This window comes from Equus asinus, chromosome 7 (assembly GCF_041296235.1).
Source record: "Equus asinus isolate D_3611 breed Donkey chromosome 7, EquAss-T2T_v2, whole genome shotgun sequence".
Classification (NCBI taxonomy): domain Eukaryota; kingdom Metazoa; phylum Chordata; class Mammalia; order Perissodactyla; family Equidae; genus Equus; species Equus asinus.
The window spans coordinates 107,697,729-107,841,907 of record NC_091796.1 but is presented as its reverse complement, the minus strand read 5'-3'; the positions used below and the strand labels follow the sequence as shown (position 1 = coordinate 107,841,907).

The window sequence follows — 144,179 nt, the reverse complement described above, 5'->3', positions numbered from 1 at the left end:
TCAAACACGCAGCCCTGTCTTATAAGCCTCACGGTAGTCAATAGCACTGACATGCTCACATCAGGCTTACTGTCTGTCCCGCTCTGAGAAGCAGAAACCTGGCCTGTCTTGTTTACAGCTGCACCCACAGTTCCTAGAAGGGGAGCTGCCACATGAGAGGAGCCCAGAAGTGCGCCCGCTGACATAGCTCTTTCCATCTGAGTGGGGCGAGGCCCTGGCTGTGGGTGCACAGGGAGCAACAGGGGATGGAGCTGGTTCTGAGTCCTGCTGTCTGCCGGCCACTGGCACCCCTGTCCCCTCATGCTGAGCAGTCGGCTCGACTCAGCCCCCACCCACTCTCTGACCTAGGTTCTGCATCTGACTTCCTATTTCAAAGTGCTTGGCTGGCCAACCGGAACCATCCAATTGTCCACATGGAGAAACTGAGGCCCAGAGAGGGACAGGACAGCCTGAAGCCCTCAGAAAGTCGGCAACAGTGGTGTTGGGAACTCCTCATGACCCCAGAACCCAGCTACCCAGCCCAGGAGGAACATGCTGGGAATCTAGGTGCATCTGGGTCTGGGCTGTTCTTGGTCTGGCTGTGTGCTTCAATCTCCACCCCAGGCGGCCCCAGCACCTGTGTGATGTGTAAGTGGGTGTGCACATGCCTGTAGAAAGGCTGGGAATGGCTGGCCTTCAGACACTTCCGTCTGCACCCCAGGCCCTGGGCTCAGCAAAACTGGTGCTGGCCACGGATGAGCACGAGGCAAGCTCCCCACCTACAGAGAGCACCGTGCTCCAGGAAGGGGCAACTCTCAGCCCTGGACCTGGGGCTCCCACTGGCAGCAGTCAGGGACTGCTTGACCAGGCACTCTCTGTCCCTGTCAGCACGGGGTTAGGGATCGGCAGTCAGCACCTTGGTCAGCGCCCAGCTACACTCTGGCCCCGCCCACTAAGGCAGATAGGACCCTCATAGGGCACCAGCTCCTCCTGGAGGGGCTGGGAGGGGGGAGCCTATCCTTGATCTAGTCCCATCACCTCTCACTCAGATGACAGCACCAGCCTCCTAACTGGCTTCCTTGCTTCTGCCCCTCACTCCCTACAGACAGCCTCCCAGAAAGATCCTGCTTAGACAGAAATAGCCATGCCTATCTGCAGGAAGAGCAGGCCAGAGGCTGTCTGGATGTTAGGTCTGACCTCCAACTTTCTGTCAATGTCTGAGTTAGAACTGAAGCAGCTTGAAGAACTCACCGGATTCACAGACCACAGAGCCAGGCCGAAGCTCCAGCATCATAGTGAGCAGGGCAATGTCGGTGGAGTAGAGGATCTGGGTGCGGTGTGGCAGGTTCAGTGTCCAAAGCTCAGGAGTGGGGTGCAGCACATAGACCCAGCCACCTCGGCCGCAGGTCACCTTGGAGCCGAAGGGGCGGCCGATGAGGTCTACTGAGTGTCGCAGGACACCATGCCGGGTCTGGGTCTGTGCCCCGCGCTGCACGCGCACTGCCACCATTGCACCATGGCCCAGTGACAGGATGGCCGTGTCACCCTCTTTGATCAGCTCCTCGTAGGCCACGAAGCTCATGGTGTTACTGTCTGGCAGGTGCCCGGGACCTGGGAGGAGGTGCGTGGGCATGAGCATGTAAGGGCGCCAGGAGGCAGGATGTGCACCTGGGGTCTAGGTAGAAAGCTGTGAGGCCCAGATCCTGAGCTGTGGGGGTGGGGTGGCTGGCTCAGCCCCTGGCACTGTCCAACAGGACAGCACAATAGGGCCGCACCCTGACCCGACGTTTGAAGCCCTTCTTGGTCTGAGTCATGAGACAAAAGGCCATCATCCCGAAATCACAGATGGAGAGACTGAGGCCGGTCAATGGCAGAGCACGGACCCAAGGATTCCCACAAAAGACCTGACCCCCTCATCACCCTTCTCCAGGACCCTGGATCCTATTGTCCAGGTGTGAGATGAGGGAAGGCCTCCCCCCGCCCCCCCACCCCGCTCCCCGCCACAGCAGGGTAGCAACAAATGGTCCGTGAGATCATCTTCAGGCCAGGCTCGATTCCGCGGAACTCCCCTCTCCCCGATCTCCCCCAAGGGGGGCTTCTGGGCGGCCGGGTGGCAGGGAGATGCAGGAAATGTAAGGACCCCCCAGGCAGAGGCTAGGGATGCGCAGGGGGCCGTAAACGGACACACTGGCCAGGCCCATTCAGGGGCAGGGGGCGGGTCAGGCCAGGCTGGCACTGGGCTGGGGGGACGGCCCACGGGAGGCTGGAGGGAAGCGTCGCGCCCGCCGGGCGACCCCACCCACGCACTGCCACCGTGGCCCCGCAGAATCTCACCGCCGACGCTCGGCCGGCTCCCCCTCCCGGAGGCTCCGCACGTGGCTCGGCGACCACGGCCACAGCACTTCCGGCTGCGGCCCCGCTGCGGCGCCCGCCGATGACGTCACGGCGCGCCGCCCCTCGCGCACGGGATCCCGGGACCCGGGACGGCCCCTCCCGGCCTCCGGGGCGCGACTCCTGGTCGGCTCCTGCCCTAACATGGGTTCTCGTTTATACAGGCTCGTGCAGGAGACAAACTGAAAAGGACAGTCAGCCGGGCAGTGCCGGCCGGGACCAGCGCAGGGCCCCGTACCGCACCCTTTCACAGCCCGGGAGTCCCCGGCATGGCAGGCCCGCGGCTGGCTGCTCAGTCCTCCATGAGGACTCTGCCATGGGCATTTTGTCACTGCAGACCGCTCTGGGAACACCTTTGACTGGGTCCCACGGTGAATTCCAGAAGATGGAATCGCAGGTCAAGAGGGTCGTCCCAGAAGGCTTTGGCTGGAGTCGGCCAGAGGTGCAGGAGATGGTGGTCTGGAAGGGTCTGCCTTTCCCTGGCCTGCATCCCCTGCAGGGGGACATTCTCCAGAGTGTCCAGAGTGCAGAAGCCGCTTCAAGGAAGGAGGGGTCCTGTGTCCCCTCCTGGGACCCAGGGCGCAATGAGAGCTGGATGAACTGAGCTCACTTTGGGGTGGTGAGGACAGGGCCAACAGCCTGAACAGGGGACTGGGGGAGGGGCAGCTGGAGAACAAGGGCAGAAAAGGGAAGCAGCAGCCCTGTCTTGTCTCAGCAGGGCTGATTCAGAGCTGGTTCCTCTGTGGAGAGTGGGGGTGGGGGCAGGGGACATGGACTGGGCTCCCTCCAGCACTCAGCTCCCTGTGACCAGGGCTTGTCCTGTTAGCCCTGGGGACTGGAAAGGGATAGAGACCACCCCCCCCCCCCCCCAGCCCACTCAGCTACCCTGGGGCTTGCCCTGGCCTCTAATCCAGGGCCAGCTAGCAATGACCCTAGGCTGCTCTTCCCAGGCCCAGGCTCCTCCAGCCTGGCAAAACGGGAGTGGCCAGGTCCCAGGAGAGCCACCCCTTCCCAGGCCCTGACAACCTCTGGAGCACTCTGGACCACCCCCTCCTCTGGGGCCAGGACTGGCCAGGGTATCTGTGGCCCTTTGCCATGGGCCCCTCAGAGTCCATGGTGGGAACCCAGGTGCCTGGCTTCAGGCCCCTCCATGCCCCTGCCCTGCTGGGACTGGATCTGGGAGCTCTGAGGGCAAGGTGTTGGGCCTTTGGTGGCCTCTCACTCTCTGTGGGTTCATATTGTGTAGGGCCAGCGTTCTGGCCACTGGCTGCCTCTGCAGCTGCATCATGGCCTCCTGCCTCTTGTTCTCAACCTTGAGACAACCCAGCTCCGTCCTCGGCTGGCCAACCTCTGTTCCAGGTGACTTTGCTTCAGCCCTGTGTGATGCACTCTGCCTGAATCACTCCCTAATTGCTCCCCGGGGAGGTCTTCACTTTCCACTTCTGGGGTTCCTCTTCCCCAGCCCCTCAGCTGTGTGTGAAGCCGAGACTGGGTGCCTACTAAGAGCCTAAATTAGGACTTGGTGACTTGGTGGTGGTTTCCTGTGGTCCCGACTTCCCACTTGTGTTTCTGGTGACTGGCTGGCCAGCTCTTCTCCAGGCAGCCTTCCCAGGGCTGCCCATCCCTGAGCTTCCCCGAGCCTGCCCCAGCCCTCAGCCTGAGTCTTCAAGCACTGGCATCTCCCGGACCCCAGCTGATTACCCAGGTGAAGTGGACACCTTGCCTAGGACAGAGTTTGTTTATGGGGGTCCCCTAACAAGAACTGATGCTATATAAGCCCAGCCAAGTGTCATCGCATTGAGTTCTCCCCACAATCCTATGAGAGAGGAACCACTTTCCAGATGGGGAAACTCAGACTCAGAGAGGTTAAGGAGCTTGCCTAAGGTCACACAGGCAATGTGGCCAAAGTGGGATTGGGGTTTAAAGCTGGTAAACCTGGCTCCAGAGAACCAAGGGCAGATTTGAAGAACAGTGGGAACAGGCAAGAAGGAGACCCCTGAGAAAAGGGTCAGGCTCACCCTGGAGGAAAGGAAGAAGTAGAGGATGTCCACTGGGGGAGGCTGCTGTGCCAGCATTCCTGGCAGGAATCAGATGAGCCAAGGTCTCCTCCTCTCTGACCAGCCCAGCCTCCTACCCCATCATGCTCTGTGACCCAAGGCAGCCCCTACCCCTCTCCTGATCCCAACCAACTTCCCCTTTGGGTTCTGTGGAGCTCAGGGACAGGGCACCAGGAGGAAGTAATGCCCACCCTGGCTGCACTCTGAGCACAGACTTTCAAGGATGGCCTCCGGTTCCCCACCTGGAGCCTGGCCCTGCCCTCCCACCTGGCCCACCTCTACCTGCCCAGCCCAGAGCCTGCTGGGCCCTGCTGCTGCCCCTCTGAGGCAGACCATGTTCTGTGGATGAAAGGCCAGTGACTCCTTTCAGCCTCCCCACCCCCCTTCAGAGCCAGGTGGTTAATATATAACCAGGTGTGTTATCTGAGGAACCTAGACCATAAACTGGCCCGATGATGTCACTTGGCTTCTCGCCTGGATGCTGCCAAACCGGCTCTTGTGGGCCCTGGGAAAAGTGGAGGGTCCACAGACAAGGGCTAGGTCAGCTAGGGGCAGTGTTCTTCTGGCTGAGTTGGAGGCTGTCACCCTCTAGCACCGCCCCCTTGCTCTGGGACCACACAGGCTCCCACGAAGCCCCTGCGTGCTGGGGCTCTCATCCTGACATTTGGGTCTAAAGGCCTCCAAGTCCCCCTTCCCTTCCCCCATCACAGCTGCTCACCAGCTGCACTGTCAGGCTGAGTCCTGCCCAGGCTTGGTCTATTAGGGGTCCCCACGGGGAGCCTGGGGTCAGGTTAGCACAGGGCCATGCACTCCAGGATCACTGAGGGATTGCCAGACCTCTGACCTGGCCCCTCTGTCACCCACCTTCTGATCTTGCCTTTGCACCTCTGCAAAATGAGGGCAAAACATCCATCTAAGAAGGTAGAAGATTGCCAGAGCCCCAGGCAGGAACATCCCCAGGGCCTGATCCTGGGCAGGGCAGCCCCAAGCCTCTGGACCTCAACTCTCCAGGGTGGACTTTGCTTGTGGAGGCAGAGGAGAATCGGGGTCCTTCCCTCTCCCTCCCCCCGAAACCAGTCAAGACTTTGGCTGCTGGGAGGGGCGGTGCCTTTGAGAAGCTGAAGACAAAGAGGAAGCCCTGAGTGCCCCCTCCTACCCCCCGGGTTCTGAAAGCCACGTCAGCCTGCAGGGTAAGCAGCTCTCCTTTCTAGAAACAGAAACTTGAGCCCATCAGGCCTTTGGGGGTGGGGAGGGCAGCTGCAGATGCTTCTAAAATTGAGGGAAGGGGCTTCAGGGGCACAGAGAGCAGGAATTCCAGGCTTAAGGGACACCTGCTGTCTGGTCAGCCTGGGCCATTTGCCTTTTTACCTTGGTTTATGAGTCTAAAAAAATGCTGACTGGGAACAGGTCAAAGCACGCCAAGGTGAGGGAGGGACAAGGCAGAAGTCCCCTCTGCGGTAACCAGGGGACAGCCAAGTGAGACTCCACACCCTTTGGTGAGCACATAGGCAGAGATGAACAGACTTGTCCTCCTTTGGGCCTTTGCTCCAGTGCACGTTCCTCGGGGCACCAAGTACACGGGAATTCCTTGCTCTGCCCTGCCCGCTCTGCACCCGGCTCCTCCCATCTCCTGACATTATTTCCTTCACTTAGCCACTTGCTTATGGCCAGTCTTCCCCAGCAGCAGTGCAATGTTCACCTTGCTGCCCACAGAGCTCACTACGCAGTCCTGGAGGAATTTTGTTAAATATACATATAGATAAGGGTTTCTTCCTTCCTTCCTCTATTCATGAAGCAACGTATGATGGACATAAACCACACAAGCTCCGACTCACTCTTTTTAACAGCTGCATGGTATTCCACACTGGGGACATGCCTTCCTACCCCTGCCATTCTTCAAGTGATGGGCATCGCGTTATATCCAGGTTTGTTTTTCCCACTACACATCCCTTGGTCTATCAGCGACGAGAAATGAGGCTGTCCTTTCTATAAGCTGGATTCCTAGAAGTGGGACTGCTGGGTCATGGAGTACAAACATTTTTAATTTTAGAAGATACTGCCAAATTACTTTCCAAAAAGGATGTAGCAATTCACAGTTGCAGTGTGAATGCCTGTCTCTCCATATTCCAGCCCCAAGCCAACACTGGCTGGTGTCAATCTTTTACATTTTTGCCAATCTAGAGGTAGTGGAAGGAATAGTTATTATTTTAATTTGCATGATTCTGATTTTTAATGAGTTAAAAAAAACCCTCACATATGCTTATTGTTTGTTAGCGTTTTCTCCCTTCTTTGCCAAGTCTCTGGGAACTCCTGTGGGGGTGGGGTGGTGAGAGGAACATGTTCCCTGCGGAGAAGGCCCAGTGCTAGGGTCTGGAGAGTGAGACTTCGCACTCTCCAGCGGCCTCTCTGGGCCACGGCGTTCCTTCATCTACCAGGAGGCTCTGGGCCCGCGGGTCGGGGTGGGGGGTTGGGGGGGGGGGCTGGGGGGTGTCTCTGTCTCGGATGCCCCAGAGCCCGGAAACGTGTCCAAGGTCATGGCACCGTGGGTGCCGCCGGGCTGGGCCGCAGCCAGAATGCAACTATCGCACACCTTCGCTCTGCGCCAAGATCCCCCGGGAGATGCTTGCGGGCACCTTGAGGAAGGTCGGCGGCTCGGAGCCAGCTCGGACCGGGCGAGGGGAGAGGGCGGGGAGAGGCAATACCTGCTGCGGAACCCGGGCCTCTGTTGCTCGGCCCCTCGCCGCGGCCGCCTCGAGGACTGGCGGGGCAAGGAAAGGCAGGAGCTGGGGTGCAGACGAGCCCGGGCGTCCTCAAGTGCCCGGTGGCTTTCCTGCCTCAGTTTCCCGCCCGGAGGCAGTGGGGGTCGGGGGAGTAACTCCAGGATGTCCAACGGCCTGAGGTTCTTGTTTCGGGGTCCTGGGTGGGCGCCGGGCGGGGTAGCCTGGCTGCGCGGGGTCCCGGCGAGGGGACAGTCGGGGTGGGCAGCCTAGGGGGTTGTAGGGGGCTGAAGGCAGCGGACAAAGCGGCGGCACCACCCCGCAGCGCGGGCCAATTGAATGAATGGGCTATAAATAGTGGCCAATGGGCGGCCCGCGTTGCGTCCCTTAAGAGCCGCGGGAGCGCGGAGCGGCCGCTGTTCGCCTGCGCCGCGCCCGGAGCTGCCGACGGACCCAGCACCCCCGCCCCTGCCCGGCCGCCCGGTGAGTGGGCCCAAGGGCGGCCGCGCTGGGCGCGGGAGCCAGGGCGCTGCGCACGGAGTGGGCGCAGGGTCCCGGGCATCACGCGCTCCGTGCGCGCCAGGGCAGGCCGCCTGGAGCGCGCGCGCCGGCTGGGCCGGGGGTCCTGGGCAGTGCGGGCGCCCCCGTGCGCGCGCTGCAGACCCCGCTGACCTTGGCTGCATCCCGGGGTGGCTGGGGGCCGGGGCCGTGGGTGGTTTGCAGGTCCCTAGGAGGCCCAGTGCGCCGAGTCCCCGCTGATCCCCGCGTCTCCCCGCAGCCCGCCGCCGCCATGCCCTTCTCCAATAGCCACAACACGCTGAAGCTGCGCTTCCCTGCCGAGGACGAGTTCCCCGACCTCAGCGGCCACAACAACCACATGGCCAAGGTGCTGACCCCCGAGCTGTACGCTGAGCTGCGAGCCAAGAGCACGCCGAGCGGCTTCACGCTGGACGACGTCATCCAGACCGGCGTGGACAACCCGGGTACGCGCGCCCCAGTCCCAGGGTCAGGGTGCCGGTGCCTTATCCACAAGACACCCCCAGGACGAAGGTCCAGTGCCCCACTTCCCTCAAGCAGCCGCAGGGTCCTCAGCTGCTCGCTCAGGCCTGGCAGTGACGTCATTGTCCCCATTCCTCGTCCCCCCCAGGCCACCCCTATATTATGACCGTGGGCTGCGTGGCGGGCGACGAGGAGTCGTACGACGTGTTCAAGGAGCTCTTTGACCCCATCATCGAGGACCGGCACGGCGGCTACAAGCCCAGCGACGAGCACAAGACCGACCTCAACCCCGACAACCTGCAGGTGCGGGGCGACCCGGGGCGGCGGGGAGTTTTGGGGAGGGATCTCCCGGCTCTCACCCCCTCTCGGCCCCCAGGGCGGCGACGACCTGGACCCCAACTACGTGCTGAGCTCGCGAGTGCGCACGGGCCGCAGCATCCGCGGCTTCTGCCTCCCCCCGCACTGCAGCCGCGGGGAGCGCCGCGCCATCGAGAAGCTCGCGGTGGAAGGTAGGGGTCGGGCGGGCCGGGCGCCCCTCCCTGTCTCCGTCTCCGTCCCCGTCCCCGTCCGGGACCCCGTTCCAGTCCCCGCCCGGTTTGTTTACCAGTCACCCGAACCGCCGCCGCCACCGCCGCGCTCTTATCTGCGAGCCGGGTCCGGTTTCCTAGAGGGACAGAGGCACGGGGTCCGGCCCCGCGCCTACAGCGGCCTGGGGCCCAGCGAGGGCCGGGGTCACCGCCTCAGACCGCCGCCCGGACCGCGTAGACTGGGCTCCCACAGAACCAGGAGGGCATGGGGAGGTGGGGCGGGTCCCTGACGCTGGGTGGTAGGGGTGTGTCGGGGGGCCAGGGCTTGCCCGCCTGTCCTCCTGAGCGCGCTGCTCCGCAGCCTTGTCGAGCCTGGACGGCGACCTGACGGGCAGATACTACGCGCTCAAGAGCATGACCGAGGCGGAGCAGCAGCAGCTTATCGACGACCATTTCCTCTTCGACAAGCCTGTGTCGCCCCTGCTGCTGGCCTCGGGCATGGCCCGAGACTGGCCAGACGCCCGCGGCATCTGGTGCGTGCCCCCTCCCGCGAGGCCCCCATCTTCTCTCCTCTACCTTCTCCCTCCTCCCTTTTACCCTCCCCTCGCCGAAGACGAGGAGGCGGAGGGAGGGGCCGCACTCCTGGTACAGGTTTGGTGCCGCCCAGGCCTCCTGGAAGGTGACCTTGACCTGACCACGCAGGTGTATAAAGGGATCCCAGCTGGTGGAAGCCTCGGCCTCTCGGGATCTTAGAGGTGGGGGACAGGTCGTGTTGGCTTCTCTTCTCCACTCCCTCTTGGGAGCTGGAGCTTCTTGTTTTCTCTCTTCTTTCTCAACCGCTTCCCCGCCGGGACTCTGCCAGGTGCTGGGTGACGCAGATGCTTCCTCAAGGAGGGGCAAGGAGGGGGAGGGCTTACAACCTCCTGCTCCCTGTGCAGGGTCTGTGTAGAGTGGGCTTCAGCACCCATACAGCGCTTCCCTGCCTGGAGATGGGGGGCTGTCCTGGCTGTCCCCGCCACTTAACTCCTAGGTGGGGACGTTGTCTCCCTCACCACACCCATTCCACACAGCACAAGGCTGGGAGGCTGGGAAGCAGCTCAGGGCTTGTTTTGTACCCTGAGGTGGCCTGGCCTCCCTGCCTGCCTCTACAATGTGGATGCTCCTGGGTACAGCTGGAATGAGAACCTCAGGGAGTTGGGAAGGTCTTCAGGTTTGGGGACCCCTTGAGTTTTTTCCTGGATGTGTCCTGAGACCATAGTCCAGGGAGGAAGCTTGACTATGCCCCTCCTCCAGGCACAATGACAATAAGACCTTCCTGGTTTGGATCAACGAAGAGGACCACCTGCGGGTCATCTCCATGCAGAAGGGGGGCAACATGAAGGAGGTGTTCACCCGCTTCTGCAACGGCCTCACCCAGGTCAGGCCTGGCCACCCCCAACCCAGGCTGGCACTTTAGGGGCTTGGTGCCAGGGAAGGGGCAGGGCCAGACTCCAGCGCTCAGGCAGGGATGTAGGTGCCCCATCTGTCCCCCTGGGGAACCCAGGTCTCAGTCACCTCAGGGTCCTGCCAGGGGGCTCCCAGGTCCCAGTCCCACCTTCTCTGGCTGGTCCCCTGGGGGTTTGTCTCAGCCAGTTCTCCCCTCTCACGCCTTCTCCACCTCCAGATTGAAACACTCTTCAAGTCTAAGAACTATGAGTTCATGTGGAACCCTCACTTGGGCTATATCCTCACCTGCCCCTCCAACCTGGGCACGGGGCTGCGGGCAGGTGTCCACATCAAGCTGCCCCACCTGGGCAAGCATGAGAAGTTCCCCGAGGTGCTCAAGCGGCTGCGGCTTCAGAAGCGAGGCACAGGTAAGTGGGGCAGGGGCTGCAGGCAGTCCTCTTCCCCTGGGGCAGCCCCTCCACAGCCCTGCTGACTTTACTGCCTCCCCAGGTGGTGTAGACACAGCGGCTGTGGGTGGGGTCTTCGATGTCTCCAACGCAGACCGCCTGGGCTTCTCGGAGGTGGAGCTGGTGCAGATGGTGGTGGATGGCGTGAAGCTGCTCATTGAGATGGAGCAGCGGCTGGAGCAGGGCCAGGCCATTGATGACCTCGTGCCCGCCCAGAAGTGAAGTCCTGGCCTGCACCTGCCACCGCCACCAGCCCCGCTGCTTCCTAACTTATTGCCTGGGCAGTGCCCGCCATGCACCCCTGATGCTCGCTGCCTAGCAGCTGAGCCTTTAGCCTCGCTGTAGAGACTTCTTCCTTCACCCTTGGTAGAGTTTATTTTTGTGATGGCTAAGACGTTGCTGATGCTGAAATAAACTAGGGTTTTGGCCTGCCCTGAGTGTCTGAGTGGTACTTCCCCTTTCCAGGGGCAGCCCAGGCCCTGGAAGCCAGGCCATGGGGGCCTGAGTCCTGGGTCTGCCCTTTCTGCTTCACTTCTGTAAGATGGGACTAGGCAGGAGGCAGTCTCTCTGCCATGCCCACCCAGTTCTATTCCATGAACTCCTCCTTGTCATCCTGTCTACTTGGCTTCCCTGCAGGCCTGGGGTGGGTTGGTGGGCGAAGTACAGGGAGAGGGAGGAGATCCAGGGTGGCAGAGCCCCAATCTGAGCATCTAAGGGCATTTGGAACTGGCGGGTGGAGCCTGGCACTTTACTCAGCTTCATCCTGTGGCGTGGGGGATGTGTGGATGGCTGTGAGTGGGGGCGGGAGCCCAGAAACTTGATACCTTTCTGGTCCTCCACTCCAAGTCACTCCCCTACAACCCTATTCCTCCTTGTGCCTCCTTCTGTCTGAAGGTGGCCACCTCTCCTCCCCTCCCCAACACTTCTCTGTCTCCTAAATGATCTCTCCCCTCCACTTCCCTCCCAGCTTCTACTCAGGCTGAACTTTTCCCTCATTGGCCCCCAAGCCTAGCCCTAGCCCTCCAGTCCCTTCCAGGAAACCCAGGGGCCCCTTGGCCTCCCATGGTGGGTCCCCACCATAGGCTCCCCGGGCAGGACGGCGGTTGGGGCTGTTCAGGGCACAGTCTCCTTGGTCTCGGTTTCCCAGCCCACCCACCCCAGCTGCCAATCCCACCTGGCCTCTTACTCAGGAGCCCCGCCACAGGTGGGCACCCTGAGGGGCTCAGCCAGGGCTTGGGGAGCCTAAGTGGGACCAGTGAGCCAGCCAAGGGCCCAGGCTTGTCTTCCTTCTGCTCCTCAGCTCTGCGGACAGTCTGTGCTGCCACCTGCTGGCCAGAGCCCCCTCTGTCCTTCCACACTCCCACCCCTCAACAGGGTCTGAGGCATCCCAACTCTTTGTGCTTTGGCCAGGCAGGCCTTACCCTGCCGAGGTTACTCCATAACTGGGAGGAGAGAAGCTGGGCATGGCCTCCACACCTACCGTATCCTGCGCTGGGCAGTCTTGTCCACTAAAGATTGTGGACTAATGGACTCTCATGCCCCAGGTTTGGGGGCAGCTTGTCAACCCAGACCCTGAAGCCCAGGACAAGTAGGTTAGGGGGCAGCAATGGAGTATGAGCTGCAGGAGGTGTGTCCTGGCTCAGTGTCCAGGCTAGGTCTGGGGAGCCCATCCAGGCAGTGTCCACACTGGGGAGGGCTTGAAGGAGCCTTTGTCGGGCAAGGGGCATGGGCCCTGAGACTGGGCTGAATGAACACCTGGGTGGGCTAGGCATAGTAGGGGGCAGGACCCCTGATGCACAAGGCTGGTGGGAGGGGGGGGGGTCTCTTGCCCCCATCCTTTGGGTCCCAGGCTGGCACCCAGCCCCCTCCCTCTGGGAGCCAGGGCCAGCTCTGGGCTTGCCCTTTTGCCTTGAAGGTCTTCGGCAGGCCAGGGGCACACATCAGCTGGAGGGCTGGAGGCTGGCTCAGACAGTGACTTGTTGACTGTAGATTCTGGTGACTAGGGAGAAAGGGTTGTGATGAGCACAGGGAGTGTGCCCCTCTGGAAAGGCCTTGCCATGCAGGGAGGGGAGGCTGAGAGCAGTGCAGAAGAGATGGCAGGAACAGTGGGAAGCCCTTCCCAGCTACTCCTGGAGCCGCTCAGAGGCTCTGCTGTGCCCATGAGCCACACAGTGACAGCACATGGGCCTGTCCGCTTGCACCCATCCCTGGGGCCCTTGCCCATGCTCCCTCCAGCCAAAGGCCCTCCAGCTTGCTCAGGCCCCCTCGCCACCGATTGGGCTGAGCCTGGGGGGGGAAGGGGATGGGCGTCTGTCCCCACCCCACCCTGAGAGGTGCGTAAGTACCTGAGGGGCCTGGTCAGGCAGGCACATCACTTCTCCACAAAGAAAATGTTTCAACCCTCTTCACCGCTGGGACTGTCAGAACAGGGCATACCCAGAACTACCAGTGGTCATGTCAAATGAGCTGAAATCTCCAGTTGTGCTGTACAGGCCTCTCAACACGCCACTTAGGAAGGCCCAGAAGGTGCAGGGCATGGCTTAGGATTTCTTCTGAGGCAGTAAAGCCACCCCCTCGGAGCTCGAAAGGCAGAGGCATGAGCCCCAACCCTCCTCACCTGGCCCTCAGCTGGCTGAGGCACCTGGGCTCTCTCCGGAACCTGGTGGGGCAAGTGCCCTCCGTGGGCACCTCAGGCCCTGCTCCCTAGGGCCATAGGGAGAAGCCTCTTCTACACCTGACTTTTTTTTTTTTAAGATTTTATTTTTCCTTTTTCTCCCCAAAGCCCCCTGGTACATAGTTATATATTTTTAGTTGTGGGTCCCTCGAGTTGTGGCATGTGGGATGTCGCCTCAGCATGGCCTGACAAGCGGTGCCATGTCTGCACCCAGGATCCGAATCAGCGAACCCCGGGCCGCCGCAGGAGAGTGCGAGATCTTAACCGCTTGGCCCCTACACCTGACTTCCTGGCTTGCACTTGAAACCACTGCTGCTCTCCTGAGCCACTTGTTTTTCTACCCGTGATTTTCCCTTTGCCTCAATTTTCTTTCTCATTTATTTTAACTTGCTCTATCACATGCACTCCTGTAAGCTGTGCTAGTTCTTTTCGGGACAAGGCAGGGCTTACTATACATTCAGGGGGGCTCTGAGTGCTGACCTCTGCTCAGCAGTCCATGGACCCTTTGACCAGAGTCCCTACAACCTCCCGCTTTCCCGGGATTCCAGAAACTTTTGAAGAGGGTGAGTTTAATTTTCTTTGAAATCAGTCAAACATGGGCAGTCTAAGAAACACCTTACCACAGGACAGGATCGTGGGAACGCACTTTTATTCATTCACTGTCTTCGGTGAAGTACACCCATGAGTAACACTGACAGCATTCACACCTGTGACTCCACCTTGGCCCGGATGGAAATGATCCCACAGCAGGGTTTCTCAACTGCAGCATCACTGACACCTGGCGGGGTGATTCTGTGGGGGGCCACCCCTGGGCACCACTGACACCTGGCGGGGTGATTCTGTGGGGGCCACCCCTGGGCACCACTGACACCTGGCGGGGTGATTCTGTGGGGGGCCACCCCTGGGCACCACTGACACCTGGCGGGGTGATTCTGTGGGGGGCCACCCCTGGGCACCACTGACACCTGGCAGGGTGATTCTGTGGGGGGCCACCCCTGGGCCTTGCTGGACTTCAGCAGCACCCCTGGCCTCCAACCTCCAGATGCCAGCAGTATTACCCACCCCTCCTTGTGACAAAGAAAATGTCTCCAGACATCGCCAAATGTCCCGGGAGGGCCAAAATCGCCCCCTGCCTCTTTGAGAACCACTGGCCTACAGAAATAATTAAGAGATACAGTTACTTAGAATAGGGAAGAATGGGTCAGGGCTGCGAACAATAAAGGCTTGGTTAAAAACCAGGACATCTCCCTCGATGAGGCACTGCGCAGGCATCCCCAACAGAACTGAGTGAGATGGTGACATGCTTAAAAAAGCTGAAGTGTAAAAGCAGGTTATAAAACAGCTTGTCCTCTGAGATCCCACACAGAACACGTATGGAAAAATCCCTGAGAACTGTAGTTAACTGTGGGCGGTCGGGGAACAGGTGATTTCCTTCTTTATACTTTATTTTCCAAATTTTCTGCAGTGAACATGTATTACTTATATAACCCAAAACAAATCTTTTTTAAAGTGGCGTTTTTAAAAAAATGCTCTGTGTCACAGTTCGTGGGAGACTATTGAGGTAGCAGGACTTCATGCCACCACCCCTCATGTGCTCTTCACAAACTTCTCACCACTCCTGAGGCTTCCCCACAGACAGGGAAATTGAGGCAAAGAGAGGGAGACTGGCTCAGGATCACTAGTGAGATCATCCAGTTCCAAGTCCTGGGCTCTTCTCACTGCTCTTTGACTTTTCAGAACATTCTAGACCTCTCACGTGCAGGACCCCCTTCTCTTAGCAGTAACTGAGCAGGTGGCAGTTGCCTGGAAGTTTCCTTATTCTGCATTTTTTTTTTTTTTTTTTGAGGAAGATTAGCCCTGAGCTAACATCTGCTGCCAATCCTCCTTCTTTTTTGTTTTGCTGAGGAAGACTGGCCCTGAGCTAACATCTGTGCCCATTTTCCTCTACTTTATATGTGGGATGCCTGCCACAGCATGGCTTGCCAAGCGGTGCCATGTCCGCACCCGGGATCTGAACCAGCGAACCCTGGGCCTCCTAAGCGGAGCATGTGCACTTAACCGCTGTGCCACCCGGCAGGCCCCTGAATTTCTATTTGGAGCTGCCGGTGCCTACAGCAAAGCCTCCTAAAGCCCGCTGCGGGTTGCACACTGCACTCACATGGATTCTGATCTAATTTCCTTTTCCATAGGTAACAAAGGGAAACAATCTTTTGACTGGTAAGAAGTCATCTTTCTGGCTGTGAGGTTTTGGAGCAGGAGACAGCATTTCAGTTTGGAGAACTGAGGCTTTTTACATGTGAACTGGATGACAAAAATCCTCATTCCAAGTGTGGCTAGAGGCTTTCTGCAGGGGTCCTCCACAGCATGTGGACTCTTTCCACTTCTCTCGCCAAACCTGTCTTTGCATAATACGTCCTGCTTTGCTAAAGACACAGAGAAGTGAAAATGTTCTGCTTGGTTTCAGAAGTCCTGACTTTCACACCCTTCTTGGGGGCTTGTCAAAATTTAAGCCTTGACTTAAATAATTAACCTTAAGACCCAGAAAAGCATTCCTTCTAGCTCCTCAGGTTTCTGACAAATCTTTGAGCAGAGACAGCTGCTTGTCTCCCAGCAGCCATTCTCCCCTTCTGCTTTTGTTTTTGAGCAAAACCCTGGTTTTGAGCCTGGCACACAGCTCCAGTTAGAGGAGCATATTTCCAAGATTCTCTGGCAGCAGCCATAGCCATGGGCTTTTAAAACGCTCCAGTGGCCATCTTAGGATGAGGACAAAGACCACCCAAGTCTGGCAGGTGGAACACCCGCCTGTGTGCAACCTGGTGTACACACATCACGGCCAGCACCATTTCTGACTGGGCGATGGGGACTGGGGTTGGGACCCTGCTCTGTCATTTACGAACCCTACTGCAAAGTGGGGCCCAACTTGGTGTTCGCCGGTCTGCTCAGGGTCCTGCAGGACTTGGAGGTGAATGTGTCCAGGAATTTAGTTGGAACTGAGACCACTGGCTTCAGAAACACAGCCTGGCTTTGGGCACACCCCCCATGCCAATGTGCACTCAACATGGCACACGATGAGCTGGCCCGGTGGCATAGTGGTTAAGTTCACATGCTCCGCTTTGGCGGCTTGGGGTTCGTGGGTTGGGATCCTGGGCACGGACTTATATACCACTCATCAAGCCATGCTCTGAAGACATCCCACTTACAAAAGGAAGACTGACACAGATGTTAGCTCAGGACCATCTTCCTCACACACACACAAGACCGGAGACTGATGGCAGTGGCACTAACACCTCCAGACTTGTTTTCACTTGCTGTTGCTGTCTAACCTGGGGCTCCTGTCTGCATGTCTGCTCTCTGCTTTCCACGTTCTGTGCTGCCCACCCAAAGCGCAGAACCCACCTATACCCAAATCTCCAGGGAAGACTTTCCCACCTGCTCCAGCCTTCCTTTCAGGAAGGATCTCAGTGCTCACCTGTCATTCTCCTTGGGCTTTATCCTTTGTCACTCTCCTGTCATACAACTGTTTCACTGTGAAGCTTCTGAGAATGCCAACTATGGGGTCAGGCTTTGGGCCTTCCCTCACTCATCCACGCCAACTGACCTGGGCTGCTCCGACTACTGGTACAGGTGGCCTGTGGTTACACAGGCCCAGGTTATTCCAGAAATACACAATATAGCAAAAACCCCACAAAACTTCTATTAAATTTTCACTAAAGTCAGAAGTCTAGAGTTGTCGATACTTTTTACCCATCAACTGCCCAACATATTAAACAGCACTTTGAATGCATTACATTTTCAAAAAGAAATAAAGGTGGTGCATAAAAATCCATACTTGAAATTGACTCTGTGCCTGGTAGGGGCCACTTGTGCTGCTGCACCACAAGTCATGGCAACAGTGCCTATCTCAGAGAGGAGACGCTCTGAGCAGAGGTAGGCCAGAGGTCTTGCTGCCGCCTCCTCACTCTTTGTTTACACCAGGAAGGAGGATCGAGGTGCTGACTGCTTTTCTGTATTCGCCTAGCCTCAAGGACATACAATAACATGACTTTGCTTTTCCAGTGCAGTTCAATTTATTAATGATATGATCATAGGAAATGCAACCCAGCAAAACATGTCCTACACATTTAGCAACGTCAGGACAAAACGACGCCCAGGATGGCCTTTCTGGGAAACGGGAACTCCCATCCATTACAGACAGGCTGAGTTCATATTTGATGAGCCATCAGGATTCTCCAGAGCTCAGAAAATGCAGAGGACCCAGCAATACAGGGCACAGGGACAGCCAATGAGAGAGGCCAGCTGGGCTGGGGCTGAGAGGCTAAGAACCTCAAGGACTGGAGGCAGCAGATGACAGCTGAGCTGGGTGCTGAGGAGTGAGCAGAAACTGGCCTGAGGACACGAGCAGGGGAGGGACCAGCCCAAGCAGCATCCTAGCATGCACAGTGCATTTGGGGCTAATGGAGGGGTGCAGCTCCTGGTGTTGGGAAACGGCTCTCAGGGGCACTCTCTACCAAAGGACTACTGGTGCCATGTTAATAAACATGGCTGCATATGCTCCTACTTCCCAGCTTATTTCTATGCAAAGCATGCCTGCTTTGAGAATGTATTCACACCTACCCACGCCTGCTGGCAGCTCCCTCTGGAGAGAGAGGGAGAGACAAGTCAGCGCAGAATTCACTCCGGAAGAAGCTGCCATGCCAGGTGCCCCACGCCTTCCTCTCTGGTCCCCAGGACCTGGCTTCCCAGTGCAATGGAGTCTGTTTTGGTCTGGCAGCAGCAGAACTCTACCCTGAAGCCTGCCAGGTCACTCCCTAAGGAAGTCCCCTTAACAGAACAGAGGTGCATTGTCTGAGACATGCTTTATTGAGACAGCAACAAGACAGCGCCCGTCCAGCAGCACCCTGGCCCCGTCACTGCCCCACCACACTCTGAGTCTGAGACAGGCTGGGCCCCTCCCTACCTGCCTTTGCAGGTGCTACTCCTTCCTCTTCCACTGAGCAAACTAGGGGGTGCTTCAGGCTGTCATCTCTACCTGCCTCCTCCACCCAGACCAGGCTTCCTGCTCAGCCTCGAGCCCTGGCATTCCTTCATGCAGCACTGGCCATACCGGGTTTTGGGACTGTGTCTGTACCCCTCTTGCCATCAGACCAAGCTTCTGGAGGACATGGGTCTTACCTTGTTTATTTCTGGATCCCCTGAGTTTAGCACCAAGCCTTCGAGAGTAGCTGCCCCCCTACCCCCTCAAAATATGCAGATCCATGAATGACCATATGAACAAACAAAGATGAAAAGTCTCCATTTCTTGTCCTGAAACATCTGAAAAGAACTAGATCAGTTTAACTTGGAGAAGGAAATTTCAGGGAAGCAATACAATTTTTATCTTCACATACTTGAGCCTTGACTAGTTAAAACTCCCGAGAGCAGGAGATACCACCAGGGTGGTGCAAGAAGACGATCCGCATCAGGAAAATGCAGAACCAGCCAAAACTCTTCCCAGCTCCCTGGGGTGTGCATGTGCTTGAGCACCCTGGACTGAAGGTGCCCAGCAGAAGCTGGAGACGTTCCTGATGAGCAACTGTAGATTTCCCTTCTGCTTGATGGATGAGTTCTACAATGCTGGCTTAAAATAGCACTTAGAGGTGGGTTAGGTGGGTGGGATGTAGAAAGAGAGCAGGAAACTGCAAAAGGCACAGCCTGGTGGGGAAAGCTGCAGCATGATCAGTTGTCTCTTTTCTCAGTGAACCTCCACAAAGGCTCCTATTTATCAACCCATTTGGTACGAAGGTATTTCAGCACAGCTGGAAACCATAGGAATGAATATCCAGGGAGCTGGAAAAGATGTGAGAACCTCAGAATTTGTAACTGATCAGCCCCACTACACAAACAACAAATACCAAAAGAAACCAACAAAACAAAGCCAAGGGCAACGTAAGTGCCCAATGCAGCCTCCAGTTTCCCCAGCCTTCACCTTTGCAGATCCAGGTCGTCTTAGCAAGTGGTGGTCTAGTCTTCGGCCCTAGGTGAACCCAAGAACCAGCTTCCCTATCACAGGTGGGAGGCATGTGTGGGCACAACGAACCAGGACTTCCGCTCACCACATCTCACTTTCGGCTTGACGCCAGTGACAGAGCAGTCAGAGGTGAAGGCTACTGTCAATACCTAGAGAACTTTCTGATCTCCTGATTAAACACCAGCTTATACACAGCTGCCAAGCCTCAGGTTGCTACTCTTTTAACAGACTGAAATCTAAATGATACACTGACCACGTGACTCTGTCGTGTGGGACACAGATTAAGGTGTTAAGCCAAGTGTTTCAACTCCCAGTTTCACACCTGACAGCAAATGTCATGCGATGCAGGACCTACTCCTGTATGACCATACTCCTGTATGACTCACCTGGGGACTTGAGTGGTCTGTGTCTGACTAGAGCTGAATGACACAATATGGGCATCAGCTTTACAGGCAGCTCGGTGAAGAAAAAAGCACATTGGCCAAACCCGGGAACTGTGGGCTCCATTCTCATCCCACCTCTGAGCCTTGTCTATAAAACAGGAAGGGCTCCGAGAGATGCTGGAGACCAAGTAGGATGGGCCACAAACCAAAATACAGCTTCCCACAGCCACTGCCTGTCTCATCCTTGGCCATCTGGGGTCAGGGCAGCTGTGCACAAACCTCAGTAACAGTTTTGACTGAAGCCACTAAAGCTGCCTTGTGCTTTCTAGGTATCTCTTGCCTGTGCTTCTTCATCATCATCATCAAACAAATATTTATTTTGTACTGTGTACCAGGCACTATTCTAGGTACTTGGGATACAGGAAGAAACAAAGATGAAGATCCTTGCCCCATGTGGTTTGCTATACTCTAGTGAGGGCAGGGAGGGTAGACACAAGAGACAAAATAAATTCGTAAATGATCTTGACTGTTGGTGTGTTAAGAACAGCAGACAGTGAGAGGGCAGAGTTAGGCAAACAGGCCTGGGAGACCTGGGTGCAATTTTAAATGTGATGGCCAGGGTAGGCCTCTTTGAGGAGGAGACATGAGCAAAAGCTTAGAGGAGGGCAGGGCGCCATCAGCCTCCTTCTGTCTGCGCCCTTACCCCAGGCTCACTGATCTTCCTTGTCCTCTTGGAACACCAGCAAAGGCTTGAGGCCAGGAAGTTAGTAGCACAGGCCTGTCAACTTTTCTAACAGCAGGCTTAGAGACCAGAACTCTATACTTTAGAAATTGCAATTTCCTTTTTTTTTTTCTTTTAAAAGATTTCACTTTTCCTTTTTCTCCCAAACCCCCCCCCCCCCCCCAGTACATGGTTGTGTATTTTTAGTTGTGGGTCCTTCCAGTTGTGGAACATGGGACACTGCCTCAGCATGGCCTGATGAGCGGTGCCAGATCCGCGCCCAGGATTCAAAACGGTGAAACCCTGGGCCTCCGAAGCGGAGCACACGAACCCAACCACTCGGCCACGGGGCCGGCCCCTAGAAATTAAAATTTCTCTATCAAGTCTTTTGCTGCAAGGGGAGTGTCCTCTCCTGAGAGCCAGAGAGTCCACTGTTCAAGGACTTCCGTGCCCTGGGTAAGCTTGGTGGGGAGGAAGAGGAGAGGGTTAGCTTATGTTTTTGTTTAAAAAGACCTGAGCCTGTTTGAGCTGCCCTATTTGCTAACATTTGCCAGGCGCCCTGCTGCACTTGTTGTCTGGTGGACTCTGCCAACAACCCAGAGTGAGATATTACTACTAACATGCTGACTTGCTAGAGGAGGAAACCCAAGGTCATGAAGCTGGAATATGGAAACCAGGCTGCCTAGGTCAAGGGCGTACACTTCAACCACTAGGCTGCACTGCCTAAATCACTTCTAAACAGGCAGGGCTCTGACATCTGGGTGAAGTGAATCTAAGAAGTCCTGTTTCAGAATGAAACCCACTGGACCACCAGCCTTCATGGCCACCCAGACTCTGCTTCAGTAACTAGTGGGCAGAGCCTCAGCACCTGCTCTATAGCCGGGGGCTCACTTCCTGGCAGAGTACTTTTTTACAAGTTCACTTAGGCATCCTTGAAGTATCCACTCTGCTTCTGAAAGTCAGTCATGTTTCTGAACAGTTTTCTGCATGAATCTTCACTTTTAGAAATGCAAGGAGGACCTGAGAGCCAGGTATGTCATTAAGGAACATTGTCTTGGTTCCTGTGATTTGCTGATCCAGAGGAGAGGAAAGCCAGCATAACTGGAACATCAACTTTATTTTCAGGAGTAGGACAACACTCTGGTTGTTGGGTAAATAAGACCAGCAGCACCGCCCCCAGCAGGTACCTTACCTCACCTCAGAGGGATTCCAGGGGACTGAAGGAGGAAAAAATGTGGCCTTGTCTTTGCATCTCAAGTGATTTTCAAGTACTCGAAAACATCCCTTTTCAAAATTCACTGCATGCAGAATAAAAATGTCACATCCTGAAAATGCAGCATCTAAAGGAAGGGCATGGGTCCCTTAGTAATGGATGAGATTTCATGTTTTAACCTCAGTAAAACTCAGTAACACTACTTATGTTGCTGGTAAAATCAAGTCAATGTCAATTACTAACAGAGCCTTTTAAATATGACCAACTTAAATGACTTCTGTGGGTGAACAGTGGTCTTACAGACACAGTCATTTCTCACTGGATCAGTAATGTATTAAAATGCACACACTGCTTATGACAAATAAGCAACTGAAAGTACTACGAACATTTGTGTCTGCTAAGGACTAGCTATTTCATCAGGGTATGTGGTAAACTAATTTCTCTTAAAGGAGTTTAACTTCTAGTATTCAATTTGTCCTTGAGAAGATGGATGTGAAAAACAATTTAAAACGTGTCCTAGGCATAAAGATAAGAAGGAACCAGGCCGTAGCCACACCTTTACTTGGCAGAGCTCCCTTCATCTCTGCACACTTCTGCAGGGTGATGACGCACAGGAACCCATGCACACTGAGCTGTTACAGAAGTGCAGGCTGAAAGGAACTGGGTCTGGAAAAGGAAGTAGGATGCCTCAAATGAAAAAAGGAGGGAGAGAGGACTTACTGTTATTTTAATAGAGATTTGAAAGTTCCAGTGAGCTTAAGATGATGCTCTGTACTTTTGTGTTAAAGGGCATTTGCGCCGCCATCCTCCCTGCTCCCAGGCCTGCCGCTCCTCCTACCTCAGTGCTCCTTTGCCTGCTCCGCCTCTTCTCCCTGGCCTCACCACTTCGTGTTCGGGGCTCAGGGCTGGTCCTCTCCTCTTCTCTGGTGAGCTTCTCCCCCAGTTTTAAATAGGAACCATTCACCTGTGGAGGGCTCCCAGGGTCTCTCTCCAGTCTCCACCTGGTGTCTAAAGGCACCTCAAACTCAACACGTCCAAACCTGCTCACACATCCTGCTCCATTTCAACTGGCAGCAACCCTATCCTTTCTGTGGCTCAGGCCAAAATCGCACAGTCATCCTTGGCTTTTTCTCATTCACCATATCCAATCCAAGAGCAAGGGCAGTTGACTCTTGTTTCAAAACTTCTAGAATCCAATCACCATCTCACTGGGCCAGCACCATCTCTTGCCTAACTATTGCCAACAGCCGCCCAACGGCTTTCCTGTTTCCTGGTTTCTCCTTTCTTCCTATGATGATTTGCAACACAGCTGCTACAGCAATTCTGTGAAAACCTGAGGCCATACTACTCCTCTGTTCAACCCCCCTCCTCCCGCCCCACCCCACCACCCTTAGCTCCCATTTCAGAGTAAAAGACTTGCATTTGCAATAGTCTTCAAGACCCAGTGGGCCTTCTGACCGCATCACCCACAACTCTGCTCCAGCACGCTGGTGTGCTCTGGCCTCAGGCCTCTGCCAGCCACTCTTCCCGGAGATCTGTGTGGATGTGTCCCTTGAAGTCAAGTCTCTGCTTAAGCACCCTGTCCCCACCCATCACTACTGGCCCCAGGACCTCTGCAATGCCTTACCCCACTCTGTGACTTTCTCATGGCATTTACTACCTTTGTTCCATACTAGATACTTATTAGTGTTTACTGACTGCCACCGTTATCAGGCTAAGGATCTCTGTTTGGTTCACTGATGTGTCCCAAACACCTAGAACAGTGCCCGGCCTGGTAGACAACAAGGATCTGTGACTGCCTGACTATCTGTCCAGCCTTTCATACTCTGACCACTACTAACAAACCTAGAACCCAAACAGCACACCAATCAAGTGACAACTTCCCCATGAGATTAAAGTGTCAAACTGACTGACAGAGTTCATTACCCCCTCTATATAACCATGTAGGTGTTGGAAAAAAGCTGGAGGTCTGATTCATGTACTGAATCACAAAAAAAGAAAGGAGAGGAAAATTACATACTTAATGGAGAATAAACCCAGAACTGTCAAGACCTGGAGTTTCTCCACACAGGGGTGCGCAGGGGCTCCTGAGGCTCAGGCTGCCAGCCACTCCCGATTCCCTTCCTTCTCAGGTCACCAGGAGGGCCGTCTTCTCCCTTTATTGCCTTTGGGGAAGAAAGATGCTAGTAATCACAAAATGCCAGGACCCACACTAAGGACACAGCGGCCCCAAGCCTTTATACATTTTCCAATTGCTTTTGTTCAACTTGATGGTGGAGGCAAAGAGACATACTTTTAGTCACTGCCTTAATCTGAGTCTTAAATATAGTATTAGGAGACAATGCAAGATTTTACTGAGAAAAAGTGAATTTAATTATCTTGTGCATCTACTTAGAAAAACACACACAAGCAATGTTCACAACTATAAATTTAAACCTTTTGCACTAAAAAAAACACAAAACAACAAACACAAAACCACAGGCATGAACTGTAAACCTGTATTATCAACTAGTCTTAAGGTTAATTCTTAGTAGTAATTCATTATTTTCCTTCTTGGCAATTTTAATGTTTTAGCACCAAATGATCTCCCGCAGAGGTACTTGTAACAATTCTGGCTGCCAGTGTCAGGAGATGCTTCTGTATGCACTACTTCATACACACACAGTCGACTTTCACACCCACACAGACAGGAGGCACATGGAGATGGATGTCACACGCTGACTTTCAGGGCAGTGGAAATAAGACAGAGGGCACACGTGTCACACATCTTTAATGTAGTGCATTGGTAGAAAAAAGGCCAGCTTTCGCTCCCAGGCGTGCTCTCATCCTTATATTTTAATATCATGATTTAGAAGATGCAGACGTTATTGCCTAAATATTATTCTATACATTTCCATCAGTGTTCTGGAAAACACTTTTTAAATTGCTACTTAATTTACACCATAATTACTGGGTTACAGCTTTAGCTCATTGGCAATTTTGGAAGCAATATTTTTGAAAGCTATGGATGTCCCTGATATCCGCTTAAACCGGACCCCATTCAGAGACAGTCTTGGCAGCTTGCACACCTCCATCTCCCACTGCACGAGGTTCTCTGCGTGCCCATCGCCATGGACACAGAAGAGCAAGAAGCGCTCTCTCTGCTCATAGTCGCAGTTATTGGCGTCCAGCACTTTGCGGATTTCCCGCATCATGTCATTGGGATCCATGGAACTAGTGGTTTTCATGCTCCAGGTAAAGCGCAGGGAACGAGGTTTTGCTTCTTTGTTTTCGTCCTTTTGCTCAGCAGATACGTTGCGACTGAAATGCACAGTGGCAGGTTTATTTTTAACTGCACAGGAAAACCAATCTTTTCTACTTTAGCTAGCTCATAATCAACATCTTTAAAATAGCATAATAGCTGATCTCCACATTTTTCCTGCACAGGCTCACATGTGGTAACCTGTTCCTCTACTAACAAGTATTCACCTATTATCTCTCCCACTCTCCAAAATCTTAAGCCACACATGCAAAAAATCTATTTGGCTGAGAATCTTCACCAGCCATCTGTACTTATGAAAATTAAGAAAATAATTTGTTAAACAGAATCCTTGGAAATCAGGCAAAGTAGAGAGCTGATCATATCTCCAAGAGCCCAGCTCTCCCTCCCAGGCTGAATGCAGGCAGTAGAAGGTGTCAGGGCCCTCACAGACCCAGCTCAGCAGGGAGGGGTCAGCAGGCTAGCCTCTGATCCTGCTCGGCCTGGCTGCTTCCCCTCTACCACAGTTTTTCTTTTTAATTCAATTATGATAACCTCCACCGTAACTTTTAACTCTGGATAACCAGTGGCTCAACACAGTTCAAAATCACTTTCTCTGCAAATGGCCCCACATGCTGTGTGCACAACTGGGTGGAGGGTGGGCCATTCTCTCAGTCCCCTCCACCCACATCGATATTTTTCCTTGTATTTTGTTAAACTTTTTTTTTTGGAGGAAGATTAGCCCTGAGTTAACATCTGCCGCCAATTCTCCTCTTTTTGCTGAGGAAGCCTGGCCCTGAGCTAACATCTGTGCCCATCTTCCTCTACTTTATATGTGGGACACTACCACAGCATGGCTTGCCAAGTGGTACCATGTCCGCACCAGGGATCCGAACTGGTGAACCCCGGGCCGCCAAAGCGGAACGTGCGCACTTAACCACTGCACCACCGGGGCCCCCTAATTTAAACTTCTAATTTCACAGTTAAAAGGAATTCTTAGATGTCCTTATCTTACTATTGAAATAGAAAAATGAAATGTTAAGGCTTATTTGCTACTGAGCACTGAAACCACCAGTTTGAATGCAAACTGTATGGATTCACAAAATGCAAGCTGTGGTCCCAATATCCACGAAGTGGTGTCACAGTGGGGTCCAGGCACAGCTCTCTCAGAAACTCCAAGAACAGGCATCTACTATCTTACTGTTCCAAGGCATTTCATCATTATTTGCCGCAAACTGTTATTTACATTCTCATGTGTGCATCTGGGTGCTTTAACTAGGATGATGAATGCCTAACATTCTTGTGCACTAAAAACACCCAGTATAGGTATGTTAAATATACTTAATCCTACGGCAAATTCATCAGAGCTGAAGGTGGGTCATAGGTTTTACTATGCACATAGCTCTCCCTGTTGCCAACCTGCTAGGAAAATATTCAATTTGGTTTACATCCACCAAAACTGACTGGAAGCTTCCTATGTATAAAATGCTGTTAGTTGCTAAGTTACGAAAATTAGCAAAAGTTCTCAAACTAAGTTGGAGTGGGGGAAGGGAAGATTGTAACCTAAGGAAACAGCAGTAGGACAGGAAAGATATGGCAGCCTGCTAGAGGGGCACAGATGGAGGTGGGGCCTGGCTAATAGAAGTGCAAGTGAAAGGCAGGGTGGGATCATGAGGGACGAGGGCATCTGAGAAGAGCTCTGAAGAGCCTGTGGGATTTCAACATGACAGAGGTTGGGGAAGAGTTTCTGTGTGTTGAGGGAACATCATAAGCAAAGGCAAGGAGGTATATAAAGCACAGAAAGTGTTTAGGGCATAATAAAATGCACAGACAGACTGGAACCGGGGTCAAAGTGTCACCCCACAACAGCTGCTGGCCTTTATTGAGCACTTGCATGGGCAGGCCCACTGTACCTGATCCTCATCACAGCAGGAGCTCGGTCCTATGATGGATGGGGAACAAATTCAGGACAGCTAGAACCTGCTCAAGGCTGGGATGGTCAGGCCCAGGGGTGGGAATGCTGCCTGGCTCCTCTCACCTCAACACTCTGTCTCAACTTGGGGGGTGGGGCAGGGAGCTGGGGCTTCTGAGGCCACACAGGGCCTTGCATGGACATAGTCAGGCACTGGGGCCACTGCAGGTTTTCATTCAGAAAAGTCGTATGATCAGAGTTGTGCTTTAGAAAGACCAGGAAGAGAGCAAATAAGTTACCAATGACCTGAAACAGCATGGTGGTGACTGGTATAAAAAAGGACACAAGTGGAAGAGATCAGGAAATATGACAGCGTCCTGAGCTTATGTGGTGATTGCCCCTACCCCCAAATCCCAGTGACAGCTATACAAAATTTGAAAGCAAAACACTTGGGGCCAGCCCGGTGGCACAGCGGCTAAGTTCGCATGTTCCGCTTTGGTGGCCCGGGGTTTGCCTGTTTGGATCCTGGGTGTGGACATGGCACTGCTTGGCAAGCCATGCTGTGGCAGGTGTCCCTCATATAAAGTAGAGGAAGATGGGCACAGATGTTAGCTCAGGGCTAATCTTCCTCAAAAAACCCCCACAAACACTTGGCTACATAATTGTTCTCTTTTTTTCTTTTCTTTTCTGTTCTTTTGGTGAGGAAGACTGGCCCTAAGCTAACACCTGTTGCCAATCTTCCTTTTTCGCTTGAGGAAGAGCGACCCTGAGCCAACATCTGTGCTCGTCTTCCTCTATATTGTATGTGGGACACCTCCACAGCATGGCTTGATGAGTGGTGTACGTCCATGCCTGGGATCCGAACCTGGGATGCTGAGGTGGAGCACACCCAACTTAACCACTATGCCACCAGGCCAGCCCCTACATAATCATTCTTAAAAAAAAACCAAACTAATCTGAAATACGAAAATTATACTTAATATTCTGTTTTCATTCCTTGAGACTAGAACCATGCTAAGAGTCACTGACACGTCCAGAGTGCTCCTACAGACTCCCAGACCTCGTATTTCAGGTTGTCAGTGCCTAGGTAGGAGAGACGTGTATTTTAACACCCAAATACTAATGTAAAGCCAGGTGAGGCTGGAATCAGGAAGCCTTTCACCAGTGGGTGGTAGCGGGACTCCGACGCCCTCATGTGGCCACCAGGGCACAGCATAGCGTGTGGGCCCAGGCCCCCAGGGAGGCAGCAGCAGGGACACACATACGCTTCTTGAACCACATAATGCTAACCTAACTAAGCAATCCTCCATTGAGAGCAGGAATATGACGCAGAATATTCAGAAAAGAGTGTTGCCTCTGCAACAGAAATGAGGTAAATATCTATAAAATATTTTAAGTAAAAATCATTTCCCTCACCTTGAGCCCTCATATCTCCCGTTCCTCTCATATTCAGTTGGAAGCCTCAACGAATAGAATGTAGAAGCACAGACAAGTGGGAAAGAGAAAAGAAATCTTACATACCAGTACATGACCACCCATATACAAACACAAACATCATAAAATGAACAAAGCACTTTTTGTTCACCAGATGAGCTTATTTTAAAACTCCTACTCTCACAGCTGTGACTCAACCAGCGATTACTCTTCATGTATCCACGCAGGCCACGCAGGAGTCTGGCTGCACACACACAATAGGAACCCCTGCCCAGCTCTGGAGTCTGAGCACACTCATGGCCTTTGAATGAAGTTATTTTGACGTTTTAAATCACTTCCCCAAAGTATAATGGGTTTCCAATTAAAAGGAAATGAATTCTATCAGTTGAATTCTACATTCAATTATAAAATTTTCTGTCCAACGAAAAATTTGGCAACTGGGAAGATCAATTAAAAAATAATCACGGGGTGGAATTTCCCACAGGAAGAAAGCACTCTTCCCACAGTTTTTGATAAAGAGCTCATGTTAACAAAGCCCTTCAGTGACCCACTGGTTTCATCACCATAAAAAACCGTAGCCTGGCCTTACAGTGAGTCGAGCGGCACAGGCACAATGCAGCCTCAATGGCAGATTGTCTGCCTTATATGTGTGCATTCCAAGACAGTGAGCAACTTTTTTGTTCTCTTGACTGCCAACATCCAAAAGTATTCATCTAGTAGGAATAACATTTACTACGGTGCTTTAAGTAAAAATAATGAGATATGCTTTCTCCAGTGGTTGGTGGAAAGTGGCTTTAGGTAGAATATTATTTACTTTTCAACTCTCTGAAAATATTAACACAGTTCTGCTATGTAGCTGTTCACATCTTAATTTCAGAAAAACCCAAACCGAATGAGGCTGTAAGCATGAATTTTACGCTTGTTTCAAGCATCAGAATGTCAACTAATTTCCCTGTCATTTTAAAGTCTTTTGCTAATTCAATCCTCTGTGAAATAAAAAATGACGACTAACACAATTACCACTTACCTTTTGCATGCCTGAGGCTAATCATGAATTGTACATCAATGTTACTGAACATCTCATTCTTCAAACAGAAGCATGCTAAGTGTTATTAGTAAAGACAGAATTATTTGGATGCTAAATAATTCTACCAAAGAAAGAAAATGCACAGAGCATGCGTAGGCCTCTTGTTACAGGGGTGCCACAGTCCCTTTAAAAATGCCCGACAGTTAATTTATCTCTTCCCACAGTTTCCTCTCAAAGAAATAAGTATTTAGTTCTCAGCAGAAAGTTTAGTTTTAAAGAAAAAAAAACAGGGCTAGAAAGCCAAACCTGATGTTAATTGCAGGAGCCATTTTGGGGTGAGGATTGAAAAAAAATGTGTATACATAAATCCTACCTTTTGATAAACCTGAATGACATGTTTCTAAAAGAAATTAAGCCAAAAAAAAAAAATTAACAAAAATGACTTACATAAATTAAAGAGAAAATCTAGTCAATTACAGAGAAAAAGAAAAACAACAAATAAAACAGGGCTCCTCTTCTAGCCAATAAACAATAAAACAGTGACATTTGTTGAAAAAGTAAAATTATTGCAGGTAATTGAGTATGTGATCTTTTTATTTTGGGGGGATGAAGATTCACCCTGAGCTAACATCCGTGCCAATATTCCTCTATTTTCTTATGTGGGATGCCACCACAGCGTGGCTTGATGAGTGGCGCGTAGGTCTGTGCTGGGGATCTGAACCCACAAACCCCAGGCTGCGAAAAGGCAGCACGTGAACTTAATCACTATACCACCAGGTTGGCCCAGAGTATGTGATCTTTTAATTAGAAATATAAAAAATCTGTACTGGTAAGAAAAAATTCAGCAGTAAATATTGCCACTGGCTGTAATCAAATTTACTAAGGATCTTCAGATGGATATACTTTAAGATAATAAAATTCGACATCTTGTGTTAAAGAAATGACTTAAGTCATTTGCAATGTACTAGTAACAACATTTCTCAATTTTCTTCAGAATTATCTTATGAACAAAAATCTCATCTTTGTATAAAACATTAAAAATTTCATTATATAACATTTAACCATTAGGAGAATCATTACTTTAGGAATATGATTTAAATATTAACAGAATGTCTGTCACAGTGGTATGATAAAAATCACTTTTTGAGGAAAAAAAATAACTTCTTAGGGTTTAAAATGAAGTAGGCTTTTCAGAGTTTTAGCTATCAAAATGAAAACTAAATGACAAGGTAACAGAGGGGGTTGCATTTTATGTTTTATGTATTAAACTGGAAGAGTTGTATTTAAAAGTAGTAACTCTGCTTATTAAGAAAATTTAAGAAGATGCTTAGGTTGTATTGAACAGAATCTGACAAAAAAATTTCCAACTATGACTCAGGCTTGTATTATCATGCTATCAGCGTTTCCAGGCAAGTGCAGGCTGGGCCCATCAAACCATTTCTAAAACCCAGTTCTGCGACTGAACCCAGCAGGCACTCACATGTATTTGCTGAGTGACTGACCGAATTAATGAATTCCTTGGATTTTTTTCCCCCTAATTTGGGATAACGCTGGCATTGCTCCAGATACTGAGCAATTTAAAAAATATCTAACTACGGTAGATAACTGCCAGCCACTTTCATAATCAGATCAAAAGTGGTACACAGCAGGGTTATGCACAGTAGAGAAGATAATAAGTGAAAATATTTTGTACATAATTAAGCACTGCATAAATATAAAGCAGTATTATTCAAAAGATTATTTTAGTTGAAAATTGACTAAAAGGTCTTGAAAATGTATTTTTGTTTTCAAATTTTCAACCTGAGAAAAGTCAGGGTTATTGGTCAAGTACCACAGGACTCTTTTTCTTAACTTTTCCTCCCATGAATCCCTTAAGGGATAAAGGAGAGGAAGCTGCAGGACTGAGGCCCTCCCACTGTGCCTGGGGCCACACGGATGAATCTGGGGTGCAGAGTCCCTGCATCCATGCCAGGACCGCTCTGCTTCCAGGGTACAGGTGGCACTGAGTGCCCAAGCAGACCAGGCCTGGCCCCAGGAAGGGAAAGCCTTGCTTCTTCTGACTGCAAAGCACCGCAGAGCCCAAGCTCTCCAAGCCACACATGTCCAGGGCAGGGCTAGGAGCAGTGTGGGTTTTCTGAGGCCAGACCTCTTCCCACCAAGTCACTGGCAGTCACTCTCCTTTGCAGCACCTAAGTGTAAACACCTGAGACTTTCAGACACTAGAACTGTAATCCTAGGAATTATCGTCAGGGGAGGATAAGAAGGCTGACACAGCAGCATGGACTTTGTTTTTAAGAATGAACTGTCTACAAGTGAAGGGAGACTACAGACCTCAGTCTGCAAACTTTACCAAACAGAAGACTATCCTTCTGCAAAAATTTAGGGGTGGAAATCGCCTGGAAATTATAAAATAAGATGATACCCTAGAATTTTTGTTTTTGTGTTTTCTTTTGAAGATCTAATTGGTTTCATTAAGCAATTCATGACTCAGGCAGCATCCTATCTAGCAAATACAAGGGCACTCCCTAGAATTTTTGTTTTAATAGGAAACTTCAGTCTCCAATTTCAATTCAAATAGATGAATACATACAATTAAAAAATGCGGGAAAAGGGCTCCTGCCTGCAACAGTCCTTTACGGTTTTCTCCACAAGGGAGCACAAGGGAGCGGCTGCAAGGGCTTCTTCTGGAGCCACAGACCTGGCTCAGCACATTTCTGCCATAGGATCTTGAACATGTGCCTTAATCTCTCTGAACCTCACCTATTTCTTCTATGAAACTGGGATAATATCTTCTCCACAGGGTAGACTGTGGAGATTAAATGAGTATGTGAGAGAAAATGTGTGTGTATACACACATACATATTTATATATGTAAAACGAGTATATCTATACATCTATGTCTATTTAACTTAGCATCTAGTAAGCATTCAATAAATGGCAGCTGATATTATTTTTTATCACCGATAATATTAAGATGACAAAAAAAAATGCACACAAAGGAGACAGACTGAAGAATTTTAATGATGTGCAAGGTTTTATTTAAAGAGCCTGTTATAGACCAAAGAGTCACAAAACTGACTGTCCTTTAACTAAAGCTTAGACAGACCTGACTGCTGGACATCCCTGTTGTGCTTGGGGCTCAGAGGGCAAAACATGAGTTGATATTAAGCAGGGTCAGGCAGGTAATCAGCCAGGTGAATGATACCTGGCTCCATCTGCTACCACTCAAATTTCAGAAGCAGATTCCATTTCAGCCTAGTCCCCGAGGAAGGAACTGGGGGACAGGGCAGCCTGGCATAGGCCATGGGATAACTCTGAAAGGAAGGAATGAATTCTTCTGGAAGTCACCAGACTTGAATTCACTCTCTCTCTCGCTGGTCACGAATGGGTGCCCCAAACCTGGCAAGGCCCTTTATAGACGATTCTGCTCTTCTGCCCAGTCTGGAATGGGGTGTCTGAGCAAAGGGGTTCAGAAGAGAATAAGAGGGTAGACTGGAACCTTTTGACTCCTGTGACCTCTAGTCAATGCTAACATCAGAAGTCCTCCCTAATCTGGTATTCAATGCCCTGACAACAAACAGATCATCTGAGGAAAGACAGTTAAATGTGACTCGTCTAAGTTTTAGATGATTGCTCTAAAATAAAATAAAACTACTGGAGGAAATAAGGGGATTGAAAAGTGGTACTTAGCTTGCAGGTTAAATAACAAAGATGGCATGAAACAGAGCAGTATAGGCTCATGGGCCAGAGGGAGTGCAGAGAAACAAAGACGAGGGCATCAATCATTTTAGATTCTGAGAAGACCCTACCTTTGTTCTGTGAGTAAGAAAAGATGATGAAGAAGGTCTGTAACAGACAAACCTGAAGACAAACCTTGCACATACTAATCTATAGTGAGGTTTAATTTCAAAGAATTTCCTCTGGGAGTCCAGGAACTGCAGGGGTTCTCAGGTTTCCTGGGTGTGGCCCTGGCTAAAGATGCCTTGGGCTATTTGCTTATGGTGGGTGCAAAGTGGTATCTTTTCTTTTTTCTCTTGTAGCAGTCAGTGTTTCTAGGCTTTTGCAACCTCCAGACTAGATTATGGAAACAAAGTTAAAGCACCTCAGGAACCCTTAGAGATTTCCCAAAACCCAAAATGATAGTCTGCTGGACACATGAAGGATTTTATACATGACCAGATACTAGTTTCTTTCTAAGAATAAACCAGGCACTTTGTCTCCAAAACTACAGCAATTAAGAAAGTTACCTTGTTTTCACTATAATTTACTGAGACCAACAGAGAGAAACTTCAAGATTTAGACTCTAAGAAACTCAGTGCTCCTCAATGACAATGAAATGAAATGAAATGAGAGACGAGGAAACATTTCTCTCCTCTGTGTCTGGGGATGATTACATTGTATAATGTGTTCTTCAGGGACTGCTTACAGAGCGCCAGGCCCCCGCCTACAGTGGATCTAGGGTTTTGCTAAACTGCAGGTTACATGCCCTGTGGAGAGATGTGTAATCAAAAGGAACAATAATTAAAGAACAACCTCCCAAGTGCTTCAGAACTTTGAGTGTTGTGAAAAGACTTTGAACTTTGTAATTTCTATTCTAAGAGGTTTTCAAGTATAAAATTAGATAAATAAACCAGAAACAGATGAGCTAAAGACAAAATGAACAGCATCTGGGCAGTGGCTTCACACAACAGAGGAGAAGACATTTCTCTTTTTGCTCTTGCATTTGCTCCAAACAACCAGCGCCGCCTGGCACTTACCTCCTTGTGAGTTTTGAAGTTAATTTACTAAAAAGATTAGTGGAGCCTCGGCTTCGAGTCTGTGACAATGGTGTGGCTTCATGGGACAGGCTGGGCGAGGCTGGCGGGCCATTATATGTTGCAGTTCGCCGCTCCCGGGGCTGGCCGTGGAAAGTGCTACGACTTGCAGTGCCTCTTGGGAAGCGGATTCGATCTGGGGTGGTGGCACTGCTAATACTGTGTGTTGAAGCAACTGGAGTTCTCTGATCAGGAATAGTGCTACGAGATCAGAAAGTAATAAATTCTTACATCTTTGTTCACAAAATCCTGGCTCTGTGGCAAACATGGCACACAAAGATTTACAATCACAATATATCTTTTATATACAGTGGAGAAAAGCAGTTATAATAAATCCAGGTCCAAGGGGTATTTTACAGGACTTAGGAACAAAAGGTAAGTTAAATGGGAAAGGGTACCAAAGGAATAGTATCTAATGAAACAAAGCCTCATGGAGTTTAAGGGAAGAGTACATACGTACTTTCAAGGACAAGATTAACGCAGGGAAATTCTAGAACAAAAAATGGCTAACTCAAGCTGTTTCCTTTGCTTCCCTCTCAAATTGCTTACATGCAGAGAACCTTGCAAATATAAAAGAAATAAAAGGCTATGCAGGTGAAATTGAAGAACAGGCAACTAAAAAGTTTTGGAAGCACACAAAAGGCCTAAGTATAAAATTCCACATGCTGAAAGCAACTTGGAGAGGAGGGGGAATTTCTTACACCCTTTGTAGTATGCATAAGGCATGAAGACACACACAGATGACCAAGGACACCATGAGACAGGATGTGCTTAACTGAAACCACACACAAGAAGGACACTTTGTGGACAACTGTAACAAAATCTTGGACTATAATCCACAGCACAAAATTAAGAAGCAGTGGGTACACATTAGTTTCACAAGGAATGTGCATTGTTCTTACATAGCCTTGAAGTTATCTCCTTCACTGTCTATTGGAGGTAACATCATCTTGGGGTGCCCAGAGGCTGACATGGACATCGACTTCTGATGTCTCAGCCGACAGGTGGAAGATGTGGTACAAACTGAGGCAGGGCTAGCTGCGTAAGCGAACATTTCTGTCAGGCTGGGAGGGGGTTTGGGTTCAGGCAAAGGCAGAAACAACAGTATGATGGACCAGTGACAATAAGAGCAACCTGTTGTTTAAAGCACATACCTTCCTCCCCAAACCATCTCATTTTTGTCAAAGAATAAAAATCTCTTAAACTTGTTTTGGGGATTCTGGAGCAGCTGCTAACCTGTATCTATTTTTCAAACAGTAATTTAAAAAGTTTATTAGCTTTAAAGAAAATAACATTTTACATGTTTGATTATTTATGCAAGAGGGACAATGTCTTCCGAGCTAGGTATAAAGCTTATGCTAAAAAAGATGTCGCCATTCATATCAAAGTGGTAAAGTCAATCGATAACATAAGCACACTGTGCTCTTAACCTGTTCCCAAAGCACACTGAAATATTTTAAATGGACTAGTCAAATTATGCATATAGTGACTGGCTGTTATCAAAGTATCCTATGTGTTGTTTAAATATAGCTGAAAATCCTCCTACTCAAAGGACATTGACTTCTTTATACACAGTAGTCAAAATTCCTAAGGGGTCAACAGAGTCCCCTTTTTCAGGTGGGAAAACTATAAGAGCAAATTAACTGTATACAGACAGAGAAACAGCAAGAGAAACGGCTGGAAGTCTGCAGTTTCACCTGGCAAACATAGCTACGGGACAAAACTACCTACGTGAGTCTCACTATGACCAGGCTACTCCTTAATTCCAGCTCAGTCACTGTGTCCTTGGAATTCCAAAGGGGCAGTTTCTTTCCTTTAAGGATAATCAAGGATTTAGAATTCTGATCATACTCTTTCACTGTCTTTCTTTCTGCAGAAATCCTTTTAAAGCCTGAAATCTAGAAACCATCAGGTTTTTCCGCCTCATGCCCATATCCAGAGCCACTGTGACACCTGGTTGGTGTCAACTTCCTACCCTCCACTTCTACTCCCAGGGTCTTAGTTTAGAGCCTCAGCTCTCTCACAGGCCCATTACTCAGCATCTGTCTTCACTGGTGTCCTGGCCTTCAGGGGCACACCTTCCAATCTGTCTACCATAAAGCTGTGAACTCCTAAAACACAAACCTGACCTTGTCACTCATCTGCTTATACAAAAGCACACTGCAACTTCAGGAACAAGTTTAAACTTCTCACTGTGGCATCCAAGTCACATCCTCAGGCACTCACAGCCTGGCCCCTGCCAGCTCTCCAAGCTTAACCTTCTATTGTTATCTCACAAAACTCAACCTTCTGGCTCTCCTGACGATGTGCTGTCCCTGGGTCATGCATCAGGTCAAAAACTTTTTCAGGAACTATCCTCTGTGCCTGGAGAGCTGGCATCTTCCTGTTTTCATCAAAATTCAACCCAGAGGTCATCCTGTCCAGGAATTCTTCCCTGACACCCTCACACATCAGGAGTTCATCGTTTCCTCCCGTGTATTTAGTGCATGCACCTGCTGTGGCACACCACACTGTATCATGGTGACCCTTCCCTGCTTAAGCGCCCTGAAAACATGGCCCGCAGTCTCATCAGCGTGTCCTCAGTGTCAGCAGAAAGTCTTCAGACAGAGCAGGTGCTCAATAAATGCTCTCCTAATTGAAAACGTAAGTTAATGAAATGAGTCACTAGAATTCTGGTAGTCCTAAAATGAGGGAGCTGGGTCTTTATAATACATTGCTCAAGAAGATCTGCTTGTCCCCGCATTTTTGTTTGGGAATTCTGCCCTGATTTGGGAGAGTGGCTCTAATATAGTCGCAGAACTGGAAACAAATGTCTCATAAAGATAAAAATAGATTCACTTTTGTGTTTTTGCCACTTAGCACCCACTCTTTTCCTGTGGCAACAATACTTGGGGGAAGCAGGTTCCTGGGCTCTAGATGTTGCTGATTCCACCCCAGACCTTCGCAGCTATCCCGCCTAATGACATGTTTAGAGCCAGGCACATGGCCAGAGCCAGACCAACACAGACCAAGGAGACAAGCCCAGGGCTTCTGTTTGAGCAGAGCTGAGTGTGGGAAGAAGTTAAGTCTGATGCTGCCGAGCCCAACCAGGGAACTACTACAGAGGAAGCAGAACTATTAGATGGACCTGACTCTATTTCTGGACTATATCGGAACTCAAGAGATAACTTTTTAAATTTAAGCTTGTTTGGACCAGCTTTCTGTCACCTGCAACACACAGAGTCCTAACTGATTCAACTATCTGAAGAAATGCCTGGTTGTTCCCAATACATACATACAGACATACATATACATATATATATACTATATTATTTTACTTTATTAACAAGTTATAGACAAATACAACTGTCTTTTGTGCTCTATTATCTGTTCAGGACAGGTCAAGGGTCAACGCACTTTAACCCCTGCCCAGCTGCTGACATTCCTCTTGCTCAAATGAGGAGCTGGAATCAATGGATGCATTAAGAAAAGGAGAGAAGAAGGGGAGGTCGGGGTGTTTGGCTTTTTCCCTGGAGAATATATGGTTCCAAAGACTCTGGAGAAGGAAAGGCTTTTAGTCAGCATACCAAGCAAGGAGACGTTCCACCTATTCCCCGCAAAGCACACTGCTCACTGGTGGGACAGTATAGGCAACATCTACAAGGTATACAAGCATGGCAAGACTGTTTGGACAGAGGCTTTGGAGCAAAAAAGTGACCCTCCTTCAAGTTGGAGACCATTCTAGAAAGGAAGTGTAAATTGATATTTTCAATACAAATTATTAATTTTTTTGACGTACTAAGCTTAAAGGCAATTAAGTGAATTATTTCTTTAGAAATTTAATCCATGTCATATCAAGAATTACACAAAGAAAGCAAGAAAACAAATGTGTTTTTTTGATTTCTACAGAAGGCCTAGCACATTGATTAAGGAAACAGTAAACTCAGTAACTACTGAATTTCATGTTTGTACAATCAAACTCACAAAAATTTTGTTTATAATAGACAATCCCAACATCACAACTGGTCGCATATTTTGGAAGTTCATCAAGTTGTTTCTTGTGAAAGCTGGACAAAATTTTCCCTCCAGAAAAGTGTTAAAGATAATGATACTACTTCAGAGACTAGCCCACAACAAGCTAAATAAGCTGCATTACATTTTCAGTAGTTCTGGGTCCAAGGAAGAACCATTTTTAAACCTAAACTTACAGAAATAATGAGTTTCTTAAAATTCATGTTGCATGAGTTCATATTAATCTTCCTAACTGCTTGATATTTATGTCTGATCATTTTTTTTTTTTTTTTTTTATGATTTTATTTTTCCTTTTTCTCCCCAAAGCGCCCCTGGTACATAGGTGTATATATTTTTTAAGTTGTGGGTCCTTGTAGTTGTGGCATGTGGGATGCCACCTCAGCATGGCTTGATGAGCCGTGCCATGTTTGCGCCTAGGATCCGAACTGGTGAACCCTGGGCCACTGAAGCAGAGTGCGCGAACTTAACCACTCAGTGACAGGGCCAGCCCTCTTTTTTTTTTAAAAAAACTCTTAATTCACTTATGGTTACTAAAGGACAGGTATTTTCAATTTGTTTGATATGATACCTATCCTGTATCAGAACATTCTGACATGAAATGTTTTGGTTGCTGATTCAAAACATGCTCATTGATTGGGCAAAAGCAGAATTAAAAATACACTCCAAAAGATACATGTGTTAACTATGATCAAACCTTCTCTGCTCAATCCCTGTGTCTTGATGCAGGACAAGTGGATAAATGGATAAAATAATAGAGCCACTTTATAATTTTAAAATTTTACGTATGATATCAAATACCTAAAACTTCTTTGGAAAGATTGTTGTGCTTTATTATAACAACATCACCCTGCTTCTTTGGGGTTCCTCAAATGAACACATTTTCAATAGTCTCCCACAGATATCTAAAAGCATATGAAAGAGGACAGAGTGTCTATGTTATAGGGCTTGGTTGGCAACATTACTAAGTTGAGAGATTAGGTATAGTCAGTGTAAACTAAGAATATTCTTCACAGGGCTGGCCTGGTGGCATAGTGGTTAAGTTTGGTGCACTCTACTACAGTGGCCTGTGTTCATGGGTTCAGATCCTGTGTGTGGACCTACCCACTCATCAGCCATGCTGAGGCAGTGATCCACATACAAAATAAAGGAAGACTGGCATAGACGTTAGCTCAGGGCTAATCCTCCTCAAGCCAAAAAAAAAAGAGGAAGATTTGCAACAGATGTCAGCTTAGGGTGAATCTTCCTCACCAAAAAAAAAAAAAAAAAAAGGAAAAAAAGAGAAAATTCTTCACATTCATATCAGAGCTGTTTATTATAATAATGAAAGCCAGTATTTGTTGAGCACTATGTGTCAGTGTCTGTGCTAAGTGGTTTAAGACTCATTACAAATCTACATGATTTTGACAGAATCATACAACTGAAGATATAATTACACCTTCTCCCGTGTAGTTTATACTGACTGTTAGTCAATGTTGGAACTGGGCCATTTTCAGAGACTGACATCAGAAGAAGGTCGAATAATTAAATCAGGAGGATTACAGCAGAAAGTACTCTGGATTTTAGCAGGTCTGGTTTCAAAACAGTCTTACTTAGAAAACTACTCATGTGTGCCCCTGCCAAAGAGACAATTTGCCAAAACCTACACCTCTGCCAGCCCCAGACACCAATGATTAGTTTTATTTTTCACACAGTGAAGCTGATAAAGCAGAAAGATTACAGTAGTAAGAATCAATAAATAAAATTAATTTTAAAATGAAAAAACTATTTATTAAAAATCAATTATATTGCCTGTGGCAATAAAGAGAATACACTTGCTGAGGCTTTTAAAACATCACCCCATGTTCAAAGTAGGACTTGAAGACAGCTGAAGAAGGGTTTTTAAGACATGCAGGCTTTGGTTTAAACTTTCATACAGGTTTTATTAGTCATGATCATCCTTATGTTGGAATTCTGCATAAATACTCACATATATAAGAAAAAAGTTCAACATATTCAAGGCTAAAAGTGGAAATTAATGTCCTTCTTTCAGAAGTTAACATAGATCCAGGCATCCTGTAGCTCACTAGTATTTTAGTCAAGGAATAAAATATGTATGTAGAAGAAAAAGCAACGATCTGCCTAAGAAGTCATCTGAGTATCTAATTTATGACTCAAGCATCTATTTTAAGGATGAGAAAGTTGTCACATTTGGTGCCTTAACTGAAAGTAAAAAATATGACCATTAGCTTGGCACTCAAATCTCCAGTAATTTTCCAGTTTTTCAATTCAATTGTAAGATAGAAAGAAAAAGAAAAGAGATATTACTAAAATTTTAGGCCCCAGTCTTCTGTGGTTTGCCCCTGAGGCTCTATTTGATATGAGATACGGACAACACTTTCAAAAGCAAAGCATTTAAATGACTGATGCTAACAGAGGCAAACAGGTCAGGATAAGGAGGAGTCAGCCCTCACGAGGAAGGTGTTGGCACGTAGAACACAGACAGGTAATGACTCCAAAGAAGTTAGAGAATTCTTAAAACTATTTCCAAAGAGTGAACTGAATAATTGTAGGGAAGGAGAATTAGAAGAGCATGTCATGCACACATACAGACACAAAGCGGGGGAGGTTGGTCTTAACAAACTCCTAAAGAGTCTGAATCTGTACCTCAGAGAATGTGCATTCTAAGTTCAAAAGGAATCTGATAGTGCAACAATTAGAAGAATTTGTAAAAAGAAGAAGGGTCATGAGACTACATCTTTCTAGTTCTATCGACTAAAACCCCTAACATATTAGAAACTTCTAATTAAGTCTTCTATTGACGTCTTCTATTAAATCACTCTGAACTACAAGCAATTTGATAGGTTTGAGAACGTAACTGCAACGAAAGAAAGTTTACCAGAGAATAGATTACTACTAAGGAATAAATATATCAATCACTACTTGTAAGCTATCTAGCCCAGTTGCTATACTCAAGTTATTAATAGTTTTTTATCATAAGGAAAAAGACAATGTTAAAACAATACACACAGGAATCAGAAAAGAGAACACCGGAATGTAAATATTTCAAAAAATTCAATGAAAAATCAACACTATCTTACATAACAAGCTTTTACCTTCATATCAATTCAAACTTAAGTGATCTGTGGAAAAGGGAAATGATAAAGAGTCTGGTTTTAAAGGAGGAAGGGGAAAGATGAATCTTTGCTTAGGCTGTCATAGCAATTAATGATCAAACGTGTCATGTGACTAATGAAGTCTAAAGGAAAAAGAAAACTTACAATGCAACTTCAGAAAGTAAATGTCAGAAAAAAAGAAACAATTTTCATGCTAGACATGGGAATGTGACATGATCAAACAATGTTCAAGTCAAGAGGTCAAGGGACAATGAAAGATGATGTGAATTTACTTTATGATTTCTACTCCAGAACCTTATCTGCTCACTTTGACTATATCTCACCACTATGAATTTAGTTTATATACTATTCTTTCAAAAGGAAAGAAGGAAAATCCATGTTAGCCTGGGAAATTTGTTTTATATAGAATATATTTAATTACTCTACCAATCCAACTTATCTTTTTTCTCTCCCCCCAAACTAACTCTACCCCATGGTCTCTAGATCTACTTAATTGCGATTTTCTGACTCTAACTATCTCTTATTTTGTAACCCCAAAAGTTGTTTACATATGGCTCACTCCTTACTGACATAATACTTTGTTAGCATTTTAAATCACATTTATCTTATGTATGCTTGACTCTTCACCAGATTACAATCATTCAGAAGATTGCACTCTCTATTTCTTTGGGATTCTCAACTGTATCTCTTTTAAGGTGGAGCCTATGTTACTACTTTGTCCACCTGGCCCCTCTGGCAAACTGCTGACCTGTAACTGAAGGCTCGTCCACCTTACCTCGTGCTCTACATCCTCCAGAGACCTGGCTCCCTGCTTCAGGTCCTTACCCACACCCCTTTCAGCCTTTGTTCAAGTTACTAATATGCCCAAAATAATCTCCACTTCCCTATTCACTATTCTACAAGTAAACTATAGCTTACTATCTATCTCCTCTGGGAAAGCTCCCTGGTTTAACTCAACCTTTTCAATCATCATACACAGCTAGCCAGGAGGACAAGTTCTGGACAATGAGAGAAATTTGGAATTCTAGTATCTCGTTAAAAATTTGCATTCAAATTTAACTTACCGTTGGGGAATACTTACCATCACTATTTGAATTATTATTATAAAAACTGAGAAGTAACTAACATGCCTCCATTTCTCTTGGGACAAACAAATTTTCTTGCAACCAGGAGAAATTTCATACCTGTTTTCTTTGCCATTCTGAATTACTGAATGTCTATCAGCTGTGGTTCTTTCACTGCAAACGTAAGTATTTCGCCGTGTCATTCCGCCAGATGTTGTATTACTCTATTAAAAGAAGAAGGCATTTTTGTCAAACTAAGTATAATGTAATGAGGGGAAAAAAACCCCTCATCTAAATAAACAAACAGTTTTCAGATAAACCTACACTAAAATATCAACAGTACTGGCCAAAAGATCAGAAAAGGGGGTGGAGGCAGCGGTCTCTGCCCTCTCTCTTGGCAGAAAGAACGAAAAATGGTTGTGGCAGAGGAATTCTGAAAAGCTGGCTGTAATAATCCATAAAGTGATAACTCATGGATTTACTGATGAACACAAAGTAGGAAGATAGAGAGATCCACATTTTTAAAAGCTAATACTTTTTTTTTTTGAAGGAAAATTAGCCCTGAGCTAACATCTGCTGCCAATCCTCCTCTTTTTGCTGAGGAAGACTGGCCCTGAGCTAACATCCATGCCCATCTTCCTCTACTTTATATGTGGGACGCCTACCACAGCATGGCTTTGCCAAGCGGTGTCATGTCCGCACCTGGGATTCGAACCGGTAAACCCCAGGCCGCCAAAGTGGAACATGTGAACTTAACTGCTGCACCACAGGACCAGCCCTAAAAGCTAATACTTTCAAAATAAAAAATTATAAAGGATTATAAATATAAGGTAAATACACAAATAAAGTAAAAAGTAATAAAAATAAAGATATAAATATAAAACAATAAAACTATTAGGAAGAAATATAGGGGTAAATCTGCAAGACCTTGGATTTGACAAGAGATTCATAGATATGACACACCCAAAAGTATGAGTACCAAGAGGAAAAAAACAGTTAAATTGGACTTTATCAAAATTAGAAACTTTTGGGCATCAAATGACATTATTAAGAATGTGAAAAGAGAACCTACAAAATAGGAGAAAATATTTGCAAATCATATATTTGGTAAAGGTTTAATATCCAGAATACATAAAGAACTCTTATAACTCAACCAAAAAATGACAAACAGCCCAATTTAAAAATGGGCAAAGGATCTGAATAGACATTTCTCCAAAGAAGGCATACAAATGGCCAACAAGCACATGGAAATATGCTGACCACCACTGGTCATTAAAGAAATGCAAATCAAAATCACAATGAAGTGCTATATCACACCCACTAGGACAGTTGTAATAAAAAAGCAGAAAATAACAAGTGGTTGACAAGGATGTGGAATACAAGAACTCTCATATCTGGTAGGAATGTAAAATGGTGCAGTTGCTGTGGAAAACAGTATGGCAGTGCCTTAAGAAGTTAACCATAGAATTACCATATGACCCAGCAATTTCATTCCTAGATATATATCCAAGAGAAATGAAAACATAAGCCCACATAGAAATTTGTACACAAATGTTTATAGCAACATTACACATAATAACCAAAAGGTAGAAACAACTTAAATGTCCATCAATAGACACATAAACTATGGCAGACAAAAAGGCATGAAACACTGATACATACTACAACTCAGATGAACCTTGAAAATATTATGCTGAGTCAAAGAAGTCAGTCACAAAAGGCTGCATATTGTATGAGTCCATCTATATGAAATATCCAGAATAGGCAAATCCAACAAGAGAGAAAGCAGATTAGCAGTTGCCAGGTGATGGGAGAAGAGGGACTGGAGAGTGATTACTTAATGGGTACAGGGTGGTGTTCTGGGGTGTTGAAAAAGATTTGGAACCAGAGAGAGGTGGTGGTTGCACAACACTGGGAAGGTACTAGATGCCACTGAACAGTATGCTTCAAAATGGTTAACCATATGTCACGTGAATTTCACATCAAGCTTTAAAAAGTTAATACTTTCAAAATTAAAAAGCAAGGAACAAGTCACAACTAAGGAATTTTATCAGATAAGAACAATTTTAAGCACAGCATGAGCAGACCATGTACAGGTAAACCCTGAAGACTAACAGGAGAAAATTATAGTAATCTTTCTTTTTTCCTTCATAAATAATCAAATATGGGTGACTGATAATGCTCAGGATATACTTTCAAAAGATCAGTGTGCAGATGAGTAGGGCGATAGGGATGAAAGTTATGAAGGCACAGAACAGAGAAGGCAGGAAGGTCCTCACCTTCCTCTGGTAACTGTCAACAAATGTTGGAGGCTGAATTTAAATTGCAGGGCTATGGTATGACAATCCAATTTGATGGCAATAGGAAGCCAAAATAAAAACCCTTTCACACAGGGTTTACTCTGATAAAGCACAAGGTCAGAGGATGGAGCAGACAAAACTCTTTGGGCTCCTTTATGAAACCCTATCCCCAGAATGGCACAAATGCAAAACTCCCACAGGGAGCAGCAGAACTTCCACATGGGTGGCTCACTCTAGGGTTTTTCTGGAGCGGAGGGAGGGCTGTGTCATTGTTAACTTTGTAGGGAAAAACGTGGTTACAGAATATCTTTAAGATTGCTCGTTCTCTGCAATTTCTTTCTAAAATTACTTTAGGAGTGCTAAGAATAATAATTACTATGTTAGGTCAGACAAAATACATTTCGATTCATGGAAAAGTTTCTGAAACTCAATAGACTCAATTTAATTTAACAAGTACTACCTACTTAACTAGGAAGATTTTGTTAAGGGTAGGGATCAAGAGATGGATTCAGGTTAGCACTGTAATTTTAGGCAGTTACCTAACTTTTCTTCACCTTAAAATTTAGCTAATACATGGAAAAGCACTTGGCACGATCCCTGGCACATCCTAAGGATTCAGTCAACGTTTTTTATCGTTAGAGCCCTTTGAAGATACAATGCAAACACCACATCCCTGGCTCACAGGCAGGCAGACCTCCCAGTGCCCTGTACAGATTCCATCAGGCTTCTGTCTGCAGTCGCCTGTCTGCACTGTCATCATTTGGTTTTATTTATTTCCTCTGTTAGACTATGAGGTCTTTGCATCTCTCAGTGCCTGACACAACCTAAAGCTCGGTAGATGTTTGTAGAATAACTAGAACAGCCCTTGACATAAAGGATCTGACCACTCCTCTAGTAGGATAGGGCTCAACAAGAAATCCCTTCAAGGCAGCAAGTGATCTCTACAGGTTGAGATTGGGCATGGTGGCCTAGTGGGGAGGGCATTCCAGGCAGACGAGAACACTGGCGCAAAATGTCTGTATCATTTCAACCCTACAATCCTAGAAAAGCTCTACAGTGCAACAATACTTACACTAGGGACAGTGGAGCTTTTCTTGCGTTCAGGAATATCTGCCTTATTGGGATTACTGGCATTTCCAAGCATGGGACTGGCTGGAGCAATTCCCTTTCCTCCAACAGCACTACTGCTTGATTTCCGGGAGGGAATTCCATCTTCTTTGAGGTCACTATCCGCAGTGCTGGTCTGACTCCTTTTCGGATACGCCACAACTGAAGGAATAGCTGGTCCAGCTAAAATAAAGAGTTCGCTTTTTAAAAGTGAGAATACAGTTTCACATTTTATTCTGTGGAAATAAATATATTTTGTAAGATGACCTAAGATTGCTATTCATCTAAGAAAATATAAGACAGCAAAATCCTCTAAGATGTTTCCCATTCATGTACAATGTTTTCCCTATGCAATGAATTCAATTTTGCAATTCCACTTATTACTTCTTAACTTTCTAAAGTTTTTATTATTATTATTAATAAGCTTGTACAGCTGTCCTTTGGAAACACCTTCAGGGACAGGTGTCCACTGGAAACATCTTCGGGGGTGTTACTGTACAGATAACTCATCAAACGAACTTGCACACACATCATGCAGAATGAACTGCTTCACCTGGTACATCTGAGTGAATCACATCCTTTTTTTGTACAAGAGATGCCTTCGCCTTTTGGGACAGAACAATACAGATTTATGGGCCTTTCTTTTGAAGTTTTATCTTGGATCTTTTTTTTTTAAAAAAGATTTTATTTTTTCCTTTTTCTCCCCAAAGCCCCCCAGTACATAGTTGTATATTCTTCGTTGTGGGTCCCTCTAGTTGTGGCACGTGGGACGCTGCCTCAGCGTGGTCTGATGAGCAGTGCCATGTCCATGCCCAGGATTCGAACCAACGAAACACTGGGCCGCCTGCAGCGGAGCGCGCGAACTTACCCCTCAGCCATGGGGCCAGCCCCAATCTTGGATCTTTTTTAAAGCACTCATAATCTTCTAGATAAACAGGAATTTGAGTAGACAGGGAAAGGTGATAAAAGTAGAGAGAGGAAAGCATGTTCCCCATGCAAGTGACAGAGAGGAAGTGGGCAGAGGTTTCCAGTCACACCACAAGAGGGGTGTACTTAGGGACATCTTGGGTGAACAATTAACTGATGTGCTGGAATAAACCATCTGGAGACTCCGATAGTAGCACAGGAGATTCAGACTTTAAAGGACTTTGGAAATAAAGCAGATAGCTAGTATATTCATAATATACGATGTCCAGTGGTAATCTTAAGGAACAGCACCAAATGCTCATCACTTAGTCTACAGTAGAAGAGACTTGACATTTTAGGTCTAAAAGAGGGTAGGGTGGGGTGCAGAAAAGCTACTTCTCAGACAAAAATCTAAATGGCAAAACTATTTGGAACAGAGTTAAAAGTAAATAAGGGTTTGATTTTATTTATGAGAGGACAACAATTAAGCTCTTAAGTTTGGCAATTTTAACATATAAACCAAAGAACCAAGTATAGAATGATGTTACCCTTAATGCTTATTTTTCTTCTTAATATCATGAGATGTCTAATGATATTCTGAACTTTTAGTGTTATTATTGATTTACTGTGAAACTTTTATTTCTATTTAGAAAATACAAAATCCTTTAATTTTAAGATTTGAGATTCTGAATGGAAACTGACATGGACACAATCCACTGACCTTATTCATTCAGATTTCTCCAGTTTTACCTGAATCATTTGTGCCTCTGTGTATTTAGTTTTACACACTTTAATCACATGTGCAGATTCATGTGACCACCACCAGTCAAGACACAGAACAGTTCTATCTCAAGGACCTTGTGGGTTACCCTTTCACAGCCACAGCCACCTCGTTTCCACCCCAACCCCTTTCCCTAAAACCTGGCAACCACTAATCTGCTCTCCATCTCTGTAATTCTGTCATTTCAAGAATGTTATATGGGGGCCGGCCTGGTGGCGTGGTGGTTAAGTTCACGCGCTCTGCTTCGGTGGCCTGGGGTTTGCAGGTTTGGATCCCGGGCGTGGACCTAGCACTGCTCACCAAGCCACAGTGTGGCGGCATCCCACATAAAACAGAAGATTGGCATGGATGTTGGCTCAGCGACAATCTTCCTCAAGGAAAAAGAGGAAGACTGGCAACAGATGTTAGCTCAGGGCCAATATTCCTCAAAAAAAAAAAAAAAAGAAGAAGAAGAAGAAGAAGAATGTGATATGAATGGAATCAACTTTACGTAGCCTTTTGAGATTTTTTTTTTCCTCCACTCAGCATAATTCCCTTGAGATTCCTCCCAAATTGTTGCATGTATCAATAGTTTGTTTCTTTTTAGCGTGAGTAGCATTCCATGGTGTGGATGTACCAGATGGAAATGTGATTTTTCTGTACTAGTCATATTTGTCAAATCTTTTTTCTCAGGGCTTTTAGTGTTTGGGGCCATAGTTAGAAAGACCTTCACTAGTCCAAGTTAAAAGCAAAATATCTCATGTTTTCTTTTAATATTTCTGCAGCTTTATTTTTTTATATTTATATCTTCATTCCAAACGGAATCTCCCCTTGTATAAGATGAGAGAAATGGATGCAAATTTACTTTTTTTCTGATAACTACCAGCCAGCCCCAGTACCATTTACTGATTAATAAACTAGTGATTCTTTACCTTTTATATATATAAGACAAAGAACTCTTTGAAAATCTGATGAAACCACCCCTCCTAGAAAAACATGTACACACGTACAGGGGGTTCACACATGAGACCCAAATTAAGAAACAGATAAAAATTAAGTTGTGATTTTACAGAAGCAGACATATAGAAATCACTGGCATCTAGAGGTAGGGAACAAGGAGAGACATGAGAGGAGGTGGGAGGACAAGCTACAAGCTGATCTGCTTATAGGCTCGTCTGCCTTCACTTGGCATCAAGCAGAAATGCTTTACTAGACACTGTATTTAGAACCTATCTCATTTATAGCACTTAAAACAAAAGCGCCAGAGGTATAATCAGATCTTTCCTTTGTTGACCACTATCTTCATCCGCATAAAGAAGAAAAGAGAATGAGGAATTGGGTGAGTGATTTTCTGTATACATGGATTTCTGGAAAAATGCTTTTATGAACTGCTTTTTAATATTAGAGGCTCCAAGGAAGGATGACTATTATTATAAAAAGACTACTCCAAGAGGTAATGGACGGGTTAGTGGACAGAGCCACAGGAGAGACCACGAGGCCCGGGTTCTGTCCCAGGTGCTCCCACTTCTATGTAACCTTGGGAGACTTCGTGAGCTCTCTTATCCTTAATGATAAAACGGGGGTTTGGTGAGGGTATGACATCATGTCTAAAGCCCTTTTTAGCTCTAAAATTTTCTGAGCTGGCGAAAAAGGCATTACCAATCCAGATGGAATCTGCGTGCTTAAGGAAGAATTAACTTATTAAGATAGTCACTAGAGATAGGAGAAAACTCTATTACCAGTTTTTTTTCTAGGATTTAGGAACAATTCCCATTAAACTAGATAGTTTAGAGCAATATGTAGGCACTTTGCTAATTGCCCTGCAGTCCACAAGGCACTGAAAACCCCTCCTTGTTAGCAACTAACATGAACACAAAAGAGACAGAGACCCAGATCAATACTTGGTTTACAAATGCCATGAGCACAAATTCTGGCGTCAGAACAGATTCTGAGCTCTGTTATAGCAGACAGGTAGACAGTTTACTGATAATATCAGTACAATGTGCTTCAGCTCAAACCACATAGAGAAGTGGCATCAGCAGCAAGAGAAATGGAAAGCGAGAAAAGTGTCATCATTTTTGGTACAAAACCAAAGCTGTCCACACCTGGAATGCTCGGTGCAGTTCTAAGTGCCAAATCTCAAGATGAAAGAATGGAGGTGGACAATGTCCAGAGAAGGGAAATAACCTGAACAAGAGATAAATGGGTGTTCCATGTAAGGATATATTTTTAAAACTTAAGACCAGGTCAACGTAGATTTGGTTTCTGAATCCTAGAATACTAGAATTAAAGGAAATACCTGCAATGTTAACATTCATAGTTATGGGCAAATAAACATATAAATGCTAGAGTCTCTGGATTCCCACACATGGGGCTGGCTGGGAAGGTAGAACAACTGTCAAGTTTGGTAAGCATACCTTTAAGGCCCTAAGTCTCATAAAAGATTCACCTCTATGGTGAAAATTTTAACAGTGAGGGTGTTTAGACAGTCCAACAGCTAGAGTGTGGCTTAAAATGACACCGGTAAAAATTTAAACAAATTAAGGCAAAAGTGGGGTACTACACCTTCTCCAGTGCTGTGTTGTCCAACATGGTAGCCACTGGCAACATGTGGCTATACAAATTTAATTTTAAGTTAAACACAAGTGAAAATCATTTCCTCAGTTCAAGTGCTCCATATCCACATGTGGCTAGTGGCTATTCTATTGGACAGTATAGATATAAAACATTTTCATCACCACAGAAAGTTATACTAGACCGTGCTGCTCTAGAAAGTAGATCTGATGCAGAGATGGGGAAGAGAGTGAACAGAGAACTAAAGACTGAAGCAGGGGTCCCAGACAGGAGAATGGTAAGGTTTCCCCCCAGCAAGGCCTTACCCAGCAGAAGCCCAGGGAATGAGATCAGAGCCTTGAGATAATCATGCTAGTACCTGTAGGGCTGCTATGAAAGAAATGCCAAGAAGGGAAGTCAAGGTAATCCCTAGCTTCCATAGGCCCTAAGCAAAAGTTTGCTTCCCAATGTTAGGAGGCTTTTTAAGTAAGGGGAGACTCTAAGAGAACACCCTGGAATGGTCTGAAACTTACCATGGTCACTGTACCGCCTCTGCTTCTGGCTTGAAGAAACACTTCTCTGTACTTTGTGGTGAGGAGACTGGCCAGTACTGTTGTTGAGGTCACTGCTTGGCCTAACCTTAGCAAGTGAAAGATTGCTGCTAGAACTGGAATCACTAGCATCCAGCTAAGAGAAAATGAGAAAAACAGGGCAAACCACAACACGAACCCAAATAGTTTATTAGGAAACTAAACTTCTCATAACATACAAACCGCTCATAAACAGCTCATTTAGAGAGCAGAATCAAGATGTACAAAAAAAACAACCCTAAACTCAGGCAAAAGTATTTTTCTGACCACTGGAAAAACTCACAAAAGGATAGCTATTTATGATCTTCTTTCTAGGCTTTTTCACATAACTTAAAAGGCTCTATCTACTTCATCTGATACCTGACAACATTTCTAAACTATTAACAACTATAGGTTAACTTATGAAGGCAAAGTTTGTGACAATATCCACCATTAAGGTTATTATCTTAGAGTTAAAATAGCGGCTCATAATGGTCATAGGAGTTAAATTTGTTATTTGCAGGTAAATTAAAAAATAATATACCAAAATATACATATTAAAAAAATTAGAACTAAGAAAAGAATTTACATAAACTGATAATTTACATAAAGGATATTTTAGCTTTTTCTGATTATTCTTACCTCTGACGACTTTCTCCCCAACAACAAATATGTAGCTGTGATTTCATCATATTTCATTTTACTAAGAGATTCTTGAATTTCTTCTTGTGAATATCCCATTCCCACCATAATATCTAAAAGAGAAGGGCATAATATAGCTTATGTCTTTTGTTTTGGTAAGAAATCACTGTGTTATACGGTAAAATAATTTCCTTTATCTGACCCAAAAGATTATACATTTTCTAACATAAATGTGTGGTTGGCTTATTTCTGAGTTACTGACTGCTATTACAGGAAACTGTAGGTAAGTTCCTAAATATGACAAACAGATAAGCTGATTCATATAACATGTGCAACTTCCCATTATTCCCATTTTAGGCATATGCATGAGTGAAAACAGAAACATGTTACTTGTACACACAAGAGCATGCAGGCACAGAGTAATTACCTATTCTTTTCTGGTCTGAGATGTCTAGTTCTGGTTCAACAAATGGTTTAAGTTCATCTTCCTCATGCCCTGCATTGATCCACCTGTCCTTCATGATTTGCTGAAAGGTGAACTGTTCATTAGCAGCATAAAATAAAACATTCTGATAATCACAATACTTAGGAAAATGTATTTTCAACGTTTCATTGATTATAATTCAAAGGTAACTTAAAAAAATGTTTTTAATGTCTCAGTTCCTGCTTAGAAAGCCCCAGGATAGTATTCAATATGTCATACAAATCAAGCAAAGTTCTAAAAATAGTTTACAGATTCTTCAAAGTTGTTATTTACTTCTACTTATGAAATTACCTCTAGAGTGCCTCGCTTTATTGGATTTAGCACCAGGAAACGTTTGAGAAGGTTTTCACAGTCTGTGGACATGTAGAAAGGGATTCTGTATTTCCCTCTTAATACTCTCTCTCTCAGTTCCTTTGGGGAGGTAAGGACAGGAAAGAAAATTAGTGAGTCAACATTTATGGTAAAAAAGAACCTCAAAAAACCCATCGAAAACCCGCATACTGACATAACAATAAAATATTAACTCATTATTTTATAAAATCCTTTTAGCTTTTTGAAGAATATGAATGCAAATGCTTCTTATACCTTTAGGTTCTGTCCATCAAAGGGGAGCGACCCACTGACTAGAGTGTAAAGAATGACACCAAGGCTCCAAACGTCCACTTCTGGCCCATCATATTTCTTGCCCTGGAAGAGCTCTGGGGCTGCATATGGAGGACTGCCACAAAACGTATCCAGTTTACTGCCAACAGTAAATTCATTGCTAAAACCAAAGTCAGCTATTTTAATGTTCATATCAGCATCTAACAATAGATTTTCAGCCTAGAGGGAAAACATCAAGAAAAAAATGAAATTTAACCAAAATATAATTAGAATTGTGATAGAATTAGGTATTTCATAAAAGCTTCCTGTAATGATATAAAGTTAATATATCCTAATAAGCAAAATGAGAAAAAAACAGGCAAGAAATCAGAATTCCGAATTTTTAAACATTAACAACTAATAACAGACACAAGGTATAGAGTAATTCTAGCACTAATTTAAACAACAAATGCCTAGGGTCAAAAAAACCTTTAAATAGCTCTTTCAGTTGAGAACACTAAGGGGCTTTTAGAAAACGGATACTTATTGTAAGTGGACAGCCCCATCTCATAAAAACTGCTAAACAGTTGTATAATGGCTATTATTGGGTAGGGGAAAATCGTAAACCTCACTCAAGATACAGATCACAGTTGTTTTCATTTATTTCAACAAACATTTACTACGAGGCAATTACACACCAGGTGTTATATTAGTGTCTGGATTATAATGACGAACAAGACAGACAGGGTCCTATCCTCAAGGAATTCACGGTTTAGAAGGAGAGAGACAGGAAAATAAGCAGCTACACTCTCTGACCTAAGTGCTGTGACAGAAGAGGTGTGGGTAATCGTGAGTCCGGCACTGAAAGGTGCGGGATGATTTCCTGGAGGGGGTGAAATCGAAGCTGCTGCCTAAAAGTTCAGCTGACAGTAGTGGGTGAATTGATGAAAAGTATTTCAGACAGAATAAAGAGTCTGCAAACCCAGAAGGTAAGAGAGAACATGTTTCACTCAAGAAACTGAAAGACAGTTGTGGGAGAGAGATGGCTGGGGATGTGGCCATGTCTGAATCACAAAGGGCCAGCTGGGAGACTTGCAGTCAGGGAGCTCAGGTTTTCAACCTAATGGAACGGAAAGCCACTGAAGAGTCATCCAAGCAGGGAAATGACAATCTTATTTGTGTTTGTAAAAGCCCATTCTGGTTGCAATACAGAAAACACAGGAGAGAGAGGCAAATTGGAAGCAGGGAAGACCAGGTAAGAAACTAGTGTAGTAATCAAGTACGAGATGCTAGTAGTCTGGACTAGGATAGTGGTAATGAGGAAGAAAAAAGTACATTTAAGAGCAATTTAGGAAACAGTAGCAAAAGGACCCCAGGACTGAGTGGATGGTAGAGCAGAGAAGAGAGAGGCACCTGAGGGACATCAATCACCAGAATGAGAAATGAATATTCAAGTTTAGGAGGGAAGTGCTTAAGCTGTGAACTTGGTGAACCTGAGATGCCTGAGGAATGCTTAGGTGAAGGTGTCCTTTTGCCAGCTGGATACTGCATCCTAGAAGAGAGGTCTGGCTGCAGGCATGGGTTTAGGGGTCATCAACACATTGGTAGCCACTGCAGCTATTAGATTGGATGTGAATGTGGCAAAGGTGGGTGCAGAGAGGAACAAGCAAGTCCATAACAATTATGTGAGGAGATAGAGGAAGTAAAGACCAAGTTAAGACAGAATTTAGACAATGTGTAGAGAAATATGGCTGTGAAGGTGAAGAGAGAAAAAAGGGGTATGCAAGGGGAAGTGATGTGGAGAGGTTTTCTCGTAAAAGATAGTATATACTTGAGTATGTTTTTGTAAATGCTGGTGGTGAAAAGTTAGTAGCGAGAGGGTGGATGAAGAAATGGGAGACAGGAGGCAACGAACAGAGTGCAGCAGCCCCTGGCGGGAGACAAGATCCAGGACACAGAGGCAAGGTTGGCAGAGGCGCCCCCATTGTCCTGTAACAAGAGGAAAGTTCTGAGAGGTGATGGATGGGTGTAGGTGCAGCTAAGTTTGTGGGCCTCCTGGGAAATTGAGGGAGTTTCTGCCTGGTGTTTCTATTTTCTCAGTAAAATAGGAAACTATCCTATGGCAAGAGTGAAGGCAGAGGTGGAGGACTGTGAAAGTAGGTCTCAAATAGCCACTGCTGTTAACAGGAGAGAATGCTGACTAGAGAGACAGAGAAGGATGGGTGCCAGGCAGCCTTGAGTACACGGTCAGGCGAGAATACACATTTTTGGAGGCTCCCTTCTATTTAGTGGTATGATGATTTTTCTCCAGAGACCAACTAACTACAAGCTACCTTAAACTGAAATGTAAAGTACTTTAATAAATCTCATTTTTCATTATGTTTAATGCTCTTTACTATAACTTAATTAAAAGGATTCAATTATGAAAGGATTTTTTTTAATTTAATAACACAATCTAACCTATGCCTCATTTGTGTCACGACCACTGGGAGAATTGAATACATACAAACAGAGCATACACTAGTAAGGACACTGTGACTCACCTTGAGGTCTCTGTGAACGATCCGCTTCTGGTGGCAGTACTGGACTGCAGACACTATCTGGACAGGAGAGGTACAAGGTTAATAGTCATCACTGCTGCAGATTGATAATTAATTAGAATGAAAATACTTCACTAATGTTTACACATGCAAAATAGTGAGCACTTCAATGTGTGAATCTCTGTAATTTTCTTATGCTTTGAACTTTTCAATTTGCAGAAATTCATGGGTAAGGGCAAGAGGAGAGAGGTGAGGATGTTCTTCCTATTCTTTATAGTTTTAAGTGGAAAGACTCTTCTCGGGCTCTACCCCTGACATTTCAGTTATTTTTGAGTGTGGTGCCAGGGCCCAGGATCAGATGGCTGTGGTACAACCTTTCCATGCCCGTGTAAATCAACTCAAAACCAAACTGACAGTTACAGGCTATCCATGGCCAGGTGTTCATCTAGGTCAGTTCTCCTTTGTTAATTACTTCTCTTTCCAGTCAGTTTGCTTCCTATAACACTCTATTCCTTTCAGCTGATGTGGGTTCGAGGACAGCAAAAGTTACTTCACTTCTCTGAGGACCAGTTTCTTCTTCCTTAAAGTGGAAGAACGAATGTTGTAATGTATGTGAACTACTAACTACGAAAACTATTATGCGCTCTATCAGTAAGGATCCCTCCTACTCCCAGCAAATGGTATGCTTTTCTTTAGTCAATTTTTGATTATTCCTGTGATTAGCAATGTTAATTAAACAATTGTTGTGCTGAAATTCACACTCACTAGTAATTTTTTAAGTCTCCTTTTCTAATTATAAAAGTTTTTATATGCTCATTATAGAAATTTCAGGAAATACAGAAAAGTATACACAAGTATATATGCCTGTATTACCACCAAAGAGAGATAACATCTCGAGTTATTTTGGTGCCTTTGCTTCTGGTCTTTTCCTTGGTATTATGCATGTGTATTTAAACATATATAATTACATACATACAAAACTGGGGTTTGGTAATGAAAATACTGCTTTTTCCTCCAAATCATCATCAACTTTTAATTGTAAGCAACATGCACCCACCTACACTGGACATAACTCAGAGAGTGCTGTTCGGTCAGGTGATATTTTGGTTCAGAATAAGCAGCAAGGAGAAACTGGGCTGGGGTCAGGGTGGGATGATGCCAAAAATCAGGGCTTCACTAAGCAGCTTCATGTTTCATAAATTAAATATTCACAGGATGAGACTCACTCATACTCAACTGGAAAGGTACAGAAATTCCAATGCCAAAGTATCGGTTTTCCAGCACCTGTTACTTTGGATTATCGCTTATGCTGCTATTCTATTCTGTCAACATGAAAACTGGGGAACTGAAACAGCTTTGTTTTCCCAAAACAAAGTAGTAGGTTTATTGCCTAGAACATAGGTAACTTTTATCCAATTTCCCCCCTCTTTTTCCCCCTCATACTGAGATTTCTCTTATAGGTTATTTTCAAATTCTGTTTTTGAATCAGATTTGACAATTTCCAAGCCTTTCTCAAAGAGATCAAAGAATTTCTCTTCTTTTATCTCCAAACAGCTCAAAGCTAACCTAATGCTACAATAACCTGAAAACACTCAACTTTAAATTATTGTTTTGTATTCTGTTTTTAAGCTGGAAGTAGTTATTTCTAAAGAAGGTTGAGAACCTGGATGTTTTCCAGATTAAAATATGAATGCAAGCCTAACACGAAAGAAGAGAGGCAGCAACAATACCAATCCACCAAGAAAGATGTGAGGAAAGAAGATAGAGCGATGAATCTATTCTCTTTCTTTGAAAAGAACAAGAGCTAAGCCAAAAAATTAAAACAACATAAGCAGTAACTAGATGAAAATGGGGAAGGAAATGGGAAGAAGAAAAACCATCTGCTGATGAATATGGAAAGAAGGGCCTATTTTTGACGGAAAACAGATCAGGCATAGCATACTTTGTGTGTGGCATATCTTCCTCTTTGTCAGAAATAGGAAACCTTTTTATTTAGTCAAAGTTATGATGATATAAATTTTGGAAAGCATGGCAATTAGAAATGGAGAAAAGCAGAAACACCAATATCATGCTCGATCCTTCCAGCTTTAAATACACTGCCTTGAGGAAATACTATGGCAAGGAGAAAGGATTATGTTAATTGTAAGCACTGTAAATCAAGTTATTAATTGTAAAAGCACATAAACTATCTTTCCTGGACCAACTAATAGGTTCCACAAATAAAGGCTTCAGAATTTCTGCAGGGAATTTAAAATAAAAATCTGAGTAATTTCCTAAAGATTTAGGTTAGTAAATGCCTAAGTCCCTCTGACAAGTTGGATCCCACCAGGGGGATGGGTGGAGACAGAGAGAGGAGTTACGGGTTTGCGTGCTAAAGGACTTCTCTGGAGAGGGTCCAGGCTGACACCTGTTGCTGGCCAGCATCAGCCTTTTCCTCGAAGTCAATAAACCATATTTACATAAATATTTGCAAGTCAGACAGATTCACCTGAATGGGAAGAAATTTAAATTTTATGAGGCAAAAAAATCTTGGCTTTTAGATGGCCAATTTATAAAAACTAAGAGTATAGTTATGGAGAGGGCCAAACAGACTTGTTTTGTAATAAAGAGAAATTAAATTAGTGTTTCCTTCCATAGACCACAGAATAAAATGATATCAGAACTGGAAAGAACTTCAGAATTCAAGTATAACGTCGTCTTTGTTACAGCTAGAAAAACTGATGAGACAAGTTAAATAATAGCCACAAGTAAGTTTCAACTTTGATATTTAATAAGTTTTAATTCAAAGTACAATTAGTATTTCTTAAGCTTTTAAGTTAAAGCAACAACAAAAGTTAAGAAACTTATAAATGAGTTCTTAACTGTAAACACTAGACTTAAGCAAATCAAAGGAGGCACCTGTGAAATCTTGAAAATCAGCTAAAACTGCCTTTCCAAATATTGTGAAACCTTAAAGACGTCTGTCTACACCTCTACCTTGACGTTATATGTGAATAAAACAAAAATTTAAAGGTTCTGAAAGAATGAAGCTGTACTGCTGTTTAAATACGAAACTTATAACTATGGGATTACAGAGTTAATTTAAAAGTAATAAAGCACCTGCTCCTTCCCTTCATCTAAATTAGGGGTGGGCAAATTATGCCCTGTAAGCTAAATGCAGCCCACCACTTGTTTTTGTAAATAAAGTTTTGTTGCAACACAATCATGTGAGTGTGTTCACTTACATACTGTCTACAGCTCCTTCTATGCTACAAGAGCAGACTTAAACAGTCGAGACAAAGACTGTATAGCCCACAAAAACTACAATCTTTACTATCTGGCACTTTACGGAAAGAGTTTGCTGATTCCTAGTCTAAATAATAGCACAACATAATGATTAAGAATTTGAGTTTTGGGGTCAGAGGACCTGGGTCTGAATCAGTGGGTCTCCTACTTGCCAGGCATCAAAATTTTGGGCAAATTATTTAATCTCTCTGTGCCTCAGTTTCCTTATCTTTAGCAAATGGGCATCATTATACTCTTTAACTCACAAGGCTGCTGCAAGATTTACATTAACATAGTTAAAGCACTTATCTCAATGTCTGGCAGGTAATGATCAACCAACAAATAGAAATTATTATTAATAAAGACAGGAGAGTTAAGTCACCTTTACGTTTAAAACATGCTTATTAAAATGAGTGTTTCTATAAAGAGCAGGATAAAGATAAAGCAAGAAGGTAAGTCATTAATTAACAGATTAAGTTCTGTTTGATTTCAGCTTATGTAAGACAAAACTAATAATGAATTTTGGGATTGTGACACTCTTCTTGCTAAAACTCGGAAAATAATGCAATCACAAGTGTTTTGAAAGGCTCTAATTTTTAAAGGCTTAACTGTCAAAAACTAAGGTTAAGCGTGAGACTAAAATCCCAATCACAAAGCTAAGAATAGAACCCATGGCTGCTTCTAGTACAGTGCCTTAGGCATAAAAGGTACTTAATAAATTTTTGTTGAACTGAATGGCCAACCCCTGCACCATCTAACGGGCCTTATGACCAGGTTTAAGGGAGATAAATTTATTAAATTAATAAACTAAAGGTGCATTAATTCATACCTGTCTAAATTTAGCTCTTGCTTCTTTTTCCTTCATTCTTCCATGTGCAACCAAATAGTCAAACACTTCACCTATAATTGAGAGAAATAAAAGTAAGCAGAAGTCCTACTTCTGAGCATTAATCTTCCCATAAATTGATGATGTTTCACTTTTCGAAATGCTCTAATTTTTATTTTTAAGTATAAGTATGAACACAAACAGAAAAAAGTGGAATTTGAACTAAGCTAGGCTTAAGTTTAACTACAGGAAAAGTTCACTGACAAAATCTTTAAGCTAGAGAAAAGCCTTAAAATTAAATTCTCGTATGTTTAAAATATAACAACTTTTATTTTAAAGGCCATGTTTTCACAATATGTTTTAATCAAAACTTAGCAACGAAAATTGAAAGTTAAAATGGATAAGTTATTTGTGTTAAAAAGGAGGTCTTCACTGTAGGATTATGACAAAAAAGCATTTCTTGAATATATTCATTCATTCAACAAATATTTATTGAGTGCCTACTAACTGCCAGGCACTGTTCTAGGCTCTGGGGAAATGTAGCAGAGAACAAAGCAAGGCCACTTTCCTCATGGAGTTTACATTCTAGTAGGGGAGACAGACAATAAACAAACAAATGCGGGGCTGGCCCAGTGGCGCAGCGGTTAAGTTTGCAGGTTCCACTTCTCAGCTGCCCGGGGCTCGCCGGCTCAGATCCCCGGTGCAGACATGGCACTGATTGGCACGCCATGCTGTGGTAGCCGTCCCACTTATAAAGTAGAGGAAGATGGGCATGGATGTTAGCTCAGGGCCAGTCTTCCTCAGCAAAAAGAGGAGGACTGGCAGTAGTTAGCTCAGGGCTAATCTTCCTCAAAAAAAAAACAACAAACAAATGCATATACAGTAGGTCAGATGATAAGAAGTACTGTGGAGAAAAAGCAGGGGAAAAGAACAGGAAGTGCGTTTGTGTGTGTAAGCGCCTTGCCGACTACTTTGAGGGAGTGGACAATATAGTCATCTGGGAGAAAGATTCTAGGCAGAGAAAAGAGCAAGGAGGCCCATGTGGCTGAAGCATGAACAGGGGAAGGGAGGTAGGTCAAGCACAGAGATGGGTAGGAGGGGTGAGGTCATGAAGAGTCCTGTAGGCTTTCGTAAGGACTCGGGCTTTGCTCTGAGAGCAGAAGTGGAGAATATGAAATAAATGACCTCTTAAAAGGATCACTGGCTGCTAGCGGGAGTAGAGGGTCAGGATTGAGGAAAGGGACAGGGAGACCAATTGGCAGTAGTACAATAATCAAGACAAGAATGAGGGTGGCTGGGCCTAGAGTGCGAAGTGGCAGTGGTGGTGAGAAAAGGGGTGATTCAGGACTCAATGTGAGGTGAAGCCAACAGAATGTGCTGGCGGACATCTACATGGTAGTTTTAATTCCTCAGGAAAGACAGGTGACACTTCAGGAAATATATTAGTATTGCCAATTGCTTATCAATTTGGAATAAGGAGGCAACACCTCTGAAATCAACAGAAAAGAGTACTAATTTAGCAAATTAGATATAACAAGTATTTGGGAAAGAATTGCGTCTATTTCATACAAATAAGGAGCCCCTCCATCATCTTAGCGACAACATCCAACTAAAATATTCTGATACTTAAAAAAAGCTCAGTTTGAGAACATAATTTAAATATTTTTGAGGAAAAAGTCATTCTGAATTGTACATTAATATTTCTGACTTTTACACTTTTAGCTCTAACTCTGAATACATTTTTAAATAATGGTGGGCATACATATTTTCAAGTTATACTTGACTGCACAATGATCTTTTAAAAGGCATTACATATTGCTAATTTACACTACACAATTCATCCAACTATGATGAATTATGAAGTTAAATGTCAACTCAGTAAAATGTCAGCATTTTCTAAGCAAATAACCTATTTGTGGAATAGTATATAACGTCAAAACAAGTGGTCAGAAAGTGGAAACAACTAAAGTGCATATCATATAGAAAACATTTTTGACTAAAAGAAAAAATTAATGGATTAAACCCACAGTTGTTGTAGAGTAACACAGATAAAGTCCAAGTTTGTCGATATAATTTTAAAATATTTTTATCAATTCAAATGCAATATAAACCTCTTAAAAGATTTTGGAACCATAAAGTCACACTCACAATTACTAAGTTATAAATCAGGAATTCAACTTATAAATCAGGAAGTCACCCCAGATCTCTCTTTTTTTCCCTCATTAAAAATGTATTAGCACTCAGATTAAGCAGCAGAACTGAAAATCTATGAGGGGTATTTATTAGAGAAAAAAGAGCAAACGGAGGCTCTCCTCACCCAGGTCAGGGGCTGTGCAGGCTGATGGAAGGACACCAGACACGACAGTTCAGAAAGCCCTTAGTTCTACTTCACATCCTGCCACTAACTACCGATGGAAACACCGGCACTGAACAACCTTTCAGAGCTTTAGTTTCATCTGTAAAAATTAGGCAGTTGCCCTCGATGATTTCTAAGATTCTTTCCAATTCTAAAATTCTATGATTCTACCAAACTGAAAAATACCAGGCCGGGGAGGAGTAGGTAGTCAATTTACCGAAACTTTTGTTGTTCAAAATAGCAAACGCATCAACAATAAAACAGATGTCCTGGAGATTGACAGTGCTTTGTTGAGCTGATTAAAACAAACAGCCCAAGCCAATAAACCACCACCATCATTGATCAGTGCTGTTACAATGCTGAGCAATGGCACTGAGTTCTCAAATGAGGGCTGTGTTAGCAAGTCCACTGAAAAGCTCAGAGACATATAATTTATCAGGTCACGCTACCAATGAGGGGCACTGGCCAGACTGACTTCACCTCTGAATTTTCCAAAAGCCATCCTCTTTCTAATAAAACTGGATGTTTCTCAGACGTTTTTTGTCTTGCTCCTATATAAGAGCAATCTCTATGACTCTGGTACCTAAATCAGATGGGAACAGAAAGCCACGACCAACTGACTAACCAGGAGAGGCTATATGGTGTCAGATGGGTGGGGCTCCAGACCTGACAGAGTGACTACAGTGAGACTTTCCAGCCTCCATTTCCTCAAGGGTAAAAGCCCACCACTCACTGCTGGCCACATCATGAAGTCATTGTAAAGGTCAAAGGAGATCAGGTAAGAAAGCGTTTGTGCACTGTAGAGGCTACACAAATGAAAAGGTTATGAACATTATTCTGCAAGATGACTAAAAAGCATCAGAATTCCATACAGATTTTTGGTATTGCAATCAACCTTCAGCTCTTCCTACTGTTTGTCAATTGTGAAAATTCCAACTAAATTTTCAAACCACACATTTAAACTATAAATCATACAACTAATAATGATTAGAAGTACAGAAAAGTGGTGTTAGAGGTGTGTCTACTATAACTCATTCTTGCCCACAACAGGCTTACAATCTTTCATTTAATAGTTAACTCATACAGTGAGGCTGTGATTCGACTGTCTCTCTCCAGGTTTTACAACCTGGATCAAAGTACTAAGGATAAAAAAACCCAACTCCACTGTAATCAAAACTATTTAAACTATACTGTAGAGTTAAACAGAATATGTCCCCAGTAATTTATAATTTCATAAATTCAGTTCCACTCTTATTTGTTGAGTATATGCTCTGTGCCAAGCACTGTGCTAGAGCTAGGGAACACACAAAGACAAGCAGGAAAGCTTCTGCCCTCCACAGACAATGAAACTCACATGTGGTCCAAAACCTACAAACCTAGCCTAACCTCATCCCTAAAATGAGAATCTTTATAAAAGATAATAGCTACTCACATTCATTTCAGAAAAACGTCCAACATTTATATAATCTTGTAAGCAAATAATTACTACTCCTTAATCTTTATTTTAAGGAAAATCTAATCATATGCAGTGTCATCACCATTTCTGGCCTTGAGAAAGACAGATACCAACAACATTAAAATCTGATAAAGAAAACCATCCTACACGCAGTACACATTTATTTCAAACAGGCTAATACATTGATATGTTTAAAAATCCAAGTACCTGGAATAAACAAAATATGGTGTGTGTGTATATATATATATATAATATTGTTTAGCCTTAAAAAGGAAGGAAATTTTGATGTTACAACATGGATGAACCTTGAGGGCATTAAGTCACGTTAAACTGGCAGTCACAAAAGGACACATACTGTATGATTCCACTTATGTGGGGTTCTTAGAGTAGCCAAATTCATAGAGACAGAAAGCACAATGGTGGTTGCCAGGGGCTGGGGGGAGGAGGAATGAGGGCTTATTGTTTAATGGGGGCAGAGTTTCAATCTGGGAAAAACAAAAAGTTCCAGAGATAGATGGTGGTAATGGTTACACGATAATGTGAACGTACCTAATGCTACAGAACTGTACAATTAAAATGGTAAATTTTGTTACATTTTACCAGAATTAAAAAAATACAAGTATTTGGATACTATCAATCAACAATGCTAATAGCAAAACATTTCATAGCAACCCACAGAACTGCTAAGAGTCAGCTTTTCTGATTCTCATCCTAGTGTGTTATGACTCTGGATGTGAAACAAAACCTTAACAATTATCCACATGGACAGAGTGGTTGTGTATTCTTCTAAAAGAGAAGAAAGAAAGAAAAACAATATATTTAAATTTCTTACCTCCACTTGCATACTCCATGATTAGGTAGAGTGTTTTGTCAGTTTCAATGACTTCGAATAACTTCACTGGGGGAGGAGAGAGGATACAGGAGAAAAAGAAACAAATGTCTATATGCATATACCATGTACATATAAACTCTAACTACGAAAAGTAACATTTCCTCTGTTAAAGATTTTATTTTCACTTTTCCTTTCTCTCCCTAAAGCCCCCTGGTACATAGTTGTATATTTTAGTTGTGGGTCCTTCTAGTTGTGGCATGTGGGATGCCACCTCAACGTGGCCTGACGAGCGGTGTCAGAGGGGCCGGCCCCTCTGTTAAAGATTTTAGATTTACATTTTTGGCTCTCTAAAAAAATGCTTTTAGGAAATTTTATTACATATTACAATAAGAACAGAAAAGATTTTATGAAAGCATGGAATTCCATAAAAATAAAGATTATTTCTGGGTGCTCAAACTACGTAACTTCAGTATGCACTCAGTAGTATGGTGCAGTGTGTTTATTCCCCTTTCCTCTATCATTGTCTTATAATGTTTATATTGGCTAGTTGCCCTGCCAGCAGCTCATCCTCTGCCCTTCAGGAAAAGCGCTCTTATTTCACATTCAACCTGCAGGAACTGCTCAGATCTCTCTATTTCTACAAGTCCAAGTCCATTCACTTGTCATTATGGCTTTAAGGATATATATAATTCCCCTTGAAATTTCTGTTGCTTGGGAAACTCACTACAGTTCTCAGAGAATAAGGTTCCTTTGTCACTATCCTGAAGCCAGAGATGGCAAAAAGTAGAACAGATTATACCATAATTAACTGAAAAGAACTTTTGTATAGATTTATTTTCAATGAGTCAGTGTGACTTTGCTATAGCAAACCCTTTTTACAGATAGAAATAATATTGCTTTTCTTTTCTGAGGAAGATTATCCCTGAGCTAACATCTGTTGCCAGTCCTCCTCTTTTTGCTGAGGAAGACTGGCCCTGAGCTAACATCTGTGTCCATCTTCCTCTATTTTATATGGGACGCTGCCATAGCATGGCTTTGACAAGTGGTACTTATGTCCACACCCAGGATCTGAACCCCCAAACTCTGGGCCACCAAAGCAGAAAGTGCAAACTTAAGTGCTGCGCTGCCAGGCCAGCCTCAGAAATAATATTTCTATTACTGCTAATTCATAAATATACATAACAAATCAATCAGAAACATACACATTTTTAAATGAAACTGAAGTAAATTTCTGAAGCTATCAAATCACTATTTTGCATATGTACTTTGATAACATATACTTTAAAATTAAATTTACCAAGGGGAGGGGGATGCTAGTCTCTTACATTTCTCTTGCTATTTTCTGATGTTTTAATATAAACTATTAGGCCAAATAAAGTGCCTAACATAGTATTTAATATATGTTTGTTGAACTGATGAATACAACTATCATATCACTTCTAAGATGATATGCTTGGACTGTCAAGAAAAATCATTTAAAGAAATTTAACACATATATGCTGGTAAGCCTCAACATATAAATAAAACCTTTCTAAAATTCCAATGCAAATATTGGCTCTTCTGGAAAAATTATTTTAATCCAATAAAAATTTAAATTTTTAGAAATTTAAATCTATTATCAAAGATATGTCATTTACTAGTAAGTAAAGAACTCTAATTGTGGTAGAACTTAAGTAAATAAAAAACAAAATACATATGTTTAAGTTAGCCAGTTCTAGGAAGTAGTGATAAAGTACTGTTTTAGTGAAAAGTTGGAATTTGAAATCCAGAGCTGGCTAGCTAACCCCAAAGGACTGAAATAAAGAGTGATGAAAGGTTTTCTTCCCACTACTGTACTTCATGTTATTTTTCTTTTCTCCAAATATATCATACTTCATTGATTCTAAGATGTATATTTTTTCATATTTTAACTAATATGACTGATAATAGGATGATGCTTTGGTAGTATTTTTTTTCTTAGTAGTGTGTAAAATAATAACGCCTTTTAAATGATGGTGGCTTAGACTTGATGAAACAAGGTATAGGTTTTTTTCCCTCCTGTGCTTCCATTTTATTTTTTTATTCTTGTGTCTCAAGAATTCATGATAGGATATCCTTAACATCAAACATCACCCCTCCCACTTCCCAGAACTGATTTTGATAGTAAGCTGATATATAACTGGCAGTCTTAAGAGCTATTTCATTCTTGAAATAATATTTTTATTTATTTATTTACTGATATATAACTGACATGTAATATTCTAGTAGTTTCAGGTGTACATCATAGGAATAATATCTTTAAAATGTAGAAGCTATCACTGTGTGAAAAGGCAGTTACATTATTTAAAAAGAGCTCTGATATATGTGGGATCAAAAGTTTTCATTGAGCTGTATATATAACAGGGTCAGTATTAAGTAAACTGCATATTTCCATTTTATTCCTACAATTATGATGAGGGCAGGACCACGACCCTTTGTGTCTTTAAACCTCCTTCATCACACCCAGCACAGAGCTGTGTACACGGAGGACACAGAAAACAAATCCGTGCTGTAGAAAACAATTCATATAAAAATTCCATTAAATATTAAGTATCCTATATCCTTCAAAATATGATTCAACACACAAGTATTTTCTTAGGAACACAGCCACAGCAAAAAGTGTTATAAGTTTGAAAATCTTAACTCTGACTTACTATAATCCCCTTCTATCTATGAATTAAATATAATTATGAAGTTTTCCTAATATGGTAAAAAATTATAATCTGATTACAGATGTTTCTACCACATTAAAGCTTTAAATTCAAATGTTTAATACTTCAGCTTTTAACCGTCTTTAGTAATTTCAAAAGGTTAATATGTACGATCAACAGTCTGTATACATATTTTATTAAAAGTGTATCTGGGCTGGGAGGAAGGAAGGAATCTCCTATCACTCCTGGGAGATATGTTTAGCTTTATGACATACTTTCAAAAATGCATTTAGACCCAAAAGGATTGAAGAAAGCAGAAAGTACCTATGTTTGGATGATTTAAAATCTTCATTATTCTTACTTCTCTGAAGAGCTAAAAAACAAACACACAACCCCCCAACACAGGTTATTAAACATTATATTTCATTGTTACAATATAAATTTATATTTTCTCTTAGATAACTGACTGACTGATAATGTTTAGTAGTCCACGTCTTAGACTAACATGAAGTCCAGGTTAACGATGAAGTTGCTTTATAACCTAATATTACCTGCTTCAATTTTATCTTATGAAACAGCAGAGGTCCCAGAGGAGGATGATACCACAATCAGAATCATATTTTGCTATCTTGAACACAAACGAGGTTTAGGCAAGAAGAGTTTGTGATTAAACTCGGTCTGATTTACTATCTACCCAGGGGTTCTAACTCTGCAAATCAAAACTTGTATAGTCCCAACAAACTACATCATGAGTGTATTAGATTCGTAATTCCAAGCAATTCTATGAGAAGATTTTGAACAAAACCACTTTGGGAAATCTTCATTGGAGAAGGTAGGTAATTTAGCACAGAGATTGTGGTAGACTGTTACATTAATGGCCGTATTGCGTCCTGCCTCACACTGGTCCTGTTCACACTTTTGTACTGGCTGTGTGACTTGCTTTGGCCAAGGGTACATTATCAAATTTGAAGCAAGGAAAGGCTGGGTAAAATGCTTGCGCATTGGGGCTTGCTCTCTTGGAACAATGTTGCCATAATATGAAGAAGCCAATTAACTTGAGGATGAAAGACTATATGGAGAAATCGAGAGAGAGATCCACTGTTCCAACTGAGTGCAGCTCCTGCCAACTCATAAGCTGAATGCTACCACACAAGTAGACCGAAGGGACAGTGAGAAAAACTGCCCCGTCAAGACCAGCAGAACTGTCCAGTCATCCCAAAGAGTAAGGAGAAATATTAAATTGTTGTTGTATGAACACATGCTGTGAATTCAGAGGAGGGTCATAGGATTATGGCCTGGGCTAACATGAGAAAATAACAGAATTTTAGAGGTCATCTTATCCAAGCCTGTTGTGAATAAGTGGGAACCAGAAAAAGAGAGGAAAAGATCTTTCAAGGTCCTGTTATCTTTCCCGAGCAATTTGGCCAGAACTAGGTCTCCCATCACCCAGTATACTTCAACCTACAGGAGGCAAGGGTGGGGAAGAACTTTGGGAGATGAGGAGCAGCTGGCTATGTGGAAAGGAAGTTGGTGAGAAATCACAGGGCTCTTACTGCACTTGTCCTTACCCACCATGTCTAAGCTGGAACTGAATCAGCAGCTAACAACTGAGAGCATGGAGAGATGGACAAGGACGTATCTGATCTACAAATGGAGCTCAGAGCTTAAAAACATGGAATCAGATGAATAACCTTCCTGTCTAGAATACTGGATCATCTCTAAAGGCAGGAATACTTTTATCTCTAACATAAAAACCTCCTGTTGCTGTTGTGGTCATTTCCACATTTTATGTTCTGAGATGAGAACACAGCCACTCTGACAACCATTCGGGCTTGAGTTCTTTCTTAGCTTCCATCTGTCAAGCCAACACAGAAATCCTGTTTTCCAATCAGTTATAGTTGAATTTGTAGCTATAATTTGAATCTCCCAGGTATTTCTACAACTGCTAAATTAACCCGGACCATAGCCATGGCAGCCTCTCTTACCCTTCCAACCACCCCAATTCCTCTCAGGTATTAGAATATACTAAGCTTTTTATCTCAAGAGTCTTTTCTCCTCTGGATCCTTCAAATCTCAGGCAGATTCTCTAAAAACCTTATCTAAGTAGGTCTCCTTAGTTTTACATCATAGCAGTTTGTCCATTTCTTTCCTAGAATGTCTGTCAAGTTGTGATGACATATTTTTTTTTTTTTTTTTTTTTTCAATTTTTTATTTATTTATTTATTTATTTATTTTTTTATTAATGTTATGATAGATTACAACCTTTTGAGATTTCAGTTGTACATTTTTGTTAGTCATACTGTGGGTACACCACTTCCCCCTCCGTACCCTCCCCCCACCCCCCCTTTTCCCTGGTAACCACCGATCAGATCTCCTTCTCAATATACTAATTTCCACCTATGAGTGGAGTCATATAGAGTTCGTCTTTCTCTGACTGACTTATTTCGCTTAACATAATGCCCTCGAGGTCCATCCACGTTGTTGTGAATGGGCCAATTTCGTCTTTTTTTATGGCTGAGTAGTATTCCATTGTGTATATATACCACATCTTCTTTATCCAATCATCAGTTTCTGGGCATGTAGGCTGGTTCCACGTCTTGGCTATTGTAAATAATGCTGCGATGAACATAGGGGTGCAACGGACTCTTGAGATATCTGATATCAGGTTCTTAGGATAGATACCCAGTAATGGGATGGCTGGGTCATAGGGTATTTCTATTTTTAACTTTTTGAGAAATCTCCATACTGTTTTCCATAGTGGCTGTACCAGTTTGCATTCCCACCAACAGTGTATGAGGGTTCCTCTTTCTCCACAACCTCTCCAACATTTGTCGTTCTTGGTTTTGGATGTTTTTGCCAATCTAACGGGGGTAAGGTGATATCTTAGTGTAGTTTTGATTTGCATTTCCCTGATGATTAGCGATGATGAACATCTTTTCATGTGTCTATTGGCCATATTCATATCTTCTTTTGAGAAATGTCTGTTCATGTCCTCTGCCCATTTTTTGATCGGGTTGTTTGTTTTTTTGTTGTTAAGCCGTGTGAGTTCTTTGTATATTATGGAGATTAACCCTTTGTCGGATAAGTGGCTTGTAAATATTTTTTCCCAATTAGTGAGCTGTTTTTTTGTTTCAATTCTGTTTTCCTTTGCCTTGAAGAAGCTCTTTAGTCTGATGAAGTCCCATTTGTTTATTCTTTCTATTGTTTCCCTCAACTGAGGAGTTACAGTGTCCGAAAAGATTCTTTTGAAACTGATGTCAAAGAGTGTACTGCCTATATTCTCTTCCAAAAGACTTATTGTCTCAGGCCTAATCTTTAGGTCTTTGATCCATTTTGAGTTTATTTTGGTGTGTGGTGAAAAAGAATGGTCGATTTTCAATCTTTTGCATGTGGCTGACCAGTTTTCCCAGCACCATTTGTTGAAGAGACTTTCTTTTCTCCATTGTAGGCCCTCTGCTCCTTTGTCGAAGATTAGCTGTCCATAGATGTGTGGTTTTATCTCTGGGCTTTCAATTCTGTTCCATTGATCTGTGGACCTGTTTTTGTACCAGTACCATGCTGTTTTGATCACTGTAGCTTTGTAGTATGTTTTGAAATCGGGGATTGTGATTCCGCCGGCTTTGTTTTTCTTGCTCAGGATTGCTTTAGCAATTCGCGGTCTTTTGTTGCCCCATATGAATTTTAGGATTGTTTGTTCAATTTCTGTGAAGAATGTTCTTGGGATTCTGATTGGGATAGCATTGAATCTGTATATTGCTTTAGGTAGTATGGACATTTTAACTATGTTTATTCTTCCAATCCATGTGCAAGGAATGTCTTTCCATCTCTTTATGTCATCGTCAATTTCTTTCAAGAAAGTCTTGTAGTTTTCATTGTATAGATCCTTCACTTCCTTGGTTAAGTTTATCCCAAGGTATTTTATTCTTTTCGTTTCGATTGTGAATGGGATAGAGTTCTTGAGTTCTTTTTCTGTTAGTTTATTGTTAGTGTATAGAAATGCTACTGATTTATGCACGTTAATTTTATACCCTGCTACTTTGCTGTAGTTGTTGATTATTTCTAATAGTTTTTCTGTGGATTCTTTGGGGTTTTCTATGTATAAGATCATGTCGTCTGCAAACAACGAGAGTTTTACTTCTTCGTTACCTATTTGGATTCCTTTTATTTCTTTTTCCTGCCGAATTGCTCTGGCCAGCACCTCCAGTACTATGTTGAATAGGAGTGGTGAAAGTGGGCACCCTTGTCTTGTTCCTGTCCTCAGAGGGATGGCTTTCAGCTTTTGTCCGTTGAGTATGATGTTTGCTGTGGGTCTATCATATATGGCCTTTATTATGTTGAGGTACTTTCCTTCTATACCCATTTTACTGAGGGTCTTTATCATAAATGGGTGTTGGATCTTGTCGAATGCTTTCTCTGCATCTATTGAGATGATCATGTGGTTTTTGTTTTTCATTTTGTTGATGTAGTGTATCACATTGATTGACTTGCGGATGTTGAACCATCCCTGTGTCCCTGGTATAAATCCCACTTGATCATGGTGTATAATCTTTTTGATGTATTGCTGTAATCGGTTTGCCAAAATTTTGTTGAGGATTTTTGCATCTATGTTCATTAGTGATATCGGCCTGTAGTTCTCCTTCTTTGTGTTGTCCTTGTCAGGTTTGGGGATCAGAGTGATGTTGGCTTCATAGAATGTGTTAGGGAGTTCTCCATCTTTCTCAATTTTCTGGAACAGTTTGAGGAGAATAGGTATTAAGTCTTCTTTGAATGTTTGGTAGAATTCTCCAGAGAAGCCGTCTGGTCCTGGACTCTTGTTTTTGGGGAGGTTTTTGATTACCGTTTCTATTTCCTTACTTGTGATTGGTCTATTCAGATTCTCCATTTCTTCCTGATTCAGTTTGGGGAGATTGTAGGAGTCTAGGAATTTGTCCATTTCTTCCAGGTTGTTCAATTTGTTGGCATATAGTTTTTCATAGTATTCTCTTATGATCTCTTGTATTTCATTGGTATCTGTTGTGATTTCTCCTCTGTCATTCCTGATTTTATTAATTTGCGATTTCTCTCTTTTTTTCTTGGTGAGTCTGGCTAGGGGTTTGTCAATTTTGTTAATTCTTTCGAAGAACCAACTCTTTGTTTCATTGATCCTTTCTATTGTCTTTTTTGTTTCAATATCGTTTATTTCTGCTCTTATTTTTATTATTTCCCTCCTTCTACTGACTCTGGGCTTTGTTTGTTCTTCTTTTTCTAGTTCTGTTAGGTGTCGTTTGAGGTTGCTTATGTGAGCTTTTTCTTGTTTAGTGAGGTGAGCCTGTATTGCGATGAATTTCCCTCTTAGGACTGCTTTTGCTGCATCCCAAATGATTTGGTATGTCGTGTTCTCATTTTCATTAGTCTCCAGATAAAATTTGATTTCTTCTTTAATTTCTTCAATGATCCATTGTTTGTTGAGAAGCGTGTTGTTTAGTCTCCACATTTTTGCACCTTTCTCTGCTTTTTTCTTGTAGTTGATTTCTAGTTTAATAGCATTATGATCAGAAAAGATGCTTGATATTATTTCAACTCTCTTGTATTTATTGATGTTTGCTTTGGTTCCCAAAATATGGTCAATCCTTGAGAATGTTCCATGTGCACTTGAGAAGAATGTGTAACCTGCTGTTTTTGGATGAAGTGTTCTATATATATCTATTAAGTCCATCTGGTCTAATTTTTCATTTAATTCTATTATTTCCCTGTTGATTTTCTGTCTGGATGTTCTGTCCATTGGTGTTAATGGTGTGTTGAGGTCCCCTACTATTATTGTATTGTTGTTGATGTCTTCTTTTAGTTCTATTAAGAGTTGCTTTACAAATTTTGGTGCTCCTGTGTTGGGTGCGTATATATTTATAAGTGTTATGTCTTCTTGGTGGAGAGTCCCTTTTATCATTATATACTGTCCCTCTTTATCTTTCTTTATCTGTTTTGCTTTGAAATCTACCTTGTCTGATATTAGTATAGCGACACCTGCTTTCTTTTGTTCATTATTAGCTTGGAGTATTGTTCTCCATCCCTTCACTCTGAGTCTGTGTTTGTCTTTGGGGCTGAGGTGTGTTTCCTGGAGGCAGCATATTGTTGGATCTTGTTCTTTGATCCATCCTGCCACTCTGTGTCTTTTGATTGGGGAGTTCAATCCATTTACATTTAGAGTGATTATTGAGACGTGGGGGCCTTCCACTCCCATTTTGTGTCTTGTTTTCCGGTTTTCTTCAGTTTCCTTTGTTTCTCGTCCCATGGTTTAATCTGTTCTGATGTAGAGCTGCTACTCTCTGTTGTTGTCCTTCTACTTATCTCCTCTGCTCTTGGTTTTGTAGCCCCTTTCCTTTTTTGGATTTTTCAGGAGTGAGGGTTTTCCTGAGGATTTCCTGAAGAGGAGGTTTTGTGGCAATAAACTCCCTTAATTTTTGTTTATCTGGAAAAGTTTTTATTTCTCCATCGTATTTGAAGGATATTTTCGCTGGGTAGAGAATTCTCGGCTGTAGATTTTTGTCCTTCAGATTTTTGAATATATCATTCCACTCTCTTCTAGCCTGTAAAGTTTCTGCCGAGAAATCTGCTGATAGCCTGATGGGGGTTCCTTTGTAGGTTAGTTTCTTTTGCCTGGCTGTCCTTAATATTTTCTCCTTGTCGTTGACTTTTGCTAGCTTCACTACTATATGTCGTGGAGTTGGTCTTCTTGCATTGATAAAGTTTGGAGATCTATTGGCTTCTGTCACCTGCAGATCCATCTCCCTCACCAGATTTGGGAAGTTCTCAGCCATTATTTCTTTGAATAGGTTTTCTGCCCCTTTCTCCTTCTCTTCTCCCTCTGGTATACCTATAATCCTTACGTTGCATCTCCTAATTGTGTCTGATAATTCTCGGAGAGTTTCTTCATTTCTTTTAAGTCTTGCTTCTCTCTCCTCCTCTGCCTGCAACAATTCTATATTGCCATCTTCCAAATTGCTAATTCTTTCCTCCATATTATCGGCCCTACTGTTCAGCGCATCTAGATTTTTCTTAATCTCCTCTATTGTGTTCTTCATTTCCAATATTTCTGTTTGGTTCTTCTTTATCATATCAAACTCTTTTGTGACATAGCTCCTGAACTCGTTGAGTTGTCGGTCAGAGTTCTCTCTTAACTCATTGAGAATCTTAATGATGGCTGTTTTGAAGTCGTCATCATTTAGGTTATATATCTCATTTTCTTTGGGATTGTTTTCTGTGTATTTGTTACCTTCTTTCTGTTCTGGAGATTTAATGTATTTTTTCATATTGCTTGATGTTGTTGATTTGTGCCTCCGCATGGAGATAGAGTTTAGTTGCTCCTTTCACTTGTTTCAGCTGCTGTGGTGGGGGGAGCCGCTGTTTATACTTCACCTACCAGGAACCCTGTCCGTAGTTGCTAACTGGGCCTGGGCCCCTCTTCGTAGCCACAGTGGCCCTTTGTATTCCCTCCTCTGCCGTGGGGGCCGTCACAGGGGGGCTTCAGGCTGCAGGTGCCTACTGTTGCAGCCCACCTAGATGTGCTCTCTCCTTGGGGCCTGCAACGGTGTTATGGGCTTTTCCAGCGGCCAGGGGTGGGATCACTTATATTTGTTGCTCCGTTGCTCTCTGCACCCACCAAAACTCACTTGTCCTCTATGGGTCGCAGGAGAGCTATTGGCATCTTCTACAGTCTGTGGTTAGTACACCTAGCTATGCTGCTTTTGCCCTGGGGTCTTCCAGCCTTGTGGCTGGCGGCTGGGTGCCTTCTACTGGTGCTGTGCAGAGGCTTTCCCTAAGGCTGCTGTGAGCCTGTAGGGTTTCCCCCTAGGCTACTAAGCTGGGTCTCTGGAACTCTCTCCAGCCCCAGTCCTCTCTGAGATCTCCGGCAATCCCTAGCCTCACGGGGCGGGCAACGGCAGCTGGGGGTCGCCCCGCCCTCAGGGCTTCTCTCCCGGCCTCTGCCGGAAGCCCTGAATGCTGGGCGTGGCCCCTCTGCTAACGGCAGACAGAGAGTTTTGTCTGCTGCCCGGGCAGAGCTCCGGCGCTTCCCCTCCGGGTCGCAGGACCGGCCTTTGAAACTTCCCCCTGCCCCGGTCCTCTCCGAGATCTCCGGCAATCCCTAGCCCCACGGGGCGGGCAACGGCAGCTGGGGGTCGCCCCGCTCTCTGGGATTCTCTCCGGGCCTCTCCCGGAGCCGTGACTGCTCAGCGTGGCCCCTCTGCTAACGGCAGACAGAGAGTTTTGTCTGCTGCCCGGGCGGAGCTCCGGCGCTTCCCCTCCGGGTCGCAGGACCGGCCTTTGAAACTTCCCCCCGCCCCGGTCCTCTCCGAGATCTCCGGCAATCCCTAGCCCCACGGGGCGGGCAACGGCAGCTGGGGGTCGCCCCGCTCTCTGGGATTCTCTCCGGGCCTCTCCCGGAGCCGTGACTGCTCAGCGTGGCCCCTCTGCTAACGGCAGACAGAGAGTTTTGTCTGCTGCCCGGGCGGAGCTCCGGCGCTTCCCCTCCGGGTCGCAGAACCAGCCTTTGAAACTTCCCCCCGCCCTGGTCCTCTCCGAGATCTCCGGCAATCCCTAGCCCCACGGGGCGGGCAACGGCAGCTGGGCGTCGCCCCGCTCTCTGGGATTTTCTCCGGGCCTCTCCCGGAGCCGTGAATGTTCAGCGTGGCCCCTCTGCTAACGGCAGACAGAGAGTTTTGTCTGCTGCCCGGGCGGAGCTCCGGCGCTTCCCCTCCGGGTCGCAGGACCGGCCTTTGAAAATTCCCCCCGCCCCGGTCCTCTCCGAGATCTCTGGCAATCCCTAGTCCCGCGGGGCGGGCAGCGGCAGCTGGGAGATCTCCGTGCCCTCCGTGTCTCTCTCTGGGACCCTCCGGGCGCCCCGAGCACCAGGCTGGATCTCCCCGCCAATGGCGGGGAGAGACTCTCCCCGCGGGCTCAGGTGTGCAACTCCAAAGTTTCCCTCTGCGTTTAGGAGTAATTGCGGGGGGTTTAGGTAGGGTTCTGGTCACCTGTTTCCACCGTCGCTCCTCTGTTGTGTTCTCGCTCCTGGCCTAGATGTGTGTGGATCCTCTGGGGGCGTCCGTTGGAAGAAAGCCGCTTGCGGGTACTAGGCTGCCCGTCGGGGTCGGAGAGTTTTCACCTATTTCCACATCCTCCCGGAGGAAAGTCCATTCGCCTTCCGATGTATAGTCGCGTGGGTGTCTCAGACGTCCTGAGATGTTGTCTGGATATCCTTTGTCAAGCGATAAGTGTCCAAATAATTGTAGACTCGAAGGGCGAGAGACAAAGAGGACTACTCACGGCGCCATCTTGGACCAGCCCCCTGATGACATATTTTTGTGTACCTGTTTCTTGTTACCTCTTCATCCACAAGGAGCACATCTGTCCTTTCACTGCTGTATACTTGAAACCAAGCCTAGAATACAACAGGAACTCATCTGTTTGATAAATGCCTGCGTGAAAGTACTAACTACCAAGAAGTGTGGTTTAAGCCAGCTTCCTTGGCATTCTAATGACCATTCTGCTTTTAAATCCTGAGTAGCAGAATGCTTGTTGTCATAGTTTGGCTGGCAGGAGAGCAGGTCAGATGCAGGCAATCATTTTTTAAAAATTCTTACTGGCAGTGGAACATTGAAACAAAGTAATTAGAGCTAAAGAGCAGGAAAAAACAGAATGTTCTAGAAATTCAAGGTAGCAAGAGCTCACTACAGTCTAGGGTACAGGAACCATGAAGGTAATCAGACTTACCCAGGACTAAAAAACACTATCTACAGTTGAAAACAGGCTATGTGTGCTCTGCAAAGATATGGAGGTGTGACTAATTAAAACTCTTTAAGGAAGACCAAGTGATCCATAAAGCAGTGTGTTTCCAAGTGTGGACTTCAGGACACCTGCATCAGAATCATTAGGGTGCTTGTGCAAACTGTAGGTTCCTGGGCCCTACCTATCACTTGATCTGAAATGGGTCTTGAGCATCTTTCTTTTCTTTCCTTTTTTTGGTGAGGAAGATTAGCCCTGAGCTAACATTCGCTGCCAATCCTCCTCTTTTTGCTGAGGAAGACTGGCCCTGAGCTAACAACTGTGTCCATCTTCCTCTATTTTATATGTGGGACCCCTGCCACAGCACAGCTTGATAAACAGTGAGTAGGTCTGTGCTCTGAATCTGCGAACCCCGGGCCATGGAAACGGAGTGCATGAACTTAACTGCTATGCCATTGGGCTGGTGCTTCAACAAGCACCCCAGGTAAGGCAGTTTTAAAATACATTCATCAATTTCTTGACAATCCTCCCCTCAAAAGGTAGCACTTAATGTCCCTCCCTTTGAGTGTGGGCTGCACTTAGTGACTTGTTTCTAACAGAGTAAGGTAGAAGAGATGGTGGGGGACTTCAGAGACTGACTAGGCCATAAAATGCACTGCGGCTCCCTCCTTGCTCTCACAAATCAATCACCTGCGTGTAGTGAGGACATTACACATGTCGATGGACAAGCCCAGATGGCAAAGTACTGAGGCCTCATGCCCACAGCCTGTGAGGAACTGCAACCTCTCAACAACAGCCTGCTGAGAGGGACCTTCCGGAAGCAAATCTGCCAGTCCCAATCAAATCTTTGGATGCCTGCAGCTGTGGCTCTTAACTAAAACCTCTTGAGAGTGCCTGAGCGAGAACTATCCAGCTAAGTCATTGTCAAACATACGACGCCCAGAAACTGCCATAACAAATGGTTTTAAGTTGCTAAGTTTTGGAATAATCTGTTAGAGAGCAGCAGATAACTAATACACTACACACAACACGTTAAAGTTTGAGAACTCCCAAGTTAACAGCAGAGGTCACACCAAGGGATGTATTGTGAAAATACAGAGCAAAGGTAAGTGGAACCAGACAGAGGGATGAGTAGTACAAGTTTAATTCTGTAGGCAGAAAGAGTAGCCAATGAGTCCCTAGTAGGAGAGTGTCAGGATGTTACCAAAATAACTTTATACATGCACCTCTATCAGAATTTTGTATCAGGTAAAAATGAGTTAATAAACTCTATACCAAGTTAATCAAAGGGGTGGGGAGGAAGAAAGAAGCTAATAGTTATAAACTGCCTACTGTGCCTGAAGCACAGAGCTAGATGCTTCACATCTATGACAGGATCTAACTTAATTTTCAGAACTCGGTCAGGTGACTATGATCATCTCCAATGTATAGGAACGGGGACTGAAGAAGTTAAGAAACTTGTTCAAGGAATCCTAGCTGGTAGGTGCTGGAGCCAGCACTTGAGTTGTCCGACTCCAAAGTTCACACTCATCTCACGCAGCTACCTTCGAAATTCCCAAGTAAAATAATTGACAGATTACAAGCTGGTGATATAGGAAACTCCAGGGCAACAGCTAGGCAGCAGCATAGAACTTTTTAAGAAGTTGACAATTTGCATATAAGTGATAAAAATGCCAGAGAATCACAACTAGAAGGACCTACAACTAGAATACACAACTGTGTACTGGGGAGCTTTGGGAGACGAAGAAGAAAAAAAAAGATTGGCAACAGATGTTAGCTCAAGACCAATCTTTAAAAAAAAAGAAAAAAAGTGAGGAGCAATTCCAGAGCAAATATTTAGGAAAAAGAAAAAAAGCCAGAGATTTCATATATTTGGACCAACTGTGAACTTGATGGCTGAAGACAGTTCAATATGGATAGAAATAGAAATAATTTATTGAAAAGAAAACATGAACTTTAAGGAAAGTCCCTACTAGGATTGTATAACATATTTTAAAAGTTTTATTAGAAAAGGATATTTAAATAAGAGAAATTCACCTATTTCTACTATCTTAACTAAACTTATTTCTCTACATTCCCTTTCAACCAGCTGCTAGATTCAAAAGCTAGTTGTAAAAAATAAAACCAAATAACACGGAAATGTATATAGTGAAAGAATTCTCTCCTCATTGACCCATCTGCATCCTGCACACATTTTCACATCTTTATGTCCTCTAGGAACTGGTACACAGGAGGAAAACAGATTTGGGATCCTGGTGATCAGAATACCAAGGACACCAAACCTACAGCACCACAGAGTAAAGAAATGTCGCAATAGCCAGGGTTTGGAATGTACAGAAATTATCTTTGGAAAAAGACAATTTTACTAAGCAATATAAAAATAAAATGAGCACACAAAAGAGAGCATGGGGGGGAGTTATGGACATCAAACTATGATCTAAATCATCATCATGAAAGTGTTCACACTCTCTTCTCCAGATAGATGGGTATGAGACAGAAGAAACAGGCCACAACGTTGAGAACCTGTACTTTTCATGGCAGCTGAGAGACAGGTTGAATGACAACTTACGCGTTAGAAATAATGGAAGGGAATATAATGGCCACCCTCTTCTTTAATAGGAAATAGCTGTATTGTAAACCCAAGATTAAGGAACAATTATTAGATGCCTTGGATGAAGAAAAGGAGACACAGTCAAGAAATACTCAGGAGGTAAGGGAAAGGGAGGCTGAGTTGAAGCTGACACCCATGTTTGTGGATATGGCGCCACTGAGACAGAAAAGATACAAAAGGTTGGCAGAGAGGAATGGCAGGGCAGGCTGAATCCGGTTTTGGACACGCCATGGGAGGGACGATTAAGCGAGGATACTACTGAAAGCACACCTTGATATTTGCTATTTGGGTCTGAAGCTCAGGAAAGAAACCCGGGCTAGAGACACATTCTGTAGAATTATGAGCATAGAGATGGCAACTCTGGAAGGAAATGACACTGCCCAACAGTGTAGAATGAAAAGATAGAACCACCAAGGACAAATATTTCAGAGAGAAAAGAGCTGGGGTCCACAATGGAGCCTCAGAAAAGGCAGCCAGAGAGACAGAGAACGAAATCCAGACACTAGAGTCTAATGCCTGCCACAGGCCTACACATGCAGCCATAAATCTTTATTTATAACTAGCTTCCAAGATCGCCTGGAGCACCTCTGGGGGACTTCATGAAGGAAAGAGGGAAGGATGATGTACCTGCTTTTCCTCATCACCAAATTCACCCTGTCTCCTTATTCTTTCTGACTTTTCAAGAGCAATCCTTTCAACTCCTTTAGCTATTTCATCTATTGTTTAACTACATATTTCTAAAAAGTCAGAATATACTGCTTCCTTGATTTTCTATTTAGGTCACTGTCTTGTGGCTTCCTACTCTGGATTTAGCTTTCCTAAGCCCTTCCAAACACATACTTTTGCTTTCCCTCTATGTCCTCATGAGGTTCTATCACAGTTTTGGTTAAATAAATATTGTTTTTAATTTTTATTTATAAAAGTAGTAGACATACATACCTTTAAAAGTCAAACTGTAATTTAATGTCTTTCTCCACTCTCAATCCTTGTTCATAATGGTAAGCACTTTTAACTCTGGTATCTGCTGCCCTACTTCTAAACAGCATGCTTGCGCTGCTTGTCAATGATTCTTTAGCTCCCTCCTCCTCCATTATCTATTAACTTCTTAATATAGGCAGTAAAAATTTAGCTCTCTGACATCCTGCCCACCATCCAATATCCCTTCTCTTCTTCCCCCCATCAGTTATCATGATACTTGGCAAAATTATTCAGTTTACACTATGTAAATATTACTTACAGCCACACTAGGAATGCATTTTCATTCTTTTTATTTATTTTTTAATGTTTTTGGCTTTGGGAGCTAATTTTGTACACTTGTTTTCTACGTATCTCTCTTTACTAATTCACCCTTAAACTTTGTGACAGAAGTGTAAATCTCCTCTCAAATACTTTCAAAAAGTCAAGTAATCCTTGTTTTCCCTGTAGATATCCATATCTGGAGGCCTCTGTCCTGTTTTCAAGGCCTGCTGTGTTCGATTTCCTGTGCTGGATCCTAAGCTTCTCTCTTTCTTGGTATTCTCTCTTGTTATGGCAAAATATATTTCACAAATAGCTCCTGAGGAGGGGTAAGTAAATGATTTAAGACCTCACATGAGCCAGAATGTTGATTCTATCTTCACATTTGATTGATAGTTTGGCTGGGTAAAGAATTCAAAGAATCATTTTCTCTCAGAAAATCTCCCCAACTTTAAAATTGACATATAATATTGTGTAAGTTTAAGGTGTGCAATCTGATTATTTGATACATACATATATTGTGAAATCTTTACCACAATAACGTTAATTAACACATCCTGATTTCACATAATTACCATGTTGTTGTTGCTGTTATGGTGAGAACAATGAAGATTTACTCTACTGCAACTTTCAAGTATATGCTGTATATTAGAACTTTTCCATCTTTTAACTAGAAGTTTGTACTTTTTGACCAACATCTCCCCATTTCTTATACTCCCCAGCCCCGGCAACAACCACCTACTCTCTGCTTCTATGAGAGTCTGTTTTTTTTAAGATTCCACATATAAGTGATATCATACAGTATTTGTCTTTGACTTAAATTTAACTTAGCATAATGTCCTCAAGTTTCATCCATGTTGTTGCAAATAGCAGGATTTCCTCCTTTTTATGGCTGAATAATATTCCATTTTGTGTGTGTGCATGCATATATATATGCACACACACCCCACATTTTCTTTATTTATCTGTCAATGGACACCTAAGTTATCTCCATGTCTTGGCTATTACAAATAATGCTATAAAGAACACGGCAGGTCAGATATCTCTTCAAGATAGTGATTTCATTTCCTATGAATATATACCCAGAAGTGGGATTGCTGGGTTATATGGCAGCTCTATTTTTAATTTTTTGAGGAACCTCCATACTGTCTTCCATAACAGGACTAATTTACATCCCCACCAACAATGCACAAGAATTCCCATTTCTCTGCATCCTTGGTAGCATTTATATCTTGTCTTTTTGATAAGAGACATTCTAATAGGTATGAGGTGGCATCTCATTGTGGTTTTGATTTGCATCTCTCTGATGATTAGTGATGCTGAGCACCTTTTCATGTGCTTATTGGCTATTTGTATATCTTCTTTGGAAAAATGTCTATTCGGATCCTTTGCCCATTTTTTAATTGGATTATTTGGTGAGGCTTTTTTTTTGCTATAGAGTTGCAGGAGTTCCTTATATATTTGGGATATTAATCCCTTATCAGATACATGATTTGCAAATAATTTCTCCCACTCTGTAGGTTGCCTTTTCATTTCTGCTTTTGTTGCTTGTACTATTGGTATGATATCAAAAAAATCATTCAAGACCAATGTCTAAGAGCTTTTCCTCTATGTTTTCTTCCAAGAGCTCTATGGTTTCAGGTGTTCCATTTAAGTCCTTAATCCATTCTGAGTTAATTTTTGTGGGTGCTATAAGACAGGGGTCCAATTTCACTCTTTTATATGTGAATAGCCAGTTCTCTCAGAATTTTAAAGGCCTTGATCCATTTTCTTCCAGTTTACAGTGATGTGGAATAGTATGATGCCATTCTGTTACAATCCTTTGTGACCTATTTTTCCCCATTCCTTCTCTTTAACCTTGATGAATTTAAATTTTAATGTAGCACAGATTCAGTATCTGTAGTACATTAGCATTCAATCCAGATACATTGTGAGCCTTCTGTCATTTACTGCATTGGGCATTGAACCTCTTAATCTAGAAATTCAGGTCCTACAGTTCTGGGAAATGACCTTCTGTTAGTCTTTGATAATTTCTCCTCCTGTTCTCAGTTCTTTTTGTAACTCCTCTTTATCACAAACTAGATCTCCTAGAGAGACTTCAGTTTATACTGTATCTTTCTTAATTTTCATCTCTTTGAATTTTTATACCACTTTCTGAGAGGTTTCCTTGACTGTATTTTCTAACCCTTTTATTGAATTTCTTTCCAATACCATAAATTATCCCCTCCCCAATGGTCTTTTTTCAATGCACCATGTTCTTCTTTCACGAATATAATGGTTGTTGAACTGTCTTCCTCTTTATTAAACCTTTGAAAACACAAATTATAGGGTTTTTCTCCCTTTTTTTTTTAGGAAAAAAAAGTAGTCTAAAAGGACTTCTGCAAGGCAAAGGAAACCATGAACAAATGAAAAGACAACCCACTAACTGGGAGAAAATATTTGCAAATCATATATCTGACAAGGTGTTAATCTCCAAAATATACAAAGAGCTCATACAATTCAGCAACAAAAAAATAAACAACTCAATCAAAAAACGGGCAGAGGATATGAACAAACATTTTCCCAAAGAAGACATACAGACGGCCATCAGGCACATGAAAAGATGTTCAACATCACTAATCATTAGGGAAACACAAATCAAAACTACAATGAGATATCACCTCACACGTTAGAATAGCTCTAAGTACCAAGACAAAAAATAACAAATGTTGGAGAAGATGTGGAGAAAAAGGAACCCTCATAAACTGCTGGTGGGAATGCAAACTGGTACAGCCACTATGGAAAACAGTATGGGGATGTCTCAAAAACTTAAAAATAAAATACCATATGATTCAGCTATCCCAATACTACTGGGTATTTATCCAAAGAACACAAAATCAACAATACAAAGAGATCTATGCACCCCGTGTTCACTGCAGTGTTATTCACAATAGCCAAGACGTGGAAGCAACCCAAGTGCCCATCAAGTGAAGAATGGATAAAGAAGATGTGGTGTGTACATATATACAATGGAATACTATTCAGCCATAAAAAAAAGACAAAATTGTCCCATTCGCAACGGATGGACCTTGAGGGTATTAGGTTAAGAGAAATAAGCCAGACAGAGAAAGACAAACACCATATGATTTCACTTGTATGTTGAAGATAAACACGGATAAAGAGAACAGCTTAGTGCTTATCAGAGGGGAAGGGCATTCGTTGGGGAGTGTGCAAATGGGGTAAAGAGGCACATATATACGGTGACGAATAAAATCTAGACTATTGGTGGTGAGCACAATGCAGTCTATACAGAAACTGATAAATAATAATGTACATCTGAAATTTCACAATGTTATAAACCATTATGACCTCAATTTTTTAAAAAAGTAGTCTAGTTTCCTCTCCAGGTTTTTTTTATTCCTGTTTGTTTTCACCTCTGATTATCCTGAAATACCTGGAGATGCTTGGCTGTTCTTCCAAGTTTAAGAGAGGTGCCAAAAGGCTGGACTGAATGTTATGTATGTGTGAGGGCTGGACCAGAGGATAAGTGAGCAGAGATTAAGCAGCTTCACTGGAAAACAGGCAAATGTCGGTATTTATATTTTTGTGTAAGCCAGTTTTCCCAGATAAGAATCCTCCAATCTCCTTTTCAGGCAATATACAAAGGGCTAACAGAGTTCCAGGAAGCGAGCTAAGAAACAGGGTGGAGTAAGCATCTCACCACTCAGTGGGCCCCTGTTTTCAGTATGCAGTCCCCAGGTGTAAATGCTCTTTGATTCAACCTCTTTAGAAAACAAACTGCTCAGTTTCTACTAGGGCAGAGAGAGGGCAGTTGCCTGACTGGGCAGACTGCAGGAAGTGATACGGGGCCCTTATACAGGTATTCAGCCACTCCTGCTTCCACTTCTACTTGTACCTCCACCCATAACAGGAGCCAGCAGAACTCATTCCTGAACTTTCTGAATATTGTAGCATGACTCAGCAAGATTCTTGTTGCTACCAGCCCACCACTCCCAACCCTAACTCCTCCCCTTAGGGACTTGGTTTCAGCTCACTCTGGTTTACTAAGTCTATTACATGTTATGTTATGCTGTGCTGTGTTGTGTAGTATAGTGTTACATGCACTAATTCATCCACCTATTTTCCATTGGGCAAGACTAAGTTTAATTCTTTATCAGCTAGTCTTCTCTCCTATTTTTGATACTCCCTTTTTAATTCTTTTACCACTATTTAGTGAATGAGGGGAGGGAGAAAAGATAAATGTACTAATGTTTAACTGGAAGTCCTATATGCTAACACTTAATTTCCAATTTTGGAAAGGAGATTGTAAGTGAGACTGAACTACAGTTTTCTTCCTTGTTTCCAAAACATTTTGATAGCAATGTTTTTGAATTTGAGAAAAGAACTGCAAGTGTCCCTTCTTTGTTCAGCTCTGGAACAGCTGGACAGAAGCAGAACTATCTATTCATTGAAAGTTTGAAAAAAGCCAATTATGAAATTCTGAGTTTGGCAATCTGGAAGTGGGCAGATGGCATTTTTATCACTTTCTCAATTTCTTCTATAGTTACTGATGCATATGGATTCTCTTCTGAAGTTAATTTTGATAACATATTTTCCTAGAAAATTATCCATTTCTTTAGGTTGGTTATAATTTATTTGCACAAAAGGTTCCTTTATAATAATTTAAATTCTACTTTGCCTGGTCTTCTACCCAGCCCTCATTTCGTTCTTTGCCTGGGTTCTCTTCCTTTCTCCTGGATTAAATAACCAGTGGTTTATCTATTTTATCGCCTCCCTTCTCATCGCCCTCAAAAAACCCCAAAGCTTTAGATTTATTATTTCCACTGTTTTTCAAATTCATTAATTTCCGCCTTTAACTTTATTAGTCCCTTATATTATTACTTCCTGAGATTCATTCTGCTCTCTTTTTTAACCTATTAGTTTAATAATGTATTTATTGTCATTCTTTCTTGTTTAATAATGTTTTTAAAGCTACAAGTTTTTTTGAGTACCAAAAATAGTATTCTATAGGTTCTGATACATTGTTTATTTGTGTTAACTTCTATATATATTGCCATTTTGGCTTGCATTTTCTCTTTGACCCATGAATTCTGTGTGTTTTAAGTTCCACTTGTTTGTTTCTAATTTTATTGCTCTTCATTCAGAAAATGTAGCCTGGAAAGATCCGTTAGTTAGGCTTATTAATCATATTAACAGGACCACTGCTTAAAGTTGTGCAAATTACATATTGCCCTACCCTAAGGAAATAATTTACTTTGTAGTAATCATAGATCTGAATAGCTACTACAATTTCCTGGCACACAGCCGTAATGTATCCTCAGAAAGGGACGCTTAAAAAAAAAAAATTTCATGAAGTTGTACTATGGGCTAGTGAGAGACTGTATATTAAGATCTGCATCTTTTTCCCCTCAATTTAATGTGTCATAATGGCCTGAGAGAGGTAAGTCTCCTTTGTCACTCTTGTGTTTCTATTAATTTAGCTCAGATTTTATCTGTCACATATTCTGGGGTTCTATTTATCATTTGCCATTCTACTATTAAAATTTTAAAATACGAAAATAAATTTAAAATAACTGCCCTTAAAACAGCAATTGTTAAGTGAACCAGAATAACCAAGAACAGAGTGTGTGAGTGTACAAAGAGGTGTGGAAATTCTACATTGCAGATCAGTGGGGAAAAGAGAGACTGGGCAACAAGTCGTAACACATACAAAAAAACACAAAATTGGATCCCTACCACACAATATGCACAACTTCCAGGTAGATTAAAGGTTACGAAAACTTTAAGACAATAGGGAAGAATATCTTTAGGGCCTCAGGTAGGGAGGAATTTCTTTAAAAAGACACAAAAAGTACAAACCATATAAGAAAAGAATGACAAATGCAGGTGCGTTAAAAGTAAGAACCTCTTACTTATGCACCCCTATGTTCATTGCAGCATTATTCACAATAGCCAAGACGTGGAAGCAATCCAAGTGCCCAGTGACTGAGGACTGGATGAAGATGTGGTATTATACAATAGAATACTACTCAGCCATAAGAAAAGGACAAAATCGTCCCATTCACAACAACATGGATGGACCTTGAGGGTATTATGTTAAACGAAATAAGACAAACACCATATGATTTCACTCATATGTGGAAGATAAACACACAAAGAGAACAGTTTAGTGGTTACTGGAAGGGGAGGTATTTGGAGGGTAGGCTCAAGGGGTGAAGAAGTACATTTATATGGTGACTGATAAATAATAATGTACCACTGAAATTTCAGTTATAAACTATTATGACCTCAATAAAAAAATAAAAAACATCAGGAAAAAAAGAACCTCTTCCATCAAAAGACAACATCAAAAGAATGAAAAGATATACCATCAAGTGGAAGAAGATATCTGCCACATGTTAGTATCTGGAATATAAAATCTCCTAAAATGATTAAGGAAAAAAATCCACTAGAAACTGAAGACTTGAAGAGGCACTTCACAGAAGAAACAAAAGCCAATAAAAATATGAAAAGATGTAACACTTCATCAGTAATCAAGGAAATATAAATTAAAATCACAATGAAATATTATTTTTATATCTCCCAGACCGGCAAGAATTAAAAAATCAGATAAAATAAAATTTTGATGAGGATGTGACATTACTTGACCTTTTTCTTATATGTTACTGGTGGGAATATAAATTAGCACAATTGCTTTGAAAACAATTTGGCCTCCTCTAATGAATGAGGATGTACATACTCTGTGAACCAGTAATTTTACTACTGGATATACACCTTAAGAAACTCTTGCACAAGTGTACCAGGACACATACAGGACAATTCATAGCAGCAACATTTGTAATAGAAATAGCTATAAGCAATCCAAATGACTCTGAACCAGAGAATGGATAAATAAATTGTGACATTTTCATATAATAGGATATTATATAATCATAAAAATGAGCATGGTAGTGAAAGTGAATTATAGCTAGTGTCAACATGGAACACAATTTGAGCAAAAGAAAGGAAAAAGGAGAAGAATACATAAAATAGTATTCCATTTATACAATATTTAAAATCTTCACACGATATTGATGAGGGATCCATATGTGGTAAAACTTAAAGACAGTCAAGAAAATAATAACACGAAATTCTTGTTACTGGTTACCTGGTAGGTGGGAAATGAAGAAGGGGAATCAGGTTGGGAGAGCCACAATGTGACTGATTTTAAGGTATTGTTGATGATCTGTTTCTTAAACCAAACGAGGTGTTCATTTCCTAAACATATTTATACTGAAAACATGTAATACTCTTCTGTATGTAAAGAATTTAATAAAAATTAAAACTTAATTGTAAATAATTGCTCAGATTTAGCTGATTAATAAAATTAAGCAGTTTTTAAAATTTTAAAATAAGAGTGGTAGCAATGTGGATTTTTATGATCAAATATTTCAAAGACAAATTCTTCCACTCCTCCAAACCCAAAGTTCTTGTGGTCAAGATTCCTGGAATCAGGGCCATATGAAGAAATATTAGTGTTAAAATAAATTTGGCACTTAAAAAATAAAGAACAGATTTTGTTGGGTATCTACCACATGCAAGGTGAACTTCAGTACGCTCCTTTGCTATCCTTCCCATATGGAAGGTGCTGGGCCTGATTCCTTCCAAGGGGACATGTTGGAAAAAGACTATTAGAGGTTAGGACTTTAGGTTCTAACGCTAGTTCAGTCGCTTTCTCACTAGATGACTGAAGGAGCTACAAAATCTTAGAAAGCTTCAGTCTAGCCATCTGTAAAATATAGATAAAAATAGCTATGTCCCAGGGCTGCTGTAAGAAACAGGCCACAAATGACGCAGGTAGTGTGCAGAGTCATTAAGAATTTGGCCTCTGGAGTACACTACCTGGCTCCAGCCTGGCTCTAGCACTCACTGACTGGCTTTAACTGTGGTACCCCCACAGTTAAAGGAGCCTGACATGTAGAAGGCTTGGAACAGAACCTGGCACACAAAAAGCATGTGATATGTGATTGTGATTCAGGCTGTTGTTATGGTTCTCTCCCAAAGATCTAATTTGTGCCCCATTTTCAATTTACTGCAAATGGGTCCACGCTATGTTTTAAGTTTAACCTACTTAAAATACTTGGTTCTATGATGACTTATCTAAAATGGGATAATGAATCATTGGTACAATTAAAAATAAATTCTATGGAATACTACTCAGCCATAAAAAAGAACAAAATCGTCCCATTTGCAACAACATGGATGGACCTTGAGGCAATTATGTTAAGTGAAATAAGCCAGATAGAGAAGGACAATCTCTGTATGACTCCACTCACGTGAGGAATTTAAACATGTGGACAAAGAGAACAGATTAGTGGCTACCAGGGGAAAGGTGGGGTGGGGGGTGGGCACAAAGGGTGAAGGGGTGCACCTACAACACGACTGACAGACAATAATGTACAACTGAAATTTCACAAGATTGTAACCTATCGTTAACTCAATAAAAAATAAAAAAATAAAAAGTAAATAAATTCTAATACTCTCAATTCACAATCTACTCAATTATCAAGCTGTATTATTTCCTGCCAAAGTGAAAATAAGTCTAGCAAGGGTTTGCCTTAGATTTCATTTATCATCACCCACTTGTATTAGTTTACCAGATCCATTACATGATATGGATGAAGATGCTGGACTGTAAATAAACGTCAGGACTCTAATAATTACTTTTGTTACTGGCCTGAACTGTTAGCCTGATACAAGTCAATATGGAAAAAGGGAGGCATTAAGAAAGGAAAAGATGAACAGAGTTGTTTAATGAAAAAGATTCCCAAAATGCTTTGTGCTTCACCTGATGGGGAAGGGGAAGGAATCAAGTCCAGAAATTGGGTATCAAGGCATTCCCAGGAAAAGAATTCAAGAGAGGGAGGAAATTCTCAGGAGTGGCAGTGGCAGCAGTTTTTAAGACTCAGAACCCTGGGAAGGGGTCATCTTTAAACAGGTTACCTTTAGAAAGAGAAGAGAAACTAAGAATTTTGAGAGAAACCAAAGGAAGTCTAGGAGCCATTCTCTCCCGGGCTGGGCACTTGGGATTCCTCTGCCTCACCCTATAGACCTATGAGGGGTGGGAATTGGGGGGCATTTTGAAGGAAACATGGGCTTTTTTTCTTTTCTTCAAACTCCACAGATGATTCTAATGCACAGCAAGGGTTGAAAAATGACTGGTTTAAGGAGGCTGAAGCAAAACAGCCCCAAATAACCTGGCGGGGTAGCAGTAAAAGCAATTACACTGTGGACCACATGAAAAGCATCAACTGTTCTCTCTGCCTTCAAATTAGACAGTTCTCTGATTTGTCCTACAACTAAGATTCCCTGGGACGCCAAAAAATGCCACTACTGTTACAGAGCTCTAACATTAACAGTGGCTCCAAAACAAATATCAGCTTTAAAAAGAAAACAGACTGAGTGGGTGTAAGTAGGATTTCCCCACAAAAGACCCTAATAAAAGGAATGAATACTCAATAATCCTTCAATGATCATTTGGCAATCTACTGTATATTTTGCATATACTTGTATTTAATGTTCATTCTGTTTTTCTTCAGTAATTTTGATTAAATTTTTTTAAAAGATTTTATTTTTCCTTCTTCTCCCCAAAGCCCCCCAATACACAGCTGTGTATTTTAGTTGTGGGCCCTTCTGGTTGTGGCACATGGGAAGCCACCTCGGCATGGCTTGATGAGTGGTGATAGGTCCGTGCCCAGGATTCGAACTGGTGAAACCCTGGGCCGCCGAAGCAGAGTGTGCGAACTTAAGCTCTCAGCCATGGGGCTGGACCCTGATTAAATTTTTTCAAACACAGGGATTTCCCTTTCTCACTAAAAGTCTGCATTTAAGAATGGTGCTTGAATCTTACTCAAAAAATGCTTTACTACTGGGTCAACAGATCAACTAAAGAATGAATTCTCCATTAAGGGCCTTGTTGGATATTTTAATTGGATGAAGACATCCTTATCTAATTTGTATGACACCAAACTAGAAGTGATAGCTAATACAAAGATTCATTAATCAAAAATTCCCCAAGAGACTTGAATTATGGCAGAAAACCCATTAAATGCTCTTTAGCAGGAATCAAATTCAGGTAAGAAAAAAATCAATTCTAGGTATGGAACAAACTAGTCCTATATTGAGGGCAATTCCTGTGGCTGGCCCAAGAGGCTATTTATTCTCAGAAGGGACCACGAAGACTCGAAATAGCTGGCTACGTTTGAAGTAGTAGATTTAACCTTTCTAACTCCATATGGCAGAATAGAGAAGTGTTGTAGAAGTTTCTAGAAGACAGATGCTACTACGAACTAAGGGAAAAAAACCCCTGATAATTACAGCTGTCCAACATTGGAACAAGATGGCATAGAAAGGAGTGTGCCGCCATCCCTAGATGTGTTTAAAGCTAGCTAACTAAAGAGCTATGATAAATATTTAAAAAATCAATTATTTCATTATATGTTACAAATTTCTTGCTTTTAATTAAGTAGTTCCAGCTTAAGAAAAAGAGATTCCTGTTTAAATTGATTCTGCCACAGTATGGTGACAATTAAGTTTCTGCCACCGAGAAGACTATCTCTAAGATCAAATTTTAGTCAGTCAGGAGAACCCAGGGGAATATTAGGGAATCACTGAAAAGTTTATTACACACGGACAACTGTTCCTTATAAGAGCTGGGGCATTCAAGGCTCCTGCCAAGGCCTGATGTAGCCTCCAGTTCATCTTCTTCCAGCTCAGGAGCCTGACCTGCCCTGCACACTTGCAGGTCTCTGCAGCCCACTGCTGCTGTGGCTTCTTGGGCTGTGTGTGCACTCCTCCCACCAACACTTAGTGAGTACCCCCACGTCAACACAGCAATGAAGACTGCAAAAGTCTTTCCATTCTTTATTACTTGGTGAAAAATATTTAGATCCTTCAAGACCTAGGTAAAATTTTACTCCAAACTACATGGATTCGCCCAGAGTCCGTTGACCTTATCCGACTCTTCAGAGACAAAACAGAACTTGGTTCAGGAGGACAAGGATGTTTCCTAAATTAATTACTAAGAAGACACTCTTATTTTTCATTTGAAATCTACATGTTCCTTGTAATACTATCTCCTTACTCTGTGTTTTAAAATGTAGGTTTTATTATTTTTCAGGTATGGTGAACCAAGAGATCAGGAGGGGACTGCCACTGAAAGGATCATTTGTTACTCATAGTTCCCAAGAAAGGGTGGGCAGATAGTGTCATGCAGGGCCAGATGTGGAAGCCCAGGGTCAGTTAGGAGGCAGAAGGAGCAAAGGGAAAGTATGGGAAAGAGTCTTTATCATGGTTCCCACAAGAAAGATAAGGCCAGGCAGGTAAGCAGGCTGAGGACTGACTCATTTGAATAATTCCAGCAGGCTCTGGGGTATAAGTGCGCTCCTAGTTGTCTGATACCTAGCACTGGGATTAGGGCAGAGGAATACTGCCTCCTGGAGTTCAGGAGCCAGATAGGTGAGGTGGTTTGGAATACAGGCTTGGGATTAGCTGGTTTGCATATGAACAGTGTGCTCAAAGGGGAAAAGCTGATATTTCTAGGAATTAGCTAGCCCTGCGAGGGCAGTCTCTCTCAGGTCAGCAAAGTCCCAGATGCCAGAGCATCAAGAGTAGAGAAAAAAAGAAAATATACTTAATATTTTTGCTTTATTTTTCTTCATAGCACTGACATTATACATTTGTTTACTGCTGCTCCCCTACTAGGACGTCAATTCCATGAAAACAGGAACTTCATTTGGTTCAATGTAATATTCACAGTGCTTAGAACAGTACCTGGCATACAGCAGGTGTTTAATAATAAGTGTTTGTTGAATGAATGAGTGAATAACTAAACAAACCTGCATAAAAACATGGCTTATGCAATGTTTGTAAGGGGAGGGGAGGTACAAGGTCTACTTCTCTCAAGTACTTGAAATATTCTCCCAACTTCAAACTATTAACCAACTTCTTTATAGTTACTACAAAGGAAAGCCTCAGGTTAGTTCTCATCCAATTTTTCATAAATTCTGAATTAGGGAAACAAATAACTACGGTAAGGTGGCATAATGGGATGAAAAGTGCCCATATTTGGGAGTCAGGTCAAAATTTACATCTTTGCTCCATGACTTACTAGCTGGGGAGCTTCACTACATGAACTTCTCAGAGTCTGTCTCCTCACTGGAAAATCAAGATGGTAATAATGTACTCACCTAACCGAGTATAAAGAGGAAAAGATACCTACCAGACTAGCTGATGCGAAACAGTTTAATGTCTATATGTGTAAGAACACAGGAGGCACATGCTGTAGTATCTAATGACAATGAATTCCTATGTAACTAATACACAATAGTGCTCCTAGGATGTTGCTTACCACAAGTGCTCTATCGTCTGAACTGTGGCAAACGTTTTCATTTAGAGTTCATTAATGCTTGACTCAATGCTAAGTATACCTATCACAGAATGACTGTCCAAGTATCCATCACTTATTAATTAGAGGACTTTGGGCAGGTACCTCTCTGGCCTCTCTTTCTTTAATAATAGAACTTACCTCATAAAGTTGTAAAGATTAAATAAACGAATGCTACCAACTGAACTGTGTTCCCTCAAAATTCATACACTGAAATCCTGCCACACAAAATGATGGGATTTCGAGATAGGGCTTTTGAGAGTTAAGTAGGTTTAGATGAAGTCATGAGGGTAGGTCCTCATGATGGATTAGTGCCCTTATAAGTAGAGACGCCAGGGAGAGTGGGAGCGCACTCACTTCGCAACTGCTTCACTCGCTCGCTCGCTCTGTGCCACACACGAAGACACAGTGAGATGGAAGCCCTCCACAAGCCAGAAAGAGCTCTCACCAGAACCCAACCATGCTGGCACCCTGATCTTGCACTGTCCAACCTCTAGAAGTGTGTGAAATAAACGTCTGTTGTTTAAGTCACCCAATCTATGGTATTTTGTTACAGCAGCTGGAGCAAATTATTACAGTGAGTTAATATAGGGAATACACTTACAACAGTGCTCAGAATATACTAAATGCTCAAATATCAGCCATTATCAGAAGTAGGCTACTGCAATTAAGTCCTACAAAAGAGACCTAGCCAGAACCTACCATTCAATTCTTAAGCTTTACTTACTTCCTATGAGAGGAAAATTTTAAACAAACAAAAAGCATCTCTCATGCCCCAAAACAAAGCAAACAAAAAAACTAATATTCAGCAGGACACACAATAATGGCAAACATTCGGTCCTTACCATGTGCCAGGTATTATTCTGAGCTCTTCTAAGGGGTTTTAAATGTTAAATTCTCACTAAAGCCCTATGAGATACTGTTATTGTTCCCATTTTACAAATGAGGAAACTAAGACCTAGGACTTTAAGTGACTTGTCACACAGCTAGCCTGGGTTGAAGACTAGGTTTGAATCCATGCAGTCTGGCTTCACTGTGTTCCTAACCATTACTCTACAGTCCCTCTTTATGTTAACAGTCTGCTCCAAGACTGAAAAAGAACACTAACAACTTTAGATAGATTACACTTAGTGTACTGGCATGTCTTAATAAAGTCTAGTATTTTTGAATAGGTAAACACATTTTTAAAAAATGAACCATGACTTACTTCTTAATGACAGACTTAGATGCAATAAAACAAGACCCAGCAAGATCACCTGCGTATAACCAAATCGAAACTAAAAATGACTTTGTAAAACCTGGAAGAACACTAACTGTTATTTTCAAAACCATTATAGGTATACAATATGACAGAGTTGTTTAAAGGCTGACCTAAAAGACATTTATGAGCAGGAAACATCTCAGGAATAATAGTTAGAAGTTAAGGAGTACTAAAGCAATAGCGAAAAATATATCGCTTACTAGAATCTAACATTTATTAACTCAATGGCTGGAAAAATAAAAAGGAAAAATGAAAAGCCTGTCTGTGAAAATAACATCAGTTTGCAAATAGGCAGTCAACTCAGGTTTATTTACATGCATTTATTAAATGTACATGATTCAATGTGCAAGCCTGAATATTGTGAACATTTTGAAATGGATACTATTTTAATACCTATTTCGAATACTGACTGAATGAACCAGTTCACATTTTTTGGTAGTAGCAGTACAAAAAGATTACATACTGTTGATAGCAGAATGTTCCTTAAAGTGAATGTTAGCTTCTAAGGCAGTGCCCAAAGCTCCAGGACTTAAAGTCACAATATAAAGAGAGCTATTCCTCACGCAGGTGTGATATGATTGTGAATGGTGCTGAGGAAGAAAAAGATTGCAAGAACTACTATCCCAAAAGCAAAAGATGCCAGGTACACTCCACCCTGCTTCTACTTTTCCATGGAAAAGGAACTCAGCGAAAAATAACGTGAAAGAAATATATATATAGAATGCTTCTAATTTATAAGAAAAGAATATGAATTTATATACACAATTTAAAACAATGCCCTATAAACTGAAAACATTACACTTATCAAGTTATATAACTTGGACAGATCTGGCTTTAGTATAAGTCTTTTGTGTATGCTTCATACTTGAACTATACCATAAACAAATCTTAAAGTCCTACCTATTAGATTATTATGTGCTACAATTAATGCTGATGCAAATCTGTACAATCACACTATCAGGCTAATCAATCTACCATGTACCAAATTGATAACAACATGACAAACAGTAATCTGTAATAATGATAATAAAGTAGCAGCAATTAAAAACTATAACCGAAAATAATGAAAAAAGCAAGCAAGAAAAATTACAACCAACTCAAGACGATACTATGATAAAATTCTTCCTAAAAAACCGCTACAATTCCAGTTTATCTACAAGTACACTCGAATAGTGGAAGATTTGTAACATCACCAGAACACTGAACTTCTTTATATGGTGATTTTAGTTCTGAATACCAAATTTTAGTAATTCCTAATTTACTTATTAAGTACCAAGTCCCTAGATATATGAAGAAATGAAAATTTAAGGAACTAGGTACAATTTCATCTTCAGAACAAAAGACTGGAATTTCTGGATCCTTTCAGTGCCACCTTGAGAACCCACTATGTCCTGCAGAACCACTTGTTTGAATACCATTTTTAGTGCAAGATAAAGTCTATCTCCCTTCCCATCTCACACACGCACACACACACACACACAGGCTTCAAAATTATTATATAAATGGAAAATAACTATTAGGGACATATTTATAGGGCATTACACTTACAATATCTTACATGTGCAGTACTTCATTATATGCATTATTTCTTTAATACATCCATCCTGAGATGAAATTCTCTCCATTTTAAAGATGAGGAACCCAATGTCCAGAAAGTTAAATGACTTAACTTTCTCAAGGTCAAGTTAGACATTCGCTTAAGTGGCAGAGCCAGGACTTAAATTCAGGACTTCCTGTCCCTAGTTCAAGGTCTTTGTACCCCCAACTACTATAGGTCAAATCTAGAAATCAAATAAAGTATGTAAAACGCTTTGCACATAAAAAGAACTAGAAGGATCTTACTATGAAGGTCATTAATCGTTTGCTGATGTGCCAGTGAAATAGCTATGGCCAGGCCCCACCTTAGCAATTAAATCTCGCCTGTCAGCCAGTCATCAGGACTTTGAAAAGAGGCCCAGGTGATTCTAACAGGCACCAGGGTTGAGAACTTCTGATCTATGTTACATGATACAAATGGCAACAGTGCATTACAAACATGTTTTTCAACTATCATTCAGTTTTACTTTTATATTTTCCTTTTATATGAATTAATCATCACTCCTTAATTAGACATAGTGGGACAGTTTAATATAGCCAAAGTACTGACTTTAAAGATCTCAGTATTAGCTATAAGAAAGGTATATAACTCTGCTCATTATATGAAAACATGTTGTTCTGTCTTATTTTTAAAAACTCTATTCTAGTCAATATTTAGAATATTCAATTTTGAAGTACAGCCTTCAGTTTGTACTATTAAGATCATTTAAATCATTACCTTCAACTGAAGGACAAAAATCCAACAATACTATTTTTAAACAATACTACACTTAAGTTGCACTCATGAGGGCTAAAGTTTTATTGTACTAAATGTAAGAAATAAAAATAATGGTAGAGGTATTTAAGGGAAAAATTAGATGGCAATCAGCACTGAAAATAATTTAAAAAATACTGGATACTGGACCAATCTTACCTTTTGTAGACTTGTTGGATTCAACTGAGTTTTGTCAATTATTTTTATGGCAACCTAGAAAAAAAAATTAACAAATATTCATGGATTTTAAGAATTTGGTAATTACAGACTAACTGGTAATAGTTTTATAAATGCCCAGACAGTGGCATTGTTAAAAAGCAAGTAAACAAATCTCAAAACCTAAAACTCAACTAGTTACAATAATATTTTATATTTTATAAATAATTTATAATTGAAAAGAGGGGCTTCAAGCAAATAAGGGTATTATTATAACATTTTATATTTAAGTTACCTATAGATATGGGGGAAAAAATCCCCCACAAACCTCTCCCTCACCAAAAAATAAGGGAGAGAGAGGGGCTGGCCCCGTGGTCGAGTGGTTAAGTTTGCGCGCTCTGCTGCAGGTGGCCCAGTGTTTCATTGGTTCGAACCCTGGGTGTGGACATGGCACTGCTCATCAAACCACGCTGAGGCAGCATCCCACATGCCACAACTAGAAGGACTCACAAGGAAGAATATACAACTATGCACCGGGGGGCTTTGGGGAGAAAAAGGAAAAAAATAAAATCTTTAAAAAAAAAAGAGAGAGAGAGAGAGAGACTATACAAAACACTTTTAAAAACATATGGCAATGTAGCAAATCCATTCACTATTTACTGACACTTTAATTTTATCTTACTCTGGGATTGAAGGGCAGAAACTGCAGCTTTTATAGGTTTATATAGCCCAGAATGGCTCCCAGAGTGTCTTGCACACAGTGGGAGCTTGATAATTGAGTAAATACGTAAACAAATAGGTTGTTGTTAAATCTGAAAACTTTAAAAACATTTTATTAAAAAGATAAATAGACTTTTAGGTGGTTAAAGAAGGAAAAGGGATGGGTTCCAGACCAATTTGTAGGTTAACACAATGAATGTACAGAGGCAACAAACTGGTCACCTGATAGCCTTCTCTCAAAAAGGGGTGAGGATACCCCAGGAAGTCTAAAACAATCCACTAGACATAGAAAGAAAACTAAAGCTTCTAGTTATATGTACTTCTTATCTTAAAAAAAGTAGAAAAATCAGTCTTACTAATATTTTCTAAGTGGAACTGCACAGGCATCCTCACCTGGTCTGTTCATCATTTCTTGCAGAAAGTGATTTCTAGGAACTATGGATATCCAGAATGAGGGGACGGGAGTGACAACGGGATGGAAGAGAACATAACTGAAGAGAGCAGCTTTGCCATGAACTGAGCAACATAATTAACTCAGCTTTGCACCTGAGGTCCAGAACATATCGATGAGGCTGTGTTTCCTCCTGTGCATCCTTCAGAGGACAGATCCAATGAGAAGCAACACTGAAGAAAGGGACTATAGTCAAAGTCTGGGGAAAGCAGCTCAGAGATTCTCTACATCAATGATTCTCAAGCTTTTTGGTCTCCTTTACACTCCTGAAGATTACTGATGACCCCAAGTGTAGGTTATATCTATCAATATTTACCATATTACAAATGAAAACTGAAAAAGTGTAAAAATAAGTGAACAACTCATTTCAACATCGTAATATTCAACAAATGGTGCTGGGGAAACCTGGATATCCATATGCAAAAGAACGAAGTTGGCCTCCTAGCTAACATATACAAAAATTAGCTCAAAGTGGATCAAAGATCCAAATCTAAGACCTAAAACTATCAAACTCTTTGAAGAAAATAAAAGGCAAAAACTTCATGACCCTGGATCTGGCAATGATTGCTTAAATATGACACTAAAGGCATAGGGAAAAAAGGAAAAAAATAAATCGGATTTCATGAAAATTTTAAAATTTTGTGCATTGAAAGACAGTGTCAAGAGTAAAAAGGGAAGCCATCAAATAGAAAATATTTGCAAATCATAAATCTGACAAGAGATTAATAGCCAGAATAAATGGAGAACACCTAAAACTCAACAACAAAAAAACAACCGAATTCAAAACTGGCCAAAGGACTTGAAGAGACATTTCTCCAAAGAAGATATACAAATGGTCAATAAGCACATGAAAAAGATGCTCAACATCACTTATCTTTAGGGAAATGCAAATCAAAACTACGAGATACCACTTCATACCCACCAGGACAGCTACTATTTAAAAAAATAAAACAAAAAACCCCCCAAAATTACAAGCCTTAGTGAGGATGTGGAGAAACTGGAACCCTTGTGCACTGCTGGTAGGAAGGTAAAACGGTACAGCTCCTGTGGAAAACAGTATAGAGTTCCTCAAAAAATTACCATATGATTTTAGCAATTCCACTTCTGGGTATGTACCCAGAAGAATAGAAAGCAGGGACTTAAATAGATATTTGTACACTCATGTTCACAGCAGCATTATTCATAATAACTAACACATGGGAGCAGCCCAAGTGTCCACTGAGGGGATGCACGGATAAGCCTAATGTGGTATATCCATGTAATGGAATGCTAGCCGTACAAAGGAAATTCAGGTGCACACTACAACATAGGTGAATCTTGAGGACATGATGCTATGTGAAATAAGCCAGTCACAAAAAGACAAATATTGTATGATTCCACTCATACGACATACCTGGAGTTTTCAAAATCATAGAGACAAAGTTGAATGGTGGTTGCCAGGGGCTGGGGAAAGGGGGGAATGGGGAGTTAGTGTTTAATGGGTATAGAGTCTCAGTTTTACAAGATGAAAAAAGTTCTGGAGATAGACGGTGGTGACGGTTGCACAACATTATGAATGTATTTAATACCACTGAAATACACACTTAAAAATGGTTAAGATGATACATTTTATGTTACTGTTATTTTTAAAGATTTTATTTTTTTCCTTTTTCTCCCCAAAGCCCCCCAGTACATAGCTGTATATTCTTCATTGTGGGTCCTTCTAGTTGTGGCATGTGGGATGCTGCCTCAGCGTGGTTTGATGAGCAGTGCCATGTCCACACCCAGGATTTGAACCAACGAAACACTGGGCCACCTGCAGCAGAGCGCGAAATTAACCACTCGGCCACAGGGCCAGCCCCTATGTTATATTTTATTACAATAAAAAATTGGGGGGAAAAAGCCCATTACATGTTAATATAAATAACATTTTTATGGACTTCTCATGTGTTTCTGTGTTCAATCTGTTGTGTTATCACATGTCACATAGCCTCCTGAAATTGTACGTTAGACTGGAAAAAGCAAATAATGTCTTAATAGTATTACAAACATAGTTTTGACTTTGCACACCCCCTAAAATGGTCTCAGAAAAACCTTGAGGGGTCCCCATGCCTATTTCAAGAACTGGTGCATTATTCATATTAACACTTTTTAAAAACAAAAATCTGCTTAACTTGGTCTAAAGCCTCCATCTGCCCAAGTTATTTGATTACTTCCTATGAACCTATTAACCTCCAGAGGAGCTACAGAAAGAGAAATGATGCAGCGAGGACTCCAGTGAGTCTCTCTGGAGTGGAAGGAGCCCACCACTTTTTGCTCCCATCTGGGAGAGGAACAAAATCAGAATTGAAGGAGGAGTGGAAAGTTAATGAGTATGTATCCTTGAAAAAAGTAAAGTTAGTATTGTAATTTTGTATTTGGAAAATATAAGTCTTGATAGAAATTATAGTAAATTAAGCAAAAGAACATACTGGCTACTGGAATACCCAAACAATGACCACCTTGTGTATATCTCAACTGGAAAGAAGATGTCTTATTCATTGTTACAGCCCTAGCACATTACCAGGTACATAAGAAGCATTCAATAAATGCTTGCTGAGTTGCTCTGAGGCCTTGAACACTCACATCAGTAACCACACACACACATTAGAGATGGAGCCAGAATAGTATCTTTTCTCATGACTGGACTCTTGATCACTAGTTTTTTCTGGTTCTGCTCAATATCTGCCTTCTATTCTAAAGATTCTATTCTGATTATGTTTCTTATTCATTTTCAAGTACTGCTATTCAAACAGTGTCTAAAGCAAAAACAGGAGCTCAAAATATGCTGCATTCAGCTAAATCGACCAGTAGGAAAGAGTCATTTTATCAAAAGCAAGTGTCCTCAGAGTAAAACATCATTTAACATGATGTGCGTATGTGTCACTGAAGCCTGAGGGGGGAAGCTCTTAATCCCCTCTTCCTTCGAGCTCCCTTCTGGGATGACTCAACTACCAAAAATAACCTTGACCCAGAGCTGGAGCCTGGAGGAGAGCTCAGACCTTGAGGTCACCAAAAGAGGCAACTGTGAGGCATCCCTAGGTGCCTCAGGAAGATGGAGATTGGAGAGAAGACCACCCACTCACTCTCAAGGTTGTAGAGTTTTGTTTTGTTTTGTCTGGGGTGGGGAGGGGTGGTGCACACAGCAAAAGTCAAGGGAGCACACTAGGCAAGGAAAGATGAGTGTCCCAGCCACGTGTGTAAAGTTCTGGGAAATTCCATTTACTCGTCCTGATGCCAGAAGCAAAGTAGAAAATTATGAAGTAGGAATAAAGAGAGCTCATACATGAGAAGGGCTTCTCCCAGCATTCCTCAACTGAAAGGGCCCAACAAACCTGTAGCAAACACCTACTGGAGAAAAATACTATCTTCTACTTCCTGTCAACTCACTACTAGTCAAATGATCCTAATATTCTGCTCCTGGCAGGTGTTAAAACACCCACAATCAATAAAGAGAAGGCAAAAAAAGATCCCAAATCCTTTAGGAGGACACAGTAGCTGGAAGAATGGTATACTAGTCAACTCAGGCTGCCATAACAAAAAATACCATAGACTGGGGGGCTTAAAAAGCAGAAATTTATTTTCTTTAATTTGGGAGTCTGGAAGTTGGAGATCAGGGTACCAGCACAATCAGTTCCTGGTGAGGACTCTCCTCTTGGCCTGCAGATGGCCATGTTCTGTGTCTTTGCATGGCAGAGAGAGGAAAAAAACCTCTCTGGTGTCTCTTCTTATAGGGACACTAATTCTACTGCATCAGGGTCCTACCCTTATGACCTAATTTAACCTAACAACTTCCACAAAGGGCCTATCTCCAAGTACAGTCACACTGGGGGTTAGGGTTTTAATACATGAATTCTGAGGAACACAATTCAGTCCACAGCAATGGAGACCAAGCCAAACAACAACAGTGGGCTATAGAATAAAAGTTCAAATTAAAACCTAATGATACATAACGACATGGAAGAATATCACAAACATAGAGTGGAGTAGAAGAAGCAGGCATAAAATAATACATACTGTATGATTCCATTAATATGATATTAAAGAAAAAACAGAAGAAATTATCTACTGTGTTAGACGTCAGGAGAGTGGATACCTTGGGGAGGAAGGATGGTGAAATGATTAGAAGGAGGTAGAAGAGAGGCTTCTGGGGTTCAAGTCATAGTATATTTTTTCCCTGAGTTATGGTTATGCAAATGTGTTTATTTGTGATAATTCATCAAGTCGTACACTTATGAGAGGACTTTTTCTTGATGTGTGTTGTATTTCACTAAAGAGTTTTTAAAACTACTGATGACTTTAAAAATTGATAATGAAAAGTCAATAGACAATGCCTAAAATTGACGGAATAATTAAGAATAGAAGCATGTTATTACAGATATAAAAGTAAAACCTAAAGAATCAGTTTGAAAGACTGAAAGTGGCCATCCTGGGAAATTAGGAAATTGGGAGCAGGGGAGAGGAGGTCAGAGGACACTATTTTTTTTTTTTTAACAAGCTTTGACTCTTAAACTGTATAATATATAACTAGAATAAAAATAAAAAGGTTTTTTGTAACCATAATGAAGACATTTGGATAAGATGGCATACTCATCACATGTCTTTCTCTCTTCTCCCACCTGATAGCTCAATTAAAGAATAAAGACACAGGGCCGGCCCTGTGGCCGAGTGGTTAAGTTCCCATGTTCTGCTGTGGTGGCCTAGGGTTTAGTCGGTTCGGTTCCTGGGTGTGGACATGGCACTGCTCATCAAGTCATGCTGAGGTGGCATCCCACATGCCACAACTAGAAGGACACACAACTAAGAACATACAACTATGTACCAGGGGGCTTTGGGGAGAAAAAGGAAAAAAATAAAATCTTTAAAAAAAAAAAGAAGGAAGAATAACAAAGAATGGCAAAGAGAATGGGAGAGATGCCATCAGTAGACAAGTGACTTTAAACAATTTCTGGGAGATAAAAATCTGAGGCACCTGTAGCAGGGCACATACAAGCCTAGAATGTGCTCAAAGAGTACAATACAGGAAAAACTTAAGTGACCAGAGAAAATAACTGTGCTGTGCACGTGGAAGGTCCCAGTGTAGGGGCCAACTTAACTCCTAGCCACCATGAAGCTAAGTCAGGTACCTGACCAGCACCTCCACACACCCCACCCCATGGAGAGAGCTCTCAATTTGCTTCTTAATGCTCCCCTCTTGACAACATTGAGAATCAAAAATCATTAGACATATGAGGAAAGCCTATGATTTTTTCTAATAGCCCTTTCCAGATATCTGTTGTTAGGCAAAACTATCAGCAATAATTAAGCCTCCTTTTTCAAAAAAAAAAAAAAAAAGAGAGAGAGAGAGACAGTTGATCCTCATCATTCACAGTGATTATGTTCTATAAAGTCGCTGTGAATACTGAACCACTGTTCCTAGGGAAATACAAGGTTAGGTTCCTGCGAGCCCTAGTCATAATATTTTCATCAACTGATCAATGCATAACCTTGTTTTATGTGTGTTTCTGTTTATCAAGGAAACTTTATATTATCGATTTATTAACAATGAACTCTCAGTCAACAGCACGATATAACTCATGCCTGAATGAAGCTTATCTAACAAATGTATTTTCTCTGTAAAGCATGTCACAGCCTTGCAATCAGAACACTGGCTAGTACTTCAGCTTTACATTTGGGGGCCATTTAAAACAGTGAAATTGCCAACAAAAAGCATAAAAATGCGGAAAATGTGGACTAAACAGACCACAAAAAGGGCATTTGTCTACAGTACGAAAGCTGAAACATGACAAGAGTGTCACCTTGTTGAACCTCAGCTGGGGAAATGCACATCAAGCAATTCAAACTTTTTGCTGCTCTCTGTGTGTCCACAAATGACTGCAAAAGCACTGAGAGTACTGATTTTGGGATTACAAATAAATTTTAGGGAGTAAGTGAATTTGCAAATATGGAATTTTCAAATAATGAGATTGACTATATCTGTCCTGGAGATGGAGTGGTGATGGCTGCACAACAACGCAAATATACTTAATGCCACAGAACTGTACACTTAAAAATGGTTGAAATGGTAAATTTTATTTTATGTATCTTTTATCACAATAAAAAAAGGTATCAGGGCCAGCCCAGTGGTGCAGCAGTTAAGTGTGCACATTCCACTTCAGTGGCCCAGGATTTGCCAGTTCGGATCCTGAGTGCGGACATGGCACCGCTTGGCAAAGCCGTGCTGTGGTAGGCGTCCCACATATAAAGTAGAGGAAGATGGGCACAGATGTTAGCTCAGGGCCAGTCTTCCTCAGCAAAAAGAAGGGGATTGCCAGCAGTTAGCTCAGGGCTAATCTTCCTCAAAAAAAAAAAAAACCAAACAAACAAACAAACAAAAGTATCAAAATTGTGTAATGAGGGGCCAGCCCAGTGGCCTAGTGCTTAAGTTTGCACACTCCACTTCAGTGGCCCAGAGTTTGCAAGTTTGCATCCCAGGCGAGGACCCAGCACTGCTAGTCAAGCCATGCTGTGGCAGCACCCCACATAAATAGAGGAAGATTGACCCAGATGTTAGTTCAGGGCCAATCTTCCTCAAGAAAAAAAAAGCATAATAAAGTGATTCATAATTTAAAAGAAGTGAGTTTATATGGGTTTTCCTTCTGCTTCTACAGATCAACTGTGAATACTCCACTTCCAGATTGTCTTAAAAGCATGATGATCATCTTTACGCTTTTCAGTTACATCTGTTACCAAAGTACTAAGGTTCTTTCATTTTTCTGCTTGCTTGCTTCCAAATCTGCTGCCATTAATTTCCAATTGAAGCAAACTGTTCTGAGTATTAATTCTTTTTTGTCTGTTACTACAGTTGTTTTGAATAAACATTCTACTAATCACTGCTCCTCACCAAGAAATTACTACTTGCTGAGTTTTAGTATAGCATCAAAGAACAGTACCTGAAGGGGTATTAAGATATTCCTCTCATTTCTAGCTAAATATTTGGGTGAGGCCAGATTTTATTCATCTACTTCAACCAAAACAATATGCCAAAAGAGTCTGAATGCAGAAGCAGACAGGAAAATCCAGCTAACTTCTATTAAGTTAGACATTAAAGAGACTTGCAAAAAATTAAAACACTGTCACTCTTCTTGATAATTTGTTTTGGAAAATAGCTATTTTTCATAAAAACACATTATTTATATTAACATGTAATAGGTTTGTGATTATTTTAAATGAATTAATATATATATTTTAAGTTTCTTACTGTTAACTTCTAATACAGTAAATATCAGTAGATATAACCTGATAAACAAAAGGTTTTTGAGAGTCCTCAATCTAAAAAGTTAAAAGGAGTTTTAAGGCAAAAAAACTTTAGATTGCACATAACCATTGAATCTATGATTATGATGATCATGCAGCATCAATGGAAAACTGCTTAGGATAAAATTCTGAGGGAAAAAATCAGGATACAAAATTATGACCAAAAGTATGTTGAAATAATATACACATAAATATGGAGAATATACAAAAATAAAAATGGTATTCATAATATTATGATCATGGGATTTTTCTCCTGTCTCCAAACTTTCTGTAAAGCTATTAACGCAGTCCTCACACGCACACAAAATTGTGACAAAAATAAATAACCACTTATCTAAATCTCAAGAAGTTTAGCACACATCCCAGGATGAAGAACTTTGGTTTTATCATTCTTACAATCAACAACAAATACTTATTGAGTACTTAGAGGCTGAGGGTAAACAAGGCTCAAGATCTAATCCTCCCCACTAACCCCTCTTTGTTGTCTCCTCTATCATAGAAGACAGGACACACACATGAGAAGGTAACAGTACACTTCCAGTTAAATGTGGAGGACTGACAGTAAAGGCATAGAGGCATAAAAACACAATAAGACATTGAGAAGACAAGAGCGGGGAAGGTATTTCAATAATTTTCTGAAAGAGAGCAGACAGAGAGCAGAGGAGAGGAAGGTATAACCAGACACGCGATTCACCCAGCACAACTTGGAAAGGGGGAGCTGCTGAGCTATTCTAAGGGCAAAACTCTACAGAGAATGTCTGCAGTTCCTCAACCCAACCAATAACCACTGGTTCTTAAGAGGCTGGAAATTAATTCTGTATAGAAGATGACAAGGCTCTGGATTCAAGGTAAATGAGTCCAGGAGAAGACAGGAGTGAGGCAGGGGGTATTAAGGGTCAGACTGCCTCTGAAGGGTGGGACCACCAGCTCTTCCCACACAGAACAGAGGATTCTTATCTAAAGAAACTAAATAGGCCCAGAAAAGAGATCTAAAGATAAACAAATCTGGGGTCCTTCAGTAAAAGCACTGAACAACTCCCAACAGGAAAGCTCTGTGGTCAGATATGCAAACCCAGCTTCTGATCAGCTTCTTAGGGTTCCACCTTAATACAAATAGGCAACTAGAGATGATCAGATTCCAAAGAAAGTATCTGTATGAAAGAGATACATCAAGAAAGAAGCCCAGAGAAAAGAGATACAATGCAGGGAACAAAAATCTACCTAAAAAAAAAAGAATTAAGGCTTTACTATCCTCAGGGACTTAACAGAAGAAAAAGCATTCATGACACCTGAACTGGATACAAATAATCAGAGAATAAAGAAAGAGCTAGGAGGAGAGGAGAGGACACAGACGCACACACACAAATATTTAACAGAAAGACTGAAGATAAAATTAAAGATGTCCCAAAAAGTAAAATAGAAAACCAGAGCTGAGCTGGAAAACAGATTTTTTAAAAGATCAAGGCTCTTTTCAAGAGTCAGGTCTCTGATTAATGAGTACCAGGAACAATGAATGAAGATGAACAACTCCTTGGCACCTGTGAAATTTCTGAACAGTATAAATGAGAAGCTTCTAGAAAGGAAAAAAAAAAGTCACATACTTAAGCCACTTGCACTGTTATACTCTAGTATTTGGAACTATGAATATGTGAAAACGGTGTATGATCCTAATTTTGAATTTCCCACTCTCTAACCACCTCCTCCAACCTTTCCACTCACTTGCTCTACAACTCCAACAACTGTCGGAACTCACCAGGATCTAAAATCCATTGATCCCACCACCTTTGCACAGTCTGCCTTTCCCTCAAGTTCTTACTTCCTACTTAAATCTGTAGTTCTTCACTGTAATGACTCCCTTGGGTACTCCAAATCAATGCCTTCACTCCATTCCCATTTCACTACACTTAGTGTGACAAAATCCCAACCATCCACAAATGCCATGCTGCACCGGGGTAGTGAATGTTGTTGAAGAGTAATTTACTACCTTGCTTTCTATTCCCACTTTAAATCCATGATCACTAACCTCAGGGAAGCCTTAAGGTTGCCTGAGAATTCTACTACATTTCTCTAGTCCATTCACTCTCGAGCTTGCCCGGTAATTACTGTAACCTTCTCAGATCTCTGTCTCCTATCGATAATCACACTCTTAGCCGATGATCTTGCTTTCCATTTCACTGAAAAAAAAATAGCTGCAATGAGAAGAAAACGTCTACAAGCTCCCATCACCATACAGAGCCGCACACCTGTGCCTATGCCAGTACCCTCTACCTTCTTCCTGCTTCCATGTAAGAACTGTTCGCATTATCCAAGGCCAAAGCCTCCATCATCATCTCTCAACTCACTCCAGTATCTCTCCCACGCCACCACTTTCTCTCTTTCTGTTAAATTATTCCCATTAGCAGACAAACATGGTATTTTGCCCAACTTTTAAAAAATATCTTGGTCTGACATCTCCCTGTAGCTACCATCCCATTTCTCTGTGCCTTGAAAGAACTATCTTGCTGTCTCTAAAGTCCACCCACCCATTCTCTCTTGAACTAATATATTACACGATATGCATGGGTACTCTAAGATGTTTGAGATATGCTAGAACACCTGGGACAATTAGCAGTAAATACATAGAATCATAAAGGTGTTAAAAAAATTGAAGCAACTCTTAATTCTAGACAAAATAAAAAATTATATAAAAAAATAAATGATCACAGTTCAACAGTGAACAATATTTACAGAGCTTAGTTAAGTAATAAATCTAAGTTTACCCAAAGCTATCACTGCAATAGAAATACTGAGGAAAAGAAAGGAGATGTGGAAGTGAGTTATGTAAGAAAGCTATATCCTCATCTTCCATAAAGAGGAAGTCAGTGGTATCTAAAATTACAAATTTGGAGATGGCCAAGAGAGTATCAGAAGAAAGAGCTAAAGAATTGAAAGTGAGAGCCTTTGAGTAATGGTACTGAGTGACAAGGAGTGATGGGAAAAGAAAGTTCTGATTTTAGTTAGAAGTTTTTTAGTACTATTTGACTTTGTAAGCTATATGCATATATTACTATGGAAAAAATTTTTTAAGATAATTAAAAATAGCCTCAATTAAGTACCAAATGACAGATACAAGTGAGTTCTCCTGTAGTTCATGTGAGGGGAGAGATCCCTGGGAGGCTATGAAAATAAGTTGAGGAAAAAAAATGAGCTTGAAAGAAAACGTTAGGCTCAAAGGAAACTGTAGTATAGAAACAGACAATATTTCAGAAGAGAAAATAACCTTCAGCTGTGAAAAGCTGGCCAAAAACAAGACAGTAAATGCACCAAACATCCCCAAATCCATAGTAAATATGGGATAGTGCTTCCATGACACTAAGAAGAATGGATAGCTTTTCATTAAAGAATTAAATCAGACAAACTTTATGACCGGTATTTGTGTTCTTAAATATATATAAAATAAGGATTTTGGTGTCTATTTCTGATTAGTTCATGGTCTAAAAATTAAGAATCATCCTAGAGAGAAGGGTCTCATTTAAACTGGGCTTATACCACAATCATTCTGTTTAAAGACTTTATCAGAAACTGTTATCTAGCTGTACATAGTATACACCTTGGTTATAAGTCATTAATCTAATTTGTCTGTTCAGTAAAAATGCCATTCTTCCAATGAATGCATAAATTTTCTCATGTATCTTTTATGTTCCCAACATCCTTGTGATCTAAGTGCATGATACAGATTATACCCACTCCCTTCTTCTTTTAGGAAATTCTTTCCACTATATAATTCTACCTCATCTCTATTCTTACCCCAAGGATAGCAGTTAAAACTGTCTCTTAGGGGCTGGCCCCACGGCCAAGTGGTTAAGTTCACGCGCTCTGCTGCAGGTGGCCCAGTGTTTCGTTGGTTCGAATCCTGAGCGCGGACATGGCACTGCTCATCAAGCCATGCTGAGGCAGCGTCCCACATGCCACAACTAGAAGGACCCACAACGAAGAATATACAGCTATGTACCGGGGGGCTTTGGTGAGAAAAAGGAAAAAAAAATTTTTTAAATCTTCAAGAAAAAAAACACAAAACTGTCTCTTAACATAATATATAATAATTCTTTTATCTTATACTGACTCAGACTGAGTTAAGTCTCCCAATCAGTAATACCACTTCCTACAACACTCTGGGTTTTCTTTAGTGGTCTTAGTTACCTCAATAGGCAAGACACATCAAAGGGCAAGAAAATGCTAACAGAAATAAAGATTTTAGCTTTGAGAGGGCTGAGAACAGCATCAAGTGATAAAAATACAATAATAAATAGAAAAGAGGTTTTAAGTTTCCTTCTATCTATTAGAAATATTATACTGCAATAAACCTATAATAAAACCAACTTTCTATAATATAAATTCACTTAGTTCCCGGTTAATTATCCTAGAGAAATTAAAATTTATGTTTACATAAAAACCTGAATGGTGGGGCCGGCCTGGTGATGCAGTAGTTAAGTTTGAAAGTCCCGCTTTGGCGGCCTAAGGCTCCCCGGTTCGGATCCTGGATGTAGACCTACATAACACTTGGCAGCCATGCTGTGGCAGGCATCCCACATATAAAGTAGAGGAAGATGGACATGGATGTTAGCTCAGGGCCAGTCTTCCTCAGCAAAGAGAGGGGGACTGGCGGCAGATGTTAGCTCAGGGCTAATCTTCCCCCCTCAAGAAAGAAAAAAAAAAAAAACCTGAATGGTTATGCAGTTCTATTCATAACTGCCAAACAATGGAAACAACTCAAATGTCCTTCAGTGGGGGAATGAACAAAACTGCAGTCCAGGCATACAATGGTATAGTCTTGCATTACTCAACGACATGGACACATTTTGAGCAATGCGTTGTTAGGTGATTTCATCATTGTGCAAACACCATAGCGTGTACCTACACAAACCCAAGCGGTATAGCCTACTATATACTGAGGCTATATGGTACTAATCTTATGGGAGCCCCATGGTATACGTGGTCCACTGTTGACTGAGAAAACTATCCTATATACAACTTGGATGAACTTCAAAGGCATTATGCTGAGTGAGAAGAAGCCAATTTCAAAAGGGATCATGTTATATGATCCTACTTACCTGACATCAAAACAAACAAAACTGCGGGGATGAAGAACAAACAAATGGTTGCAGGAGGTTATGTTGGGGGAGGGGGTAACCATCAAGGGATCACAAAGGAGTTTTCTGAAATAATGGGACTGTTCTGTATCTCGATTATGATGGTGGTAACATGAATCTATAAATGTGTTAAAATTGAGAGTTGCACGCCAAAAGAAAAAAATAACGCATAATTTAAAAATAAACTTGCTTAATTTTGATACACAAAATGAGAGTGAGTTCAAAAGGTGCTCAGATACAAGATGTTATACAAATGTTATAGCTTTCCCATATATTCACAACAGCTAGGGAAAAAAATCCCACTCACACTAGCGACAAAAATTATAAAATGTTTTGCAATGAACAAGAATTACACAAAACCCAGATGAAAAAAAATCACAAATCTTAAAAAAAAATTGAGACGCATTTCATATTTCTGCATAGAAAAATGTGGCATCATTAAAATAGCAAATTTCCCCAAAATCAGTTTATAAATTCAATTAATTCCAAACAAAATTAATCTAATCAAAATTCCAGTAAGGTTATTTTTAGAACATAGTAACTTGATTCTAAAATTCATCTAAGTGAATGGCAAGAAGAGCTATGAAATTTTTTGAAAAATAACAATAATCAGTACAGACTTTACCTACTCCCAAAAGATCAAAAAGTACAGCCAAAAGCTGCAGTAATAAAAACATCACAGTTTGGTACAAGACTAAATAAATAAATCAGACAAACAAAAGGACATATATGGGGATTTAGTACGTGATAAAGCAGGTATCTTTAATCAGAGGGAAAGAGTAGATGATCCTGGGACAAGTGGTAATCCAGATGAAACAATAAAAGTTCCCATACCTCATACTAATCCCCCCAAATATATACCAAATGAATTAAGTATTCAAATGTGAGCCATAGGAGTATTACAGGAAAATACAAAATCATTATTAAAATTTTGGGACAAACTAAATCTTTCTCACCAAGACATGAAACCCCAATCAGAATTGAAACCAGACAAATCAGACTGATGTCTGAAACACATAAAGGGTTTAAATCACTAAGATTTAAAAGAGAAAAGAAAAGACAAATGGATAACAGATATAACCAGGAAATGTTTCAAAAAGAAAATATGACTAAACTATATGAAAATACCATTAATCTAAGCAGTTATCAAGAAAAAGCAAGTTTTTGATACCATTTTTTTGTCCATCAGACAAAAATTATCTACACAGTCTTAGCAAGGGTGTAGAAAAATGGACACTCATTAATTTTGGAAGGATAATAAAGCAGTATGACGTTTTCTCAAAACCAATTTAGCAGTATCTATTACAATGTCAAATATTCATCCCCTTTGACCCAGGACTTCCACTTCTAGGAATTTATCCTACAGAAACACTCTCAACAAGAGCACAGAGAGTGATGTTAAAGAACGTTCACTGAGGGGCCAGCCCCGTGGCTGAGTGGCTAAGTTTGTGCACGCTGCTTCGGCGGCCCAGGGTTTTGCCAGTTCAGATCCTGGGTGCAGACATGGCACTGCTCATCAAGCCACGCTGAGGCGGCATCCCACACACCACAACTAGAAGGACCCACAGCTAAAAACATAGGTACCAGGGAGCTTTGGGGAGAAAAAGGAAAAATAAAATCTTAAAAAAAAAAAAAGAAAAAAAATGAATACCCACTGCAAATGTTTCTAACAGCAAAGAAATTAGAAACCACCCAATGCCCACTGACAGGGGATAGGCTAGGACACCAGCACACAGTGGAAGATGACGTCCCATTAAACAGAACATGTCAGACCTATGAGCACTAACATCCAGACCAGGTCAAGAATGTTGCTAAAAAAAATTACCCTTACGTCCAACGAGTCCTTTTTTGTTAAAATAATCAAAAAGTTAATGTCTACATAAAAAACTGTGGGACTCTACACCAAACTGCTGAAAATAATCCTCTTGGAGGAGAGAAATTTCAAGGAACTTTTACATTCTACATAATGAATTCCTATGTTTATATTTTATATGATTCTGGGTAATACAACAGAAAAAAAGAAAAAAATGGTTTTGTTCAGTTTAAAAAAAACAAACAATTTAAATTTAGCCACTATCTAGTGAGATTCAAGCATTTCCGGAGAGAGAACCACTAGATATAAACACCATAGGCCAGATTTCAGCCATGTATGTTAAGTAAAATGGGAGGGGCTCTGTCTGTCCCACTCCTCTTCTAACCCACCATTCTCTGCCCATGTAAGGAAACTGGCTGAGTAACCACCTGAGCCTGGTGGGAACTAACTCAGAGGTTTTATTCCTTATTTCAACAAGCTGTGATCAAGGACATTGAGGAAAGCTCCACCTACTTGTGCTCTTTACTGATTCCAAAAGCAGTCCAGGCAAGTCAACAACTGAGTCTTAACCAGAGATTTGTCGCTAAAATTGAGATGGTATGTGAAGAAACAAAGCTTTACTTAGAGTCTTTACTTAAGACTCCAGTTAGCAGAGAATAAGTCAGCATCATGGTGGAGTGAGTTGTTCACTTTGTCTCTCCCCTCTAAGCTACAATTGAATGGACATTCAGTAACCAGCAGAACAGCACAACATTCCCTATGCAGCATTCCCCACACAGCACAAAAGGATGTCTGAGAGATCCACACAACTGTGCATCTGAAGGTGAGTGGATTGGATCCCCAGGAGGCAGCGGAACTAGGTGAGTGGACCCCTTCCCCTCTCTGGCAGCAGCAATACAGGTTGCAGATGTTCACACAGTGTTGGCAGCCAGGCCCCCCGTGCATGTTTTCAGAGTTGTAGCCTGTGGGAGTGCCCACCATGTTACAGCTCAGCCCCTGCGAAGGAGCTCCCACCAAAAGCAGCAGCTCAGACGAGCCAACCATGAGCAAAAGAAAGCTCCCAACCCCTCCTACCTAGCACACCAGCTTGACCAATCCCCTGTGAAGTGCAACGGTCCCACACCAGAGTGACCTGTTGGTGGAGCACAGAGGCCCCACATGTGCACGCGTGCATGACCTGCCAAATGGCTGCAGTCAGCATGCAAATGCAGGGAAGCCCTACTGGCAAAACTTGCAGCAGACAGAGCAGGATCAGTAAACAAAAGCTCCTGCCCCCGCCAGCAGTGGCAGGTTGAATCTGCAACCTGATAACCTGATACTACCACAAATGCACCAGCATTTCATCAAACACCATGAAAAACTACATTAACATTCAGAGCAGAAGGAACACAAGTCTCCAGAAGCCAATCCTGAACTCACAGAAATTTACAATCCAAAGACGGAGAGGAGAATCCAAAACAGTTATCATAAAGAAACTCAACAAGATACAAGAAAATTTAGAGAGTTCAATAAGCTCAGGAATAAAATTAACAAGCACAAGGAACACTTCGCCAAAGACACTGAAAATCTAAACAAAACAAAACAAAACAAAAAACCCAGAAAAATTCTGGATATGAAAAACAAAATGAAATAAAATTAAGCTAGAATCCATAAAAAACAGAGCTGACGTTATAGAGGACAGAATCAGTGATTTAGAGGATAGAAATATAGAAATGCTTCAGGTGGAGGAGGAAAGAAAACTAAGATTTTTTTAAAAATGAAGAAATTCTTTGAGAAATATCTGACTCAATTAGGAAAAGCAACATAAGGATTATAGGTATTCCAGAGGGACAAAGGAGCAGAGAGTTTGTTTAAAGAACTAATAGCTGAGAACTTCCCAAACCTGGGGAAAGAACTTGACTTAGAAGTACATAAAGCCAAGAGAACACCTAATTACATCAATGCAAAAAGACCTCTCCAAGGCATATACTGTTAAAACTGGTAGAAGTCAATGACAAAGAAAAAATATAAAAGGCAGCAAGGCAGAAGAAAATAACCTACAAAAGGAACCCCTATCAGCAGATTTCTCAGCAAAAACCTTACAGTCTAAGACAGAATGGAATGATATATCAAAAATACTGAAAGACAAAAACTTTTCAGCAAATACTCCTCTATCCAATGAAACTATCCTTCAGATACAATGGAGAAATAAAGGCTGTCTCAGATAAACAAAAGCTGAGGGAGTTCATCACCACTAGGCCAGCCTTACAAGAAATGTTGAAAGGAGCCCTCCCATCTGAAACTAAAACCCAAAGGTTTACAAAACCTTGAGCAACGAGATAAATAGACAGAATCATAAAATTGCAGCTTTGTATCAGAATAGGTTAGTAAATACTTAATTATAAGATAAAAGACAAAGGGAAGGAAAGCATCAAAAATAACTATAAACACTTAAATTTAGTCACAAACTCACAAGGCAGACAACAACACTGTGTGACAACACAAACTCAGAAGGGGAAGAGGAAAAGGATGGAAACTGATAAGCTATTGGAGATAAGAGGCTATCAGAAAATTGACTATCTCATCTATGAGATAATTTATACAAACCTCATGGCAACCACTAAACAAAAAATCAAAGCACAGCCACAAATCATAAAGAGAAAACCACCAAACTGAAGTGGCAGTCAGAAATACAAGAGAAAAGAAACAACAGAAATATAAAATAACCAGAAAACAAGAGATAAAATGGCATTATTAAGCCTTTATACATCAATAATCACTCTAAATGTAAATGGATTGAATTTTCCAATCAAAAGACACAGAGTGGCTGGTTGGATTAAAAAACAAGACCCAACAATATGCTGCCTCCAGGAAACACATCTCAGCTCTAAAGACAAACATAGGCTCACAGTGAAGGGATGGAAGATGATACCCCAAACAAATAGCAAGCAAAAGACACAGTGAAGGGATGGAAGATGATACCCCAAACAAATGGCAAGCAAAAGACACAGTGAAGGGATGGAAGATGATACTCCAAACAAATGGCAAGCAAAAGACAGCAAATGAGACAAATCAGACTTGAAGATAAAAAAGACTATGAGAGACAAAGAGGGGCAGTATATAATGATAAAAGGACAGCCCACCAGAAGGACATAACACTTATGAATATACATGCACCTAACACAGGAGCACCCAAGTATGTAAACCAACTACAAACAGACCTAAAGGGAAAACTGACAGCAATGCAATAATAGTAGGGGGCCACAACACCCCACTTACATCAATGGATAAATCATCTAGACAGAAAGTCAACAAGGAAACAGTGGCCTTAAATGAAATACTACACCAAATGGACTTAATATATACATATAGAACATTTTATCCAAAAACAGGAGAATATACATTCTTCTCAAGTACACACGGAACATTTTCAAAGACAGATCTTATGTTGGGAAACAAAGCAAGCCTCAAAAAATTTAAGATGACTGAAATCATATCAAGTATCTTTTCCAACTACAGTGCTATGAAACTAGAAATCAAGTACAAGAAAATTGCTGAGAAAGTCACAATATGTGAGACTAAACAACATGCTGCTGAACAAGCACTGTATTAATGAAGAAGTCAAAGGAGAAATAAAAAAATACCTGGAGACAAATGAAAACGAAAACACAACATACCAATTCTTCTTTTTTTTTTCCTCCCCAAATCTCCTGAGCACATAGTTGTTTATTTTTTTTAGTTGTAGGGCCTTCTAGTGTGGCACATCAACATAACCAATTCTTAAGGGACACAGCAAAAGTGGTTCTAAGAGGAAAATTTATAGCAATACAGGCCTACCTCAACAAAGAAGTAAAATCTCAAATGAGTAATCCTAAGCTACAGCTAACAGAACTAGAAAAAGAAAAACAAAGTCCAAAGTCAGCAGAAGGAGGAAAATAATAAAAATCAGAGCAGAAAGAAATGAAATAGAGATTAAAAAAACTATAGAAAGCATCAATGAAACTAAGAGCTGCTTCTTTGAGAAGATAAACAAAATTGACAAATCCTTAGCCAGACTCACTAAAAAAAAAAGAGAAGGCTCAAATAAATAAAATTAGAAAAGAAAGAGGAGAAACTATAATGATACCACAAAAAAACAAAAACAAAGGATTATAGGAGAATACTATGAAAAACTACATGCCAACAAATTGGATAACCTAGAAGAAATGGATATGTTCTTAGAGTCATACAACCTCCCAAAACCGAACCAAGAAGAAATAGAGAATCTGAATAGACCAATTACAAGTAAAGAGATTGAAACAGTAATCAAAACCTCCCCAAAAAACAAAAGTCCAGGACCAGATGGCTTCTCTGGAGAATTCTACCAAACATTCAAATAAGATTTATTACTTATCCTTCCCAAGCTATTTCAAAACATTGAAGACAATGGAATGCTTCCTAACTCATTCTATGAGGTCAACAGTACCCTGATACCAAAACTAGTCAAGGATAAGACAAAGAAGGAAAATTACAGGCCAATATCACTGATGAACACAGATGCAAAAATCTTAACAAACTATTGGCAAACGAAATATAGCAATACATTAAAAGTATCATACACCACGATCAAGTGGGATTTATACTATGGATGCAAGGATAGTTCAATGTGTGTGTATCAATCAATGTGATACCCCACATTAACAAAATGAAGAATAAAAATCACACAATCATCTCAATAGATGCAGAGAAAGCATTTGACAAGACCCAGCACCCATTTATGACAAAAACTCTCAATAAAATGGGTACAGAAGGAAAGTATTTCAAGATAATAAAGGCCATATATGACAAACCCACAGCCAACATCGTACTTAACACTGAAAAACTGAAAGCCCTCCCTCTGAGAACAGGAACAAGACAAGGGTGCCCACTCTCACCACTCTTATTCAACATACTACTAGAGGTTTTGGCCAGAGCAGTTAGGCAAGAAAAAGAAATAGAAGGTATCCAAATAGGAAAGAAAGAAGTGAAAATCTTGCTGTTTGTGGACAAGATGAATCTATACGTAGAAAAGTCTAAAGAATGCACCAGAAAGCTACTAGAAATTACCAACAACTACAGCAAAGTGGCAGGGTACAAAATCAACTTACAAAAATCAGTTGCATTTCTATACTAATAATGAACTAGCAGAAAGAGAAGTTAAGAATACAATCCCATTTATTTACAATGGCAAGAAAAAGAGTAAAATTATCTAGGAATAAAATTAACCAAGGAGGTAAAAGATGTATACACTGAAAACTATCAGACATTACTGAAAGTAATAGAAGATATAAAGAAATGGAAAGGTACTCCATGATCATGAACTGGAAGAATAAACATAGTTGAAACGTCCATATTACCTAAAGCAATCTACAGATTGAATACAGTCCCTATCAGAATCCCAATGACATTCTTCATGGAAATAGAACAGAGAATCCTACAATTTACGGGGAATAACAAAGGACCCCAAATAGCGAAAGCAATCCTGAGAAAAAAGAACAAAGCTAGAGGCATCACAACCTCTGACTTCAAAATATACTACAAAGCTACAGTAATCAAAACAGCATGGGGGGGTCCGCCTGCTGGCGCAGCAGTTAAGTTCATACGTTCAGCTTCTCGGTGGCCCGAGGTTCGCCAGTTTGGATCCTGGGTGCGGACATGGCACTGCTTGGCAAAAGCCATGCTGTGGTAGGCATCGCACGTATAAAGCAGAGGAAGATGGGCATGGATGCTAGCTCAGGGCCAGTATTCCTCAGCAAAAAGAGGAGGATTTCCAGTAGTTAGCTCAGGGCTAATCTTCCTAAATAAAAAAAACAAACAACAAAAAAACCCAGCATGGTACTGGTACAAAAACAGACACACAGATCAACAGAAGAGAACTGAAAGCCCAGAAGTAAAACCACACATGTACGGACAGCTAATTTTTAACAAAGGAGCCAAGAACATACAATGGAGAAAGGAAAAGTCTCTTCGATAAATGGTGTTTGGAAAACTGGATAGCCACATGCAAAAGAATGAACGTAGACCATTATGTTACACCACACACAAAAATTAGCTCAAAATGGATTAAAGACCTGACTGTAAGACCTGAAACTATAAAACTCCTAGAAGAAAATATAGGCAGAACACTCTTTGACATTAGTCTTAGCAACATCTTTTCGAATACCATGTCTACTTAGGCAAGGGAAAGAAAAGAAAAAATAAAAAATGGGACTACATCAGACTAAAGAGCTTCTGCAAGGCAAAGGAAACCAGGAACAAAACAAAAAGACAACCTACCAACTGGGAGAAAATATTTGCACACCATATATCTGACAATGGGTTAATCTCCAAAACATATAAGGAAGTCATACAACTCCACAACAAAAAGACAAACAACTGGATCAAAAAATGGGTAAAGGATATGAGGGCCAACAGGCACATGAAAAGATGTTCAATGTCACTAATTATTAGGGAAATACAAATCAAAACTACAATGAGATATCACCTCACAACCATCAGAATGGCTATAATTAACAGGACGAGAAATAATAAGTGTTGGAGAGGATGTTGAAAATAGGGAACCTTCATAAACTGCTGGTGGGAATGCAAACTGGTGCAGCCACTAGAGAAAACAGTATGGAGGTGTCTCAAAAAACTAAAAATAGAAATACCATACGACCCAGCTATCCCACTACTGGGTATTTATCCAAAGAACACAAAAATCAACAATACTAAGAGATCTATGCACCCTTTTGTTCACTGCAGCATTACTCACAATAGCCAAGATGTGGAAGCAACCCAAGTGCCCATCAACTGATGAACGGATAAAGAAGATGTGGTATAGACATACAACAGAATACTACTCAGCCATAAAAAGGACAAAATCGTCCCATTTGCAACAACATGGATGGACCTTGAGGGTTTTATGTTAAGTGAAATAAGCCAGACAAAGAAAGAAAAACACCATATGACTTCACTCATATGATGGAAGATAAAACTAACACATGGACAAAGAGAACAGATTAGTGGTTGCCAGAGGGGAAGGAGGTGGAAGGTGGGCAAAAGGGGTAAAAAGGGCACATGTGTATGGTGACAGATGAAAACTACACTAGTGGCGGTGTGCACAACGGAGTTTATAGAGAAACTGATATGATAATGTATACCTGAAATTACACGTTATAAACCAATATGACCTCAATAAAATAAATAAATAGATAAATAAATAAATAAATAAAAAGACTCCAATTAGCATAGACAAGTGCTCCCCAACCTTCTTCAGGTCCCAGGCACATAGAGAAAATGAGAATATTTTTAGGGCACACTGCAGCAAACACAGGCTGCTTGCTGACAGAATAACAGGCCCAGGGTCCTGCTCCAGCAGCCCTGGGTATGGTGGGTGGCAGGCATCTGCACCACGGCACATTCGTAACACTGTCTTGGCACACATATCAGGAGGCTCCAGTACAGAGAAAGCATTTCTTTAAAAAGCTTCCTTCAAAAGTATCATTACATTCACTCAACAATATTAAGTACCTAATATGTGCCAAACATTGTGTTAAGTACTGACTTCTACCCTACAGACTAGAGGGGGAAGACAGGCAAATAAGCAATACCAATATAACGTACAACAAGCTATCTAAGGGAAGTAGCAGGATTTTTAACATGAGTCCCATGCCTGGGGAAAGAGTCTGTCAATGATTACTTCCCAGAAGTGATCCCTACACAAAAGGGTGAAGTGTATTTCAGGCAGAGGAACAACAGGTAGAAAGATCTAAATGCAAGAAACCATGTCAAAGAAGCAAAACAGGTTCTGTGCTACACAAGCATAATGTGCAGAAGGAGTTAACTCAGTAGTTTTAATGGAAGTATTTCTGATAAATAGAGAATGTGGTTGAGCAGAAAGCCAATATCACACAAGTTAGAAAAGCATGCACCTTCATGCATGATAATCCATCAAATATAAGCCATGAGAAAAGTATTTGGGGAGATGAAGAACCTTCTTGAGCATAAATCTTTAAAAACAGATAACACTACTGATTTTCAAGTACCAAGAGCTTACACTTGATGTTCAAAACACTTTTTACTGTGGTGGCAGATGTTTACTGCTGAAAAAGACCACTATTTTTAAAGGAAAAAGATTATTCAAACACTCATAATATTTACAACTAATTTAAGGAAATGGGAAAGCAAAAAAACTCCTAGATAATTAATATATGTTTCTTGTTCTGAAAAAAAAAAGTTTAGCTTAGAAAGAAGCGCAAATATAGACACTCTCTTCTCTCTCACGTGGAACTAAACAGAGCAAGCATCATAACAGAAATTAAGCATAATTTGTATTTTACCTCTCTGCCTGTAAGGATGTGTCTTGCCAATTTCACTTTTGCAAAATTCCCCTTGCCGATTGTTTTCAACAGTCTGTAGTTTCCGATGTGAGGTTGTTCATCTGCACAGGAAGCTATAGAGTTTCTACACCGAGCTCCAGAGCGTCCAGTGCGAGAGGTAACTTCTTGCCGCCCATCTCCATGTGACGTGTGCTACAATACAACATACAACAAAGATAAGGAAATGAGAGAACACATAGTACTTGCCAAGTTTTAAGAGCCTCTAATTGAAGAAACAAAACATTACACCTTTAATTTTAATCCTAATGCAGCTAGTACTTTAAAGGGATTTGTCCACATGAAATAAATTTATGAGGAAAACAAGACAACACTTAGAAGAAAAATATCAATTGTTGACATTCACCCGGGTGTTCAGAAAGAAACGAGATATTTTCTATATGTGGCTGTAATATAAAATAGGAGTAACAGGACTGCCTTACAGTCATAAAGAACTTAACTTTTCCATACGCTATTAAACACACCGGCACGTAGGATTCTTACTACACCTTGTGAAGCAGGCAGAACAGCTGATATCACCATTCACCACAGGATACTCTGTGCTTTATTCATAGCCACATCATTAATGAGAAATCCAAAGAGGATCTGGATTCTCAATTTATTTCAACAGTACGCTGCTAACAGTAATTCAAAACAATGTGTTTAAAGAAACAGCCAGACTGTCTGGCCCTTGATAAATATTTGTTGAAAAGATGAATAAAGTACTCAACGTGCTCCATAAAGGTAAAACAAATCATATGCGGCTCTAACAGTATTAAACACAAAGGTACGGGAGTTACAAACGCCTGCTGTGTGCTATTCTGTATGTACAAGCACCCAGTTGCCCAGTGTTCCTCTTTCCCCAGACATGCTCAAAGGACGCTATGCCCCACTGCCTGTTTCTCATGGCTGTGAACTCCTGCTCCAGGAAGGCTTCTCACTTTCAAAACAGCCTCACACAGACACTTTCAACCTCCTTCATTCTTTTCTCTTTTCTAACTTTTTGTCCAGGAAAATGTCCCTTCTTTTCCATCCTCTCTCTATATCTATCAGTCCACACAAGCCTCATTCTAGCTGATAAACATAAGAAGTATTTTGTAATGCACTCATATCAAGAAGAAGGAAAAACAAGTATTTTAAAGTGAAGCTTAATTTGTGCCATCAACTTCTGAAGTCCTGTCCTTTCCAGAATTTCCATGTTAATCTCCATCTACTTTCTCATATTCCTCTAAACAAATACTTCTCCTTCATGTACCAGATTTTGGTATTAAGTTCTCCTCTGTTCTATTCAGTTATCATGTAAAACTGCACTGAAAACAATTTGTATGATTTACTGTAAATGTATATTTTAGGTAAAACAGGACTAGTTATGAAACTAAGCCATTTGTAACACTGTTCCTATAACAAAAAGGATTCTAATTTCCAAATCAGAACTTTGGAAAAATAGCCTCTTCATAAATGAGGACTTGCTGATCAAAGAAAAGATTAAAACAACTAAGTTATGACACTAAACAAAACAGGTACACTTTGTTGTACACAAGACATGCTGTTGTAATGCAAATTTTGTAGATCAGCTGGAGTATGGTTTTATAAGAATTTTGGTAACCATATTTGTTACATATTTATTTCCAAACTAGATTTAAGTTTCATGAAAACACGGACAGTAATTTATTATTCTTTAGATCTTAAAACAGTAGTTGGCCCATAACAGGTCCTTAATAAATATTAAAATGACTAAATAAAAAATATCAAAATACTAACCACTGTAGTGTTCAGGTGGTTAAAGTACGAGAAATTACTCTTTTCTATCTTCTGAATTTCTTCTTTCATTCATTCAAATATTTGCCAAGTGATAATATATAACAAACTTTATATAAATATGTGCCAGACACTGTTTTGGGTGTTGGAAAAACAACAGTGCATAAGACAAAGTCCCCATCTCCATGAGGTATGTGTCAAGTGGTTTTACTATTTACACAATGAAAACATAGTCATTAAAATTATACTGCTATCCAGGGGCTGGCCTGGTGGTGCAGCGGTTAAGTGCACACGTTCTGCTTCAGTGGCCTGGGGCTCGCCGGTTCCGATCCCGGGTGCAGACACAGCACCGCTTGGCACGCCACGCTGTGGTAGGCATCCCACATATAAAAAAGCAGAGGAAGATGGGCATGGATGTTAGCTCAGGGCCAGTCTTCCTCAATGAAAAGAGGAGGATTGGCAGCAGTTAGCTCAGGGCTAATCTTGCTCAAAAAAAAAAAAAAAAATTATACTACTATCCAAAATTTTTGTTAAGCTTTTGGAATGTAAACATACATTTTTCTAATTTACATGGTTTATAAATTCAGCTTTTCATGTATTAGGTTTTCTAGAGGGAGGCACAGTTAAATAGACAAAGTATTAACTTTTGTGCAAATCAACGGTCTTTTACTGCATGTAAAATAGAAATGGTGCAAGAATCTTAAGATTCATATCTTACGCCAAGTTTATACCTTTGCTTACTCCCCAATCTACTTATAATAAAAGACTAACTCTTTAGTACTACATCCATTAGCATGTAACTTTCAAGAGGACAAGGGGATTTTTGTCTGTTTTGTTCATTATCAGATATTCTGAGAACTTAGAACAGTGCCTGGTACATAGTAGCTGTGCAATACATTATTGTTGAATGAATGTTAAATGAATTCAAGGCCCTCTCCGATCTAATCCTTTCCTCCTCTCCACTATTCTCTAGTGTGATCCTGTTCCCTCAGTTTGAGTGCTCTTTCTTCTCTTCAAACCTAAAACCCTACTCATTCCTTTATGTTTGGATCATTTCTCACCATCTTTATGAAGCCCTTCCATGACTCTCCCTGTTTTCTATCAGAATTTTCTTTTCCTTTGGGCTCCTGAGATACTTTGTATGTATCTATCTCTACTATGCTACTTTGTTGTAGACCATATTACTATCCCCCACATGGGCTCTTTTGCTTCTGAGTTAGTGGAGGATTAATCTGACTGCAAAGAAACACACTTCCCTCTAGCGACGTGCCTACGTTTGGCCAATGAGATGCAAGTGAAAGTGACATGTCATTCCCACGCTAAAGTATTTAACTGCCAGTGCTGGACTCCAGCCCTGTCTTCTGCTCTCCTGAAGCCTGAGCACTCTCCAAAGATGGAGGGCCACAGGATCAAATTGGCCTGGACATGGAGCTCACTCTTCATAGAGCCAATGAGCCCTCAGGCAAAATTTGTGTGAACAAGGATTTTTTACTGTGTAAAACCACTAAGATTTTGGTCATTTGTATTACCACAACATAATGCAGCCTAACCTAATACACACTCATGCAAATAAACAACCATAACACAAAGCAGAAAGAAACCTGTATTTCACCATTAGATTATAAACTCACACAACAGACTGAAATATCTGATGTTTGTTAAATTCCAATAGGGTTAAATTCAGCATATTTAGTTTGATGTTTCCTGACATAAAGTGCTTAAGTTTAAAAGTCTAATGTGTTTAAATTAAAAAAATTCTCTCAAAACAGAAGCAAATTAAATTGACTTCAGCTTCTCCTTGGCCTTCATTTTATTTTTCCATGCATTCATCATTGGCCCTAAAGAGGAAAAAGTTTCTTATTCTTATATCATAGCACTCAATGTCAATAACATTTTTTTAAAAATATTTTCTTATTCTCCCCAAAGCGCCCCAGGTACACAGTTGTATATTTTGCTGGTAGGTCCTTCTAGTTGTGGCATGTGGGATGCCGCCTTAGCATGGCCTGATAATTGGTGCTGGATCCTCACCCAGGATCCAAACTGGTGAAACCCTGGGCCACCGAAGGAGAGTGCATGAACTTAACCACTTGGCCATGGGGCTGGCCCCTCAATACTAAACAGTTTAACAAAAATTTTTAATTCTTGTACTGTTAGCCAATTATTTCATGCATGGAATTTTCTTCTCCCTAAGGAGCCAATAAACAACCTGAGGACAAAAAAAAGTTATATAATTCTTCAGTAGCCAATCTACAACATTTTGTGGCAGCACTAAGCACTTAACAGGTACTCAAAGCTGTTGAACTTAATTCTTAAATTTTAAAGGAGTCCTGGAGTCGGCCCAGTGGCATAGTGGTTAAGTTAGTATGCTCTCCTTTGGTGGCCCAAGGTTCACAGGTTTGGATCTGGGGGACGCACCTAGCACTGTTCATCAAGCCACGCTGTGGAAGAATGCCACAAAAAATAGAGGGAGATTGGCATGGATGTCAGATCATTGACAATCTTCCTCAAGCACAAAGAGGAAGACTGGCAACAGATGTTGGCTCAGGGCCAATCTTCCTCACACACACAAAACAATTTAAAGGAGTGGTGATCCTTCTCCCTCCCATGGAATTGAGCTGATACCAATTCATCCACCATGAAAACTAGAATATGTACACTGATACTGAAAATAACGCAGAATCAAGCCAAAGAAGGATTATTAACAAATTCATAAAGCATTCATTTTCAAACTAAACCCTCTCTTTAATGTAAAACGTTTAAGTTGCTACATAGTATTAGAGAATGGAGTAAATACTGTAGTTAGCTACTCAATATCCAATCCTCCTTTCTTCATTTCCAGAGAACCTACGTGTGTGTTTGGGGAGGCAACATTGTCAGCTAAATTCCTGTTTTCTCCAACTTCCCTGCAGCGAGAGGTAGCATGTGGATTAGTTCCGGCCAGTTCTCATTAGTGAAAGTCTACTGGAGGGTTCTGGGAGAACCTTGTGTTTCTCATAAAAGGAGACAGATACACTAGTACAGCCCCCTCCTCCTTTCTCTTGCCTTGAATGCAACCATAGCAGCTGGAGCTGTATGAGATCTCCTATAGCCATAAGGTCTCAAATATGAGAAAAAAGACAAAAAATGTGTGTGTGTGTGTGTGTGAGGCAGACTGGCCCTGAGCTAACATTTATGCCAATCTTCCTCTATTTTGTATGTAGGATGCCATCTCAGCATGGCTTGATGAGTGGTACATAGGTCTGCGCCCAGGATCCGAACTTGCAGATCCTGAGCTGCTGAAGCAGACTGAGCAAACCTAACCACTATGCGACGGGGATGGCCCAAGACAAAAAAATATTTTTAAAAACCACCAGCTCCAATATTACTCAACTGCTGAACCAAAGCTAGAAGCTGCCTAGATTTCTTTTGTGAGAAAAACAAACCTCTATTTAGTTAAGTTGTCATGTTAGGTTTTTATGCTTTTCAGCCAAAGTACTACTAACTGTTAGAGGGGCCATATCAACACTAATGTAAGAAGCAATAAGGGGGGCTGGCCTGGTGGTGCAGTGGTTAAGTTCGCACGTTCCACTTCGGTGGCCGAGGGTTCACAGGTTCAGATCCTGGGTACGAACTTATGCAGTGCTTGTCAAGCCATGCTGTGGTGGGCATTCCACATATAAAGTAGAGGAAGATGGGCACAGATGTTAGCTCAGGGCCAGTCTTCCTCAGCAAAAAAAAAGAAAAGAAAAGAAAAGAAAAAAAACGAAAAGAAAAAAGCAGTAAGAAAAATGAATGGGGAATGCACTCCATTTTATATATTATGTATTAGTTCTTAAAAATTTTGTCCATATATAAAAGAGCCATAGAATATAAGTCATTACACAACCAGAAGATACAAATGAGAATATACTCTAGACATGCATACACCAAAAAAGAAAACTTTTTTTTAAAAAAGATTTCTTAGAGGCTGGCAAGCCATGCTGTGGGAGGCATCCCACATATAAAGTAGAGGAAGATGAGCACGGATGTTAGCTCAGGGCCAGTCTTCCTCAGCAAAAAGAGGAGGATTGGTGGCAGATGTTAGCTCAGGGCTAATCTTCCTCAAAAAAAAAAAAAGAGAAGACATACGCTCCTTTAGTCTATTCTACTAGTAAAGCTAATAGATGCCTATGGGTACCAAGGCAGGCCTAGGATAGGGAGGGCGAAGCAAGGGAAGGAAGACAAGGAGATAGTATGTGAACAGAATGCTATCAAGAACACTTCAAATGCCTTCAACAACAAAAGCTGCTTGCCCCAGTTTAAATTATTCTTCTGGATAAAGAATAAGTCTAAGGGCAAAAGGCTGAGTTAGAAAGTTATTCTAATCTACTCCTCTCCAGGATTCTCATCCTAGAATCTGCTATTGTAGTCAATGAAATCATAAATGTACTAACTACATAAAGAATAGTGTTATATAAAATTCTGCAATAAAAACCTTTGGGTTCAGCTTATTCAAATTTTATATTAAATTCTACCAATACAGATTTTCAGGTAAAATGTCCGTAACACAAATCCCACAATATTTAAACTCCCCTCAAAAGCAACTGCCTAACTATTAGCAAGAAACACAAACAAAACACCTTCTATCTACTTGGTTCAAGCTTCAACTTTGAACACCCACAAAACATGTAACCCACAAAACAATGCCTTATCTAGTCCCCATAACATTACTATAAGACTAACCATGGCTCAGCAGCTCAGGTGGTTAGAGCGCAGTGCTAAGGAACTCTAGCTTGAAGAAGAAGGTGGACTCCCCAAGAAAAGTTCTCTTCTTCCAGTGCCAACTTCCACCCTTTCAATTACTGTACAGGCAGGTGCACGTGGGTCAGCACAAACCCCTTATTACTACTTGCAAATCAACTCCAAGCACATTCTTTAAATTCTTGTGTAAGACAACTTTAAAGCTGGGAGATTCCCAGGGAAGAGATTTGTTTTCTCCTTCAGGTTTAATTTGAAAGTTTAAAATGGATGTAAAGGGGGCCAGCACTGTGGCCTAGTGGTTAAGTTTGGCACGCTCTGCTTGGGCTGCCTGGGTTTGGTTCCCAGGAGTGGACCTACACCACTCATCAGCGGCCACGTTGTGGCAGCAACTCACATACAAAATAGACAAATATGGGCACAGATGTTAGCTCAGGGCAAATCTTCCTTAAGCAAAAAGAGGAAGATTGACAACAAACGTTAGCTCAGGGCGAATCTCCCTCAGCAAAAAACAAAACAAAACAAGAATGCAAAACAAGCGAATTTCTGCCTTAATCCTCCCAGTGGTGATAAGAAGGGGTCACATTCCCTGACTCTTATTCCAGCTTGGGAACAAATTCCAGGGATAAAAATTTGTCTATATCTTAGAATCTAGAACAATCTTCTTTGAAGTTAAAGATAACAAGTACTACTAATCTACATTAAGCTATGTATAAGTTTCCTAAAAGTTATTACAATGTAAATAATCATGTGCTACATAAATAATCAAAATGACCAATTTTCTACTCACGGCAAATTTCTACCTTCACCTAATTTACATACAGAAAAAACAAGAATCACCCTCAAATTGAAGTCTCTAAGATCTTTTCCCAAACACTTTGACCCAATAAAAAAATATTAATTCTTCAGAGATCAACTTTTTTTGTGGTGACAACGATTGGCCCTGAGCTAACATCTGTTGACAATCTTCCTCTATTTTATATGTGGGATGCTGCCACAGCACAACTTGATGAGCCATGTATAGGTTTGTGCCCGGAATATGAACCCACAAACCCCAGGCTGCCAAAGTGGAGCATGCAAACTCAACCACTATGCCACCAGGCCAGCCCCTCAACTTTTTTTTAAAGGCCCAAACAGCTTGATTCAATAAACAGCTGTGCTTGGAAGTTAAAATGCAGATTAAATGAAATTATACTACATATTTTAAATAAAATGTTATATAAAGTACTTACTACTGTTGATATATAGTAAATGATCAACAAATGGTAACTATTTTTATTCTTATTCTCCATAACCACACTTTCTTAGAAAGAACCAATTTTAAAAACTCATAGTGGGCCAGCCCGGTGGCACAGTGCTTAAGTGTGCATGTTCCACTTCAGCGGCCCGGGATTCGCTGGTTCAGATCCTGGGTGCAGACATGGCACCGCTTGGCAAGCCATGCTGTGGTAGGCGTCCCACATATAAAGTAGAGGAAGATGGGCACGGATGTTAGCTCAGGGTCAGTCTTCCTCAGCAAAAAGAGGAGGATTGGCGGCAGATGTTAGCTTAGGGCTGATCTTCCTCAAAAAAAAACAACTCACGAAACCTGAAAATTATTGAATCTGCTGGAAATCTCTCTTCTATAGTCACAATACAATCTAAAGAAATATAGTTTATTTGGTAAGCCTTCACTGAATACTAAGGCAGCAATTCTTTTTTTTTTTAATTGAGTTATTGATAGGTTACAATCTTGTGAAATTTCAATTGTACATTAATGTTTGTCAGTCATGTTGTAGGTGCACCACTTCACCCTTTGTGCCTACCCCCCACCCCACCTTTCCCCTGGTATCCACTCTAAGGCAGCAATTCTTAAAGTGTGGCCCCTGAACCTGCAGCATCAGTACCACCTGGGAACTTGTTAGAACTGCAAACCCTAGCGCCCCAATGATATAATCAAGGTTTGCAGGTGGGGCCCAGCAATCAGCACTTTGATAAGCCCTCCAGGTGATTCTTGTGTTTGCTTCAGTTTGAGAGTTTACAAACGGTTTCACAGAGTTCAGCGTACTTTGTTCTGCAGGCACTGCGAAGTCCTAAAGAGCAGGAGTGATATGGTTCCTAGGTATATCCTCTATGGCACCTAAGTACAGTGTCATACACAGAGTAGGCACTCAAATTTGAAGAGGTTAATAATAGTCTTACATAATCAATAGTTAGCTAAACAATACACCATCAGTTTATTTCAGAGAGATAAGAAATTCTGATGACTGTCTGCATTAACTAATAATAAGTAAGTACATGGTGCATACACACCAGGAGCTATTAAATAAATGGCAAAGCCCTGGGGCCTCTGGTACTTTGGCAAATAAGCCAGGCTTACAATGTGTCATATGGTTTGAAATTTAAGTGAAAAATACATTTCTAACTTTACGAGTATATAAACAGGATTTGTCAATGGCTCTACACAAGTCAACCGTAGAAAATAAACTAGAATGCAAACTTTTTTGTTGCCATTAAAAAGCATCTTATTTCACATATTAGCCAACTGTAATATATGGACCCTTCAACAGAGTGCTAAAAAAGTAGACAACAGAGGAAATTTGAACACTGACTGGATATTTAAGAACTTATGATAAAGGGATTATGATTACATTTTTTTTTTAAAAGCAGCTTTATCTCAGGGCCAGCCCAGTGGCACAGTGGTTAAGTTCGCATGCTCTGCTTCAGCAGCCCGGGGTTCCCAGGTTCAGATCCTGGGTGCAGACGTAGCACTGCTCCCACATAAAACAGAGGAAGAGTGGCACAGATGTTAGCTCAGCAACACTCTTTCTCAAGCAAAAGGAGGAAGACTGGCAACAGAGGATAGCTCAGGGCCAATCTTCCTCACAGAAACCAAAAAAATTAAAAGAAGCTTTATCTCTTCCAAGAGCTTTAGAGATGAAATGATACGACATACTGAATTTGCTTCTTGGGGAGACAACAAATGAAACAGGACTGGCCATTTAGCTGTGGAGTACCTGGTGGCTATCTATATACCCGGGTTCCTCAACCCTGGCACTACTGACATTTTGGACCAGAAAGTTCTTTGTTGGGAGAAGGGGGGTGCTGTCTTGTGTACTGTAAAACGTTCAGCAGCATTCCCAGTCAGTAGCAATCCTCTTCAGCTGTGACAACCAAAAATGTCTCTGGACGTTGTAAAATGTCCCCCTGGGGGCAAAATTGTCCCTGGTGGAGAACCATTGATAAATACTTATTGAATTCTAATTATTTGTTTGAAATTTTCTATAAAATAAGATTTTAAAAAATATTTTGTTAAATATACTCTGTGTATTGGTACAACCTTATCTCCCTAGTTGAATAATTAGTACATAAGCTTTTGAGAAACAGGCTGGTACAAAAAAGCAGAGGGGACTGAGCTGGAGATCTGGGGCCTAGCAGAGGCTTTGCTACTAAATAGTGAGTGGTCAAAAGCAGCTCCTGTCACCTCTCTTATCTTTATTAGGTCAGACTGTCTGACTAGTCCTTTTGAGTTATAAAATGACTTGATAACAGTATATCAGACTCATCAGCAAAAGGTGGAAATTCATATTTGGAAATCAAACACACGAAAATAGAGTAGTGTACTAGGATGAAGATAATATTCTTGTTGCAAATTATCTGCCTTTTATTATTCTTGATCTACAAGCAACATTCTTATCACAGGTATATATAATTTAAACATAAAATAAATAATTTAAATAAGATTCCTAGGGTAAGCAAAACAGAAAGTCTTTTTACAAAATAGAAAGACAAAGATGTTCTAGTCATAATAGCCAAAATGTCCATCAACTGGTGAATGGACTAAAAAAACTGTGGTAAAACTACTAGAAATAATCAACAACTACAGCAAAGTTGCAGAGTACAGAATCAATTTACAAGTCAGCTGAATTTCTATACTCTAATAACGAGCTAATAGAGAATTCAAGAATACAATGCCATTTACAATGGCAACAGAAGGAATAAAATATCTAGGAATAAATTTAATCAAGGAGGTGAAAGACCTATACAATGAAAACTATAAAAAGTTATTGAAAGAAACCGATGATGACATAAAGAAATGGAAAGATATTCCATGCACATGGATTGGAAGAATAAACATAGTTAAAATGTCCATACTACCTAAAGCAATCTACAGATTCAATGCAATCCCAATCAGAATCCCAATGACATTCTTCACAGAAACAGAACAAAGAATCCTAAAATTCATATGGGGTAACCAAAGACCCAGAATAGCTAAAGCAATCCTCAGAAAAATGAGCAAAACTGGAGGCATCACAATCTCTGACTTCAAAATATAGTACAAGCCTAGTGATCAAAACAGCATGGTACTGGTACAAAAACAGGCGCACAGATCAATGGAACAGAATTGAAAGCCCAGAAATAAAACCACACATGCACGGACAGCTATTTTTCGACAAAGGAGCCAAGAACATACAATGGAGAAAGGAAAGCTCTTCAATAAATGGTGTTTGGAAAACTGGACAGCCACATGCAAAAGAACAAAAAGAGACCATTATCTTCCACCATAAGCAAAAATTAACTCAAAATGGATCAAAGACTTGAAGGTAAGACTTGAAACCATAGAACTCCCAAAAGAAAATACAGGCAGTATACTCTTTGACATTGGTGTTAGAAGATCTTTTTGAATACCATGTCTACTCCGGCAAGGGAAATAAAAGAAAAAATAAACAAGTGGGACTTCATCAGAGTAAAGAGCTTCTGCAAGGCAAAGGAAACCAGGACAAAACGAAAAAGACAACCCACCAACTAAAAGAAAATATTTGCAAATCGTATATCTTACAAGGGGTTAATCTCCAAAACACATAAAGAAACTCATACAACTCAACAACAACAAAAAATAAGCAACCTGATCAAAACAACGGGCAGAGGATGTGAACATTTTTCTAAAGAAGATATGCAGATGGCCAATAGGCACACATAAGATGTTTGACATCACTAATCTCAGGGAAATACAAATCAAAAGTACAATGAAATATCACTTCACACTCGTCAGAATGGCTATACTTAACAGGATGAGAAATAACAAGTGTTGGAGAGGGTGTGGAGAAAAGGGAACCCTCACACACTGCTGGTGCAAATGCAAACTGGTGCAGCCACTATGGAAAACAGTATAGAGATGTCTCAAAAAATTAAAAATTGAAATATCATATGACCCAGCCATCCCACCACTGGGTATTTATCCAAAAAACTTGAAATCAACAATTCAAAGAGACTAATGCACCCCTATGTCCATTGCAGCATTATTCACAATAGCCAAGAAGTGGAAGCAACCCAAGTGCCCAGTGACTGATGACTGGATAAAGAAGATGTGAGAGAGATATATATATGTACATGCATACACACATACACCATGGACCACTACTCAGCTATAAAAAAGGACAAAATCATTCCATTCGCAACAACATGGGTGGACCTTGAGGGTATTATGTTAAGCGAAATAAGCCAGACAGAGAAAGACAAACACCATATGATTTCACTCATATGTGGAAGATAAACTAGTAAATGGACAAAGAGAAGGGATTGGTGGTTACCAAAGGGGAAGGGGTTGGGGGGAGTGGCCATAAGGGGTAAAGGGGTACATTTATATGGTGAGTGACAAATAACAATGTACAACTGAAATTTCACAATGTTATAAACTATTATGACCTCAATAAAATTTTTTTTAAAAATCTCTGGTATACCTAATGAACTACTTACTACTCAGCAATAAAAAGGAATGAACTACTGATATGCACACAACCACGAATAAATCTCAAAAGTATGACGCTAAATGAAAGGTGCCAGACACAAGATTATACACTCTCCATTTATACAACATTCTAGAAAAGGTAAAACCATAGGGACAGATAACAAATCAGTGGTTGCCAGGGGCTGGGGGAAGGGAGAGAAGACTAACTGGGAAAGGGGCCACAAGGGACCTTTTTGGGGAATGGAAATGTCTACACCTTGACTGTGATGGTATCAAAACGCATCAAACTGTACACTTCAAGAGTCAATGTTCTCTCTCAATAAACCTGACTTTAACAAAAGAGTTGCTCAAGAGACTCAGAGCTCTCAATCATTCTTGTACCCTCACCATTCAATCAGCAGGAAGTCTAATAACCTAGTTTAGTAATGATAGGTAAATAACATGGTATATGCCAGACGTATAACACTGATACAAGAGCATCACACTGCAAAAGACATGCAACTACTTCCAGAACATGCCAATACCAGAGTTAAAAATGGAACAGAGCATGGTGAGTTAATGCAATTAAGTGCTGGAAACCTCTGATTTTAACGCTGTCAAACATGCCATTTTAAATACATTTCATGAAAATAAAGGCACACTCTATACCCTACGTTGTTTTTAAAGACTAAAGCTAGTAATTTCTAATGAAACAAAAAAATTACAACATAATTCAACAAATTCTCCACAGAACACGGTAAAGACCCATTGGTGTAAATCCTTCATTATTACAAATCTGTTTTGATTGTTTTTGGGTTGAGTTTATTGAGGAAGTATAGAGCTCCTGCTCTGGTTCAATGTAAGATTTTGCTTCTCTGAATGAAAGTCAATGATCAAAGCTAATCAATTCACTTTTTTACTTGCTCCACTCTACAGGGCAGTCAAAGAACAGGAAAATGATGAGGTCAGAAATAGGTTCTTCAAAAGGTCTACAAGAAAGTGAGTTCACTGACTCACCTAGTCTACAATTTCTATTACTCACTCTTTGTGTAATTTTCTAATCCATCTCAGGGAAAGGAACGTACAGCCGCGTACTACTTACTGACCAGGTTAAAGACCATTAAATACTATACATTAAGTTACTAGAGGCATGCTTTAGACCAAGGTTTACATAAACAGATTACATCACCTAATAGGTATCCAGCAAAGAAGTGGCATTTTGAAGATTAAAATGAAGGTATTTGATACCACTAGGCCACACTGTCTCAGGACGTTACTGAAAGCAGGAAAACTGCCTTAGGCAGAGTGAGGAGGCTCTTCCTAGGTGACAGCATTTTCTTGCCAGGAACTACCTCACAACACTTACAAGGAAAGGCCAGCGAAGCTTGTTTACGAGTTACTTCCTAGATGTTTTACCGAAGATAACTCAGCTAGATCGGAGGTTCTGAACCCAGCGCCAGAGAAGGGTTCAGAAGGCACTCGGACAGTCAACACTTCTCCAACGGAATTCCTACAAGTTGTCATTCCCTAAAAATGCTCCTCCTGGCCTTTCTGAAAGGGTTACAGGAACAAAATCAAAGGCTCCTCATACAGAATCCCAGGGCGTGAGCGCCGCAGGGGCCTGAGAGCCCCCCTCAGCCACTCTCCCCCGCGGAGCCGAGAGCGGCGTCCCTCAGCCAGGCCGCGAGCGGCAGGGCAGCCTTAGCTCGCCTCTTCCTCCCAAAAGGCTTACCAACCCCTTCCAGACAGATTCGTGCGGAAACGGAGCCGCCCTCCCCGCAGTCCGCGCGCGCTCTGAGCACCCCTCTCCCGAACGGCTCTGCAGCGCCGTCCACGGGGCCGCCGGGACTCCTCGGCGGGCACCTGGTCTTAGCGACGGTCGTCTCAAACAAGGAGGCACAGCGGACGGTCCGCTTGACCCCATGAGTTACCTTCAACAGGCACCGCGGACACGTTTCTAACCCGACCGGCTCTCCAGAGCTGTCTGCCCAACTCGGAGCGAGAGTCTGGGTGCAAGAAGCACTAAACACCGCGGAGCTCCGGCCACCCGCACGACGCGGCACCCCAACCTCCCCAGACGCCGACGGAACCGCCGCGGCCCGGCTCGAGTCACAAACAGGACGCCGCGCGGCCCCGCACGCGCGGCCGAACGGCTGCCCTCCCCAGGAAACGCTCCGCCCGCTGCCTCCGGCCTGCCCTCCGCTCCCAGAGCGCCCGGCGCCGCGGCCGACGGCGAGGCTGCTGTCGCGCTCCGCCCGGGGCGGCCCGCGAACGCCCAGGCCACTTACGTTCTCAGTGTCTCGTTCATTCACCGTCGGCAGCGGGGTCCTAGTAGACATCTTACTCCACTTCACTGAAGCACAATGCGAGGGGGAAACAGCGGCGGCCCGCGGCCGGCACGGCGGCGTCGAGCGCCGCGGTCCTGCAGCGGCGCCGCGCGAGGGCGGCTCCCCTCCCCCACGGCTGTCTAGATCCCGGGCCGGGCCCGGGCCGTCCCCCGGCGGGTCCCGGGGCTCATGCTCCCCCGGCCCCGGCGGCTGCGCCGAGGAGCCCCGCGGGCGGCGGTGGCGGGGCCCGGCCGGCGGCGGGCGGTGGCGGCAGGCTGCGGGTCGGCCCGCCGGCGTCCCCGCGCCTCAGGGCGCCCCCCGGGCCCGGACCGCCTGGCCTCTTTCTCCGCTCTCGCCCGTCGCGCCGCGGATTTCAGCGCCGGGGCCTCCACACAGCGCCGCCGGCGGCCCCTGAAGAGGAGGAGGATGTGGAGGAGGTAGAGCGCGAGACAGGCCGCCGCGGGCTGCGGGCGCCGACCATGGAGGGGGCTGCAGAGGCGGCACCTGCGCCCGGCTGCTCTTCTCCCGCCGGCTCGCTTTCGGCCTCAGCCTCCGCCCGGTGGCCCCCGCCGCCGCCGCTCCCGGCACCTCAGAGCCTCACGGACCCAAGATGGCCGCCCCTCGGCTTCCTCTGCTGCCTCCGGATGCCGGAAGTGACGACACCGCCGCCTCCCGGAGTTCGGCCAGTCAGCGCGGCCGGAGGAAGCCGGCCCGGCTGCTGTTGCTAGGGGCGACTTGGTCCTGTCCCGGGCCAAGGGGGCGGCACCCAGGGCGGGGAAGGGATGGCTGGTCCCCGCGGGAGGCGGGGGCGGCGGGTTCCCAGCGTCCCAGGCACGCCTACACCTCCGAAAAAGCCGGCAAACTGCCCTGGGCGGTGGCCTGAGCCCCACTACTGTGTTGGCACTTACAGTGTTGATGGAGCACCTGCTGTGTGCAAAACCTGAGGTCGCGTCCCAGGGACCGCGCCATGCCGAATCCAGCCACGGCAGCAATTATAGGGCCGGGGCTGCGGGCGGGAGCTGGGTTCCTGCATCACTGACAGTGACCCGGGAGTTGAGGACTCAGTCACCCTTCCTGCCTCTGGCTCTGAGCAGCGGGGACTGGGCTTGGCATCCCGAGGGCAGTAGGCGTGTCCTGCCTTAGAGGACCTCATCGTTAGGAGGGAGATGGACGGGCACCCAGCTAAATGCCATCCGGAAGGAAGAGTGCTATAAGGGGGCTTGGAGGAGCGAGGCAAAGCCCTAGAAACCCCCAAGGACCAGCTCCTAAATGCCTGTAGGGGATTTATAACAAGGCTCTTCTTATACACCAGCATGTAACTGCAGGAGGGTTAGAAGCATCCCTGCATCCCAGGCTGGGCCCGAGCTCAGTGGATGCTGGCAGCTTGGGACATTGGAAATGCTACCTTCCCTGGAAGCCTTTGTCCACTCTCCTTTGCATGTATCTGGTGGTCCTGGCCAACAGTGGGTGGAATCCACTGAGGCAGGATTCTGAAAAAGGAGAGCAGTGTGTCCTGGAGTAACATGAACTATTGAGAGGCTACTTTGTGAGTACATTACATTTGTCACCTCATGTAAGCCTCAGGGTAACACTATAAGATGGGCAAACACACCTGGTGATCTGAAGTCTAGACAAGTGACAGTGAATTGACCAAAGTACACAAGGTGGTTAGCCCCAGAACTGGGATTTGAACCATATCCTAAAACTTCCGTAACAAATAAGGCCTTGCAGTGGGTATGTCTTGCTTTTCTTTTTCTATTTTTGTTTTTTTCTCTTTTGGTCCCCCAACATGTGAACCATCTTGCTACGTCTGGGACATTTCCTGGTCTGTGAGACATATATGTCTTTAAATACCAAAATCATTCCCAGAGAGGACAGATGCTCCCAATATAAAAACATCAGAGGACAGAGATGTTTCCATCTCACCCTCTCAGGCAAGTGTTCACTGGGCCTAGGGCAGCCCTGTTTAATATGTTACTCTCTTTCTCCCTCTTTAGCTGTGCAGTGATGGTTGAATTCTTATTAATTAAATGTATGTTTCGTAGAGTCCAACTGAAATGTGGGTGAACACAACATTGTGGGTGTCCCAGCTGGAGCATTTAGCCCAACATGGGGGGTTGGGTCAGGGCTTCCTGGAAGAGAGGTGTTTATGCTGAGTCTAAAAGCATGAATAGAGTTAGCCAGGTAAGGATAGGTGGAAAGGCATTCCAAGCAGAAGGACGGCCTGTACAGGGGCACAGAGATGGGGAACAACATGGTGGGTTGGGGTAAATGTCAAGAGAGCAAGAGGTGAGCCTGGAGGGGTAGGCAGGAGCTAGGCCAGGTTTGGACACAGCATGGCACACAATTCTGCATCCTGATGACAGGAATGTCAACTAGGTCACCTGGGAAAACACCCAGAGGATGCACAAAAGGGTTTTAGCCTTGGGCGGGGGCTGAGAGAAAGTGTTCGGACTGTTCAGAACATTCCACATTGGCCAGAGAAGTAGCTGGGGGATGAGGTTTCTGCCTAGATGCTTTTCTCACCGAAGCCACACGTTAAATAATGAGTCAGTGAATGCCAAAAGGTAGGAAATGAAGCTGACACTACTTAATTCAAAATGCTTCTGGTTTTCCTAAAGGCTAGAATTAAAGAAATACTTTGAACTTTTCATTGCACTTATGTAAAATGACATCATGGTACTATAAAGTGCTGGAAATGGGGGGGCAGGGTGTGCATGTTACATGCAAAAAAAGAAGGAGGAGAAGGAAAAAGAAAAAAAGCAAAGTGTTTTTCTGTCTGAAGGACCCTCTGTGGCCCTGAGTTATGTACATCTATAGGTCTAGAAGGAACAGAAGGGCAAGGCGTGGAAGTCGTTCCTGAAATGCCTTCTGTCCTTTTTCATATTCCTTGTTTCCTGTTTTCATATTAAAATAGGTTCTATCTCAGTCTCCTTAAACTGAAAAGATGTAACTATATATGCCAATCTGTGTATGTGCATAGACAGTGCTTACTTTCACATCAAGAAGAAAGGTCATCATGAGATGTCAGAAGCTGGAGATAATCTAGTCCTGCCCTTGCTGCTGCAGGACAGAAGGGGAACTGAACCTCAAAGAGGTGAAGTAACTTGTCTGTAGTTGCACAGCTAGTGAGCAGCACACCAGAATGGGGCCCAGATCTCCCAAGCCCCAGATCCATGTCCTTGCTCCACAGCTAGTGTAGGCACATGGTGGGGAGATCTGTTCAGTACCCCAGCCACTCCAGCATCAGAAGGAAAGAATCTTTGAGTATCTGCACTATCCCTGAGACTGCTCTCCTCCAGAATTCTTCTTATGCAAGAAAAATAAGCACCCATTTGTTTAAGCTATGCCAGTTAGGTTGTATGTTACTTGCAGCCCAATACATTCCTAACCAATACAAACCAATACCACCATGTCGAGTGGTTAGATCTCCTGACCCCGGGCCTGTGCTCTCTGTACCAGAGGGTGTGGGAACTGCTGGGACCCAGGAGCCATTCCTCAGTGTGTGTGTTGTTGTTGTTGTTAATTGATTGGGAGCAGACAGAGGACTGAGCACTGAGAATAAACAAAGCCACAGAGAGCAGAAGGGATGGAATGTGATAATTGCAGGACCCCTGGGGTCATCATGCCTGGAGGCAGGGGAAAAGTTGGGGCTGAGCCAGGTGTGTCCCCAAGTAGGCCACTGATGCTTGGAGGATCTGGGAAATATGAACTCCATTTCAGACTCCACCCTCCAGGCTGATCCCCAACATATCAGGCGTCAGAGCAGGCTGGCTGCTATTTGTTTAATTCACTACTCTGGTCCCCTTCACCCCAGTGGGGCCACTCTTGCTCTCTGTGAGAGCCAGCAAGCAGCTTAGGAATTCTCATGTCCAAGACTTTGCTCCTGCCATTCTCCTGCCTGGAACAGCTTTCCTGTTTATCTGAATTCTCCCTGTCATTAAACAGCAATGTCATCTCACTTCTTCCATGGAGCCTTTCCAGACTAGTCCCCAGTGAGCTCTCCCTTACTCCCAGCATCCTTGATTTTTACTGCCTGAGGCCATAGTGCATTTATTGAGTTCCAGCTGTGTACCTGGCTCTGCACCAGCCACCTATGCTAAGACCACTAACTCTCCAACAGCCCTGTGAGGGAGAGGCCAATGGTTTTTATCAAGGATTCATAGTTACCCCTTTATCAGTTCCCATGATACTCTGCAATATTGGGATGGCCTTGAGGAAGATGGGGATAGAAAGGGCCATTTGCCTCTACACTTAATGGCCCCAGGCTATCGAAATGTTCTATTCTCTGATCTGCTGGAGTTTACAGATAAAGATCTAGATCTCCATGCACATGTGTATGACCTTCTGTTGAGTATCATTGCTAGATCCTGAGAGTGCAGCTCTCTGTAGCAGGCCCTCTCCTCTGCCCACTCTGCTCTGAGCTGGGAAAGCTCACTGTTTAGAACCATATCCAGAGGTCTGTAGAGACAACAGAGGTGGTAGAGAAGCAAGGGCTCTGGAGTTTGAACCCTGGATTCGAACCCTGGCTATGATCCTGAATGCTGGGTAATCTTGGGCAAATCACTTCCTGTCTCGGAGGCTCAGTTTCTTAATCAGTCAAATGGGAATAATAGTCCCTTCCACTCACGGTCGCTGTAGGGATCCACAAAGATAATGCCCGTAAAGCAGCCAGCACATATGTGCAGAGCTCACCATTCCCCAGAGGAGAGAACCTGCCTTCCTGGGCAGCTGCATTTTTCAGTTCTCCCCTGGGATGAGCACTGGACTTGGAGTCTGGAGACACAGGTCAAGGCTATTAGGCCACACATGGCTAGAAGGTGGAGAATCACTCCTCCTCTCAGGTTTCCTCATCCAATTTCACCTTCCTCACTGGGTATTGAGCTCATTATGGGAGGTAATGGATGCAAAAGTGCTTGGTAAGGAGTCCTGCAATACAAGATAAGGTGTTAGTGTTCATATTACTGCATCTGTTTTGCAGACAGGGACATGGAGACTCAGGAAGGGCAAGAGACTTGCTCAAGCTCCCCTAGGCAGGAGGCAGTGCCCTCAGATTCCAGTCCGGTGGCTCTCACACCATGCTCGCTGCAAAGACAGGTGGAAAACAAAAGAACTGGGGAGAGAAGGGATGAGTGGGTGAATAAAACCCGCTACCTCTCCTGGAGCCTCCTATCTGCCCATTCCTTCAGGGCTGATGTATTAAAGTAAGAACTTCTCCCAAATACAAATAGTAACTTCTTCAGAAACAATAAAGTCTAAGCTCTTTTCGAGGAAAGAATATTTCCTCCACTACCTGTGTTCCTGCCCCAGCCTTGGAGCCACTGGACCCCCAGAAAATGTCACGTCAGCCTTTAATGGCAACCACCCTCTCCTTCCTTTCTTTCTCTTTCCTTTGTTCCTTCCTTCCACAAGGTTGACTGAGCACCTACTTTATGAAAAGCAGTGTTTTAAGCACTGGGGATATAGCTGTGAACCAAAAAAGTTCTTCCTCAAGTGTCACAGGATACATGTAAAAGAATTCATGAATAATATAATTTCAAGACATGATAACTGTAACAAAATCAGAGTAGAATGATAGAGAGTTAGCTCTTTCATCTTAATTCAAATTTTATTCATTTTTTTCTTTTGGCAATAGATGCACATGGTGCAAAATTTAAAAGGTGCAAAGGGATATACAGTGAATGGAAAGTTCCCCTCTACCCTATAACAGTTTCTGTTTTCCAAAAACACCATCAAGAGAATGAAAACGCAAACTTCAAACTGAGAGAAGAAATAACTGATAAAGGATTCATATTCATACTACATTAAGAATGTCTACAACTTACTAAGATAAATAACCTAATAGAAATATGGGCAAGACATAGGAACAGGCCCTTCACAGTGGCAGATAAATACAAGAACAAAGGCTTAAACTCATTTGTTAATGCAAATGCAAACCAAGACCATAATGAGTGACCATTTCACAGCCACCAGATTGGGAAAAACGAACAAGTCTGACAAAAGCAAATGTTGCTGAGCATGCAGCGCAAAGGGAACTCTTAGACATTGCCAGTGGGAGTGGAAATTGATAATAAAGGCGAGAGAAGAAAATTATGAAATACAACACAAACACCACATAGAGGACCAACAAAGCCAAAAACTGGTTCTTTGGCAAAAATGAATAAAATTGACATCTTGGGAAACAATCTGGCATTAATGAGTAAAGTTGAAGTTGTGCATCTCCCACAACCCAGCAATCCCATCCACAATATTTACCCCAAAGAAGCTCCTGATCACGGGCGCAGGGGACACGCATAAGAATATTATCACACTGTCATTTGTTATAGAAAAACACTGGAAACCACCTAAATGTTTATTATTACATGCATAAAGAATATGGCATATTCACACACAGAAATAGTATATAGCAAAGAGAACAACTTTATTACAACTACACACAACAACATGAAGGAATTGCAGGAACGTAATGTTGAGTAACGAAAACAGTTCGTAGACTATATAAAGCATGATTCTATTTACGCAAAGGTCAGAAATGAAAACATGCAAAACCAAACAACATATTGTCTAAGGATGCAAACATATGGGATAAAACTACTGAAAAAAACACAAATGGATGATAAACATAAAAATCAGGGTAGTTGTTCAGTGATTTATCTTTGACAGGAGAGAGGGAAACAAGAGGCAGGTATAGGAGCATTTGTGGATTGCATTCCTGATGGATACTTGAGATGCTATTTTGAATCTACTCAGTTTTTTTTGTTTTTGTTTTTGTTTTTGTTTTTGCTGGGGAAGATTCACCTGAGCTGACATTGTATGTGAGCTGCCACCACAGCATGGCCACTGACAGACAAGTTGGGTTAGGCCACGGGGCCAGCCCCAAGATGAACCATTTTAAAGGGAACAATTCAGGGGCATTTAGTACACTTCCAATATTGTGCAATCACCACTTCAATCTAGTTCCAAAACATTTCCATCACCCCAAAGTAACACTCCCCCAAACATTAAGCAATTTCTCCCGTCCCCTCCACCCCTCAGTCCCTGGCAACCACCAATCTGTGTTCTGTCTCTACGACTTACCTATTCTGGATATTTCATATTAATGGAATCGGACAATATCTGACCTTGTGTGTCTTGTCTCTTTCACTTAGCATAATGTTTTCGAGGTTCATCCACGTGGTATCACGTGTCAATACTTCATTCCTTTTCATAGCTGACTGATAGCCCACTGTGTGGATGGATCACATTGTGTTGATCCACTCATCCATTCATGGACATTTCTATTTCCACCTTTTGGCTATAGTGAAGAGTGCTGTAAAGACCATGCGCATGCAGGTACCTATGTGAGTACCTGTTTTCAGTTCTTTGGGGGTATGTATCTAGGAGGAGAATTGCAGATCTACTCAATTTTTATTAAAAAATAAAATAAAAATAGTAAACAAACATTGGTCAAAAATAAAATAAAAGGCCCCTCTGGCTAGGCGTGGTGCCGAGAGGGAAGTGTGAGCCTAGTGAGGAAGCTGTGGCGTGTCTGGGAGAGAAGGAGGAGCCAGGACTGGGGGTTCACACTGGGTTGGATTTGGGAGAGCTTGTTCCCCTCGGGACTGCAGGACTTGCTGATGGACTAGATGTTTGGAAAGAGAGAAAAAGAGGAATTGATGCTGACTCCTAGTACCATTTACCAAGGGGAGAGATGGGTTGGAGGAGGAGGGCTGGGGGATGGCAATAGAAATAAAAAATTCAGTTCCGTTTTGGACATGTTGTATCTGAGGTGCCTAGCAGACATCAAATGTAGTAACTCAGGACCTATTTTGAGTCATAATTTCCATCTAACAAACATGGGATGGGGAGGAAGAAAGACAATAATACCTCTTGCAACACTATTATTATTGTAACTGCATTTATTGAAGAATGTAAACTCAGCAGGAGGTGATAACACCTGTTTTCAATGGTGTTCTGTTGAATCCACTTCAGGTCGATTCCTAACTTTCTGGATCAAACTCCATGTAAGGCGAGGATTCCCTCCACCTCCTCCTGCAGGTGAGCCCCCCACCAGGGGAGGAAGGGGGTGCCCCCTGGCCTTAGACATCTCCACCCACTTCTGGGCTGGAGCTCCTTGAGGTGGTGGGGGAGAGGCAAACGCTGGGATGGGCCATGTCTGCCCCAGAGGACAGTGAAAGTCAAAGAGAGAAGAAGCGACAACCCACCCAGAGCCCTCACAGCACACCCTGTCCTGATGCCACATGACCTGGGAGACCCTACCTCCCTCCAGCACCCCCAAACACCCTTGCACCCCAACAAGGGTCATTTCCTTCTACCTCCCTGCATGTCTCAAAGGAGGTGCTCCAGTGGGGAGTCTGGGCCTAAGTCCTTCCTGGGGCCCTCCCACAACCTTCACTGAACCTTCCCTGGATCCTCAGTCCCTCCCTCCTCTGCACCACCTCCCTCCCTACAGTCACTTCCCCTCAGCCACAAACCGCTGCCTTTCTCTGTATTCTAAAATGAGGGACCCTCATTTGTCCCCCAACCTCTGCCTTTGGTTCCTTTCTCTTCCAACCTCTGCTGAGGTCAGACTTGTCAGTTCCTGACATCCCTATCCAGGGCCCCAATGACTCCCAGGTTGCTCACTCCTGCAGGCATTCCCAGCCTCACCTTCCTTCAGCTGTCTGTGGTATCTGAGAAGACTCATCAGCCTGCCTGGGTTTCCTCTTATCTTCCTGCCTCTCCTGGAATGAGTGAGTTCCCATTTTACAGATAAGAAAACTGATACTCCTAAAGGTTAATAAGTTTGCCAGACTCCCCCAGCTGGCAAATGCTGACACCAGGCCTCTGCTGCAGGCCCCTGACGCTATCTTCTGTGCCCTGGAGTCTGCATGGGGTCTGGAGAGTGTCTGAGTTCACCAGCAAGTTCACAGATCTCCTGTCCCAGATCATACCCCCAGCACTAGCTGGCCTAGGCACCAGCGGGCTTGTATAGACTTCAGGATCTGGTGCCCCTGAATTTGGGCAGTGAGAAAATGAAAATGAATGATAAGTGATTGACTCATCCGTCAGAACTGGAAGGAGCCCCAGAGTTTGCTCACGTGGTTAACCCAGCTGACTAGGAGGAAGTGGAGGCCAGAGGTGCTGGAGAGGGGCCAGCATCTTTTCTACCTCTGATGATGCAGGAGTTTGAAAGACCTCTCAGAGGCTGCCTGGGGCTTGCCAGGCCTGGGGTGTTTAGAAGACTCTCTCTGGTTGGGGGGAGGGGTATCAGTTGGGTCTGGATGGAGGAAAACCCCAGCAGCCCACATCAACAGAGCAGGGGCTGCAGATTTCCCATGGGGATCCGGTGTGCAGTCATGCAGCATCCACAGCATCTCTCTGTGCCCCACGATGGTATTCTCCCTGGTCTCAGATATCAGCTTCCTATGGCCACCGTAACAAACGACCACAGACTGTGTGGCTTAAAACAACATAAGTTTATTCTTTCATGGTTCTGGAGGCCAGAAGACCAAAATCAAAGTGATGGCAGGCCACACTCCCTCCATGGGCTTTAGGGGAGAATCTGTTCCTTGCCTCTTCCAGCTTCTGGTAGCTGCCTGTTCCTTGCCTTGTGTCTAGTCACATTGCCATCTCCTCTTCTAACTTCCCTCTTCCTTCCTCTTATAAGGACACTTGTGATGGCATTCAGGGCCCACCTGGATAATCCAAAATAGTCTCCCCATCACAGAATCCTTAACATAATCACACCTGCAAGATCTCTGCCTTATAAGACAGCATTCATAGGTTCCAGGGATCAGGACCTGGTATCTTGGGGGGCCACTATTCAGCCTACTACACTCAGTGTTTAGTGGGACTAACTAATTTGCCCAAGGTCACCAACTTGAAGTGACAAGACAACCAAAAAAGTGTGGCTAAAATCTGTGGGCAGTTGATACTGACTGTTTTTGTGGTTTTTAAATAAAGGAGGGTAATTCTTCACTTGCTGGTAACGGATTTAATTTTATCTTGAAGTCAGTGCATAATTAACGGCCAGCCGACCAGCCTTCTGTCCCTCATTATGAATTCCATGTGAGAAGCAGACAAAGTTCCACCCTG

General features: G+C 42.6%; 3 protein-coding genes across 20 annotated transcripts in view; 1 reads left to right on the top strand and 2 right to left on the bottom strand.

The window, feature by feature from the left end:
* Window positions 1-2,445, bottom strand: part of TRMT61A (tRNA methyltransferase 61A) — a 7,696-nt gene extending 5,251 nt beyond the window's left edge. Inside the window, exons 1-2 of the mRNA XM_014854489.3 lie at window positions 2,314-2,445; window positions 1,231-1,590 (exon numbers count right to left, since the gene is read on the bottom strand). Coding sequence (XP_014709975.1) covers window positions 1,231-1,561 — 331 coding nt within the window. The 5' untranslated portion in view covers window positions 1,562-1,590; window positions 2,314-2,445. The remainder of the gene's footprint in view (window positions 1-1,230; window positions 1,591-2,313) is intronic.
* Window positions 2,446-7,503: 5,058 nt separating this feature from the next.
* On the top strand, window positions 7,504-10,994 carry CKB (creatine kinase B). Its single transcript, XM_014854491.3, has 8 exons — window positions 7,504-7,627; window positions 7,923-8,127; window positions 8,292-8,446; window positions 8,520-8,652; window positions 9,032-9,203; window positions 9,964-10,087; window positions 10,334-10,523; window positions 10,606-10,994. The coding sequence occupies exons 2-8, from the start codon at window positions 7,935-7,937 to the stop codon at window positions 10,782-10,784; spliced, it is 1,146 nt and encodes a 381-aa protein (XP_014709977.1). The 5' UTR covers window positions 7,504-7,627; window positions 7,923-7,934; the 3' UTR covers window positions 10,785-10,994.
* A 12,915-nt stretch (window positions 10,995-23,909) lies between these two features.
* MARK3 (microtubule affinity regulating kinase 3) lies at window positions 23,910-134,198 on the bottom strand. 18 transcript variants are annotated; one of them, XM_070514395.1, is made up of 19 exons: window positions 134,064-134,198; window positions 119,559-119,750; window positions 95,817-95,870; window positions 66,344-66,392; window positions 63,351-63,416; window positions 58,710-58,780; window positions 54,620-54,676; window positions 52,080-52,316; window positions 51,786-51,905; window positions 51,438-51,537; window positions 51,011-51,123; window positions 50,333-50,486; window positions 45,546-45,763; window positions 42,294-42,397; window positions 34,888-35,049; window positions 33,929-34,186; window positions 29,545-29,571; window positions 28,127-28,171; window positions 23,910-24,860 (listed from the first exon to the last, which is right to left on the bottom strand). In XM_070514395.1, exons 1-19 carry the CDS (start codon window positions 134,112-134,114, stop codon window positions 24,515-24,517), a joined length of 2,424 nt encoding a protein of 807 aa, XP_070370496.1. In that variant the 5' UTR covers window positions 134,115-134,198; the 3' UTR covers window positions 23,910-24,514. The 18 variants fall into 18 exon arrangements, with proteins under 18 accessions (XP_070370496.1, XP_070370490.1, XP_070370488.1 ...); XM_070514389.1 differs by having other exon boundaries at window positions 50,333-50,438; XM_070514387.1 differs by lacking the exon at window positions 28,127-28,171.
* Window positions 134,199-144,179: the final 9,981 nt, after the last annotated feature.

Excerpts from the sequence above, each read along its gene's own strand:
- CKB (XM_014854491.3), top strand. The coding sequence starts at position 7,935 with ATGCCCTTCTCCAATAGCCACAACACGCTGAAGCTGCGCTTCCCTGCC. Across the intron at positions 8,653-9,031 it reads CGAGAAGCTCGCGGTGGAAG|CCTTGTCGAGCCTGGACGGC; the intron begins GTAGGGGTCGGG and ends GCTGCTCCGCAG. Across the intron at positions 10,524-10,605 it reads GCTTCAGAAGCGAGGCACAG|GTGGTGTAGACACAGCGGCT; the intron begins GTAAGTGGGGCA and ends CTGCCTCCCCAG.
- MARK3 (XM_070514395.1), bottom strand. The coding sequence starts at position 134,114 with ATGTCTACTAGGACCCCGCTGCCGACGGTGAATGAACGAGACACTGAG. Across the intron at positions 66,393-95,816 it reads ATCCAACAAGTCTACAAAAG|CTCTTCAGAGAAGTAAGAAT; the intron begins GTAAGATTGGTC and ends TTTGTTTTTTAG. Across the intron at positions 28,172-29,544 it reads TCATTCAGGTTTATCAAAAG|GCTTCCAACTGAATATGAGA; the intron begins GTAGGATTTATG and ends CTATTCGTTGAG.